This window comes from Eublepharis macularius, chromosome 10, assembly GCF_028583425.1.
Source record: "Eublepharis macularius isolate TG4126 chromosome 10, MPM_Emac_v1.0, whole genome shotgun sequence".
NCBI lineage: Eukaryota > Metazoa > Chordata > Lepidosauria > Squamata > Eublepharidae > Eublepharis > Eublepharis macularius.
The window spans coordinates 29427450-29571628 of record NC_072799.1 but is presented as its reverse complement, the minus strand read 5'-3'; the positions used below and the strand labels follow the sequence as shown (position 1 = coordinate 29571628).

General features: G+C 44.4%; 2 protein-coding genes across 3 annotated transcripts; both read left to right on the top strand.

Moving 5' to 3' along the window:
• Nucleotides 1-28532: 28532 nt before the first annotated feature.
• On the top strand, nt 28533-38649 carry LOC129336489 (uncharacterized). The gene is made up of 3 exons (XM_054989616.1): nt 28533-28742; nt 34840-35071; nt 35786-38649. The coding sequence occupies exons 1-3, from the start codon at nt 28533-28535 to the stop codon at nt 37027-37029; spliced, it is 1686 nt and encodes a 561-aa protein (XP_054845591.1). The 3' UTR covers nt 37030-38649.
• Nucleotides 38650-63453: 24804 nt separating this feature from the next.
• Nucleotides 63454-123827, top strand: CXXC4 (CXXC finger protein 4). Of its 2 annotated transcripts, XM_054990649.1 has the most exons (4): nt 63454-64117; nt 64285-64362; nt 66796-68188; nt 121422-123827. In XM_054990649.1, the coding sequence occupies exons 3-4, from the start codon at nt 67073-67075 to the stop codon at nt 121464-121466; spliced, it is 1161 nt and encodes a 386-aa protein (XP_054846624.1). In that variant the 5' UTR covers nt 63454-64117; nt 64285-64362; nt 66796-67072; the 3' UTR covers nt 121467-123827. The 2 variants fall into 2 exon arrangements, with proteins under 2 accessions (XP_054846624.1, XP_054846623.1); XM_054990648.1 differs by lacking the exon at nt 121422-123827 and having other exon boundaries at nt 66796-70028.
• The last annotated feature ends 20352 nt before the right edge of the window (nt 123828-144179 follow it).

Genomic DNA, 144179 nt, shown 5'->3' with positions numbered 1-144179 from the left:
ACCGGAGGAAGGCTGCTGTAAGCCCCGGAAACAAAAAAGACAGGCACCCATATTATGCATTGCTTCATTTCCTTATTTTGCTTTCACTTAGACCCAGATCTGCTAAGCCATGGTTGCCTGGTGAATATTCATGGCACATTGGTTTGTTCTCACTATGGTGTCAAGTTGCTCCTGTGTTCCTATCCACGGTCTCTAATCATTAAAGAGAAGGATTGTCACTTTTTTCTCATAGAGGTGCTGTGTCTATAACAAAAACATGACAGGCAGAAATGGAATGGCTGCAGCTTTCCCTTAGTTATTTCAGTTCAAGGTACTGATCCTGCATCCCAAAGAATGGGAGCTAGCTGCCCCCCCCCAATTTTGCATGCTCCATTTCACTGGAACTTGCTCTTAAGTGAAAATGCATGAGATTGGAGCCTGAAGCCACACAGCAAAAACTTATTTATTTCCACTGACTAAATATTAACCCAAAGTAATATCTGATATCCCCGTCTAGAAGAGAGGATCGTAAGCCACCTTGAATTACGTGGAAATGCAGAGTATAAATGTTTCAATAAATAACTAAATAAAGATGCAGAGGAGTTAGCCGTGTTAGTCTGTAGCAGCAAAATAGTAGAGAGTCCAGTAGCACCTTTAAGGCGAACCAACTTTATTGTAGCCTAAGCTTTCGAGAGCCGCAGTTCTCTTCTTCAGCTGTATGCATCTGACAAACAGAGCTGTGGCTCTTGAAAGCTTAGGCTGCAATAAAGTTGGTTCGCCTGAAAGGTGCTACTGGACTCTTGACTAAGTAAAGATGCTCAGGCTTGTGCTTTGGTGACCCTCAACAGAGGGATTTAGACCTTGGGAGAACCCCTCAAAAGCATCTCTTTACAGGCCACACAAGCAAGTTCGTACTGGTTCTGTGGGTGTGCTATGTGCCATCAAGTCCCTCCAGCCTATGGTGACCCTATGAATGAAAGACCTCCAAAGCATCCTATCATGAACAGACTTGCTCCAGTCTTGCAAACTGGAGGACATGGCTTCTTTATTGAGCCAAGCCAGCTCTACATACAGGGGAAATAATACCTGCATCCAGGGCTTTTTTTCAGCAGGAATGCAGTGGAACGGAGTTCCGGAACCTCCTGAAAATGGTCACATGGCTGGTGGCCCAGGGGGCGGGCCACCAGCCATGTGACTATTTTCTCCGAGGGCAACCCACTGAGTTCCACCACCTCTTTTCCCAGAAAAAAAAGCCCTGCCTGTGTCAACCTATATTTATGTTGTTTTTCAGATTTTTTAAGGAATTCCTTAGAATTACAGCTTTTTTAAAAAAGCAAAAGGTACCCTGAGGATTGAGAAAGAAATGTATAAATATATCACCAGGAGAAGAAGTATGATATTATTAATAAATAAGGAGGGGTGAAATGAATAATGATTAAAGTCATGAATATACTAAATTTCTTTCTAAGTCTGTCTTTAAGAAGAATAATGAGGGAAGGAAGTAATAAAAAGATATCTGCAAAAGGGCTGGAGAGGCAGGAGAGCTCTCTGTTTTGGCTGTCAACCAAGGCATTGAAATGAAGTGGCTCCACTGCTCAGGTGGGTCATCTGTAAATTACAGCATCAGATTTTGAAAAAACCCAGGGCTTCAAGCCTATAAAATGCCAAACCAGCCAGGTTTTTCTGTAACCTTGCTCTTTGATTATTCAGAGTGGCTTTTCCTCTCTAGGTCTTGGTGCAACCTGGGTTATGATGGCTGTCAAGTGCCTTTTGTGTCAAATAGGCCAGCGAGGCATGCCACATCCACCTGGCTCCATGCCAAGCAGCATGTGACATGAGAGATCCATTGATTGGATTTTCTGATAATTTTATATCAGCACTTCCAACAGTGCAATCCTGTGCAAGAGTTGCTCATCTCTTTATACATTAATGAGAATGCAGGACACAGCCAGGCTCCCCACCCCTGGGCCTGTAAGAATCTCACATGACTTGTGGGTTCTCCTTAATTCCCTTACAGACAGTGGCCATTTTCACACTGTTTACCAGCCACAGAACATTGTGCCAAGCCCCTGGAATGACAGCATCTTCCTGGTGTGATTTCGCACGAGCACTCAGTTCTCACACGAAATCATGCCAGGAAGACGCTGTCGTTCTGGGAGCTTGGCGCAATGTTCCGTGGCTGGTAAGCAGTGTGAAAACGGCCAATGTCATACATGGAGAAGGCATATCTAGTTTCCCTCTGAGACCTCCTGAGCTGTGGGGGTGCATTGTCGGGGTGCCCAATGGGGAAATCAGACCAAATGGGGACACCAGGTCATTTCAGATCAGGAAAATGTGGGAGGGAGGCTGAAGCCTTCTCTCCACATGTGTTGCAGTTGCCAGCCAAATTGGTCACTACTCATATGGGAATGGAGAACAACTTGTTAGGCACAGCGGTGGGGACCCCAGACCCAACCTGTGTACCCCATAATGTGTGGATAAAATTTGAATGTGACAGAGTAATAATACTGGGAAGGGAGGTTTAAGCCCCTTCCTCAAGGAGGTGTTAGCCCTGCAGTAAAAAAAATAAATAAAAGTCCTCACAGGGTGTTGCCCCAATCAATAATAATACTTAGGAGAAATATATACATGATGCTGGAATTCTGAACTTAATGTCCAGATGTGTCATTTAAATCTTTAAAAAGTAGCTGGGCATGGGGTCTGATATGTACTCGGGATATGGCAATCATTAATCATAACCCCCACAGCCATTTTAAATGCCAGTAAGAGGGGGGGGGGAACAGGTATGTGCCTTATGACTCTCCTCCTTACTGCAAATTTAAGCAGTGGAGGAGGAGGGGCATTTTGATCAGGGGTATGATGTGGAGGCAAGAGGAAAACCATTCCCTCCTCTGCGCCAGGTCCTGATCCTAGCTAGGCCTCCCATAGCAGTTTTTCAGGGTTAAATTACGTATCTGCATTTCTCCGGATCCACGTGACAAAATCCATGCAGCAGAAACGTGGCCACCATGAGGACTTTGGATCAGATGTGTGACTGGAGTTCCATGCTGGGAATTCAGTTCTGTATGATTCTAACTGAGACTGTGGCACATGGTGGGGAAGGAGATTGTTACCTGTGCCATTCTTCTTAACTGAGAATACCCCAGAGAGCTGCATTTGTATCTGTTGGGGAAACTTATATGTACTGATACTACAGTGTGTTTAAGCTAGGATTGTGCAATGTATACCTTGCAACTATGGAGGGTGCGGATTGCATGTTTGGAGCCTAGGTGCATGAGATGTATGTTTCTGGCCCCTATGCATAAGTTACAATCAACAGATAGAGGTAGGGAGTCAGACGAACGTTCATTACCTTTTTTCCTTCTTTATACTTACATTTTTATTAAATTTGACCTTCTGTACAAGGCTAATGTCAAGAGAATTCTTCATACTTTGCCTCAAGGTTAATTAATTTCAGCTCCCATGCAAAAGGCTCTCTGTTGTGAACATTATTCTGGCGTCAGGGTTCCAACATAGTACACACTCATACGAACGTTACAAAATCCTGATAGATCAGACCTGTGGTCCACGGAATCCCGTTCCAGTTTTACACACTGGCCAACCAATTACCCTGGAAGGCCAACAAATAGAGCATAGAGGCCAAGGCTTCCCTTGAAGTTGCCATCATGAGTGTTCCCAGAGAAACTGTGTTGCTCCTCACCCATGATGTCATGACATTATCCAGTAGCAGGGGTCATTTCGTAGAAAAAGAGCTGGAGGAACTCATTAGCATAACTCATTAGCATATGCCACGCCTCTTGCCATCACCAGAAATGTCATTAATATAACTGATTTGCATATGCCACACCCCCTGACATCACCTTTTCTGTCAGTTTTGGACCCAATCCTGGCCATTCAGGGCCAAAATTGGGCCCAAAATGGAAAAAAGGGGCTGAAATGGCTGAAAAGGGGCCCAAAATGGTCAGGATCGGGCAACTGATGAGTGTGAGAGTGATCCACCACCCATCAGAGGCCCGATCCAGGCCGTTTTGGCCCCAATCCAGGTCAAAATGGGCCCAAAATGGCCAAGAGTCAGGTGGGCAGGGCCACCTAACATGTGACCTCTTTGGGGAACTGCCGGAACTGCATTCCTGTGCATTCCCCCTCGAAATGAGCCCCGCCCAGTAGGTTCCAAAGACACCCATGCGGCTACACTGATGCTCTTCATTACAATGTCTCTTCGAACTAGGGGAAGAACAATGTTTTCCTCAGAAACAATATATAAAGTGCAGTGACTCTGGAAAAGAAGTACTTCCTTGAGGGAAGACATTAGAATCCTACACAACAAATGGGCATTTGTTGCACTATAAATCAATGGTCTCAGAAAGCCCCTAAGAAGGCTAAAATCAATCAGTAGATCAGGGGGATACATGTCTCTCCAGAAGGAACCTGCCAATATATATACTTTCTGAGTAGTTATTGATAAAAATCATACGGAACTGTGGATGCACCAGATAAGAGCAGAAAAACAGACTCCAGACAGATCTTCAAAGAAGAATATCCCTCATGGCAATTAATGCTCAGACAGTCTGAATTCAGTCTCAGTTGAAATAAACAACCAATAAAGGGGGGGGGATCTCTAGGAACAGAATGAGCAACAGACCTATTAACAAAAGCAGAATGTTGATTGCAAAGCCGAGGTCTTCACCAGCACACTTGAGCCGCAGTAACACTTTGCCAAAAGTTTCAAAATGAATGGAGAACTCGGAAAGGTTGGCAATCTAATAAGGGAAGCTTTGTTTGGGTTTGCTCTTACAAAGTAGCTGTCCCCTGTAGTTTGTCCTGAGCATCTGGTAGTTAGAGACGCATGCTTCTGTGTGCATTTCCCCATCCCACTGTCACAAGCTGTTGGGGTTTTGCCCTGTCCTGTCCTCCTCCTCATCCAACTCCTCAGGAGAGGGAGATTCCTCAAGGGAAGAAGAGTCCCCTGTGGTGCCTGACATACCTCAGGCTCTTTGTCTCCCAAAATATTCTGGAGAAGACAGCCTGCCATCTCGGCCACAAGCAGTTCCCATTCAAAAGCCAGAGATTCAGGTGGATCAGAAGTGCCTTTCCAGCCAAGGGACAGAGTCTCAGGCAGATCAGGAGCCCCTCTGTTGTCCCTTCCTTCCAGGAACAAAGAAGGTAAAAAGCTTGGGATGGAGCCTGGACCAGGTGGAGAAGTATATGTCTGGCACCAGGGCCTTTCCTCCTCTAGATGCAGACAGGGGGAAGATGCTAGTCCTTGCGTCTTGGAAGGACTGGAGACCCAGCTCTGACTAGAGGAAGAGGTAGGGTTATCAGTTCCCTGTGTAAGCCTTCAATTGAGCTCTAGCCCTTAGTGTTTCAACAGCTCTCCAAACTAGCTCATGCTAAATCCTGGACAGCTCCTTCAAGAAAGGCTCTTGCTCTCCACCTCCTGGAGTTCTAACACTGAGGTTCAAATTCTGCTTAGCCTGATCTTGGCAGCCTGTCAAAAATCCTGTACCTTCATCTCCAGTGGACCAGGAAGAGAATGGGACACAAGCAAACTGCTAAACTTTTGATGGTATTGCTCTCAGCTTCACTGACCCACTGAAACCCCCTCACCATGGCCGATTCCAGACGGGCACAAATAGAGCGAGTGCTTTCTCTTTTTCAGCGACCCCACTCGTAAAAACCCTCAATTTCCCGTCCCGGCTTACCTGCGGTCCATGGCGCTCAGTTGCGCTCTATAAGCGGACGGTGTGAATGTGGTATTGCGGGTTTGCACACTTCTGGACGCTTCGTTGCCGCAGTGAGGCCCTCCCCTTTCCCTCCTTCCTTTGCCGGCCAGCCGGCAACAATATTCTCTTAATTTTTTTTTTTAAACCGGGCACCATTTGCGCAGTCGCACGTTTCCGCACATCGAACTGCGCAAATGTGCACAAATGCACAAACGCACAAAAGCGCACAAAAGTCAATGCTGCATATTCGCATACTTGCACATTTGCGCATTTGCGCAAAACACAATTTTTTTTAAAAAAAAAACCGAAATGCGAACCAATGAAGGCCCCCGACGTCAACTGTGACGGGGAGGAAACAACCAATCCCGGGTACCTCAGTTGGCCATGCGAACATCCGGAAGTGGGATGGCATGGCACGCTGCAAGACAAAGCGGATGGAGACGAAAGTGAACGTGTGGCCGGTAAGCGATTATTTCCGCAGAAAAACTGCAATTTCTGGCCATCTGGAATCGGCCCATGTTAAGTCCACTAGGTGACCTTGGGTCAGTCACAGCTTCTTGGAGCTCTCTCAGCCCCACCCACCTCACAGGGTGATTGTTGTGAGGATAATATAACACTTTGTAAACTGCTCTGAGTGGGCATTAAGTTGTCCTGAAGGGCGGCATATAAATTGAATGTTATGTTATTATTAAGGAGTGTATCCAAGAGGGAGATAATGCCACTAATACTTGTCATTAAGCCATTTTCTGCTAACTCTACTTCTGTCTGGTGGTATTGGGTAATAGACCAGCCAGTCTACACCAGCTCTGCTCCCCCAGGGTTGGTCACAATGTGCTATCGTATATGTATGAGTGCATACTTAGGGAAAGGTTATCTGGCAAAAGTCATAGCTCTGTACCTGGAAAAGGTGTCGGGTTCAAGTGCTGGCATTTCCAGTTAAATAGATCTTGGAGAAGACCTCAATCTGAGACACTGGAGTGCTGATACCAGTTGAAATAGAATGCATTGGGCTTGAATTCCAGTTGCTGTGGGGGGCCAAGGAAGTTTGTAGGCAGACTCATAGGTTAGATTTTTGTAGGGCCAACTTCTGTGAACTTAGAGGCTTGATGAGAATCATTCCATGGGGGAGTGTGCTGGAAAGGAAAGGAGCAAGTGAAGGGTGGGCTTTTCTCAAACATGAGCTTTTGCAAGCTCAGGCCCTTCAAAAAAACAATGTGGTTGAACAGATTGCTCCAGAATAAGGTAAGGGAGAAAAAGGAAATGTTCAGGAAATGGAGAGAAGGACAGACCTCTAAAGAGAAATATATGAGGGTTACTAGGTACTGCAGATCAGCCATCAGGGAAGCCAAAGCTCAGTATGAGCTGAGTCTGGCCAGGGGGGCTCTCTACAATAAGAAAAACTTCTACAGATATTAGAGAAGTAAACACAAAGTAAAAGAGGCAATTGGACCACTGTTTAGAGTGGAAGGAGAAACTCTGATGGAGGACAGAGAAAAAGCAGACAGGCTTAATGACTTTTTTGCCTCTGTTTTCTCCCTGAAGAACTCGAGCCCATCTAGAGATGGTAGACGACAGGACAGGACACCTGGGGGGCTAGCTGACATTGACAGAGAGGTTGTGGAGAAACACCTGGCTGCACTGGTTGAATACAAATCCCCTGGGCCAGATGGTGTGTACCCAAGAGTGCTCAAAGAACTTTCTAGAGAACTTGCAGAGCCTCTGTCCATCATCTTCAAAGCCTCCTGGAGGTCTGGGGATGTGCTACAAGTCTGGAGAAGAGCGAATGTTATCCCAATCTTTAAGAAAGGGAAGAAAGATGACCCAGGAAACTACAGGCAGGTCAATCTGACTTCTGTTGGTGGGAAGATATTAGAGCAGATTTTAAAGAGATCGATCTGTAAGCATCTGAAGGACCACTTAGTGATCCAGGGAAATCAACATGGTTTTGTCCCCAACAGATCTTGTCAGACCAACCTGGTTTCCTTCGATCAAGTGACGAGCTTACTGAATCATGGGAACTCTGTCAACATGATTTACCTGAATTTCAGTAAAGCTTTTTTTAAAAAATAATTTACCTGGATTTATTTAGTAGATTTATAGATGCCAATTAAATATATGTATATAATAAAGAATAAAAATATCAAGTATAATATAAAATGTAACAAGTATTAAATAGTATTAAAATCAATACAATCTATAATTATAAACAATTAATTTGAAAAGTATAATTTATAATTGAATCAATCAAAAATTAGAAATAATAATAATAATATATGATTTATAACGTTACTTTACACTTAGCTTACCAATCCCTTAAACCACACCAAATAAAGCCAACAACCCTCCTCTACTGTACAAACCCGCCTCCTTAATTTTTTTTAAATAAGGACAAACACAGAAGTAATCACGTTTACTAATACATTAATGAGCAATCCTATCGATTACAATATTAATAATAAATATTACTACTGCCAAAATATTGATAATTAATTATTAATAGGAATTATTGTTATGACTATAAGTTATATTGACAGAGGGTAGAAATGTAACTATGTCAAAATCTATTTTATAGAGAAATAATCGCACAGCAAGACTTCTTGGGAAGGTAGAGTTCCCTCCCTAAACCCAGACAAACCTTCTTCTATTTCCACTTCAATAATATTTTGTCCCCTTTTTGTTATTTATATGTTTGTTTATTTATTTTAATTTTAGATAAATAAAAGAATAATTATGAGATACTGAAGAGAAGAGAAAAAATAACCCCACCCCAATTTCCCTCCCCCTCTCACCAATCCCTCCCCTTCGTCTTATTCTATAAGTTAATGAGACTGGCAGCCCAATCCTAAGAACGGCGGGGAAAGTGAATAGGAACCGAACTAAGGCTTGCGACCGCGTATCTGGGCTTTACGCCCGCGTAAGTCGCCCTCCGCCCGCGCTGGGACGCGGCGCTGGCCCGCCGGCGGGCTTGCACTGGCGCAAGCCTCAGGCGCCCGGGCAGTGGCGTAGGAGTGGCGTAGAGCCCTGCGCTGGCGTGGGGGGAGGGTGGGGCCGGAGTTAGTCCGCTCCCTAAGCCCCTCCAGAAGCGGGAACGCCCACAGCGGCGCAAAAAAGCTACGCCACGGAAAAAGAAGGCGTAGCCCATAGGCACTCATGGAACAGCGAAAAACCGGCCCCCTCTCCGAGCGCCCAGCCCCGCCTCCATGGCCCGAAGGAGCATAGGATGCGAACTATCCCGGGGACCAATCAGCGTGCGCGCCCGGCGTAGACGAGCCCCCCTCTCCGCACCCAATCACCTGCGACCGTGCCCTACAAAACATCCGGCCAGCGCCGGCCAAAACCCTCAGGTAAGTGAGCACGTCGCCGGAGGCTCTGTCCGTGTGCTGCGTGGCGTTGCCCCTTTGAACACCAAACGGGGGTGAGGGCATTCACGGTGGCAGGCACAGAATGCACTCGGGGGACTTTGCGAAAAAGTGGGCGCACTTCCCATAAAAGGGAAGAAGTGCAAATGTCTGGCTTAACCCCCTTGCATGAGTCCAGTTAGATGTTGAGTTGTTCTTCCTGTCGGGGTAACGACAGGAAGAACAACTCAACATCTAACTGGACTCATGCAAGCTAGTTGCTTCCAACTAAGCACAAACAAATTAACCCTTCCGTGAGAGAAGGGAGTGACACTTGGCGAATTTACAGCAGCCTCTCCCGTTTCCTTGCAGGTACCCTGACTCCGGTATTCCCGCCTGGTGTTGACTGACGGAGCGCTGACAGGTGAGGTGGAGGTAGGGGAGGGGGGATTAGTGCAAACCGCCCATTCACCTGACCCCACCCGCTCACTTGCCGCTTCGGGGGAGGCCCAGCAGGGGTGGGAGGGCGACCATGGCCGCCCCTGGCCGCCTCAGAGGCAGGCGCCCCAGAAACCACATGCGACCAGGTGTTTGTTATGACCAGCTCACTCCTCCCTTAAAGGTAAAGGCTTGCCAAGGCTGAGTGCATCCTCGCCAGACTGCCGTGCATCAGCTGGTTGCTGTTTCCCTCGACTATGTGCATCCTCCCGGATGGCGGAGTGTGGGGCTTGCCTTGCCAGTGGAACGAGGCAAAGCCCACATGTGTCTCTTCCTCCCGCAGGCACGTCCAGGGCAGGGCTGCTCCCCCGCGTCCCTCCCTCCCCAAACATCTCTGACGGAGGGTTGGCTGCAGCCCAGGAAGCACTTTCACGCCGCGGCCTGCATCTCAGCACTGCCCCGCCGAGCGGGAAGGAGGGCTGTGCAGAATTCCCCGGCTCCCTTGCTAGCCTAAAAACAAGCCCACTTGTTCCAGTGCAATAAAACGAGTCGTAAAACAACTGCTTTCTGTGTCTGCGAGCCTGACTTCGTCCTCTGCCCCTCCCCCAACACTCCCGTCACATCTCCCCACTTGCACATTGCCACAAATGTATCTGACAGACCCCGTTCTGCCTCCCTGCCCCCTCCCTCCCCTCACAGTAACGTCAGGTAGAGGGTTGGGGCAGGGCATGTCAGCGGGGAGGGGGGAGCCACCGAGGGCGCTCGATCCCTGGTAGGGCGAGCAGCTGGCACCCAATAAGCCAGGGAGAGGGTGGCCGGGGGTGCTGCTGCAAGGGGGAGGGAGATGGCACGGGAAACAGTCCGCTCACTGGATCCCTAGCCCTATCAGTGAAGAAACTAGGGTAGCGGCAGACAGATGCCATATCCCAGGCAGGAGGTCTCGTGCGCCTGGGGAGGGTCGCTCCCGTTGCAGCCGCAGCCACAGCAACAAAGTCCCATGAGCGGCTGCCTCCCAAAGTGGGTCCAGCCCCTCAGGTGTCTGCGGCAGCCCCATTGGTCATTCCAACACCCTCCACCCCGCGGTGTCCCGCCTCACATCCAATCCTGCGGGGCAGTTGCCAGCCTCCCACGCCAACTTGCCATGGTTGTTGGGAGGGGTGGGGTGTGTCCGAGGCTGCGCGTGGCTCCGCCCTGGCCCGGTGCCGTCTCCTGCTTTCAGCATCCGTGGCCGCTTGCGTTGCCTTGCGGGGGGGGGACCCACTCCTAGGCTGACAGCCCCACCAATCCTGCAGGGCAGGCCGCTGGCCCCGCCCACAGGGGCAGTGGAGGAGTACGCCACCCGCACAAAGTGGCCGAAACGCAGAAGCCCGGGGTCCCCTGGCTGGCTACCACAGTGCTTCCCCCCCCCGGCCCGGGCCATGCAAGCTGAGTGGCCACCCCAGACCCCGGGAGGGGGAGGGGGAGGGGGAGGGCCCACCCAATGGCAAGTTGCACGAGTACCCCAACTCAGGGCGGCATGCCAGGCAGGGCAGGTGCGTCAGGGTGATATGGAAGACATGCCAGAGCGGCCCCTGGCCAGTCCTTGTGCATCCTTCTCTTTCCCCCCCTCCCTTTTGGAAGGGATGCGCTGTCAGCGCGGGCCTGGTCATGGGCCCCTGGCTGCCTGTCCTTCCAAATGGGCTCTGCCCAGTCCTGCCTCCCCATGGTCCCTTGACACCCACCCTCTCCTACACGCCTCCCCTTCCTCACGTCTGCTGGGGGAGGTGGGATGGTATAATAATAAAGGCTGATTTCTGTGCAACGGGTGTCTGTGGTCTTTGGCTTGGGACGGGGATGGGGCGGGCCCGCTGTTTCTGCCTCTTGGTGGCGGCTTCAGGCCCACCCTCCCCTTGGGCGTGACTTGGTGGCTGTTCCCTACTGCCGGGACTGGCTGCTGCCCTGGATTCCTCATGGCAGGGCACCTGCCAGTCCCATGCCAACCACTCTGGACACGGCCGCCACGGACTTGGCGCTGCGTTGGGCAAACAGTGGAAAGGCTCCTCGGACCACGCCCACCCCTCTCCTTCCCGACTGCGAGCCCCGCCCAACGCACGAGCCGGGGTGGTCTGCCGGCATGGGCGCAATTTGCCTGCTGCTCTGGGGCCTGGCCAGGATCGCGTGCTGCCCATTGGCTGCGCCTATCCTGGCCCCTCCCCCTGCTGCTTGTGGGGAACAGCGCCCTTTGGCTGCGCCCGGCGGTGGCCGCGCATCAAGCCCGCCCACAATGCTTTCTGGTTCTCCCAATTTGCATCTCTGCGCTGCTGCCGGGGCTGGCGCCGCTGCACTTCGCTGGCACAGGATACGGCCTGGCGGCGCCACTGCTCCGTCTGTGCAGGCACGCCGGCGTTGGGGCCGGCCATAGGATTGCGCTGTTAAATAAGGTAAAATAGTAACAATCCGTAACTGCCGTGCTCAGGTTAAGCAAGACAGTTATCAGCCTAAACTAACTACTTTAATTGTTACTTAGTGAAAGGAGCTTAGAACTATTCTAATTATTCTAAATTGGTTCTCCCAACCCCTATCCCATAACCTCTAAGAAGTATTTAAATTTACAAAGATACATATAACATCTATAAAGGTATATTAACAAAGATTACTACAGCTTCAGTAAGAGTCAGATGTGTTTCAGTAAAGCTTTTGATAAGGTTCCCCATGGCATTCTAATGGGTAAACTGGAAAACTGCAGACTTGACTATAGGACAGCTCGGTGGAGAGGGAACCGGTTAGAGGACCACACCCAAAGAGTGGTGGTCAATGGCGTTTCATCAGATTGGAGGGAGGTGCCCAGTGGGGTGCCGCAGGGCTCGGTTTGGGGCCTGGTACTTTTCAATATTTTTATCAATTATCTGGATGAAGGGGTAAACGGGCTACTCATTAAATTTGCTGATGATACCAAATTGGGAGGAGTGGCAAACACCCAAGAATATAGAGTTAAAATTCAACAAGACCTGAATACTCTGGAGAAGTGGGTGGTTGTGAACAGGATGCAATTCAATATAGATAAGTGCACAGTGTTACATCTGGGCCACAAAAATGTGAAGCACAAATACAGGATGAGGGATACACTTCTGGGCAGTAGTGTATGCAAAAGAGATCTTGGAGTAAGAGCAGGCTTTAAACTAAATATGAGCTGTCAGTGTGATGCGGTGGCAAAAAAGGCAAACTTAGTCTTGGGTTGTATCAAAAGAGCCATTGCATCGCAATCGCAGGAGGTCATAGTCCCTCTCTATACTGCCTTGGTCAGGTCGCACCTGGAGTACTGTGTGCAGTTCTGGAAGCCTCATTTCAAAAAGGATGTGGACAAAATCAAGAGGGTGCAGAAGAGAGCGACAAGGATGAGCAGGGGTCTGGAGGCTGAGCCCTACGAGGAAAGGCTGAGGGCCTTGGGAATGTTTAGTTTGGAGAAGAGGAGATTGAGGGGGAACATGATTGCTCTCTTTAAATATTTGGAAGGCTGTCATTTGAAGGAGAGCAAGGAGCTGTTCCAGTTGGCAGCAGAAGATAGGACCCGAAGCAACAGGCTTAAATTACATACAGAAAGGTTCCAGCTGGATATGAGGAAAAACTTTTTCACTGTCAGAGTAGTTCAAAGGTGGAATCAGCTGCCTAGGGAGGTGGTGAGCTCCCCTTCACTGGCAGTTTTCAAGAAGAGGCTGGATGAATATTTGTCAGAGGTGCTTTAGGTTCATCCTGCATTGGGCAGGGGGTTGGACTAGAAGGTCTGTATGGCCCCTTCCAACTCTGTGATTCTGTGATAGATGGTGGAGCCCTGGTCTGATCCAGCAAGGCTCTTCTTATGTTCTTATGCCTGGTAGTTTAAATGTCATGTGTGACTGTGTTCTACTGAAGAGGTCTTCCTGCCTTGTAAACATATAACAGCATATCTTCCTCTCTAATGAGTTATCAAGCATCTTCCTCACTAAAGCCTTTCTCGCTTTTCTTGATATTTCCTTTTACAATTCCAAAATGCAGTTAATCTGGGGCCTTGCACCCCGTTAGTGTTTAATAGTTCTAATAAATAGTTCTAATTGCATGACCATCTGCCCCCATGAGATCATAAACATTTCATTTTTTTCCTTACAAAGAAAAAAAAATGGCTCCCAATTTCCAGGACATGACCTTAAACTTCTTTCATAAATAATTAGGCAAGAATATTCGATCAGCTTCTTCGAAATACTGGTTTCATTTGTCAGTGACTTCCCACTCCTATCTCTTAATGGCCCCACAGGTTCCTCATCTGGTGGTGTGCTTTTTAATATGTCAGAAAAAGCTCTCACTCGGCTGTCTTCATTTCCGTTCATTTTTTTAAAAGGCATTTCCTACTTCAGCGTTTCCTGCCAATCTTCCTAAGTGTTTAATTTTGAATGGAATGTCATCATTAGATTGGTTACAGAGAATATGGCAACAAAAGGAGCTGAAAAACTATATCCCCCAAATTGTCACTGTATGAAGGATTAAAACTACAGAAAATAATTTTATTAACATTAAGGAAAATTATGTTTTTAACTCTGAGAAATTTATTTCAGTGGAACTGGAATCAGACTTCTACATAGCATGGCAATTGCCTTAAAATGTATGACCGAGTGCAAGGGAGTAGCAATGTTGCTTACTGCTTTTCACTCCCATAATGAGTCAAAGATGATGAAATCCATCAGAGTATTTCTTGATGTAACAAAGGCCGTTTCCACACGGCTTACCTTCCCTTGGAACGACCCAGAACATCGTTCAAGAACCACGGAAGATCGCATTTTTTTGTGCAAGATTTGCGCGACATCACGCAACGTCACGCAAATCTCGTGTGAGAAAACGTGACCTTCCGCATTTTTTGCGCAATGTTCTGGGTCGTTTCAAGGGAAGGTAAGCCGTGTGGAAACAGCCAAAGTTGACTATTGGTGTGTAACAAAAATGACTATCAACAAAGTTTTTGAGTCCTGGGGTACCCTAGAGATTTTCAGAGTGTACACTTTCAAGAGTCAGAGCTCCATTCTTCAAGCTACCTTCTCTAGGCTATCCACCTAAAACTATCAACAAAGTTATCAATCAGTGGCTATTAATGGGCTTAGAAGGGTGTAACTCTGTTTAGGATGACACTGTAAATTTGTTTAAGGTCCTTATATCCTAGTCCTGTGGTATGTATACGTGCATGGGTGAGTACGGCACACTTCTGAAATCTTATGGACAGTGAACTGCAAAAGTATCTCCTAATTGCATTTTCAAAGTCAACTGGCTATTTCCAGACACCAGCATAGCCTTTGCTTCTGTTTAGGCAGCCTGATAATAATATGCCTTAAAAATTGGTTGACAGATCACTAAGGAAGTCCTCGGTCACTATGCAGAGGCAGGCAATGGTAAACCTCTGAATGTCACTTGTCATAAAAATCTACAAGGTCTCCAGAAGTTGGATATGACTTGACAACACTTCACACACAAACACACACACAGAGAGAATCAGCCGTCTCTTAAAGGACACCCTAAGCGGACAGAGGAGTTATTGCAGTTTGGTGTTAATTTATATTCCCAGGCAAAATCCAGCTGTATGTACCATCACATCTCTCTAGAATATAGCAGAGCTGCACCATCAGAGTTTCTGGCCCCACTTCCACCCCTGCTTTTCAGCCAATCACAAGCAACAATGCTGACATTTCTTGCAGTCAAGCTAATTCATTAAAGACAATGCTATCCTATGCATAGTTACTCCAAAGGTGAAATCAATGGGTTTAGACAGGAGTTACTCAGCACAGAACTGCGCTATTCATGCAATGTTCCTCATGTTGACTAGACAGATATTGTGAGGGACAAGGCCTGCTACCTTCAGGCAGGCTGCATTCTCATGAGTAAAATATATTTGTTAGCAGACACCCACACTTTCCACTTTGATTTATCCTTCATTATCTCTTTATCGCTTATTACACTTCCTCTGCTCTCTCTCTGTGTTTGTATCTGTTTATCTAATTATAATATAGATACTAGAGTGATTGCCCACTTAAAGAAATCCATCAGCTAACCGACGTTTAGTTCAATTGACCCAATATCATTCTATTTTCATAAACTTGCAGATGAGTAAAAACAATAGGTGTGAAACAAAAAGGCTGCATGTTTTAAATGACTCACATGTTGTAGTTGACACAGAGGCATCTTAAGGCCATTTTACTGGGAGTAAGACCCACTGAGACATGAGTAAAATTTTGAACAGAACTACTTGCTTCCATAGTCAAATAACAGGCATTCTTTCTGGATGAAAGTTGGAATTCCTCTTCTAATGTAGTACTCACCTGCATTTTATAAGCAGTTAATCAGGACTATCTTTTTAGAGAAGATAAAAATTTTAATCACTCAAATGTCACATCCCTAACTCATATATCTTATAGCATTCTTACGAATATAATGCCTTTATTTGGTTGCTAAAGACTAGAAGATCAGACATAAGACCAGATCATCATAAATGTTTACAATATGCCTAAAGATTCTCTTAAAATTCAGACTTTATCTCTGTTCCTCAGAAAAACTGTTTTATATGAGGATACCTGGTAACTCTATCTGGAAAAACCAGGACACCCAACCCTTTTTACAGTGATGCATAGATTTGATGTTGGGTGAAGTTGAGGGCATAGACATTCACACACAATTTGTACAAGTTTTCCAGTTAACAATGGGTGAATTAGTGTGCAAATGAAGTACAGAATAATAAAGAGGAAATTAATGTTTTTAACTAGGTATATGAATATATTTCCATAGCTGTCTATTCAAGTGAAATTACCATAGCTGGTGACAAGAGATGTTTTTCAGAAGGTGAGAAATGAATGGAAAAGGACAGCATAGCTTAGAAATTATAAAACTATTTATTTTATAATATTGATATTTTATAAGATTTATATTGCTTCTACTTAAAAATAGCCAGAGTGGAACTTTGAACTCATTTTTTGCAGGTCATAGAGATTAACTGTAGATTCATGCTAGGGATCCCAGGTCCCCTGATAGGGGCGGGGGATCCCCCACTCCCACCTTCCTGCCGCCATCACACACTTGGCTGGTAGGGAGGGAAGGCAGGGAAACAGTCCTCCTGGGCATGCTCCCAGGGCAGTGCGATGAGATCACTCCCGGGAGTGATGTCACTGCGCCGCCCCAAGAGTGCTCCTGCGCTTCACAGTGGTTTAATTGCTCCCCAAACAGGCTCATGTGTAATTAATGGGCAGTAATTAATGAGCAAAATGGTGTCACTTCCTGGAAGTGACATCTTCATGACCTGCGCAATGGTGCCACTTCCCGGAAGTGACATCATCATGCTGCCCCGGGAGTACTTCTGTGCTTTGCATTCACATGAAGAGTGAAGAAAGGGTGAATGCTGGGTCTCATCACCCCCATTGGGAGGGTAAGGTGACCTGGCAACCCTAATTCATGCGGATATTTTACTCTCAAGTTAGCCAAAGTATTGTTATAGTAGACAAGTCACCATTTCAATGGGTCTTCAGATTGGCTCTAAAAGGCCTGTTCTTTTATTCCTTGCTAGTCAATGTAAACTATGTACTCTGTCAAAAGTAACACTTGCAAAGCTTCATTTTAATCTTAAATGAGGATAAGAAAATTGTATATTTGGTAGCTGATGAGGATAAATATTTAATGTGAATGATTATTCTGTTTACCCCAATTCAAAGAATTAAATATCACATCTAGCACAGAATGTGCTAAAAATCAGATACTGTAATAGTGTAATCTGTTTTGCATTGTCACTGGTCATTTAAATCGGGTGTAAAGTTAAAGTTGCCCATTCTGGTTTGGGAAATTCCTGGAGATTTGGTGGTGGAGACTGGAGAGGATGGAATTTGGGGAGGGACCTCAGCAAGGTATAATGCCATGGAGTCCACCCTCAGAACAGCCATTTTTTCCAGGGGAGCTGATCTTTATCACCTGGAGATCAGTTGTAATCCCAGGAGATCACCAGGTCCCACCTGGAGGTTGGCAACCTTATATAAAATTGAGATTTCCTGCCATGTTTGCAATGAGCTGCTATTTTTACAAAGTGTGGCTGAACTTGAAAAGGGCTATAGAAAACAAATGATTGATAATATCCATTTGCAATTCAGCTGACACGCATCTTTTCCAGTATGGTATAGAATGGTCTGAAATAACTTCTCCTACAAAACCAGGCTCTTAAAAGCAAATTCTAATTTTTATCTCCTCACGTTGATGTTAACAGAGTTTTGTTAAATAACTAAGCATCAAAGTTCCCAGGAGACATAGCATTTGGAAGGTCTAAAGTCAGACACATGTGCAAGGCACATGTTTTTCAGAGGTAGTCACAAAAATGGCTCTATTCAGAGCCTTTTTTCTGGGAAAAGAGGTGGTGGAACTCAGTGGTGGAACTCAGGACTGCACAATGACGTCACTTTGGGTCAGCTGGAACAAGGGGGGAGTTTTTTAAAGTATAAATCACCCTTGGTGAAAATGGTCACATGGCTGGTGGCCCTGCCCCCTGATCTCCAGACAGAGGACAGGTTAGATTGCCCTCTGCACCACTGGAGCAGCGTGGAGGGCAATCTAAACTCCTCTCTGTCTGGAGATCAGGGGGTGGGGCCACTGGCCACGTGACCATTTTCAAGAGGTGCCAGAACTCCGTTCCACCGCTTTCCTGCTGAAAAAAAGCCCTGGCTCTATTTTTTTTAAAAAATATCTAAAGAACGTGCTCAAACCTTGGTGATATAAAATAAGTTAAAACGTTAGCCATCCACCTATGAAGTGCTACCCCATCATCATTTTCAAGTCATAGCAGGCGCTAGTTACATGCTATATAGACAATTGTCCCAACAGCACAATTGGAGGCAATTTGTTAAGATCAGGAGTCTCTGCATAGATGAAACTGCCACCTCGGGAGTGGAGAACATTGCAGTGTTAAGTGCCACATATTCCGAACATACGCTAAAATTAAGGCTGTGCTAAAAAAAAAATTACTGTGAATTCCGTAATTCCAAAAATGTCTTCCGAATGAAAATAAGGCTAGTACAGTATTACAGGCCCTTTTCTCTAAATGTTTTTCACTTCAAACAAGATTGCTGTCTGATAGCTTAAGAGTTACAAAATGGTGAGGTGATGCTGAATCCACGGGTAAAAGAAAATGCAAACTTGAAAGATACTGATCATTCAGCTGCCTATGGTATAAAGGTGGAGTGGAAAGAGAGATGTTTCTCATTTATGTATTTAATCCAGGCTATTTAAAAATGCAGGCTGAAATATCTGCAACCCCCAGATCTCAACCGATGTGCCAGGATATGTCCCTGCAAAGCCGGCATTATTGAGATAATATATATATGAAGAGCTTTGAACACTTGAAATCCTTGTATCTAATTCTGAAGTTCTGGCTCCTGAGAGGATATCAAGCACGGAGCCAAATGTTGAGGGGGAAGAGGGGCTTTGTACATCTGCAGAAGGGAGAAGGGGGATGGGAAGGGAGGCTGGGAAGGGGGGGAGCATCTAACATTCCCTGAGTCACCCCCCTGAATCAGAGATTATTTGGAATGTGGCCTTTTCTAGGGATATCTTTCAGAATTCCAAATCAGGGAGATCAGAATGCAAGAATAAAGAATAAAGAGAAACATGTGGGCTCCAGATGAGGCCTGGAGTTCTCTCAGAATGACAAGTAACCTTCAAACTACAGAAATCAATACCCCTGGAGAAAATGGCAGCTTCAGAGGACAAACCCTGTAGTATACCATAGATTCTAGGTGAAATCCCTCCCCAAATTCTCCCCTCCACAGGCTCTACTTCTAAATCTCTATAAGTTTCCAAGTCTGGAGTTGGCAACCCTAGCTGGCTGCAGAGGGAAAGACGGTACGAGTCAAAGAGACTAAGTCTAAATAGGATTGTCAGGCCCCTGGTGGGAGCAGGAATTTCTCTACTCCTGTCTCTCATTTCCCACTGCTGCTCCAAGAGGCAGCAGGAAAAAATGTTTAAAAATTGCCTACCAGGCTGATGCTGTGATGTCACTTCCTGGAAAAAACTGGAATTGACATCATACCTTTCTAGACATCTCTGGAAACTTGTGGTAAAACCTTAGCATTTCTAGTGATTCCTAGAGAGGCATGATGTCACTTCTGAGTTTTCCTAGACATGACATCACACTGTTGCTGATGCCCCCCTCCATGTTCCTGCCCTCCTATTCATTCCCTCATTAACCACTCCCTGCTGAGCCTGGCAACCCTAGAACTAACCTAGATCACTACACAAGAAAAAGATCCAGGATAGTGGAAGCGTTTATAGCTAGGCCAGGTCAGAGAAGCCATGCTTATGTGTGAAGAAAATAACACTTCCCTTTTCCCCATTCACTTAGTGCAGCCCACAGTAAGGGGTCGTCATAACACAGAGACCTGAAGCCACCAAGTAGTATATCTGGTACTGATAATACAAGCTGACCTGAGCTACATAAATTAAACAAAAGGACCTGTAGATTATCACAAAGAAGGGGAAATATCAGGCAACCTCCAGGACTCCTTCACAGTTTCCTTCAGTACAATGGCTGTACAAAGACATCAGCATACATTTCTACAATTTCCCTTTTATGATTGTTTCCTTGAGGAACACACACTATTGGCTTGCTGCATCAAAAAATAGAGAGAGACCCTTGAGTCTTAAAAAAGGGGGTTGCAGATGACTTGGGGACTGGGAGTCTGTCACAAATATGTAGCAGTAAGATAGAGGAAACAGCTCTGGGGCCATACAAAACACAGCCTTTTTGTGCTCTTTTTAAAAAGTATCTTCACAGGCTTCTGATTGAACAAAAGATGAAAAGGCTGCTGCCTTGAGATTTGAGGGGAAAGAAATGATTTAAATTTCTGTCCTTACGCTGGAAAGTTCTCCGTCGGGTAACATGTACCATGTTGCGAACATCCTTATCTAGTGGTGATTCAGATTTTTCTTTAGGAAGAAAATAGATTTTTCTCCCCCGAACACTGTAGAAAGATATTGATTATTGCTGCAGATGGACAGTAGTACTGTAGGCCTGTGGTTTCTGTTCTGAGGGTTTTTTTTATGCTCTAGTAATTTGACATTGTGCTGGAAGTGAATGTAAGTGTGAAGATGGCATGTAGGGGGCTTCAGAAGATGGAAATGGTGTACACACATACATCCCAGAGATACTGGTGGGTTGTTCCTATCTCCAGCATTTATGTAGGATTAGAACGGACCTCAGTCTAATGCCCAGCAAAACTCTCCTGCACCAGTGGACATCCTTTTTGCCTTGCACCAGAGATACTGAGGGTCCCAGGAAGGATCAACAGTGAAGAGACTGGCTGGGCTCTGCTGTGGCTTCAAGATGCCTTCTATGGCTTTTTGGACTATTAAGGCTATGGTGGACTCAAGCAGACTATTTTCACTGCCAGGGCCATTTGTACTCAGGCTATTTTCTGGATGTTTGATGCTATCGGGCAGCAAGTTTTTTCAGTGGCCAATTATAAGAAAAATCTGGAAAAGCTCTAGTCATGGTGGCAAGGGAGAGAGCCAGTTTGGTGTAGTGGTTAAGAGTGCCGGGACTCTAATCTGGAGAGCTGGGTTTGATTCCCCACTCCTCCACTTGAAGCCAGCTGGGGGACCTTGGGTCAGTCACAGCTTCCTAGAGCTCTCTCAGTCCCACCCACCTCACAAGGTGATTGTTGTGGGGATAATAATAACATAATTTGTAAACCACTCTGAGTGGGTGTTAAGTCATCCTGAAGGGTGGTATATAAATCGAATGTTATTTTTATTATTATGGCCACAGCTGAGGGACAGGGGAGAAGAAACTATAAGGAAACCTGCCATGAGGAAGCCTTGTTGCTGCTGCATTGTATTGGTAGTACTAGTCACAGCAGCAACAAGGAAACTATACTACTGTTATCATCATCATCATCATGGCTTTTTTTCAGCAGGAACGCAGTGGAACGGAGTTCCGGCACCTCTTGAGAATGGTCACATGGCTGATGGCCCTGCCTCCTGATCTCTAGACAGAGGGGAGTTTAAATTGCCCTCTGCGCCACTTGGTGCAGAGGACAATCTAAACTCCGCTCTGTCTGGAGATCAGGGGGCGGGGCCACCGCCATGTGACCATTTTTGCCAGGGGGCCATTTAAACTTTAAAAAACTCCCCCCTTGTTCCAGCTGACCCAAAGTGACATCATTGTGCAGTCTTAAGTTCCACCACTGAGTTCCACCACCTCTTTTCCCAGAAAAAAATCCCTGATCATCATCATCATTAGCCAATTTGGTGTAGTGGCAGGACTCTAATCTGGAGAACCAGGTTTGATTCCCCACTCCTTCACTTGAAGCCAGCTGGGTGACTTTGGGTCAGTCACAGCTCTTTCAGACCTCTTTCAGCCCCACCCACCTCATGGGGATAATAATAACATACTTTATAAACCACTCTGAGTGGGTGTTGTCTTGAAGGGGAGTATATAAATCAAATGTCGTTGTTATTCCTATATACTAAGTATAACATTGACTTCAACTCAGTTTCACGAAAAAAATTATTTGGGGGGCAGTAACCTACCGATGTCATGCTGAGAGGAGGAGGAGGAGGAAGAGAAGATCTTGCCTGATATAACCCTCCTCCTCACGTCTCCAACACCTGTATGGCTTTTGCTGGCAGGAGTTCTCCAAATGCCAGCATTGCCTGGGGGGGGGGGGCAGGGGGTCGCAGGAGGCTGCTGGGAGACAGGGGGAGCAAAGATTTTTCTTTCCCCCCCCCACAGAATGTCCGTAAGACACTAACCCCTTTCTAATCTTCTCTCTTTGAAAGAAGTGTTAACTCCCCTCCTCCCCAAAGAGCATCTAGTCTTACTACCTAAAGGGTTAAAATCATCTGGCATGGTTGAAAAATGAGGATTCTTGCAGCGAAGCTGTAAATAAAGCAATTGGAAAATGTAAATGCTTTAAAAACCCTAGCAGGGACCAGGAATTTATATCCTCGTTACTGGTAATTACAGTCAGATTCTTTACCGAGCGCTATTCCCAGCTAACACATAAAAGTGTCCATGCACATTACCCACTTAAAAGTAAGTCACCCTTAGCACACATGTGCCACCAGGAGACTGTGGCTGTGTGTACTCGGAGACCATGTGAAGGCACAGAGCTCTGCCTCCGCTGCTGTAAATGTATCTGTCTACCTTTTTAAGCAAAGTAGCTGAAAGCCCCTCAGGGTGTTCTTACGAAATGTAAATTCACTGACTTGGAGACCTCAACATAAAATTGCTGCTTTTACTGAATGCCGGTTTAACACTATCCTTTCCTCCAGAAACAGAGGGAAGGGGAAATACAGCCCTGTAGCTCGTCTTGCGGAATAGCTCCCCCCACCCCGCTTGTGCTTCAACAATAGGTCCTTATTGTAATTAAGGCGTCCTTTTACTAACAGGTATTTAATATAAAGAAGTACACATACCACAGAATAAAAACTATTAATGGTGTACATTCAAAGATAGATTCATATGATATCAGGATTATTTACATGCAAAAATAGGGAGAGAAAAGTGTTTGATTCCAGTGACATCATCTGCTATATGTAGTGCCAGCTCTTGTGGGGCTGAAGAAAGAGGGATGGCTCTGCTGAGTGTAGCTTATTAGGAATTGTGCCGTGAAAGCCTAACAGCGCCATCCTAAGCCGTGTTAACACCCTTCAAAATCCATTGAAAACCATGGGTTTAGAAAGGTGTGACTGTTGAGGATAGTCCTGTTAATCCATCAGAGATTTCTTGCTATTGTCAGCATTGCTAGTTTTGCTAGCTTTGGGGTGCTGCTGTTTGGCAATGGAATTCTAAAAACACAAAACAAGTAAATCTACCATCTATGAAAACAGCTTAAGTCACACAGTTACCTTTTTTTTTAAAGGAAGCCATATTGGTACAAAGGACAATTGGTATGAGTCAAAAACTTGGAAAAGGTCACCGTTTGAAGAAGTGAAATGAGCACATCTGTAAGCATTTGGACAACCAGTCATCCTTTCATTTGACTATCCGTTTCAAGCTAATAAAATGTATACGGTTACCCAGCAATGTTTTACAGAGTAAAAAAAAGGCCCCTCCTCTCAGAGCCAAGCTACAAGTGATGCCTTGCACAGGTTGGACACTTGTCAGCTTCCCCCAAGTTTTGATGGGAAATATAGGCTTCCTGTTTTTACAGCTTGGCTCTCCATTACAACTGCAAGACCAGGATGCCTACATTTCCCATCAAAACTTGAGGGAAGCCGACTAGTGTCCAACCTGTGTAAGACGTCACTTGTAGTTTGGCTCTCAGGAGCATACATTCTAAAATATGGGGCACCAATGTAATGGGAGGGCAGTGGCGGTGGGAATAAAGAGGCTAAGAATGTTGCTCATTCAAAAACTGATCCACACATGGAGCACATGGAAGTATATTATGTGGCCATCATGGTCACATGTGGCAGGTCCATGCAAAAGTCACATTATATATGTATCTGCCAGTTGTATTGAAGCTGAGATGTTCATAGAAGCTAGTTTTTCTTTTTGAGCACAGCTAAAATGTTAGGAATACCTGCAACCCCCTGTTTGATTAAAGACTGTGGGAAGGACATGTGTGTATTCATTATCTGGTGATTGCAACATCAAGTTAGGATTTCTACACATGAATGGGCCTCCATAGATTTAACATTACATACAGAGGACTCATGTGACCTCAAGCACAAGAGGATGTATCTATTTATCTGTGGACTTGTGGAGTAGGACTTTCCCACTACTTCCACTAGGGGAGGCAGCCTAGAGCATTGCCCATAAAAGCTGACACACCATCCCCAAACCCCACCCTCCTCAAGCCCCAGCCCCCAAATCTCCTAGCTGCTGTAGTGTCGGGAACCTTGCCACTCTACCATCTCAAGATTCTGCAATCTCATTCTGTTGCATTTGTAGACTAGGCCATTCTCTTCTGACTAATAGCACTGTTTCTCTCTTCACAAAATTGAACAAAACAATTTAAAGCCGTTTCCTATAAAATGATCAGAATACATTTTGCTGTGAAAAAGCAACAGGGCTTCCATAGTACGACTGTAGTTTAGGGCTCTCCCGAGGCGCACCTCCCCACACACACACCATCACCCAGCATTGTCCTTGGCAGTGCTGAGAACCCTAAGGTCTACAGTGGGAAGGGAACTGTTAGAAATGGCTGCCCCTTTTTTGGTAAATAGAAATGCTTTTCCATCAGAGTAACTGCATTTCTGGATACTGGAACCCCACTGAAGCATAAATCCACACAGCCAGAGATCAAGATTACAGTAGCTGAGACTGTTTCCACATTAATTATTTGCCCTGGCTCTGCCACTGTTGGAAAGTGGGTCCCCCCCCCCCGCCTTCTCACAGCATTGAGATACATTCATATAACTTTGGGGGTTTCCCCAGTTTTTCTCTGATCTTTCCCTTATCTGCTTTGCTGTTAAAGTTTTTTTTTGGAGGGGGGGGGAGATCACAGCAAAGCCTGAATGACTAGTTCTGGGGAGGGAAAGTTCAGATTTTCCATAGCAGTGATTTTTTTCTGTCCCTGCAGCATCCGTCATCAGGGTTTTTTGTTTGTTTGTTTTGTTTTGTGTGGCAATTGAATATTGTATAATGTTAGAGCAATCAGTCCATCAGATTATCTGAATTTCCAGCTTCCATTTTTTTTTAAAAGTAAGCCTTAAACTGTTTTCATTGTAGAGATATAAGAGGAAAGGCATGTCTCTACAATGAAAGGGGCTAGAGACTTTTTTAAAAAAATGAAAGCTGGGAATTCTGACAACCTTATGCACATAGGGTTTTAATATTATAACACTATAATGTTATAACACTATAACAATTTCAAACACGAATTTTGTTTAAAAAATGGAAAAGCCCTAGTGGTATGTGGGGGGGGGGCTCAATGACCAGTGCTGAGACACTGGGGCAGGGAAACTATGAGGAAACCTGCTAGTGGAAACCCTTTTGCTGCTGCGTTTTTCAGTAGCCACAGCAGCAACAGGGAAACTATATAAGCCTGTTCAGAAGACGCCTGAGTGCAAAGTCTCTGAAGCTTTTGTGATATTTGTTTCTTCTGTTGCAAGGTTGTTGTCATTGAGGCCTCGGATCTATGTGTAGAGTCTGATATTTTGGGTGCAAAGGCAAGCGACTGCCGGCAGTCTGCAGATTTAGGTATGCATCAGTCAGCGGATCAGCAGCCACTGAGAACCAGCAGCTGCCATTGATTCTTAAAAGGCATGAGCTGAACCATGTCCTTGGCAGCGGTAATTCATTTTGGTGAGTACGATCTCAGCTCAGCACCTGGATTCTACCCTGTCAGCAAGGGTTTGAGGGATTTGTGGCACCGCCAGAATCTATTATGGGAGGCATGGGCTGAGAAGCTCTCCACGAGGAAATGTCACAGTAACAAGTCACTTGACCCTCCCTAAAAACCTCGTTTCCTCTATAATGAAGGTAGAAAAGCCTGTTCTCTCTGTTTGGACTGTTTAAAGGAAACGGGGATCGCTTATCTGAACAGGTGCGCAAAGCCTATTTTAAGACATAACAGTTGACCTCAATGCTTGTGTTGAGAGACATTTGGGTGAGAAGGAGGGGAGACAAGCTAGGCCGATCCCTTCCCGTGACCAAAAGACAGTATGGACGAGGGATGGAATAGGAGGGCCACCTTGAATGAGCGATTAGGAATAGCAGTAGGGTTGCCAGCCTCCAGGAAGTGCCTGAAGATCTCCAGGAATTACAACTGATCTCCAGACCTCAGTCCCCCTGGAGAAAATGGCTGCTTCGGAGGGTGAACTCTGTCCACCCTCCCCAGGCTCCACCCGCAGCATCTCCAGGAATTTCCCAGCCCAGAGTCCTAGATAGCTGGGCACTGAAGTGACACAAAAGTGGGACCGCTGGCCAGTGGTGAAGGTGCAGTGCAACCAAAAGAACCTCCAGACGTTGGAAAATCTGCCTCTCCCTTTTCTCTCCCTAAAAGGGTCAGAGCCGTGCTGTGGTGGGAGCTTTCGCCTGGTCTCTGCATGCCAGCCTCCCATTTCTCAGTGAGAAGGTCAGGAGCGAACCCCTCCATGCTGATCTGAGCAAATGTATATATGTCTTATTTTTCCATTAAAGTTGCAGCTCATTTAGTCCCATTTATTGATATCTGCCTAAGGTTGCCATCTCCAGGACGGGAAATTCCTGGAGATTTGAGGGTGAAGCCTGGGAAAGGTGGGGTTGGGGGGAGAGGAGGGAACCCTGGAGGGTATAATGCCATAGAGTCCAGCCTCAAAAGTGTCCATTTTCTCCAGGGGAACTGATCTTTGTTGTCTGGAGATCAGCTGGAATTCCAGGAGAGCTTCAGGCCCCACCTGGAGTCTGGCAATCTATAGAGTGTTGGAAATAGCAATGTCTGGTGTGCTGCAGCAGCAAGAAGGAAGAAGAGCCTTCTATGCAGGGGGCAGCAAGGATCCCTTAGTTAGGACAGTGAGGGCAGCATCTCTCTTGTTTCCTGGGGGGGGGTCATTTCCTTGTCTTTTCTCCTATTGGGCTAAACAGGGCAATATCCTGCTTCTTCTCTCTCCTGCTTCACTTCACCCTCTCTCTACGAGATGTAGTCAGATAGCAAGGAACCTCTCTCTCTCTCTCTTCTCTTCACTATCAAGTATGTATTTCCTCAAATAAACTTTTTGCCTCTTTAATCAGCACAGTGTAACTTCACTGCTTTATTTTGCACTCAGCTAACATAGAGCAGAACCACAAGTGACAAAAGGCACAGATTGGACACTTATCTGCTTCCCTCAAGTTTTGATGGGAAATGTAGGCATCCTGGTCTCGCAGCTTCGCTCTCTGACTGCTGTCCAATGGACTTTTCAACTGTCACTTGTCCAACATTCCGCCAAGCTGCCTACATTCCCCATCAAAACTTGGGGGAAGCAGACAAGTGTCCAATCTGTGCCTTTTGTCACTTGTGGTTCTGCTCATAGAGAACCTTTTTTGTTCCTCGCCCCCTACAAATGGCGCTGTAATGGTTTTGATCTTCTCAACAGTTGTTTTTCTCTGTCACACTTAGCAAATGGATTCCTGAAACTCTTGTGATACTTTCCCCACACATATTCTATATATCGCTATTCAAAGGCTATTTCTAAATATGTTGTTATTGTGAAAGATTTTTTTTTTTACAAAAGTTGGAGTTAGAACTGGCTGTGAGATAAAGGCTTGGCTGGAAAGTTTGAATGCCATGAAAGATTACTATCATATGTAAAATTAATGTGGCGTCCCTCTCTTATAGGATCCCTGTTAAAAAGTGAGAGTGAAGGCCGCTTAATGATTTACGCAGCAGTTCAAGGGTTTGGTTCAACACCTGTAAAAAGTAGAATTGATTTGCGTCAAATTGAATGACAAGAAAGGAGCCTTGTTCATATGCATTTTGAAATGATGATGTGTTAAATCCCATAGTGCATGGTTTCCTGATGTTTTTGCTGATAGCTTAGATGGCCCTTGGGCCCTGGTTATCCACTTCTTGCTGTCCAGTGGCAGTGCTGGAAGAAAAAGTTCTGGGGTAGGGGGGGCACATAAATGCAAAGTATATTTTGGAGGGAGGAGGGTCTTTGTTAGATTTCTGAAAGAGAAATAAATGCACATTTCCTTTTAATGCCCTAAAAATGTTTTCTCTGAAGGAGACAAAGTTTGTGCACAGAAGACAGAAGTTGATTCTTATGCTGCTCTGCAAAATGGTTAACAGCCTCAGTTTAGAGTTTCAGAACGGTTTCTCATTAACACCCAAGCTTAGAGTATTTAAAAAGGCCCCTGCTCTTTCATGAGAGGTGTGACTCAAATAAGAGTAAATCAGGAGCAGGCAAACTTTTTGGCCTGGGTGCCAAAACCTCCTTCAGAGTCTTTGGCAGCACTCAGAAGTGCTGCCGAAGGGGCTAACCTCCAATTAGCTGCTGTGCTGGTCGGATTGGGGAGCCCTGATGTACAACAGCTTTAAATCCCATTTTGCGTATTAAGGGAAGAGAGAAGGGTGAGGGACCAGAGAGCACACAAGCATGAGAACAAGCTGCAGAGGTGTTCATCATGGACAAACATCCTGACAACCGGATGCAGCCACCGTCTATTTGTTTGGTTCTGAACCCGCTCAGTGTGTTTACAGACTGCCGAGAGTGGGATTCAGTCGGCTATGCTTTATATGATCATCACAATGGCCTGGATCCAAACCTCTCAGTCCCAAGTAGCACTGCCAGCTCTCTGGGGTCCTCATGGCTCAGCAGGGTTGTCAACCAACAGGTGAGGCCTGGAGATCTCCTGGAATTAAAACCAATCTTAAGACAACAGAGATCAGTTCACCTGGAGAAAAAGGCTGCTTTGAAAGGTGGACCCAATAACATTTTGCCTCTCTGAGCATCCTCCCCTCCCTGAAACTTGCCATCCCCAGGCTCAGCTCTCAAAATCTCTGGGAATTTTCCAACCCAGAGTTGGCAACTCTGTAGCTCAGCATGCCCCAGGAGTGCTTTAACATCCCAGTCCAGGCCTGCAGCAGACCCTACTTTGTTTTGCTGTAAGAGCTATCTATCTAGGATTTCATTTATAAAGGTCTTGCGTTTTCATCTTGCAGTTCTCTCCCCTTACATTTCTCTCCCATTCTTCAGTCATGATGGCTGAATTCTGACATCCCATCTAACCTGTTTTTAGACTTCTAGAGTACTTTTTTTCCATTTAATCCTTTCCCTCCAAACTGTGGATATGATCCAGTAGGAAATTTTCTCTCACGAGCACCGGTTAAGCCAAGAATGCTCATGCACAGTTTCTATATATTTCATTGGACTTTTCACAGAAGACATGGTGGGTAGAGTGAGTGCCATACTTTGGGTTTTTAAATTTCATTTTATAGGTCCCGTCTGATGCATTTTAAAAGTTGACAAAGGCAAAAATTGTTTGGATACTTTCAGATGTCATAGATATGCAACTTTGTTTAAGGAATAAAAAGACAAAGCCCCATTTTAAAAGATCATTTAAAAAATTCTTGATGTGAAAACTTTGAAAATTTCATTATGAAGGCTTCTTCATGAAAACACCATATTTAAACTACTACGAAAATGTTACTAGGTAAAAAAAATCAGCCCCACAAATCTGCCCTGAATCCAACTACCTTTTAGCAAAACTGGATTACTATAGGTTAATTTCATAACCTGCTTCTTTACAAAAAACGAGATCTCAAACTAGAGAAAAGTAATAAGGCTTAAATCCCATAGGGAGAAATGGGGTAAATTTTTAAAATCTCTAATCATAGCTATACTGCTCCCAAAAAGTATTCTCAAAATTTTTCTTTGCACTTTTCAATTTGGAAACTTCTGGTGCCTTCCAAGTGCTTGAATATCCACTGTTGGCACCACGCCAAAACATACGTTGTTATCCAAGCTGAGGAATTTTATCTTTTTAAAGCTGTTTTATGTTCTTCTTGTTGTTATGGTTTTATGGTATTGTTTTTCCTTGTGAAATGCCTCGATCAGGTCACTGGAGAGGTGGATATAAATTCCCTAAACAGATTGATAGATAAATAGATGCATCAATAGTTCTTCTCTGTGAAAATCCCTGATAAACTTCCACTGACATGCTGTATAGAAAGTCATTAGGATATCATAGTTGACATTATTTGCCAGACCTTTATCACTATATAGCATTTGTTTGTTACATTTTCACCTTATAGCATTTAATAGGCATGCAATTCTAATCAGTATTTGACAGCTGACAACTTGGATTCTGCTTCGACGGTTCTCATGCCCAAATGGTAATATTTTAAAATATTTCAAAAATAAAACATGCACTGTGAATATGCACTCCACCTTTAGTTGCAACGAACTTGAGCCCCTCTAAAATTTAAATTCAGCCCATTTGGTACAACTCAGGTCAGATTTAAATGTGAGGATGGCCAGACAGAAGAAGTTACTCACGCCATGCTGCACACACACAACATTTTGTTTAAACTCAACTGTCAGTAACTATAAGAGACTTTGTGTGTCTTCAGTGTTACTCAGATTTATTTATTAAAACATTTTACCCCGCCTTTCCTCATAGTTTAAGGGGGTTTACAGCAGGGGTCATTTCGTAGAAAAAGAGCTGGAGGAACTCATTAGTATAACTCATTAGCATAACTCATTAGCATATGCCATGCCCCTTACCATCACCGGAAGTGTGTTCTTAGCATAACTGATTTGCATATGCCACACCCCCTGACATCACCTATCCTGGCTGTTTTGTACCCAATCCTGGCCTTTCAGGGCCGAAATTGGGCCCCAAATAGCAAAAGGGGGCTGAAAATGGCAGAAAAGGGGCCCAAAATGGTCAGGATCAGGCTACTGATGAGCGGGAGAGTGATCCACCACCTGTCAGAGGCCCGATCCGGGCCGTTTCGGCCCCAATCCATGCTGAAATGGGCCCCAAATGGCCGAGTCAGGTGGGCGGGGCCACCTGACATGTGACCTCTTTGGGGAACTGCCAGAACTGTGTTCCTGTGTGTTCCCCCTTGAAATGAGCCCTGGTTTACAGTAAAAGATTAAAAACATTTACAGTTAAAATCAAAATAAAATAACAGTCCCCAAATCCTCCCCCCCCCATGTGCCTGTCATTCAACCCCCCTCAAAAGCCCTGGCAAACAGACAGGCCTTGCAGTGCCTCCTAAACATTTCTGAGGTGGGAGCTTCCTTCACCTCTTCAGGGAGCCCATTCCACAGAGTAGGGGCCACAATGGAAAAGGCTGGGACTCTGGTCGATGCAGACAGGCCACACTGACAGGTGGGCTCACTAGCAGATGGCTGCCTGAAGGCCACAACCATCTGCACAGGGACATATGGAAAGAGACAGTCCTTCAAATATGTGAACCCCAGATTGTGAAGGGCTTTAAAGGTCACTCGTAACCAGCACCTTGAATGAAACTTGGAAACAGACTGGCAACCAATGTGGTTGTTTTTAAATGGGCAATATATGTTCCCAGAGCCTGGCCCTTGACAATAGGTAGGCTGTCACATTCTAGACCACTTGTAGTTTCTGGGTTATTTTCAAGGGCAGCCCCACATAGAGCACATTGCAGTAATCCAACTGAGAGGATACAGAAGCATGGATCAACATGACCAGATAGGCTGAGTCTAGGTAATGAGACAGTTGGCAAACCAGATACAGCTGATAAAAGGTGCTCGCCACCATGAGAACCTGCTTTTCAAAGAGCAGGGCAGGGTCTATGGACACCCCTAAGCTCTTAAACTGCTCTGAAAAAGCCAACTTCACTCCATCCATGACAAGTGGATTTAATCCCTCTAGAATTTCAGCCTTCCTGACTAGTGATACCTCTGTCTTACCTGGATTCCGCTTCAGCTTGTTCTGCCTTAGCCACCTGATAACAGCCTTAAAGCACCAGTTCAGAACCAAGACAGGCATATCTACAGGCTTGGATAATGAAATACAGTGCTGGGTATCATCTCCAGGCAATTCATTTAGTAGCCTCAAATATCTGTCTGTCTGTCTGTCTGTCTCCCTCTCTCTCTGTATATATCTATAGCATGGGTGGGAGAGTAGAAGCCTATGGCACACTACAAGACAAATCCCATCCAGCTGTTTCTGCACTTCCAGGGGAGACTCTTTGTGTCCAGTCAGACAAGAGCAAAGCCACTAAAAGCTATGCCCTTAACACCGACTCCATAATCAAGCCAGTGGATGATAATGGAGTGGTCAACTATGTCAACGGCCACTGAAAGATCTAGTGGGATCAGGGCTTTTTTTCAGTGGGAACGCGGTGGAACGGAGTTCTGGAACCTCTTGAAAATGATCACATGGCTGGTGGCCCCGCCCCCTGATCTCCAGACAGAGGGAGGGGGGGGTTAGATTGCCCTCCATGCCGGCGGCGCGGAGGGCAATTTTAGCTCCCCTCTGTCTGGAGATCAGGAGGTGGGGCCACCAGCCATGTGACCATTTTCTCCGAGGGCAACCCACTGAGTTCCACCAACCCTTTTCCCAGAAAAAAAGCCCTGAGTGGCATCAACAGGGAAGATTGTTAAACGTTTCTTTTGTCCCACATCAGACACAACTTTCTTTGTGTCGGCTCTGAAGATAGCTACGTCACTCCAGAAATGGGAGAAATCAATCCCTTTAACACCTAATGCAATGAAGGTCTGATTTATGACTGTTTCCTTGGTGGTATTATAATAATAATAACTGACAGCAGAGTAGGACAGTTCTTGAGGCAATCCATACTGAAATCCTAAATAAGCAGATCAATATATGCAAGGCCTAAAAATGAGACCTACCGCAATGACAGGGAGTCAGATGAGCTCAGCTACACATGATGATGAGATTTCCATGAATGGAGTAACTCCGTTGGAGTTCCTAATGTTGTTTTAAATTTACTTCTCAGGTATGTGTGGTTTAATTCTAAGGAGGAGCACAGCATGAGGGAAGTGTGTGTGGGGTTAAACCTTCTCTTCTGCATCCATTTCCTGATCTAAAATGACCCCAGGAAGTTGCCGTGTGCCTTGCTGGGAACCATACAGGTATCGATAGTAGCTACAACAGGGCAAATAGTACCTCCCTGGGGCCATTTCATAATAATAGTAATAGTGTGCTTATATACCACTCTTCTAGACAGGTTAGTGCCCACTCAGAGCAGTGAACAAAGTCAGTATTGTTATTATTATCCCCGCAATACAGCTGGGGAGCTGGGGCTGAAAGGAGTCACTTACTCCAAGCCACCTGCTGAGCTCATGGCAGTAATGGGAGTCAAACTAGCAAAGTTCTTTTTTTTAAAAAAAAAAGATTTTATTGGTGAGTATACTTGTCAAATTTAATACATACATTCCTTCAATATCTAATTAACCCTATCCCCCACCCTTTTCCTCCCCCCTCCCTATCGACTTCCAACAGCTTTCCAACCCTTAACCCCTCTTTTTAACTTAATAAAGTCCTTTACTCTAAGCACATTCTAAATTTTTTTCCAGATATTCTATCATATATATCAAATATCCTATCAATATAGTATACTTCTATCAATTATACTATCAAATATTCTGTCAATATAATATACATCTATCGATTATACTATCAATATAGTATACATCCTATACCCCTCAATATAGCAGACCAGTATAATATAATATAATATAATATATAACAAAAATCTTAGTTTAAACATATTCTATTTCTTTTAAACATATATTCTATCAAATATACTACTGTCAATATAATATGTATTAAAACCCCTGCTGTGTGCCCTGCCACCAATGTGGCACAGCACACAACACCATATTACACAGTCATTATATAATATACAATCTGATCCACTAACATAATATAGTATATATAGTATATATAGTATACCCCATTAGTATATTTATTTGACTATACCCTTGTTCATATACTCTGAAAAAAAATTCCTCTAACCCTTATACTAGCTTAGATTATAGTTACATTTCCCCTATATGGTAAGATCCCCTCTCTCTCTCTTATCCTTATTTTTCTTTAAAAATTCTCAAACTGCCACAGTTCAAACTAGCAAAGTTCTGATGCACAGCCCAACTATTTAACTACTATGTTGAAGAGAACCTTCTGCAACTATCAAGATTTTAATCTGTCTCTCGGCACCTGCAAATTAAATTAAGAAAAATATCTGGAACATCATTCCTGTAACTCGTACTGTCAGCTGAACCCTCAGTTTGCAACAAACATAGTGTTAGACCAGGTTGACTTGGATTCAGATCCCTGCTGAACCTTGATAATAACAGCCACAGAGAATTTCCTTTGGGCAGAAAGAAGAGCCAATTTTGCTTATTCTCCCGTGCACTGCAGACTTCCAGCCTCCCAGGCTGTTCCCGTGGGGACGTTTGTGGGGAGGCATCCCTTGTCCTACAGCAGCAGCATTTCAGGGGGTATTTGGGGAGCAGAAGTAAGGAGGGAGAGGTGAGAAAGTCACGCTCCACAGACAGAAATCCCTTCTGTCCTTGGAAACTCTCCATGAGATCCAACCCATTAAGTCACAACCTAATCTACTTCACAAGGTTGTTGTGAGGCTAAAACAAGATAATCTCCATGTACACTCTCCTAAGCTCTTTGGAGGGAGGGTGAGATGCCAATGTGATCAGTATCAACGATATCGATAAATGTCATGTGCATCTATTCCCTTTTAAGTATGCCTTGGTGAGTTTAGTTTCTTCATGGACCTATGGTTCATACCAAATCGGCACCTCCCGGGGGCGTGTGCGCGCGCTTACCCGGGTGCCGTCCTTTGCCCTCGCGCCTGGAAAAAGCGGGCGGACCTCCCTGCATCCGGGGATATGGGGAGGCGTGGCCGGCAGTTTTGAGCCGGCCCCTGCCTCCTCTGTGGCGCAGTTGACTTTGCAAGCTCGTGGGAAAGGGAGCGTCCCTTGGCTTCCCCGGCTTGCAAGGAGCGGAGGCTAGGCCGTGCGGGCCTTTAAGCCCCGGGGGCACTGCCCGGGAGTTGGGAAGCACGTTCGGGTGCTTTCCCTTTGGAGCGGCTGTGCGGGTGGGCCCAGGAGCTTCAGCGGCGGCGTCTGGAGATCAGCGGCATCCCGGCCTCAGCGGCCTCTCCATCCGGCGGCTCCGGCCGCAGCAGGGTTTTTTCCCTGGGGCTTGCTTTCTCGGGGAGGGTGTTTTCAGCCCGTGCGCGCCACGCACGCCTGCCGTGCCTCTGCTGGGGCATTTGCTGTTGGGCCTCCCATTCAGACTCTCCCCCCCCCCTTATTTCTGGCCCTGGGTTCGGGGTTTTCTGCCTCGGTTTGGGTTGGCTCAGGGCGGCTTTGTGCGCCAGCTGGGTCAGTGTAGCCTCCCCCCCCATATTCCCCCCCTTCCCACCTTGCTAGGGGATTGCAATAACTGATACTTAGGCATCAGTGGCTATCCTATATATAGAGAGAGTGCGAGTACTGAGGGTGGGGAGCTGGAGTGGTGCTGGCTTGTTAACTTGCTTCAGGCTTGTTTGCCCCCCCCCCCTTCTTTCTGGTTTCTATCCGGAGGGTCCAGTTGGCGTGGGTGGTTTCTGCCCTTTGCTTCCTTCTTAGCCATGCCGCCCAAGAAGGGGGTGGGTGTGAGTAAAGGCAAGCAGCCTGCTAAACGCCCCGCTGCTGGGCGCGGGTTGCCTGCGTCCTCATCTGATGAGGATGAGGGGGAAGCTGCAAGGCAAGAAATTCTGGCCAAGTTGGCTGCTCTTGAGAGAAGTAAAGGGGCGGGCTATGGGCAGCCTGCTGCCTCTAGGGCGCAGAGGGCCTCTAAGCGGGTCTCCTCTGCCACTTTTCAGAGGGATGTCTTAAATCGTCTGTCCGCTCTTGAAGGTTCCGTGGAGGCGGCCGGTGCAGCGGAAGGTCGGTCTGGTGGCAGTGAACCTGGAGGGGCCGTGGAGCTGGAAGCACAGGCTACCACGGAGTCAGCGGAGGAGCCGCCTGTTGCGGTGGTAGTGGACCAACCGGAAGGGGATGGTAAGCCGCCTGCACCACACGCTTCTTACACTTGGCCTTGGGGTCCAGTCAGTGTTCCCGGGCCATCCAGCTGGATCCCTCCATCGCAGGGAGCTGGGTCTCAGGTTAACCCGGTAGGGGGCTTGCAGCCCTGGCCTGGTTACATGTACCAGGGGGCTCAGAGCGGCCCTGTCCCTTGGCAATTATGGGGCTCCCAGTCCCCGTCATTGCAGGTCGGGGCGGGGTCTCCAGCTCCCGGGGTGGCTCAGGCGGGTGTGTCGAGCCATGCTGTGGGCAACCATGCTTTTGGGCAGCCACAGTGGATGTGGCCCCCGGCCGCTGGTATTCCCTATTACCCTGCCTTGGGGGTTATGCCCTACAGGGCCATGCCGTTCGGAGATACTGCGTTGCCATTAGGTGACCACTTGACGCCCGCCACTAGGGACAAGATTTTGCGGGGCGAATTCGTGGACGTCTTTACCCTCCTTTTCCGTGAGCTGGAAAAGAAGGATAAGGAGGACATGGATGACCGTGATAAGGAACGGCTAAAACGGCGGAAAATTGACCGTACCTGGGCGAATTGGTTGCCGGGGATGTTAATTTATGCGGGGGTAATCGCGCGTGCCCAACCTCAGAGGGCTGCCCCTCTGTTCCAATACATTGATATAGTCTATCGGGCACATACGGAGTTCGTCGGGGCTGCTTGGATGCAGTACGACGAAGAGTTCCGTATGCGAGCTGCGGTAGATCCCACGCTACCCTGGGACCGCATTCACCAGCAGCTTTGGCTGCAGCTTATGGCACCTGCCAAGCCCAATCTGGGCGACAGGTCAGACAGCGGGCACTTGGTACAGCGTCTCTCCTCCCCTCCTGGCTCCCGCACCTCTGCGGGGCAGCCGGTTCAGCCCCGGCTGCTTTGCTGGGACTTTGCTTACCAGGGGGTGTGCGCCAGGAGGGGGTGTGGGTTTCGGCACGAGTGCCCCAGGTGCAAAGGCCCCCATGCCTTCTCAGCTTGTCCTCGCCCCCGTCCGCGAGGAGGTGGTTCTCGGCCCGGTGGCGGACAGTGGAAGCCTTCAGCTGAAAAGGGGTCCAACGCCCATAAAGCTGAGGGTCCTCCATAAGTTGTTGCAAGGATATCCGGATAAGGAATCCGCTCAGTTTTTGTTAGAGGGGTTTAGTTTTGGTTTTAGGATACCTTTTCAGGGCCCTCGGGCCCCCTTCATGTCATCCAACCTGCATTCGGTGGTTGGCATGGAGGAGGTGGTTAGGCAGAAAATTAGGAAGGAATGTGTTGAGGGGAGAGTGTTGGGCCCTTTCCATTCCCCTCCAGTCCCCAATTTGAGGGTCTCCCCATTGGGAGTAGTACCCAAGAAAGCTGCTGGGGAGTATCGCTTAATTCACCACCTGTCCTTTCCCAGAGGTGGGTCTGTTAATGATGCCATCCCCGAGCACTTGTGCTCGGTTCGGTATACGTCCTTTGACGAGGCGGTGGCTATGGTGAAGCGCAATGGTATTGGGGCGGAAATGGCGAAATGCGACATTAAGTCGGCCTTTCGTCTTTTACCTGTCCATCCATTGGATTTTGAGTTGCTAGGATTCTCCTTTGATGGCCAGTTCTACATGGACAGAGCCCTCCCTATGGGATGCTCAGTTTCCTGTTCGGCCTTTGAGAAATTTAGTACCTTTCTGGAGTGGGCATTGCGTCACAGGCAGTACTGCCGTGACTCCGCCCACTATTTGGATGATTTTATTTTTTGTGGACCACAGGGGTCCGGCCAATGCGAACGGTTGCTGGCTGGCTTCATAGCTTTGGCGGGGGAGCTGGGTGTTCCCCTAGCTCACGAAAAGACTGAAGGCCCCACCCAGGTTTTGAGTTACCTGGGTATCGAAATTGATACCGTTCAGCAGACTTTCCGTCTCCCAATGGCAAAGGTGGTTGAGCTTAGAGCACGCTTGGCGGCGCTCAAGGATAAAAGGAAGGCTTCCTTGCTCGAACTTCAGCAGTTGGTGGGCCACCTAAATTTTGCCTGCAAGGCGGTGGCGCCAGGGAGCCCTTTCTTGCGGCGGCTTTGTGACGCGATGGCCGGACTTCGGCTCCCACACCACAGGATCCGGCTGTCACATGGGATCAAGGATGACCTTAGGGTTTGGGAGGAGTTTCTTACCTCCTTTAATGGGGTCACCTTTTGGCGAGATGATCTGCTTCTTGAAGCGGAGCTGCGTGTGTCCTCAGATGCCGCTGGATCAGTGGGATTTGGGGTTTACTTTCGGGGGCACTGGTGCGCGGAGCCCTGGCCCGCCGCATGGCATGACGGCGATATTCTCAAGGATCTGACGTTTCTGGAATTTTTTCCAATTCTGGTTGCGGTATGGCTGTGGGGGGAAGAGCTGGCCAATCATGTAGTCCACTTTTGGTGTGACAACATGGCTGTGGTCCAGGTTATTAACTCATTGTCATCCCGGTCGCCCAGGGTCATGCGGCTGGTCAGGCCGTTTACGCTCAGGTGCCTTCGTTTGAACGTCTTGTTTCGGGCGAGGCACATTCCCGGTCTAGACAATGGGGTGGCGGACGCTCTGTCTCGCCGGCAGATGGAGAGGTTCCGTCAATTGGCCCCAGATGCCGACGCCTTGCCGGTCCGGATACCCTCGGAGCTGTGGATTCTTGGAGGGCCGAAGCACGCAGGGCCATCCGACTAGCCATCGCTCCTAGCACCAGAAGGTCGTATGATCGCGCGGTGCAACAGTTTGCCAGCTTCTGGCTGGAAGCTGGTTTGGAGCAACACTGGCCCATTCCGGCGGAACACCTGATGCAGTTCTGCGTGGAAAGGAAAAGGGCTGGCCTGGCGGTGAAGTCCATTCGTGGGCTTTTGGCTGCCCTGGCCTTCGTTAGTAAGGCTCGGGGTTTCCCGGAAGTTACGGGGGATTTTAGGGTACGGAAAATGTTGGAGGGGTGGTCTAGGGAGGTAGGATCTCGACCTGATACTAGGCAACCCATTTCCCCTGCTATCTTGAGAGGTTTGAGTATGGCGTGGGGCCCAATTTGCTCCTCAGAGTATGAGGCCATTCTTTTCCATGCGGCTTCCCTTACTGCCTTTTTTGGAGCTTTTAGAGTCGGGGAGCTTGTAGCTCAATCCCGGGATGACAGGTCTGGTAGAGCCCTTGGGGTTCGGGATGTGCAGTTTGATGGAGACGGGGTTTTCATCTGCCTTCGTCGTTCCAAGACTGACCAGCGCCGGAAAGGGGTAGTAGTCCAGCTGGGTACGTGTGCCGAGGAGGAGCTTTGCCCGGTAAGGGCTTTGCGAGCTTTTCTCAAAGTGCGGGGCCCGGAGGAGGGGCTTCTCTTTCGTCACTGTGATGGGACACCCCTTACGAGGTATCAGTTCTGGTCCATTACAGAGAGGGCGCTTGCCAGGCTCGGCCTGAAAGGTTTCAAGTTTTGCTCCCATTCATTTCGTATTGGGGCAGCCTCTACCGCTGCTGCTATGGGGTACCCCGAGGCGGCCATTCGCAGCGTGGGGCGGTGGCGCTCGGCGGCGTTCAAGGGATATGTACGTCCCCTTCTGCACCAATCGTAGCTTTGGCTAATTGTTCTTTTCTTCTTTAGGTGCTGTGGTTCGCCGAGGGAGGTGTCGGATCCTCATCTGCGGACACAGTATGATTTTTTGGGCAGCGCATCAGGCCAAGAGGACCCTGTGGGGGTCTCAGCTTGGCCTTAGTCGTTGGGCCCAGGTTGAGTGGCAGGGCCGTCGGGGCCTGCGTTGGCCGGGCCTGTTGCCGCTCCTGTTTGAGGGGCGGTGTTCCCCGCCGCCGGATTTCTTAGTTATCCACCTAGGTGGCAACGACTTGGGCTGGGTTAAGGGTAAGGCCCTTACTATGCAGGCACAGGCTGACTTAAAGTTCATTGCTAAGCAATGGCCTGGTGTCCTCATCATTTGGTCTGCCATCCTCCCACGCCGTATTTGGCGGGAGGCTTTGGATCACGACGCTGTTGAGCGCGCTAGGCGCAAGGCCAACAAAGCTATGTTCAAGGCATTGTGTGCAGGGCTGGGGATTTATTTGCCCCACCCTCGGATTCGTGACACGTATGCCAACCTCTACAGAGGTGACGGCATTCACCTGTCCGTCCAGGGTAATGAAATATTTCTGACCGATTTACGGCAAGGGTTGTTGCTTTCCCTGCAGGAGTTGTGGGGCGTCAGGGCCTAAGCAGAGGCTTGGCCCTGTCGGTGGCAGGTTAGTTGGGGTAGGCAGAGCGGGCCGGTGGGCACCCGGTGGCATTTCCCCATTGGTGGGGAATGGGGGCCTGTTACGGATCAGCGGCGGGCTTTACGGCTGCCAGCAGAGAGGGCAGGCTGCCCTGGGTCCCCCTGGAAAAGGCCTTCCCTCGGGCTTTACGGCTGGGGTGTATGGTGCTTTAAAGGGGGGAACCATTCGCCTGGCCGGCTGGGTTACAGCCATGCATGCATGGCTCGCACCTGGGGCAGGGGGTGCTCGCCCATGCAGTTCGAGGAGCAGGTCTGGTTGACCCCTCGCTCTAACTGTACCGCTAGTTACCCTTGCCGTTATTATGCTGTTAGGTTATTCAATTATAAATAAATCGGTCAGAAATGGCCCTGTTTTTACCCAAGCCTTGTGTCCGTCTCTTTGTTCCAAATGGGAGGGCAAATCGGCACCTCCCGGGGGCGTGTGCGCGCGCTTACCCGGGTGCCGTCCTTTGCCCTCGCGCCTGGAAAAAGCGGGCGGACCTCCCTGCATCCGGGGATATGGGGAGGCGTGGCCGGCAGTTTTGAGCCGGCCCCTGCCTCCTCTGTGGCGCAGTTGACTTTGCAAGCTCGTCCCTCCCACCACTCCCTTGTTTGCAGCAGTACAGGTTTTGCCGGTCGCCGGTTTCGGGGCCAGGTAGGAATTTTTTCGCCCTTCGCCTGTTTGGCTGTTGGTGAGGGGTGTTTTTTGCCTACCTTGTACTGCTGGGGTTAGAGATAGGCTGTTTATAGTTGGCAGGTTAGTTGGGGTAGGCAGAGCGGGCCTGTGGGCACCCGGTGGCATTTCCCCATTGGTGGGGAATGGGGGCCTGTTACGGATCAGCGGCGGGCTTTACGGCTGCCAGCAGAGAGGGCAGGCTGCCCTGGGTCCCCCTGGAAAAGGCCTTCCCTCGGGCTTTACGGCTGGGGTGTATGGTGCTTTAAAGGGGGGAACCATTCGCCTGGCCGGCTGGGTTACAGCCATGCATGCATGGCTCGCACCTGGGGCAGGGGGTGCTCGCCCATGCAGTTCGAGGAGCAGGTCTGGTTGACCCCTCGCTCTAACTGTACCGCTAGTTACCCTTGCCGTTATTATGCTGTTAGGTTATTCAATTATAAATAAATCGGTCAGAAATGGCCCTGTTTTTACCCAAGCCTTGTGTCCGTCTCTTTGTTCCAAATGGGAGGGCAATAGTATTGATCAAATGTAAATTTATGACAAAATGTCTTGGGATTTGATCATAAACCTAAAAGATTTGTAATGACATAGTAATGGGCAGGATGGCTCTTTCACCTGGAGGCAAGCACTTCTTTAGCATTTCCAATGAGTTCTTGCACTGGAACTTAGTAAAATCATACAATGGTTTTTGAAAGAAAACCAGGGGAACTGAATGCCACCGCATTCCAGGTATGATGGGATTATTATATGAATTGCCACAGCAGCCTGTGACCCTCAGGATTTCAACCTCCTAGACTGTCACTACTGTCTGATATACAAATGGCTTGTTAAGAATGACATTATTTGCATGGATTGGTGCCTGCCTGTTGCTAACCAGACTTTGTCATTTGTCTGGGAAGCTTTTGTCTTAACTCCTTAGTTCCCATTCCCAACAGAAACAAAGCTTAAACATATGCAACCACATTTACATTAACAAAGAGTGAAATTTCTTCTGCTTGATATGGAACCAACTCAGTAATTGCAAGTGTTTGAGGAGAGTATTTGGGGGTAAACATCATCTGTTCTAAATGTTCTGTCCCAGTTCATAACATCATTACATTGAGGAGGGGCCATGGGTCAGTGGCAGAGCATCTGTCTTGCATGCAGAAGGGCCCAGGTTCAATCCCTGGTGTCTCCTGTTTAAAAGATCAAGTAGCAGGTGATGAGAAAGACCTCTGCCTGAGCCCCTGGAGAACCACTGCCAGCCAGAATAGGCGACACTGATGTGGATAGTCCAAGGGTCCGACTCAGTGTCAGGCAACTTTATGTGTTCATTGCGCTGTGCACATGCACTTTTCATATGGCCCCTGGGAAGTGCAGTCCCTAGCACAAGTTATGGAAAAGAAGTATTTTGGAAATTCAGTCATACTCTCTCCCAAAATAAAGATGCCCAGGAAGAACAAGAGATGGATTTCGATCACACAACAAACACACAAAAATGGTTTCAGGAAACAGTCAATAGAATTGACCCAAGTAGAAAAGAATTGCGATGAAAGGCTGTTTGGTCAGGTGGTTCAGTCGTGTAGTTTGCAGAAGCCTCCCTGGGAGTGGGGGGGTACACATTAAATATCTTTTGCACATGAGTTTACAAAGCATCTGGCTTTATAGTTCATAGAGTTTCATAGCAATGACTGAGAGTCAGCAAGAATAGTAAGTGGTTAAGCATCAAAGAACCTTTGTGCATGTGGTTACAAAGGAGCTGGCTTGGGATGCTGGCTTGGTGAATGCAGATCATGCATGCCCAAAATGTTGCAGACATTTGTGTTACATTCCAAGAAAAAGAAAAATTAGGGGAGGAAATCCTTAATGTATCTGCTCAGTATACGCTGCAGAAGTACCAAGGATCATGGGTAGAGATCTGCTTTGCGTGTTGAAGGTTCAAAGTTCAATCCCCTGCATCACCGATGAAAAGAAATGGATATTAGGTGTTGTGAAAGACATGGGCTGCTTCCACACACATTGGATAATGCACTTTCGATGCACATTAGTGATTGTTTGCAACTGGATTTTCCTGTGTGAAACAGGAAACTCCAGTTGCAAACAATCACTAATGTGCATCAAAAGTGCATTATCCAATGTGTGTGGAAGCAGCCATCGACTGGAGACCCTGGAGAGCTGCTGCCAGTCAGAATAGGCAACACTGCCCATGATAGACCAACAGCCAGCCTCAGTATATGGCAGCTTCCTGTGTTAAAATTCATATTCTAAATTATGAACTTTGGCAACACTGCTAATTTGGGTATGTTAATTCCCAGGACCCCCCCCCCCGCTCCCTTCATTGTTCTCTGTACTGTTTAAATTTAGATTTATACATTCCTCAGGGCACCTGTGTTTTGTTTTGGATTTTTGCACATGTTATTGTGCAAAGTGATATGTATGTTGATCATATAATGGCAAAATTTAAAAAAATGAAACAGCACTGAGTCATTTCCTCAACTTTGCTAGAAGTTTTCATGGGGCCATGAAGCTTGTGTGTCTTCCCCTCTATGAAATGGTTCAACTAATGGCATCATTATGGCTAGTTTTTCTCTTTGAAACCAAAATAAAACACTATGCTATCCAATAGCAACAGAGTGTAATTTTTGTCTGATAATCTGTATGTTCCCAATAATATAGAGAGACTGCACGAGCCATGGAAGCTGTATGACGTGATTACTTATATTTCCTAGATTGCCACCATGGAGATATGTCATTTCAGAGTTGTACGGATGTCTCTGTGCAAGCCAATGCATGAGCGAAGATCTGCATGTGCCACCAGCATCATAATGCCTGCTGTCATAATTGCCATTGTTGTCGTCATAGCTGCCACGCTTTCATTGGTTGCTAGTCTGCAAGCACTGCTCCAGCATGTGACAAAGGGATCAGCTGAAAGGAGAGAGACGTTCAGGAAAGGTAATGGGGTGGAAGTATCAGCTGACTTGCAGAAGCAGTCCTTGCTCACTGGGAGTGGGGCACACATTTCAAATGGCAGAAGTTTATATTTTGCTTGTGTTAATTGTCAGTGCAGGATAAATCAGAGGACAGTATGACGAAGTTTCAGTCTTTGGAGCTGCAAATCCAGAATCAGTAAGTCTCATTGTGTTCATTGCTCTTTTCTAGCACAGGCGCCCCAGTCCTTTTGGGCCTAGGGGCACCTTTGGAATTCATATGCCGGGTGGTGGGCATAAGCACAAAAATCACTGCAGCAGGAAATGCAGCCAGCCACAAAATGTCAGGGAGTGACGTCATGCATAACTCCAATAGTAACTCTTAAACATTTCAGGCAGAAGCTCTGCTTAACAGGATACGTTTTAAAATGAACATATCCTTTTAAAGCATTTTCTTGCTTACACTCAGCATACCTCCAGTCAAACAGTGAAGATCCTTGGGCTGTGGTGGCAGCTGTTACCAAAGCAATGTTTTATTTGAATCTGCACAGCCAACCAGATCTCCAAAAACTTATCAGAAGCCCTGCTAGGCAGAAGCCCCTCCTGCCCCACCCATTTTGTAAAAACATTTGGCAGATGCCAGGAAAGGTGTTGCTGGAGGCCATGGCACCCATGGATGCCACACTGGGGACTCTGTTCTAGCATATGAAGAAAGTACATTCAGGATAACCTCTGGACGTGGGGCATCTTCGATGGGCTTAAATTCTGCATCAACCCACCCCCCACCCCCGCAATCTTTCAACTTTCCTTCCCCTTTACTCTTCTTCTTGGACATCACTAATCTCAAACTAGGGTAAACATTTTTGAAAACAGAGAGGGTTTTTGTTATATAATTTGTGTCTTACTTGGTATTCTTTAAATCATTAAACTGATTCCCTTTCCTAAGTGTGTGGCTAACTATGGTAAAAGGAAATGCTCCAGTCAGGCCTTGGCTCCAGTCTGACCAATTGGCAAGATCTAGGAGAAAAGGAAGAAGCATGGTGGACCTGGGGGATGTTTGGAAGCAGCGGCATCTCCCAGCAACTGGGTGATTTCTGGCCTCTGACGAGCAGCATCTTGGTGGGTCAGCCTCCTCTGACCATTTGACTGGGATCCTATTTTTTACGCATGAAATTCCTTTTTAAAACATTATTGTCTTCCTTGAAATCTGAGTATATAATGTCTACCAGATCACCCTTATCCGCATGGGTTGTCAAAGAACTCAGAAGGCTGGTGTGGCAAATCTAATGGCAGAGCACCTCAGTAGGTGACACCTAGGGCTCAATATTCAAGAAAGCAATGTGTCCACACAAACCACTCTAGGACTTTCTCCTAGACTCCATGGTTATGGGAGACCTGGTCTCTGTATTCTGGAGGTCATTATAATTCTGGGAGAGCTCCATGTCACACTTGGTGGCTGACAACCTTAATTAAAAGTGGCACAGTGGCAGCCAGGAACGTGTCTGTACGTGCAGGTTGCACCCTGCCTTTACAAGTTGCAAGACAGTGGCTTGGGCCTTACACAGTCAAGAGTTATCCATTAAATTACTACAACAACAAACAGCAAGTTAGAATTCGGTGTGCAGATAGTCCATGAAAGTCTGAAAACAGTATATTTACATTTACTTTCATGTGGGCAGTTGGTGTCAGGAAAGGTACCATTCAGATTGTTCTTTTTTAGGCAAAGTTTCTTTGAAAGAAAACACACACACACACACATTGTTCCTTATATTCTCTCTTCCTAAGGGGCTCTGAGTTGTTTACTACTGACTGTGGTCAGTGGAATTCTCTTAGCCGGCACAATCATTTTCCATTTTCCCTTTATTCTGCTTGGCTAGGTGGTTGCTTAGAAGCGGAACAGCTGTGGCTGTTAACCCAGACAAAGCCAGCTCATCCCTCTGTAATGGATTAGAGAGCTTGACAGATTCAGTCAAGGCTCCTCCAGAAATCTGCATAACCTTAATTGTGCTTCAAGACACAGAATATAGCTTCTAGTAAAAAATGTGTAGCTTAGGTAGAATCCGGGGAATTACGATTGGCAACAGGCCAGTAGAAAAATGCCCCCTCGCTTTAATAGAGGCTTACTGTGTGGAAAAGGGCAGCTGAACTTTCCATGGCATGGATGTAAATAACATCACCTGGTAAATATCCAATTAAATCCCTGTTAAAAAGACAGAACATTTTAGCTTCAGTCAGTTGGCAACTCTACTAACAATGAAATCCTGAGCAGAGTTTCATTGTAGGATTTCATTGTAAGTATATGAACTTCGTAGATTTGTAGAGTCCTCATGGTGATAGTCAAAAACAGGTTCTATTGCTATACTCCTCAATAACTGGAAGAAGCACGGATGACCTTTCTAGTAGCACAGTTCTGTAGCCTATACAAGTATTTATTCTAAATATTTCTCCTCCCCACCATCACATAAGGAGCAATCCTAAGCAGGTGTTCTCAAAAGTAAGCCCCATTTTATTCATTAGGGCTTACTCCCTAGAAAGTATTCTTAGGATTGCAGCCATCACCTCTGTCTTGGCAGCTTTCAAAAACAATACAAAAAGCAATAGCAATAAAACAACAATAATTACTAAACTCACAGATGAAGCAAATAAAATCAAGAAAAAAGTCAGTGAGGGGGAGTCTTTGCACCTTAAGCTTAGCAATCACCCCTGGCTAACTGAAGGGGAGAGGGAATAATAGAGCCGTGCTTCTCTCCTTCCCCCTTTAATTCAGGTACAGAGAGTAACACATCAGAACCTTTGTAGCCAATCTTAACTGTCAGTTAAATGCATACAGGACAAATCTGGGTTACCAACCTCCAGGTGGTGGCTGGAGACTTCCCAAAATAACAACTGATCTCCAGGCCATGGAGATCAGTTTCCCTGGAGAAAATGGCTGCTTTGGAAGGTACTCTATAGCATGATATCCCATGGAAGTCCCTCTCTTCTTCAAACCCTGCCCTCTCCAGGCTCCACCTCCCAAATCTCCAGGAATCTCCCAACCTGGAGCTGGCAACCCTAGAAGCCAACCATTCTTTAGATATATCTCTCTCTCATCCTTGGATGTTCCATATTGGCAGCAGACAGCCAATGTGGCATAGCAATAGACTATTAGACTAAACTAGGAAAAGCAGGATTGAAATCCCCACAGTCATAAAGCCCATTGTCTCAGTCTCTCTCTAAGCCTATCCTACTTCGTGATGTTTTTGTGAGGATATCATGGAAGAGGTATTAGTCATGCATGCTACTCTGAGTTCTTCAGAGGAACAGCCAGCAGGAAAAAATATGATAGGCAGGTTGCTTGGATTAAATTCTTTCTACATCTGCATAGTTGGGAAGTGCTATGTCAAGTTTCTAGGATGGGTAGGGAAGATTTGTGTGGATCTGAAAGAGATTGAGAGGTTTAAACTCTTTGATATATTCTTGAATAAGCTGCTCACTATAGCATATTTTAAAGCATTTATTTGATTTTATTTCCTATGTTTAATCCTGTCTTTCAGCCCTTGGTGTTGTCTCAGCAAGAAAGGTGGGCTCTACATTAAATAAATAAATAAATAAATAAATAAGGCAGTTGTGCCATACTTTATAATATATCTGCAAAAATAATAACATAACATTGAATTTATATACCACACTTCAGGACAACTTAACACCCACTTAGAGCAGTTTATAAAGAATGTCATTATCCCCACAACAATCACCCTGTGTGGTGGGTGGGGCTGAGAGACCTCCAAGAAGTTGTGACTGACCCAAAGTCACCCAGTTGGTTTCAATCAGAGAAGTGGGAAATCAAACTCGGTTCTCCAGATTAGAGTCCCACCACTCTTAACCACTAGACCAAACAAAAATACTAAGCAAAGCAAAACCACGTTAAAACCAATAGCAAAAATTAATAAAAATAATATATTAAAGATCATAAAAATCCAGGAAAAACAAAACTGAATTCAGCTGGAACATACCCCATCAGTGGAGCTGCCAGCTGCACAAAACCTGTAAGGTAGAGCATTCCATAATCAAGGTGCTACTGTGGAATAAGTCCTGTTGTCTTCCAATGTTTAATTCTTACCTTATTAAAAAAAAGCAATAGCCATGTAAAACCAATGGCCGTGTAAAAATAAATAAATAAATAAAAGCCATGTTCAAAACAATTCAAAGAAGAATGACAGTAACAGAGTAATTCTAACTTATTCCTGAAAACCTGGTGGAATGTGAAAAAGTTCTTACGTTTCTTAAACAGGGTCTAAGAGATAATGAAACTAATCTCTCCCTGCTTTGCGAGAGAATATTTGAGGCTGTGGAGCCCCATCTGAAAAGTCTCTGCTCTTGATAGAAACCATTCTCTTACAGAAAGTAGAATAGAGAAAACTAGTGATTTCACTGAAACTCACATCCCCTTGGCTCAAAATAGGAAGGTGACAGCTAAACTGAATTGTTCATGGTTTGGAGTCTGGGGTTTCTAAGTTCCCACAAACCCAATTCCAAATAAATCTCAGGGAGGCTAGTCCAACTCTAATAGGCTACTATGGGAGAAGGGATTTCCCAAAATATACAGGCCTTTGACAGTGAAATCTTAAACAGAGTTACTCCAGTTTAAGCCCATTGATTTCAATGGGCTTAGACTGGAGTAACTCTGCTTAGGATTTCACTGTAAGTAGTAAGTTCACAATTTTTTGTTATTGTTTAGTTATACCTTACAAAACCATGCATGTGCACATGTGCACACACACAAACACACACACACTTGTGAGAAATAATTAAATGTAGTCGAAATTATGGAGGGGGGATGGAGTGTTTATGCCCTCTTTCCCTTCTAAAGTGGCAGGATCAAGCTGCTAATACTGGATGCACTGTGATTGCAACTGATGCTTGAAATACATGCCGTATGGAAAGTTGTCAGAAAGGACAGATTTATAACTCTGCAAACATCCTCGTTCCTATGGTTTCTTTTAAAGATCCAGATTTTGTAGGAACACACTCCCTTGACCCAAAACTGTGGAACTAAAATAAAGGGCAATTCTCCAGAATTATCCTGATTTACAACATTTGTTCACACTGCAGAACCTGGAACTTTGTGTTCAGAATTTCAGAAAGTTTTCTCGTTTGAAATCACTGTTCTTCTGTCCCTCGCTGTCTGCAAGACATTTATGGTAAACATCGCACACATGCTTATGTTTTATAGTCAATTTCATGTATTTCTTCATTCACGCAGCATAGTAGCAAAACAGATGATAAAACAAAACGAGGCTCCCCTTTTGCAATTTGCACTAAAAACAGTATTTTAAAAGCCATTTCAAAGGCTGAAGACCCTACAGGATGTTCAGCTGAACCATCGCCAACGTGCACAAAGAGTGGGACCTCTTTCTAGTTCCTCGGGGGTGGGGGGGAGTGTTTCCCCAGAATAAATAGCAGGGAAATGTCAAGATGTAGCATTTATTTTACAGAAACGCTAAAATTTTAGGTGACAGACCCTATCTTCAATTAGTTGAGACAACAATAGTGATGCTTTCCTCATAAATAACTATATAATGACTATGATCTTCTATATTCAGTCATTAAAAATCTACACTCAGAGAAAACAGACTCCTGACTTTCTTTCAAAGGCTGTTGCCTTATTATGACTTTTGCATTTTGATTGAGACAGATGCTAGCCAATTTCCTTTTTTGGGGTGGGTCTGCTCTTTAAAAATGCACAGCACATTATTAGCAGTAGCTAGGAGCAACAACCATAGAACAGATTGCAGTTATTTTTTTAAAAACAAAAATAAAAAAAATAAAAACTGCTGTTTTGCATACCCTTCTGATCTCTAACTTTCTACTGCTGTAAAGTCAGGAGTATTATTTGAGGGACAAAGAACTCAGACCTCAGCCCATGATATCATATAGATGATAAACAACAGAGATCTCAGAGCAGTTCTAAGTGAGGTTACTCCAGTCTAAACACCATTGTTTTAAATTGGCTTAGACTGGAGCAACTCTTTGTAGGATTGCATTGATACACAGGGTTTAAAGTTTTCTGTAGGACAATTACCATTTTAGTGACCCTGAAGCTTGCTATAAATTGTTCCTATTTAAAACCACAGCAGTGCAAAGGAGTGATGTGGTGGTGCTTGCAAATAGACTCAAAAATCCAGGTTACCCATTTTCAGTGCACCCATGCCCATTTTCTCTTGAAATACCGTATGCTCCTAAATGAGCAATTTGGAGTAGAGAAAGTGAATGGGGAAAGGGTTGAGGCTCCCTCCTGCTTCTTCCTTGCAATTGTCTTCTCTTGAATCTATATTTCTTTCAAAATAATTGCACTGGGGATCTGTCAGATACGTTGCTCTTTAATTTACCTGATTTTCCCAACAAAAGAATATGCTGGTGGACTTAAAAAGATGACCCCTTCATCATTATTCAGCTAAGTGATGGCACACCCACCTGCAGATGTTGACAGAGGATGAGTTGTACCTGCTGTATATTGAATGCCTCACTTCCTGTGTGCCTGTGATCTCACACCAGGAGATGGAAGTATGAATTGAAAGCATCAGCACATGTGAAATATCAGGTGCAATGCTATTGGCCCTTTCAGCCACCTGATGCCTGCTGAGCTGTGGGCTCTTTGGTCTCTGTCACTTCCTTTCTGTGGGTTCATCTTGTGTGCAAGGATGTTGTTAAAAACAGAGATTCCAGAGAATGACACAGGGCTCCCACGCCCTTTGGTGGTGGAGAGTGCCCTCAAGTCATAGCTGACTTATGGCAGCCCCTGGTGGGGTTTTCATGGCATGACCCTAGCAGAGGTGATTTGTTGTTGCCTGCCACTGCAACCCTGGTCTTTGTAGGAGGTCTCCCATCCAATTACTAACCAAGGCCAACCCTGCTTAGCTTCTGAGATCTGACAAGCTCAGGCTCACCTGGGCTATCCAGGTTAGGGCCCTATATCTTTTTTAGATGATCTAATCAGTAGTTTGCATTTGCTTTGGTAAACAGTACAATGATAACAGCTGAAGGGGAGATGTGTATCTCCCAAAATGTGGTTAATATGCACTAAGGAATCTCAAACCATTGCTGATCCCAAGCTCATGACCACAGCATATGCATGAATATTGCAAGACATGTCTCTGTTAGGGATGACACAAGCCTTGTGGCAAGCAGAGGTGGCAAATGAGCTCTCTGTGCTTGATGGCCACAACCGCCTATGAGTGGCCTTGAGCAGATGGCCTCGGACAGCTGCCAAATGGCACTGTGGCTGTGCAGTGGTCCATCTCTTTCTGCCTTGCAAGTTTCCCCTCCATCTGTACAGTGATTTGGATGGACTCCCCTTTGGGATCAATGGTTGGGTTGGGCAGTTGAATGGCACAGGGGTGGTGCTGATGTAACACTCACAGGGCTCTAGAAGAGCACCTGCCAACTAACCGAGCTGCTTGGTATTCATCTGTGCAGGAGGGGAGGGAGTAGGATTCTCATTGGGGGATGATGGCACACATGCATGGAATGCTGTAGATTGCATTGTGCTTTGCCAGACTGTTACAACAGGAGTGGAGTGGCCCAACCAAAAGGGCCAGACCACTAGCAGGTAGCAGTACCACCTGTCAAGTGGTCAACTCATTATTCATGACTGGCAAGAGGAATGTGAGCGGATCCTGTGGGTGTTCAAGCATTCAGAGTAGCACCCGTCCTCTTTCATGCAACTACCATAAACACGGGTGTCTCTGGCATAAAATGGCTTGAAGTCTGGCTCTGATTCATATGAAATGCCTCACCCTTTTTTTCATAAACTCAGCATACAATGTTTTAAAAGGACCTCTGTCCTTTGGTTTCCTTTGTACTGTAGCTTAAAGCAGGTGGGTAAAGTTGCATCAAGCAAAGGATTGAGTCCCACAGTGAATTTCCATGGATGGGAGATTGTTGCTATTTCCCCCCTTCCCTTGCAGACCTCTGGCTCCTCTCTCATGCTGTTCCTGGGGGTCCTCTGTCCCCCAGGACCAGCTGCAGCAGGAGAGAGGAGTGAAAACGTCATGTTCCACTGATAGAAATTCCTTTCCTCTGTGAACATCCTCCATGGAATTCATGCTGTAGAGTGAAAAGTCCAAACAGGAAGGTACAAGTGGCATATGCATCAGGAAAAGATGTTTGAGAAAACTGACCTGTCTTCACAGTTGCCCAAAGTCATCTGATGGCTCAAAGGTGCAGGTAGGCAGTTTTGTTGGTCTTTAGGAGAACAGCAAGACTTGAGTCCAGAAGCACCTTCAAGACCAAAAATATTTTCAGATATAAGCTTTTGTGAGTCAAAGCTCCCTTTGGCAGATATAGATAGTAATTGGAGATCCATGAGCCTATTTCCCCAGGGCTAAATAAAGACATAGGTTCCTTATCTCACTACAGATGCTAATTTCTGCTCTAAGCTGCACTGTACCATTATGTCTTTGCATCTAGACTCCCTTCTTTGCCACAAATTTCCCACATCCTGAGTGGGATATAAAGACTCACGGATCTCTGTTCCTGCTTGTATCTGATGAAGGGAGCTTTGTCTCTCAAAAGCCTGTACCCTGAAAATCTTTTTTGATCTTTAAGGTACTAAGACTCAAATATGGCTCACAGCCAATGTCCTCCTAAAAGCCACCTTGACGTTAGTCACCCCACAATATACCTTGTTATCGAGTTCCACTTTATGAATGTGAAACTCTTATACACACATGCATACAAAGCAGGGCTCCAAACACCAAATAGGCCAGGCTTTAACGCCTGCCTTGTCAAACACCTGTTTTATGCATCTGGTTGATTGTTAGAACAAACATTGCACTTAATAAGTGTTGATGGCTGCAAACTGAGACCACCAAAGAAGTTGGTCAGAGAATCACTGCCTTAGGGCGCCTCTCAGCGGTGCAGTAATGATGCCATAAAACCAGTATTGTCATTAATAAGCATTTGCAGGGAATGGAAGGGCACTCACACAGCAGGTGAAAACACTTACTGTTTAGTTGTCCGGTGAAAAGTTGCTTATTTTCCTTTGGAAGCCACTGAGTTGTGATAACTTGTAGCAGTCAGTCATTTGGGTAAGTGGGATGTGCGAACTGAGAAGATATTTGCCTGGGCAATGGCAGGGGAGGTGGGGAAAGACCCTTCAAAAGTGGAATTTAGTTTGGAATTCCATATCCATCACATTTAAATCAAGGTAGTTTACTTGTGTCTTCTCCGCAAGTAATTTTTTCAAAGTATTTAAATATTTTTCACAATGTTTACTTGGTATTTCCCTTCCTGTTCTACAACACTCTGTTATAATGCTGTGTGCCTAGATATCACTAATGCCAAAAAGGTGGTAAAACAATGTTTGGACTATACTACTTCAGACTGTGTCACGTGAGGGAATGACCCTTCATTAAAAAAACCCCACCAAGCACATAGAATTCTACCTTGACTCTTTTCTTGATGTGTAGGAATGTTTTTTTCATGGCTGACCCTCATTTGAGACTCCAGTTCTGAAGTAGTACAGTCCAGGCAGAGGGCAATCTGCTTTGTCTGCTGTTTGTGAGAAATTGGCCTGTGGCAGCCTTTGTTCAATCGGGTCAGAATGAGGCAACCAGGTTATTAGCAAGAGAGAGTCCTCGGGACAACATTACACTTGGGGTCACATAGAAGCAGGGCTTTTTTTTCTGGGAAAAGAGGTGGTGGAACTCAGTGGTTTGCCCTCAGAGAAAATGATCACATGGCTGGTGGCCCCGCCCCCTGATCTCCAGACAGAGGGGAGTTGAGATTGCCCTCCACACCACTCAGCAGCACGGAAGGCAATCTAAACTCCCCTCTGTCGGAGATCAGGGGGCGGGGCCACCAGCCATGTGACCATTTTCAAGAGGTTCTGGAACTCCGTTCCATCGCGTTCCAGTTGCAAAAAAGCCCTGCATAGAAGCATCAGCTCCCCAGCTACCAAGCCTGTTTCAAAAAGGTGTTCTTGACTGGGCATTCAAGTGTCCAGGCTAAGGAGACCTAAAGGAGTGATCTGACATCATATGAGGGAGACTCGAGGGACTCTGTTTTGGTTGACGGTGGCATTGGAGGCAATGAAGAGCAGAACAGGTTCTGCACTGCAGCCCTTCCTACCAAGCAACATTCATCTAGCCAGCTTACTGGGTATTTTGGAGGCCATGGTTAAAACGTTCATTTGGGAGGGTTTTTAATCTGTCTTCTGAAAGCAGATATTTCATAGATGCAATGGACTTGACTTGCTGCTGACCCATCAATATTGTGAGGTTTAAAAATATATATATAATTTAGGTGGTTTCATTGTTTCAAATGTTAGGATTCAGTGCTTGAGCTGCTGCAAGATCCATGCTTGACTATCCATATACATCTTAGAAAAAATAAGTAGTGCAGCAGAACACCCTTTCTGCAAAGCAACTGGCTGACCAGCAGGTGTGTTTAGGATTAGTGATGCTGCCCAAGTTTGAATGCTCAGAATATGAGCCTTGGTAGCTCTTCATGTTCACTCTCAATACGAAGGTGAGCATCGCACGTGCGTTCTTTTCCAACTCAGTTGCTTCCCATTCTTCTTCCCCCTCCTCCTTCTCCTTTCTCCCAACCCCACTTAGCTATACCAGGCAATGGTAGTCAACTGGGAGGAGGGAAGTGTCCCTCTGTCTCCATTTCTCTTGTTCCTCTCGCTCTCTCAGCATCTTCAAGACTTGCCCATCAGGAACTAAAGAGCCCAAAAGCCATAACTTTAACTTTAACTTTAATTGAATTTATATACCGCCCATCTCCCAAAGGACTCAGGGCAGTGTACAGCAAAAATAAAACATACAAATATAAAACAATAAGAATATAAAATATAAACATATTGAATAATTTAACTCAGAACAGGACAACTCAATTAAAACACATTTAGGCCATTTCAAATGAAATGTGCACATTTCTGCCTCTCACAGTATTTTTCAAACTCGATTTTGAGCTATGTGGGTGGTCCAGTTGGATCAGGACTGTGGCACTGCAGGAAGGGGAAATAAAGCCTTCCTCCCCACCATACTATTCTCCTAACCTGAAGCAGCCCCAAGGAGCTATTTGTCCCACTGGGGAAACAAAAATATACCCCACTCAGTATCTACTTTCCTAGCATTCCTAGTGTCTGGGACTCTTCTGTTTGAGACACTTGGGAAGAAGACAGGTGGATTCATATCTTTTCCTGCCTGCCTCAGCTATTGCTGCTACCATAGTTGGGCAGTTCGGGTGGGGTTGTGGGTTCAGAAGAGCAATTTTGGAACTCTCCAAAACAAGACCCCCACCCCAGCACCTCATCATTGCTTGTAATGGATCAGTCCCTTTCTAAATTGAAGCTACAGGAAGATCACCCATCAGTATTAGGATTGCTTCTGCAATCCACACCCTTCATAAATGCTGTGTGTTTTAGCATATCACTAAACAGGGTGCCCCTTGATCATCTCTGAATAATACCATGCATGTGGCATGTCTGTGAATTAGAAGAACATTGAAGAGTTAACTTATGTTGTTAATAATGGACAAGAGGCTATAGGGAAAACAGAATCTATATCGATGATGATGATGATGCACTGATCTTCTGATAAAAGAACATACCTTGACATGCAAAGCTGGTGTCTTCTTACCTGGAGTGTGCTCTGGAAGGAGCTCATTACTGCACTGTTATGAATCTGAACCGAGTAATTCATAGTTACTAGTAGGAACAGAGAAATACATTTATTAATTTGCATATAAGTAACAGCTCTCTGTGCTGTTGAGGAAGAAAGGCTGCTGCATGGTTGGTATTAAAAAGGGCATCAAAAATAAGACAGAGAAGATTCCACTGTAGTCAGTATTAGTTAGCTCTCCAGTAGACTACCATATCCAATTTTCATTTCCACATGCAAACTGCAGAGGATTCAGAGGAAAGCAGTAACATGTCCACGGATTTAGAATGCAGAGACTATGAGGGCAAAATAGAGAAAACTGGGCATATGTGCCCCCCAATAAGGACAGATCAGTGTGTATTTATTTTATTTTAGAAAAACTCCTATTCTGCCTTTCAGTTTTAAAATTACACACAAGGTAGCTCATGGCAAAGTGGTGGTGGTAGAGAGTGCCGTCAAGTCATAGCTAACTTATGGCGACCTCTGGTGGGGTTTTCATGGCAAGAGACTAAAAGAGGTGGTTTGCCATTGCCTCTCTCTGCAATCCTGTTCTTCATTGAAGGTATCCCATGCCAATTACTAACCAAGGTTGGCCCTGCAAGGTCTGACAGTGGAGTAGATCCAACCAGCTTTTCAGCTGAGGGGAAGCTAGCAGGGGTCCTCTCTGACCACCCAAATAGGGCTTGCTGGGGATTATGGGATGTCCACAGAATGGAATGGAGCTGTAGTAAGGAGGGGAGTGGCACAAGATGGTGTAAAAGAGCTGGCCAAATCCAAACCTGAATTGCATAGAATGTATCCATTAGAACGCAATCCAAAAATGATTCTGGGAACAGTACTGCACCTGTGTAATTCTAGATGCAGCAACTGCGAGAGACCAACACCCGGGTCCGAGGCAGAGAGCAGTTCAGAACTCACTGTGGAAGCAGAAGCTTCTTTCCTGAGGCCAGAGATGAAAAGCCTTCCTGACTTCTGTCTCTTTGTACATCTGTGCATATTTGGACACAGAGAAGAGAATGCATCCAGATCCTGTATTCCTGCAGCAGTAAAAAAGAGCAAGAGTCCAGTAGCACCTATAAGACTAACAAAATTTGTGGTTGGGTATGAGCTTCAGTGAGCCACAGCTCACTTCTTCATGAGCTGTGTCTCACAAACGCTCATACCCTACCACAAATTTAATTTAATTTATTTAGGACTTTTATTCTGCCCTCAGGGCAGATCACATCATTTAAAACCATAATAAATATCACATGTTCCATAAAACCAATAAAATGTTTAAAATTCAGCCAGCATTCAGCATTTCATTCAATGATAGTCTTATAGGTGCTGCTGGACTCTTGCTCTTTTCTACTGCTACTGACAGACTAACACGGCTACCCGTCTTGACCTGTATTTTTGCAGATGTTCTGCTTTTCTGCATGGAAACTAATCCCATGTCATGCATGGACGTCAAGACCTCTTCTCCATGTACTGAAGAGTCCCATGTGAGATTGTGTGCATAACAGGAAATAGGTGGACCAGGGTGACTGTGTTCAATGGAACTGCCCTGGCATGGATCTGTGTTCCAAGTTCTGATATCATGATTCTTATATGGGCTGAAGAGCCCATATAAATTTTCATGAAGGGCATTAAACTCAATCTGAGGGATCTTTCTATAGTAGTGTAGTGCTTCACAAAGAAGCCTCACTATTCTCTTCGATGAGGGAGTGATTACTCCTGGCTAGCACAGCAAGCCTCAGGTGGCCGTGCCCTGGAAGTTGTTGGGTGACGGACCCCACCCCATTGATCAACATCCGACTGGAGCATGAAAACTAGAGCACAGACCACTCTTCAGACACCAAGGCAGCACCCGAAGCCGCAAAAATTTTCATCTATTTGTTCCAGCATTTGTACACTGCTTTTCTTAAAATCAAGATGTATGCAAAAATGAAAAAAAATCCACAAATTAACCATGAAACACTAGAAATAAAAATCCTAACAGACCAAATACAATACATCAAAAAATAAAGGAAACACTTGTCAGCAGGGTGCTTAATTGAAAGTTATTGTACTCCCTATGGAAACTGACAAGAGAACGGCCTCTTCTAACCTCCTCTGGAAAGAAATTCTAGAGGCTTGGGGCCTGTACAAGGGAAGGGCTCAATCTGGCCCTCTGTGACTTAACTTGCCAGAGAAATAAAACTATCAAAAGCCCTTGTTACTTAAGTTTAGTTTAATTCCGTTCTTGCCACAACTCTTTCAATCTCAAGATAGTCAGTTAAAGTTGTAATGCTTATCATAGATCTTAAACACAATTAAACCCACATAGTTTAGGACACAAGGCTAGAGTTCAAGCCCTTCATGCTTTTTAAGGCTTGGGCCCAGAGAGCCTAAGAATACTCTTTCATTCTTTATGTCCCATAGACGTGATCGGATTCAAGCTCCATTATTAATCTGTCCACTATTAAGACAGCAGTCACATGCGTAGTTTTCTCAAAGGCAGCTGCACCAGAGTTCTGTGAAGCACCCTCAAAATCAGTAATGCTTGAACTGTGTTGCAAAACTTGTAACTATTTGGGCTGGAAATAGTTAATAATATATGTCAGCAGGGGTCATTTTGTAGAAAAAGAGCTGGAGGAACTCCTTAGCATAACTCATTAGGATAACTCATCAGCATATGCCACGCCCCTTGCCATCACCGGAAGTGTGTCATTGGCATAACTGATTTGCATATGCCACACCCCCTGATCAGGTCTCCCATCTCTACATTTTTTAAAAAGAAATCACTTGGGGGTAAGAGAATCTGATTGGAACCACAATAGAGGGGAGGGGGGAAGGTTAACCCTTTCCTCTGTGCAGTTGTCCTGTTTTGAATACCCAGGACAAAACAGCTTAACAGAAATCTGTATGGCAAGATCATTCTGGAAAAGGAGGAGGAAATTGACATACAAGAAGGAAGAAGGGAGGGAATTTGCAAGTCTCTGGTATTGTACACATAGCTTGACGCCTGAAGCATCATTCAGATATAAAGACAAATCATGGTTTGCCACTACGTTAATGAGCCTGGGAGATTCTCAGGCTGGTAAGCCCACCCACCCCCCAGCTTGTGGGATATCAGCTAATTGGCAATATTTATTTCTTTATTTTAAACATTTATATCTCGCACATTCCAGGAAGCCACGCCTGAGGCAGCTTACGACAATTAAAAGCACATAAAAGAATCAAAAGGGACCCAGCAGCACAAAGGATTAACATAGGCCAATAAGAAATAGAATTGGTGCATAAAAACAATAGATATCTAAAACTCAGATCATTAAAAAATACTATTAAAAGCCTTATATCCCAACAGCTGACACATGAGCATAGGACAGTCTAGTATAATGGGAAAATCCCAACTAAACCTGACCTGAGGGGTAAGAGATTCTGGAGAAAAATTAATTGGTGGGGAGGCTAACCTAAAGCTTGGGGAAATAAGAATGTTTTCACCTGGAGCCAAATGGGCAATAAATTTGGTGGCTAGTGAATCTCTGTAGTGAATTCAAGATTGTGCTATCAAGTCCAAGACCTGGACTTGATAGCACAATCACGTGAAGCTGCCTTATGTGGAACCAGACCATCAGTCCATCAAAGTTAGCATTGTCTGCTCAGACTCGCAGCAGCTCTCCAGGGTCCCAGACCTTCCACCCCACTTCCTTCTTGATTCTTTAACTGGAGGTGCTGGGGATTAAACCGGGGAGGGGGGGGCTTCTGTATGCAAAGCCAGTGCTCTGAGCCACGGAGCCAGGGCCCCTCCTGCCACAGAGAAAACCCTGTTTCTTCTCCAGTGCTAATCCTTCCAACCTCAAACAATGTGGACCCACCGAGAGGGCTCTCTGATGAAGATCTTAACCAGGGAATAGACGCTGCTTCTGAGACTTTGAATTGTGCCAAGGAAATGGGCAGCTGGTAAAGGTCTTATGAAATCATTGAGATACAGCCCCTGACACAGTTTGAACCAGGTCAACATTCACTGAATGAATTAAACGGGATTGTGCTGCAAAGGGAGGCCGCCATCTGGAGACCTGGACTTGATAGCATCCCCCAGCCTAGCAGATCTGCGCTTTAAAATACAGGAAAACTCTGTCCCAAACAGATTTGGTAGTTCTTGACTGGCCGTTTCATTCACAGCAGGCCATAGTCTGCAGTTATATAAATAATGCCTGCAACTTCCCCCTGCAAATCAGGATTCCAGATCAGGATCAAACCACTGTTATATGACTGTGCATAGGAGAGAAAAAAGGGAAGAGAGCATATTAGACCAAGAATCTCCAAGACCACGTAGTAGCAACGCCATGGTTCAGTGTTACATCTGAACCATGCCTGTCTGCTTAAATTGTGGGGTTTTTTTCCAAAGAGCAGTCACAATTTTTTCCTCCATTGATGAAAAAGTCATGTAAAAGATTCAATTTGTGTCAATTTATAAAGAGCTTCATAAATGAGAACTGGATTATATTTAGCCTTTGTTATATTCGGAGGTGAGGGTGGGGAATCACAGCAAACTATTTTTCTAAACAATTTTATTAATTGTTCAGAATGATTAAACGTAAATTTTATATATCAAAGAAATCCTCAACAACCTACCCGCTGAGAAGGCTGATGGGAGTTTTTCTGTTTTAATTTTTCAAGCTGTTTTAGTAGCTCACGCTAAATGACATATATTTGTGTTGTGTCTAGGTAAGAATAATTAAAAAAAGAACAGTCAATAGATATTGAGACTGTGTCTGTACAAAATGGATTGGTACACAGGACTCCATAGGCAGAAGGTGGTTTCTACCACAGCATCCATCTTTTGCTTGTACCATAGATCAAATCCTCAGAGTAAGACAGATGGGGTAAAAATCCCCTGAGGATTTTCCATGATCATATTCATGGAATGCAATGAAACTGATTGTCTTTGTAATCCTTACTGTTACAGTGTTATGCGCTGTATATCAGTGTTTGATTATACAAATGTGGTTTGTGATGTATTAGGAGATCCAAGTCATTTTCCTCTGGAAAGGCAAAAAAAATGAGGACTAGAATCCTATTCTTTATACAGACCCAGCTGCTGAGGAATCTGTTGTGTGTATATGTATGAGGGGAGACCATTAACAAATACATGTAGTAAACCACAAGAAATTGTGAGGTATTGACTATGATAGAAATGCAGACACCCCTACAAAAGCAATAGAAATTTGAGTTAATGCACAATTTAAAATTGATCCAGACAATGACTATTTCATTTCCACACTTCTCTGCCATCGATTTCCTTATGCTGAATCCGTAGCCTTGAACACCAACGCCATCTGTCAAGAACTTCCTCCAAGCTCTAAGTCTTTGACAGGGCTTCTTTTCAGCAGGGACGCGGTGGAACGGAGTTCCGGAACCTCTTGAAAATGGTCACATGGCTGGTGGTCCTGCCCACTGATCTCCAGACAGAGGGGAGTTTAGATTGCCCTCCGCGCCGCTGCGGCAATCTAAACTCCCCTCTGTCTGGAGATCAGGGGGCGGGGCCACCAGCCATGTGACCATTTTCTTCAAGGGCAACCCACTGAGTTCCACCACCTCTTTTCCCATAAAAAAAACCCTCGTCCTTGACATACTTATGCCAAAGTGGGGCTAGAATCAAAAGTGCAATGACTTGCAAAGTTTTTTATTTTCATGATGTTTCTGGCTAAGAAATCTATCCCATGAGTACTTTAACCAGTGGGCGTGCTACTGGCTCCTTTACTGTGAAGAGATAGGACACATCATTTAGAGAATCAAGTTGCTGCATGTGATATTCTGCTTCCGCATGGCCCTAAATATGCTTGTCCCAGTCCAACTGGGGGGTGCTATATCTACAAATTTCTGGGTATGCACTCAGAGCTGGAGCATAAACATGCAAATAGCTACTGTGCACATGATTCTTCTATCCAATCAGTCACTTCAGTGGGTCCCATTGAGAAATGCTGACACAGCTGATGAACTCTTCAGAACAGAGGCAGTTGGCCTGGCGCAGTCCTCCTTTCCCTTCTCTGACAACTGATCAAAGTTGTGCACTTGAAGCTTTCACACTGAGATCCAACGTGGTGTAATGGTTAGAGCATTGGACTAGGATCTGGGAGACCCGGGTTCTAATCCCTACTGTGCCATGGAAGCTTGCCAGGTGACCTTGGGCCAGTCACACCCTCTCAGCCTTATCTACCTCACAGGGTTGTTGTGAGGATAAATGGAGGACAAGCTGCTTTGGGTCCCCATTGGGGAGAAAGGTGGGATATAAATGAAGCAAATAAATATATAAATAAGATTTGAGATCAGGCTGTTGATTAAAAGCGGGTCCATATTTATACCTTTCTTGGCTGCTTGTGTGAATGACCCAAACTGCATGAATAGCGACAGCAGACGGAGCCTGCCTGGGAGGTCTTATTTAGGTTATTTGGAGCCCGCCTTTCTCACTGAGATTCAAGGCAGATTATGTACTGTAAGTACAATCAACAGGATTGGGGCATCGGATAAAAAGTGCAAAAGGGTTTGGATTGTTTATATTTATAGAAGAGGAGCCATGACCTCGTGCAGATTCACAAGCAGGGCACCTCCCACTGTCTGTCCTCAGCACCTGGTAAGTGGGGAGAGAGATACTTCCTCTGGACTCGGAAGATGCAATTTTAGCTGTTATGGCCATTGCCAACAGTCTTTGATAAACCTATCCTGCACAGTCCTTTAAATCTCCCGCTTGTGCTGGTATTCGATTGATTGCATTTATGTTCTGCCCTCATGAAACCCCAGGTGGCTTATGCAGGATTCCCAAGTCTCCTATCCAGGCACTGATAACACACCTTTTAAATAATGTTGATTTAATTTGTACATCTCTCCCTGGCGGTAATGAAATAATGTGTGCAAGGTATGCTTGTGTTATAACTGCTCTCCCACCCCTCCTGCTCTGCCTTTAACTTTTGGTTGCCATATAGGCACATGCAAAGCGCATAAATAAAACCAGAGGTCCTTGCATAGAAAGGAGACACTGGTGTAGACCACAAGGGCATCCATGTGGTGGCGGTGGGGAGCTTTGTGGCTGCCAGTCGGCTGCACCAGCAGCTTCATTTGTGCCAAGCGCACTTCTCTGCCCTCACCTGCACAACAGGAAGTTGTGGCTCCTCCATGAGAGGCAGTTGAGTGTCTGCCCAAGTGCTTTCTGGGCTCCATCACCCCAACTGCAAGGTTCCTCTGGGCTTGGGGCTGGCCCAACTTAACTTGCTGGGTCTTCCTCATTAACTTCTAGCTCAGAGTTCACTTCTGCGCCAGGCAGAGCCCTCCCTCCCCGAGTAGCGCCTTCTCTCTTTCTTTCCCTCCCTCTCTGTCATCTCCACCTTTCTGGTCTAAAAAGCCTCTCCAGAGCAAGAGAGAGTTTCCGGTGGGTGATCGTACTGGTCTGTAGAAGAGCAAGATTCAGTCTGGTAGCACCTTGAAAATCGACTAGATTTCCAGGGTATGAGCTTTGGAGAGTCAGAGCTCCCTTCTTCTGGTACAAAGGCTGCAATCCCAAGAACACTTTCCTGGGTAAGCCCCATTGAATAAAATGGGACTTATTTCTGCCTATACCTGTTTAGGAGTGTTCCCTAAAAGTATCTGAAGAAGGGACCTCTGGGAATCTAAGTGCAAGACCGGGTCCAAGCGCACCTTAAAGGCCAGCGGCTTTCCTTCCGGGAGCTTTGCTTCTCGGAAGCGCATATCTTGGAGATCTAGCCGGTCCTTAAGGCGCTACCGGACCGGGTCTTGCTCTTCCACTGCAGACCAACACGGCTACACAACTGAAACGAGCTTCCTGGAAATCCAGCTGTTCTTGAAGGTGCGACTGGAGCCGGATCTCGCCGAGCGAGAGCGTCTCCCTTGCCGGCCCCCCCCCCCCCCGCCTGCAAACGGTTAAGCCCGGCGGAGGGGGCCGGAGGAGGTGCGAGGGGGCGCGCCTGCAAAGCAGCCTCCTAACGAGCCCGGACCTTCCCCCTTCGCTCTGCGGCTCTGCCTTCCCTCGCAGCCTCTCTTGGCTGGCTGGCTGGCTGGCTGGCTCTCCCCCTCCCCCTCCCCCTCCCCCTCCCCGACCTCCCTTGCGCTCTCTGCACGCACGCACCGAGGCAAGTTAATGGGGAATAAAGAGGCTGGAGTCCGCGGCAAGTGGCTGCTCCTTACAAATGAGCCTCCAGGCAGCGCTGCCCTCCCTCCGCCGGAGAGCGAGGGAAGGCGGGAGGGAGGGAAGCCGGAGAGGAAGGAAGGAAGGAAGGAGGGACGGCCCAACGTGGCGGGAGGGAGGAGATCGGGGAGGCGAAGCGGAGCGGCGGCCCGTGCGCGCCTCTTGTTGCCGGTGTAATTTGCAGCCAATCATCCGGAGGTGTCCGCAGCCCCGCAGCCTCCCGGCGCGCCCTCGCCCCCCGCCCGCCCCTTCGCTTCCCTCCCCTCCCCTCCCCCACAGCCACACACGCACCAACCGCGCGCGGGCGGGGGGAGAGGGGAGAGACTCCCCCGGCGGCCTCCCTCCCTGCCTGCCTCGCACGCAGCGACTGGAGAGGCGGCCGGAGCGCGGCGCGCAGGGAGAGGAGACCACCGCGCACACCGCCAGCCAGCCAGCCGGCGCTCCCCCAGCAGCCAGGCGCGCACGCACGCACACTCACACACACACACACACGCTCGGTGCCTGCTCTTTCCTCCCCCCTCCCCTCCTCCTCCTCCTTTCTCTGCAACCAGAAAAAAAAAGCCACTTACAGGTATTTGCTTAGTGGATCGGCGTCTTTCTTTCTTTCCCACCGACCCCCCCACCCCACCGTTCGCCGCCCTTTACAGTTTGTTTACAAGTCTCAAAGTTGTAATTGAGGAGCTGCCAAAGACGCATCAGGAGAGATCTATTTTTTTACCCCTTTCTTCTTTGTGTTAGGGAGTGATGTGCAACTAATTAAAGACAGACAGGCGGGTTAAGCGTCTGCAAATCCAAGCCCCCCCAATACAGAGACTGGTAAGTGATCGTTGTGTGTGTGTTTTTTTTCAGATCTTTCTTCTTTCTTTTTTCCCTCTTCTCTTCCCTTCCCCCTTCTTCGCTGTTTTTTTCCGCCTCCTGGACCGCTGGGGTTGTTAAAGTAGATGAATGCTAGGGCTTGGGCAATAAAAGGCGCTACTGTATTAATTTATTAATTAATCTGCACCAGCCCCTCCTCCTGAATGTTAAATATGACCTTTGATCTTTCTGTCTCTAGAAGAGCAGACATGCAATATTGAACATGTACAGTCACATTGGCTGAGGCAGCAAGCAACATCAAGGAGGCTTAATCTTTTTAAAAATTAATTTAAAAAAAAACGGGCTAGAGTTTTATTTTAAAAAGAAATAAATCAGCTGTGGCGCCTTAGACACCTCTTCGGTGCTCCAGAGATGTATCGATTAAACAATAATGACCTGGTTGGTGGGCACCATAATTTTCTCGTTTCTGGTAGCAATAAACCTTGCAGGAGGATTGAAGGGGGGGGGAGTCTGGAATGGTAGCAAAAAGAGAGCTTTTGTGGAGAAAAGCTACTTAAATGCTATGAAAATGGGGCACCAATGCCTGTTCCATTTACAGCCTGTATTCCTTTTTTTTTTTTAAAGACTGAAATTACCGCTGTTCTTTCTCATTGGAGTGGATGAGCCACATCAAATCAGTAAAACTAGTGATATTAAGCAGTTAATAGACCTGAAGTTACGTTTCTTTCCTTTTTAAAAAGGCAGTTTTAGACAGATTCTCTGGTGTTTAGCTTTTTTTTGTTTTAAAGCCAGTAGGGAGAAGACCTCATTGCCACCAGATCTCTACAGGGAGGACTGGTTTCATTTTTTTCCCCTGGTGTGAAAATGCAGAGGTGGCTCTTGTCTGATTAGGGTCTTTCGATGCTGGTTCCCACTCCAGCTGAGGTTCTGTTTTCCAGATTTCCTCTTTCATAATTTGAATTCCTTGATCTCAGTCCCACCCATCCCCCTTTTTAGTGTATTTTCTTCCTTGGACAAAGTTTTTGTAGGTGGAAGAAGGGTTTGAAATGGTTCATTAGTCTAATTATGACAGTAATTAGTGTAATTGATAACTATTTTTCAGGCCAAGGTATTGAGCTAGAAAGCTGTACCTGGGGCCCCTTTTAGCGCCTAAGAGCCTGCTCTTCTATTTATATGTGCTTTTTCTTTAAAAAAAAAAGATTGGAAGCAAACAAAACATTATGAAAAGAGGTAAAGCGTTTTTGAAGAAAACGCATTTGGAATTACAAAGAAGTAGAATAGTATCTTGTGGCTAGGGTTTATGGTCTGTTTTACTTCCTAAAGGTCAGAAGAGTATGTATGCCTCTGTGCTGGGAACTACTCCACTCCCACTCACTCTTGTAAGGATGGCCTATCCGATTTGGTATTTTTCAATCCACAATTGCAAAAGCAATACACTGGTGAGATTATGCCATTATATTAACAGTGTATTGAGCAGAAAACCTTGCAAATCCTTTTTTTTTTCCTTCCAAAAAGCTACCTCCCCCCAAACCCAACAACAACAGAATATGTCTAGGAGGACCAGCTACCTAATCTAAAGTTGTGTGGCTTCTTGAATGAAAAGCATGCCCAGAGTACCAAGATATTCAGTCCCATTGCAAATGCAGGATCTTAGATCAAAACCTGGGAATATATATATATATTTTCTCTCCGGATACCTTTTCTCATTTACTCAGTGTTTGGGGAAGGACCAGAGCATCAACGGGGTTGCCCCTGCACCAGAGGGACCTGGCCTTGGGACCCTGCAGCAGAGCCTGCTGTGCTGGGAGTCAAACTAATGACCCCAATACACAGAAGGACACAGGATGGCAGCTGCTAATTCTCCAAAGGACTGAAGAGACAGGGTCTCTCTCGAGATGGGGTTCAGATTCAGCATGGTAGGCTCCCTGGGCTTGCTCGCAGTTTAGACTTTTAACGCCTGGTAAGACCCCCCCACCCCCAAGCAGTCCATTTGCTAATTTCCTGGTGGTTTTCTCCTTGCAGCTTCCTTTCTGCTTCTCAGCGCTGGCAGCCCTTCTTCACACATCCCCTAATGTTCTGCTGCCCTCTGGTTAGAGGATTTCCAGCCCCTTCCCCCTCCGTGTCATTTGCATGTGTTTAGCACTCCGATTGCCCCCTTTCCCTTGGCGTTTGTCACCTCTCCCTCCCTCCCTCTTCCCAGCGATTAAAGCATTTACTCGAGGGGGGAGGTGAGGGGAAGGCAGCCCGCGGGCGGGCGGGGGAGGCGGCTGCGGTGGTCGGATCATGTCTTTATTGATTGTTATGCAAAGGAGCCGGGAGGACCGAGGCGCCTGGCTCCCCCCTGCACGCGGGGCTGGGGCGCGCTTCGCCCTTTCTCCGCGGACACAATGCCTCCCGTGTGCACCTTTTTGGAAACGACTTTCTCTCTTTCAGTTGCGGCGGCGCCCGGGGAGAAGGATGCGAGCGGCGCGGCTGCCTGAGACCCCTTCGGCGCCTGCAGCGATGTCCCCCCAGGAGGATTAGAGGGCAGCGCGTCGGCCCCTCCCCGGCCCTCGCCCGCCCCCCTGCTCCCGCTCCCGCCCCGGCCCGCCCGACGGCTCCGGTGGCCCTCCTCCCCGCCCTGCCCTTCCCTCCCCTGGCCCTCCCCGGCCCCCCCTTCCCCCCCGCCCTGTTGCCCCAGGCCCCCCCTGCCCCCCACCCGCTGGGCACCATGAACACCAACGTGTGTGTGGAGACGGGGCCGGCCGGCGAGGCGCCGGGGCTGCCCAAGGAGAACCACCTGCCCGACGGCGCGCTCAACAGCCTTGTGGATTACAACTCGGAGATGGAGAGGTACCGCTCCTTCGCCACCTTCTACAAGAGCAACGGCGGCGCCTTCCCGCAGGCCGCCAAGATCGCCCGCATCACCACCCCCATCTTCCCCAGCGCCGCCGCCGCCGCCGCCGCCCGCATCGGCATGTCCCCCTGGAACTGCGACACCGCCACGGCCGCCGCCGCCACCGCGATGCTCTGGGGCAGCGGCGCGGGGGGCGGCGGCGCCGGCGTGCCCAACCCGGCGGCGGCCGCGGCCGGCGGCGTGGTGGCCCGGAAAGCCTCGGCGGCCGCCGCCTCGTCGGTGGCGGCCTCGTCGTCCGCCTCCTCGCCCGCCTCGTCCCTGCACGCCGCCAGCAGGAGCGGCGGCGGCTTGCACCACCGGAACGACGCGCAGCGGCTGGCCAAGCCGGGCTGCGCGCCCGCCGAGCAGCCGGCCCTGCAGATGGCCAACAACAACTTCCTCTCGCCCCTGGCCCCCGAGCACTGCAGGCCGCTGGCCGGGGAGTGCATGAACAAGCTCAAGTGCGGCGCCGCCGAGGCGGAGATCATGAACCTGCCCGAGCGCGTGGGGACCTTCTCGGCCATCCCGGCGCTGGGGGGCATCTCGCTGCCGCCCGGCGTCATCGTCATGACGGCCCTGCACTCCCCTGCCGCGGCCTCGGCCGCCGTCACAGACAGCGCCTTCCAGATCGCCAACCTGGCGGACTGCCCGCAGAGCCATGCCTCCTCCTCGTCGGCCGCCTCCTCCCTGGGAGCCGCCGGAGGAGGAGGCGCGGGCGGCGGCGGCGGGGGAGGCGGAGGCGGCGCTGGAGGAGGCGGAGGCGGCGGTGGAGGCGGAGGGGCGGGCAACCCGGCCAAGAAGAAGCGGAAACGCTGCGGGGTCTGCGTGCCTTGCAAGAGGCTCATCAACTGTGGCGTCTGCAGCAGTTGCAGGAACCGCAAAACGGGACACCAGATCTGCAAGTTTAGGAAATGCGAGGAGCTAAAGAAAAAACCTGGCACGTCGCTCGAGGTCAGAGGCGATGATTTCTTTCTCCCCAGCCTCCCGCCGTCCCTCGTGAACCCCCTGCCCCCGCCTCTGCAGTGCTTCTTGTCTAGTTTCAAGATGCAGCACCCCTTTTCCGAAGCCTCCTTCAGGTTGTAAAGAGAGGCGCCCACCCAACCACCCGCCCTGGCTTTGGCAACAAAACAAATCTCTTGGGGGCCGCTCCATATTTATTGCGCTCCCCGCCCCCCAAACGCAGCCACTGGTTTGGACCTGCCAGGTCTGAAAGAAAGGGGAGGAGGGGGGCAATGTCCCTTGAGAAAAGAAATGTGTGGGGATCTGGGAGTAAGAAAAAAAGAAAGGGATCCAAAGGGGTGTAAAAAGTACTTCTTATTTGGAAATGAAAAGGCTGACAAAAACCTTTAAACATCCAAGATAAGGATTTTTTTTAAAAAAAACCAAAACCAAAAAATATCATGAAGATTTAAACTACAACAAAAAAAAAATCACTTCTACAAAAGATGAGCATATTACGCTATAAATTGATCTGAACAAAGTCTGTATATTTTATCTGTTATAAAGAGTTCTGTCTGGTGACATGTAAACTATTTTTTACTTATGTGAAACTAATGGTGAAGGGTGAATCTTTTTAAAAACTTGAGATATTTTGAATGCACGTGAGGCATTTATTTTAACTTTAAATTAATGGTGGTCATTATCTCCCCCACCTCCCCCCTTCTGCTGTGTGAGTTTTGCTTTGTTTGGAGTGTAGGGCAGAACCCCCCCCCCCCAAAGTTAAACTCCTAATTTGATAATTGTCATCAGTTCAGAATAAAGTCATAGCTAGCTAATTTTAGGGTAACTTCTTAGGGGGAATGACTTGGTGGTATTTTGATACAAGGAATGGAAAAGAGTATTGGAGGTGGGAAGCAAAGGAGCTGGTGAGGGATGCTATGAAATGCTATCCCTTTTGGCCACATTCTTACCAAATTACCCTTTGTGGTATGTTTTACAACTGGGTAAAAAAAACACATCTATGCCTGAAATTATTATGTGTGATTGAAATGTATATACATTTATTTTTTAAATCTGTCCAGAGTTGACAATGTATTGAGTATCACAGAGCTGTAAAAACAGGTTTTCAGGTTTGGGAGACATACAAACAACAGCCAAGAAAGGGTCCTGTGGAAATTTCAGTTCCTGTATTTTAGTTTAGCAGTCAGCAAGGAGAAAAAAAATATGTAAAGTGACTAATAGTATTATTTTTAGATGGAGCAAAACAAGAGGGAAGACTTGTAATCATATTTAAATCCTTGTCATTATTAAAATTATAGTGTGGCTGGTTAGAGGAACTTATCAGACGAGACTGAAGGTGTATGGAGGGGAGAGCTTTGATAGGGAAGGGAGAGTGCTCTTCTGTTGACTTGCTGAGAGATACAAAGTCACCAAAATTAGCAACATAGTAAGAATATCCGCTGTGATCAGCAGAAGTGTTCTTCTAAACTACTAAGCATTTTGTTGGTATCAATGTTACCATTAAGTTGAAGGTTGTCCTTTAAGGAAAAAAACACATTTTGATGATACTAGTTTCCTTTTTCCCTTGAAGAACGAACTATCCTTTTGGAAAGTTTAATTAACTCATTCTCATTATTTCCCTTAGCTGCTTATTGTGCATATATGATTACCTAAAATACATCACGGCAACAACCTCTATGGATTATATTTCAGACGGTAGAAATCAGTTGTATATAGATTTGCCTGTTATTTTTTGGTTGCAAATGCACTCCTGTTTATTTCATAGAACATTTCAAAGAATGTATATTGTGATTTTTACAATAAACAGTAAATGCTGGATTTGAACACTAAACCATAACTAAAAAAGATTTTTTTCTCCCCTTCCTTTGCTGGCATTAAGTGTAGCCCTTCATGCAACATTATGATAGTCTTAGACACTTTGATCCCAAGCCAGCTGAAGTGAGGTATTATCAAAACTGCAGTCTAAGCACACTTACTTAGGAGGAAGTTCCATGGAGAACAATGGGACTTGCTTCTGGATAAAAATGGCTTGGATCCATCTGCGTGACCAACTGAAATCAATGGACAAGGTTAATCATGAATAACTGGAATCCCATTGCTTTCAGTGGGACACGCAGCCTGGTCCGGTTACGCCAAAGCATGTCTCACTCTGTTCAGTGAGGATCCTTCCCAAGCAAGTAAATGTGCCTTGGATTGCAGTCTTAGGCCACATTTACTGAAATTGGGTGGGTGGGTGGGTCTGGGGAGTATTTGCAATAGATCAGGGAAAGGAAGAGCATGCACTTTGCTTGCTGGCATCTCCACTGGACGATCTTGCATAACATGTTGGGAAACACCCTTTTCTGCCCTGGAGAGGTTCTACCAGTCAGAATAGGCAGAACTGAGCTAGAAGGAGCATCTTCGTATACAGGGAGTTTCAGTGGCTGGGGGAGGGGGGGAGTCTTAAGTATAACCTTCCATCCGCCAGTTGTCCCCTATAAGTATCTCCCCCATCAGTGTTAGCATACACTTCCTTGAGACCCCATGTTTCTTTCATAACTTCTAGTTCTTCCCATAGGGACATCTAACTTTGTCTGGATCAGAGGTCAATTTCTTTTCCATCAAGTTTGCAGTCTTTTATAAAGTAAGGTTACTAGCAAAGTTTATGGCTCCATGTTAACTGAGAAGGAAGCCCCACTGGATTCTATTGGACTTGCTTCCTAGTAAACGTGCTTGGGACTGTGGCCTTAAGGTATGCCTGGAATGTATCTTCTGGGGGAAACATGTTGGTTTTGTTATCAAAGTGTTTAATCAGCAAGTTAGTTATGGGGGGGGGATACCACATTTATTAACAAATGATTGGTGGATGTTTGCTGGTTCATTGGTTGAATTTCTCTTTGCCTGACAATGAATACCTTTAAAAATGGTCCAGGCTTGTCACAAGAGAAAACTGCATATTAAAATCACTTAATGGCTGTTACTAGTAAAGTGCATGGTTTTCATTAATACTTTCATAACCACCTATCTTAACTTTTTAGTTGCTTATGTTCTCTCTCTCTCACATCCACACACACACACGGTGTTATACCAAGATTAGCAGGATTCCCTTTTTTAGCTTGTAGAGCTGTTGGGAGACATTCACAGCTGTGGGTCGTAGGCAGTCAAAAACTGTGACATGGTGTAATATTCCTTACAGGCACATTACTTGCCAGTCAGAAACACGTTCAAAATTGAATCACCTTCTATTTTAGTTAGGGCTTCCCCCTGTTGTTTCTTCTGCTCTTCTTTTTTTGTTTTAATTGAATAATAGTGACAGCATGAATGCCTAAAGCACATGTGCGCCAACACAGGGTCTGGTTGTAAGGCAACCAGGTGGAAGCATGTCAGAGACTGACAGGGCCTACAGGACTGAACTGAAGACTCTGCAGTGGTTGCGGGCGGGTGAGAATAGTCTCTCTGATGAACTGGCTTCTCGGTTTTAGATTGACTTGAAGCCTTTTTCATTCAGTAATAATCCCAGTGGTGATTCGCTATGGTCTAGATGGCCTGTGGATTCAGAAGATGCAGCAAACATTGGGCTTTCCTGTTGTGATCCGTATTTTGATAAGTTGTGAAATGTGCTTTCCAGTTAAGCAAGAAATACAGCAAACATTGGGAGTGATGGAAATATCTTGAATAGAGCACTCCTTGACCCCAGTTTCTTCTTACGTGTCATTAGTAGTGGAACTTAATACTGATACAGGCTTTGCAACAGGTCCAGTCGAGAAGTTCTGTTGCACATGTAGGGCCTCAGGGGCACAGACTGGAGTAGGGTCTGCCTCCTCAATGAGCAGCAGATATTTTGTTCATTTAATCCTGTTGCATGCATGAGATGTTCCCAAGCTTTGAAGGAAATATCATCCAGCTCCTGTGGACCCTTTGTGGGGTGTTCGGTTGCTGTAACGGAGTTTAAGGCTGGTTCTTATTTATGCCAGCATGGTTGCCTAAGATGCCGGAATAATGTCATGCCTGTAACGTTGCACTTTGGTACACCGTTATGAAATGTTTATATGCCGACGAAGCTAGGGTTAGGCATTTTGCCTATTTATGTGTTTGGGGGTGGGGGAATCAAATTATTGTAAAATATTTTTAATGCATTTACTGTTGCAGCAAAAGAAAAAGATGCTTTAATCATCAGCAAGTTTAGTTCTTGTGCTCATTACAAAACCAAACTAGTTAACTGTGAAATAATACAATGCTCTTTTAAAGTACTGTGGGAGTGATTTTTACCACTGATCTCTGCTTGTGTTAGAGCAGGCAGCCGGTAGGAGATGCTGTGCCGTGGTTAGGTCTGCCTCTGACTGCTCTTAGGCCATCGGGAAGCAGCCCCAGTTCCTGCTTTTGCTATCAAATGACACCATCATGAAACTGGAAAGAAGATCTGCCACGTAACACAGTGGCATTCTTGGCTTTGTGAAATATTTGACCACAGTCAAGTCATAGGTGACCAGTTGACCACTCATGGACAGTTGTGCCAGTTCTAAATATAGAAAGCTGTTGGATAGGAATCCAGAACTTGCAAATAAGTTCAAATTTGCCTTCCTGCTTATACACGACAAGTAGCATGTATCAGACTTTATGGTGTGGGACTTTTCTGCTTCTGCTCTTGCTGCAGCTCACCGAGCCCTGCCCCCAGTTTTGCTTCTAGCAGTCATTGGACCTTCAGGAACAGCATATGGAGTAAAGTAGTTCAAAGGTGGAATCAGCTGCCTAGGGAGGTGGCAAGCTCCCCTTCATTGGCAGTTTTCAAGAGGCTGGACGAATATTTGTCAGAGATGCTTTAGGCTGATCCTGCATTGGGCAGGGGGTTGGACTAGAAGGTCTGTATGGCCCCTTCCAACTCTGTGAAAGTGGGAATGTCCAGTGGGAGGGGGAACTGGCAGAGATCGTAGGCCGGCCTTCTGCAGATGGAAATGCTGTCTTTTCAGGGGAACTCTGTGATCCTGTCCCTGCCAGCATAAGTCATCAAAATCAGTCCACAAAAACTAATATTCTTAGTCACAGAGATGACACTTACTGGCCACAAGAAAATACAGAAGGTGGCTATTTTATTTTTTACTTCTATACTTTTGAATAAAGTGGTGCGTTGTGTATGTTTAAAATAAAATAAAAGAACTGGTTTCATTTTTCTGATATAAATCTGCCCAAGTTTTTGAATGATTTTAAGAAAAACCCTAACACGTAATAATATAAAAATTTGACACATTCAATTAATAGTGGTAAATACATAAAATAAGATTGATATCACGTAGAGCCCTGCATATTCACACCCATCCGCAGTGTTCATTTAGATTTACAGTATGTTTAAAAAGGCATAATCATTATTTATCCGGAGAGACTGCTTATTTGCTTCCCATTAGTGTACATTAAAATAATTCCTACTGTAAATTACAGGCTAAGGGGCAAGGCAATAACGTTGCTTTTCTCACACATGGTGAAGAACTGGGCTGGTTCAGGTTAATTTTGCATGCCGTTATTTTACATTTTGTCCCAAAGCACTGTTTTTGGTGTTATTACATCTAAAGCGACACTCTTTTAGTTCGAACATCAGATCCAGTGAGGCTGACTGTTGTATTGGGGAATTCAACTTGGGCCGCAATGTTTCCGATCCAGTCATGCTAAGCATCATGTTACTTTTTCTTCTGCTGAGCCACTTGTAGGTTATTAAACTTTCGGTATGACAAAAATGCATTTCAAATTTTAGGACAATTTAAGGTCAGATCATCTTCAAAAGGGAAGTCTCTGGTAAATTTCAGAGGCATTAGATTGAAATCAAGGGATGGATTTAACTTTCATGACAATATGAGGCCACTTGGGATTTTATGAGCAGAATATAGTTTTTAAAACCAGGGTATAGTCAAGTCAAGTTTATTATTACAGTCTGTGACCAGTACATATAAAACCATTTGCAATCCAGGGTATAAATCTGTTCTTATTGAAGCCAACTGGGTATTTGAGAATGTGCGGGAGAAGAGCTGTGATCTGGCCACCTTTTGATTGAAACGGAAGCAGCAAGGTCTGGCCCTGAAAGTGGAGCAACATCTGGTATTACCGCTAGGGAGACAAAGGTTCTCTGGTCAGCCGTGCAACTTTTGCTCTTTGCTTTTCTGGCAAAAGGGAACATTGTTAATGTTACACCACTGAGTTCTGCAGATAGGGGTCAATTAGGAAGAGCCTCAGAAGAGGAGAGATCCCCTCCCCGTTTGCCTTCCTGGGTGTTTATTGTATTTTGTGATGGCAGTCCCCTGTGTGGGGAGATTATGGAAGGAGAAAATGAAACAGGCAGCTAACATGATTAGGGTAACTAACTGGAAAGTCAGCAGAAAAAAGATGGTCTGTTTTCTGTCTTCTAGACTGTGCCACAGGGAGAAAAATATCTAACCAACTACCCCCATCCTTTTTGGCTTTCTGCCCCTGAAATGCCCTAGTTGCTCACTAGCAAGGGACCGTAAGGTAATTACTGGGTATTCTGGTTCTTCCAACCTATTCCCATTAGTGAAATTTGCACTGATTCTCTTACACTATTTTTGGAATCTATCTTTTTAGGATGAAGCCTGGGTATTAGGGGGCAGAGCCCTTTTAAGATGTGTTTACCTTGCCTGTTGTAAAAGTTAGTTTGGGTTTCTTCACAGGGAAAAAAAATACAGATTTAGTTTTTCTACTAGGTATTGTATTCCTTAACTTGAGCACAGATTTGTGAGAAAAGATGAGATGTGTTTGGGAGCATATGGTTTGGATCTAACCAACTTCTGTGGTGGTGAAAAAGGGAAGATGGGGTCCTCTTTAACCACCAAAAAAAGCTATGTGGTGATCACGGGACCTACATGGACAAAAGCCATATGGAACAAGAGCTGTAATGAGGGGAATTAGGTGAGATTGAGCAAAAAAGTTGGTTGAATCCAACTTAATTTTTAAAAGGATTCTTCACCAGTATGTACAATAATGTATGAATTATAAATTAATAAGCAGGTTATAGCCATTGGAGGACTCAGTGAAGCTGCCTTACTGCAACTGATGTGATTTTTCTCCCTTGATTTTAATGGGAACTGGATCCCTCCTAAAGTTTGACAGTCACATAACTTTAATCTGGTTTGGTATTTTAAAATTTTTAAAAGAACCACTACTTTTTCATCCGCGAACATGGACGGTTTTTGAGGAGGAGAGACAAGAGAAGTAAAATATTTGTGCTAGAGTCACTGTGCACCGAGCAGTGTCAGACCAATGGATTAAGCCACAAATCTGTGAAGTCTCATAGCTGATCATCTTTTCTAATGGCCCTTTGATCTTTACAATCCTTAGAGGACCTGAGATCTTCTTAAAGAGAGCTGAAATTTAATCCGCTTCATTCACTTTTCGGCTATTCTCACCAATTCCTATGCATGTCATTTTCGAACAAATAGATTCCCCATCCACTGAACATGTAATACTGATGTAGATATGGCATGTATGTCCGTATAAAGCAGGTGTGTATGTATGCAAAATGCACAACAAACAAGGAACATAGTCCAAGTAAGCTTCGTGGAAATAAAAAGGAACTTTATAAGAGTGCCGTTTTGTTCTGTTACACAGTTCCCATACATGTCAATGGAATTCTGTGGGGAATGTTGTCTTAAAACTCCTGGCTCTTCCATGTTTTAAAGTGAGTAATGTATAAACTGCTGTTAAATCCAACACACAGTTTTTTATTTCTTTTGTAGGAGAAGGAACAAAATATTTACAGCAGTCCTGTAAATGATTCCAGGGAAGTTAACTATCCCATAACAGTTTTGTGTCACTTGTCTACACACACATCTCTGTTAGTCATAATAGGAAATAAGCATTCTGAGAGACGAGGACCAACTGTTTTCTGATTTATGTTTTGAATTGAATATATCCTGAAATTAAATGAATCTCCACTATCTTATCTTTATAAGCTACAAGTGTAATTTGTCCCTTTCTACCCAAAGGTATAAAGACTGCTCAATTGATATACACTTTCTAAGTTTCATTTGAATGCCAAAAGTACACTGCCATAGATGAGAGACACAGGATGGTCTTGGAAATTAGAACTGCGATTTTAAGATCTAAAATCATCTCTGAAGTAGTTAGCTGTCTGGATCAAGAGTAGTTAAGCCAATGGCAGGCACAAGAAGAGAGACAGCGTTGTGTAGAGTGATAGACTAGGATTTGGGCCCACCCAGGTTCGATTCTTGGCTCTGCCGTGGAAGCTCTCTGGGTGTCCTTGGGCCAGTCGCAAAACTCTCATCCTGACCTTTCTCCCAGGGTGGTTGTGATGAAAAAATGGAGGAGATGAGAATGATGTAAGCTGCTTTGGATCCCCATTGCAGAGAAAGACAGCATGTAAACAAAGTAAAAATAATAATAAAAAAAGAAGCCAGCCATACAAGACAACTATAATGAATGCTAAAGCAGTCAACTGCCAGAGTCCAGGTACGTCAGCCACTCTATGTCATCAGAGCAGTTAAGCCAATGGCAGCTAAAAGAGCCATGATAACCATTCCACCATGCTGTGACATCAGAGCACATCAACTAATGGCACTGAGAAAAAAAACGAGAAAAAGAGGCAGAGAAAAGAAAAAAGCAAAAGTAGGGAAATGAATGCATGAGTTCAGGGTGTACATTGAAAGAATGAGAGGTCAGAGAATGACGAGAGGAGTGCAGCACCGTTGAGAAAGAGGTTCAGCAACCCTCATGCTCTATCATACTGACTGGCTGTTAGTGTAAAATAACAACTATGCTGGTTCCTGAGATGGACAGTTTAATGAGTCAAATGGATAAATACTATAATAAACATCTATTAAACACAATCTGTTCTTGCAATTGCCATGTGATAATGCATTGGTACATGTCCTGACTTCCTCACTGTGGTAGTTCTGCTTTCCCTCCACATTTCCAGTATAATTTTGAAACAATGGAGTTTTAAGAAGCTTTCAGTGCAGGCTTGGAATGAATCCTGCCCAGCTAATTTTATAATGCATTTCAATTTTGCTGAATATTTTGGTCCATGGAATTTTTAAAAGAATACAAGTTTAATATTTACTTCAGAGTGATGGTGGAAGTTCAGCTCTGAATGACATTTTGTTGCACCAGAGCTGAGATACATTGTGCTTTTTCAAACCTGTTAACTGTTTACTGTGCATTACTAGGCTGTCCACTAAAAATGACCATTATGTTGGCTAGACATGGCAGAGACAAAGGTCATAACGCACAGAAAGCTGCTCATGGGTTATATTCAATTGCAAGGAATAGGATTTAGACATGGATTGTGTTCAACTGGTTTGATCCAAAGAACCACAAGTGGAAGGCCATTTGCAGAAATGAATCTTTCATCCCACCTCATCTTCTATCGCCCTCCATATCACCCCAGAAGCTGCTCCTGAGGGTCACGGGATCCTCAGGAATAGTGTGGTATATGCAGCACTGTAAAAAAAAAAAGCACTATGGATCCAATTTGTGCATGCCGAAGTACCTTTGGCATGCTCAAGAGTCTCATGGAATCCAACCCACACTCTGTAGTTTATATCTCTTGCATTCTGATGCTATGCATATTTGCTTCAAAGTAAGTAACGGGGCCAAACCCCAAGTAAGTATTCAGAGAATTGTAGTCTTAGTTTGAATAAAACACGTTTACCGCAATATGCCCTTTATTAGGCTTTCAGCTTTTCTTCAGCTTTATGAGCCACCCCAAAAATTTAGAAACCAGACTTTTCTTTCAGCCTTCGAGGTTTTATATTTTAATGAACATACTTTCTAATTGTTGTTACCACAAAACCTAATCTCAAACTCTGCACAGTTCTTGTCATTTTTAAAAGCTGTAATAAAGGTGTTGTGTATAAATAAATATAGGGTGACCCTGATTGTCATCTCAACAAAAAAGCTAACCACTATCCCTCACTTAAATAAGATTTGCACTTCTACTGAGCATGAACAAAAATTATTTAAAATAAGTGAGTGCTGAAATACTCGGCGCCGCAATGGAATTTCTAGGTGCCGTGGCACTCTGGTGTTTGGGATTTCTCAAGCCCTGTCCTGTATAATATATTACTACTGAATTTGTTTTCTTTGCTGAATACTATTCTTATAATCCTTTGTTTGTTGTATAACTTTACATACATTCTGGGAGGGCCACTGGGCTGGACACCCCAACCATATGGCTTGATGAAGAGGACAGCTCTTTCATAGACTTAACACTTTTAAAAGATTATCTGGGTCAACACAATAAATCCCAAAGAGTTTCAGAATCTGCCGCACTGGTGTTTTTTTACACATAAAAAGGCACGGTTCCCTTTTTCAGAAACTTGCGTTTTCCCCGTGTTTGGAATATTCGTTTCAGCTGTTCTTTTTAATTTTAGAGTGTGAGTAAATTTAAAGATCACACCATTAGAAGATGATAACAGAACAAAATGGCTAATTCAGCACAAGGTTACCGCATGTTCAAGTGGGTGAAATTCCATGGAAGTCAGTATTTTCTAGTTTGATGCAGGAAGTGAATTAATACTGTTAAATCCTCCTCCTCCCAGAGCAAGTTTTTTAAAAAGATAAACACAATGCTATCTTTATGTAGTGCTTTGGCCAAACAAACCCGTGTGTATATGGTGAGGTAAAGCAGTTCGATATTCTTCGATGAGTCGTTTTAAGAATTTTTTTTTTTTAAATTTAGATTGACTCTACTTTCTTAATTAGATGAAAATTGCACTAAAAAATCCCCTAAGATTTTCATTGGTACCATTTTTGTTTCATTAGAATGTGACTGAAGTTCTCGACTTGGCTATATTCAGTAAGGTTCCCAAACCACACACAGAGATGTGTAACTTTGAATGTTATTGGTGGAATTTATACATAAGTAGCTGGGTACAAAATGGCATCCCACAAGTGTCCGACTAGGAGTCGAACTAGATGTGATGTTTGATTCTGATCTGTGTAACACCCAAATGTTATGTTGGGGGGACAAAGTTCCCAAGTGCTCTGGGGCCTATGGGGTAGGGGGAGAAGGGTCTTCAGCTCTCAGTTGTGCTGCTGTAGGGTGTTATTTGCTTTGCTATGCAGACAGTATTCAGTGCACATGAATCCTCATAAGGGCCTCTGGAGCCACTTCAGCTTAGATGGTCCCTTCTCTCTCCCCCCGCCCCTGTGGTTCAGAGCCAAAATGGGACTTGGCATAATTGGCAACTTTGTTTCTCCTTGATAGCATATGGCTGTACAGATGAGAGTTGGTTAGGTGTACCCTGACCTGACTCATTCCAAATGTCATGTCTTGTTTGGCCCTAGGGACTGGGGAGATCTGTGTTCAAATCCCCACTTGGTCATGAAGTTTACTGGGATATTTTGGACCAGTCACTGGTTTTCAACATGACTTGAATCACGGGATTGTTACAAGGATAAGATTGAGGGTGGGGCATGAACCTTAATTCACTGGAAGAAGTGTAAGATAGAAATGAAATAAACAATTAGGGCTCCTGATCAGACTCAAAATCCAACTCATTTTAACAAGAGAAGATTCAGTTGAGTCAGTAGTATCCAAAGTTTACTGAGTTTACTAAGCAGTGAATAAGGTCTTAATCAGTTGTTCCATTGTATGCAGAAAGCTTTGATTATTACTGTGCAGTATGTTTTGCTTTGATACTTTAAAGAGATGCAGTCTGAGTCCATCAGTGTTTACACACAAGTAATTCCCAATTAATTCAATAAGACTTAATTCCAAGTAAGAATGCATAAAAACTGCAGCCTAAAGGTATTTTTATGTGTGACCTAAAGTTGCTTTTGGAGTTGTTTAAGCCATTTAGACAGATTTTATAGCAAGCAGTAATACAAGGGAACTGGGTAGGAGTAGGGCTGATTGTGTTCACCATGAATCTCCCCCAGCCAGGCCCAAACTAGACATTACATCTGGCTTAAGTAGGGGTGAAGTTCCCTGACCTGACTCTGATCTTTGCACAGCCAAATGTGACATTCGGGTACTAAAGCTCCCAAGCACACCGAGGCCTGATTCAGCTTGGGGCCATGGCTGGGGGAGGGAAGGGATTCAGCCTTCCCATACCATTTTGCCTTGGTTTGCTTTGCATGCAATGCCCAGTGGATGTGGAGCCTCACAGTGAGGCAGATAGGGACACCTGAGGGTGTTTTGTTTCAGGACAATGGAGAGGGGCTGACATCCTTCCTCTTTTTGTGCCATGGCTCCAAGCTGACTCAGAGCCTGGTGTTCGTGAAAACTATAGTGGGAGAACTCCTGCCCTTAGCCAAAGTGCAGCAGTGGGGGTGAAATGGGGATGAGTGCCATTGGGGCAATGCTGCAATGTCACTGCTAGTTGCATGACTGAAAGTGATGTCATGCATTGCTGAGGTGCTTAGTAAATCCCCACCCCCCTCTGGGGAAACCACAGAGATATGGAAATTGGCTAAAGAGTTGCAGGAATGCTATACCGTCACTTTTAGTTATATGGCAAGAAGTGACATTGCAGCATTACATGATGCCTTGCCTCCTGGAAGTTGCCAGCCGAGGGCTAGCAAACCTGTCTGAAGTGCTTGGGAGCCTTGGGTCCCCAACATCATGTTTGGCTGCGCAAAAATCTGATTTGTGCCAGATGTAACAGCTAGTTTGGTCCTCAGTCATCATCCTACTATGTTTGCTGCACTGAAGCATCACGAAGGTTGCCCCAAAGGGCCCCATATTCTGATCCATTGCTGATCCACAATATTTGTCAAATGCCCAAGGCAGCTAAATATGCACAATGGAAAGAGGTAACTTGAAGGCATGTAAATCAGTTTTTTTTTTTAATTAACTACATTAACTAACAATACAAAGGGAAGAAAGGGAACAAGGGGAGGAAGGGAAAAAAAACACAACAACTACAACATGTAACCACTATGCTACACAAAATGTTTTCCCTTCATACTGCCATTATTCAAAAGTTAAAGCTTTATGTTATATTGATGGAGTGGTTGACCTTACTAAATGCAAATTACAATTTAAATTCAAATTAAATTTTCCTTCCCCTCCTGGGTCCCGGACGCAATTCTCTCTGAGCAACTGCAGCCGCAGTGCTCGTTTCCTCCCCCCCCCCTCAGACTTCTCCTTTTCGTCTTGCTTGGTGCACTGAAATTCCGGATTTTTATCCTCAAAATCCCTTAGTTGATCTTCTGATAATATCTTGAAAGCTTGATCTTTGTGACTGAACCAGATTCCTTCCGGAAATAACCATTTGTACTTTATTCCACGTTCTCTCAGAAGAGCTGCGAACTTTTTATACTTAAAACATCTTTTCCGAACTAGAAATGGGACGTCTTTCAATATCTTAACTTTATTACCCAAAAAGTCCAAATCTGCGTTGTATGAATTATATAGGATAGTGTCCCGGATCCTCTTAGATGAAAAATCAATGATGATCTCGCGAGGCAGCTGACGCTTCATTGCATATTTTGAAGTAGCCCGACGGACTTCCAAAATGGCGCTTTTTACTTCTTCTTTAGTTGCCCTCGCGGGTGTCGCCAGTAGTTCCGAGACCAGACCCCATAAATCCTCATTTTCCTCCTCTTTCACATTCTGGAGGCGCAAAATTGTCTGTGTTCGTTCCACTTGTAGCCCGATCAGCTGGTTCTCCACCAGCTTAAGCTCTTTATTCGTAGCCTTCACGAGTGACGCACTTTCCTGAGCAGACTTCTCTGCCCCCCCCGCTGCTTCCTTAATGGTTTTCACTTCACTCTCAATTAAGCCCACCCTTTGATCTGTTTCGTTCAGCTTGTCAACAAAGGGTTTTATGGCTTCACCAACCGCCCTCCGCACTACTTCCTCCAACGACTCTCCCTTCAGGGCAGCCGAAACTGACTTGCCCAGAGTGGGACTTTGTTTTTTCGCTGCCATTTTAGGGGGGGGGAACCGCCAACCAGATTCTGAAACTCAGCGAAGGGGAAGAACGAGCCTTCTTAGCTTCAGATCCCACCACTCCTTCGCGTGCGCTTGTAGTAACAGAAGGGATTCGCTTACTTGCAGGCTTTCACCTAATTCTGCTCTTTGCCGTTTTCCATGGCCCGGCAGCACTCGAGGCGCCGCGCACGTCTGCCGGCCTCCGTAGGGACAAACGGGCAATTAACCCCCCGCATTGATTCCGGGGGGCTCTTCCCGCAGCGTCCCGGACCCAGCCTCCCTCACTGGGAGTTTTGGGGGCTAATCTTCGCAGATCAGCTGCCCGGACAGGGTGCTCGGGCGCTTCCTCTCGGACCTGCGAAGAGGAGCGTCCGACATGGCTGAGAAAACGAAACCGAATCGGCATGTAAATCAGTTTGAAAGTGGTCTAATAGTCACAGTTTCCCTCAAAGAGCCCTGGGAACTCTAGATTCATGTGCCTGTTGAGTATTTATTACTGAAGATCACTAGGCCTTAGTTGTAGACTAAGATTCCCTTTAAACCCTTTTTATACCACCCTGGCTGCTTGCTTCTGTAGCAGCCCAAATATATGCAAGAACTTTCACACACAGGGTTTGTCTTGGCATTTTTGTTTATATAACATGCAAACAAGACTTGGACCCTTTAAAGGCCTTCTGTGTTATGTCAACAAACCATCAAGGATGAACTGCACAGAGAGGGCTTTTCATGTCTCTGGACCAGCCTGAGAGCTACTAACAGAGGTGGCTTTATCCATATTGTTACAGGAATTCGTAGATTTGAAGGGTTCAAGGCTAAGAATTATTGTTCAGCAAGTTTGAAATTGGTCTACGTACACTATTAGCCAGGGCTTGCCAACCTTTTCTTTTAATGAGAGCTACTTCTGAGTAATGAACAATATACCAAGCTACTTCTCCCTCCCTGTCGTTACCATGTTTTGTTCTATCCTAGAAACATGAACTGGGAAGGTCTGGATCTTCTAGGGCCTGCACAAGCCACTAATATTTCACAAGCTACTTGTTGGGGATCCCTGCTGTAAGCTTTATTTTGTCTTTCTGGTTTGATCTACAATGATGTGTTGGAACTTGGAAGATTCTGCCTGGCCAGAAAGCATTGTCTGACTTCCAGCTACACACATCAGTCAGTTCTGTATACCTTCTACCTCTTACCCAGCAGGATAGTTATAGTGATGAAGGGCTCGGTTGCTAATTTCTATTTCATCTGGTGCAGTCCATCTGATTCAAGAGCAAACATGGTTTGGGCATGGTTCTTTCTTTCTATAGCCCCATATTGCTTTTGGCCCTTTCTCCAGGAATGGGTGATGGAGCTGTGTCTCTTTCTTTGTTCAGTTCGACTTCATTATCCACGGTAATCTCAGTCCACCTTGGGAATGTTGCATTTTGTTTTAATGACCCCAGACTAGCAACTAGGAGACCCAGGTTCATATCCTTGCTATGCCATGGAAGTTTTGCTGGCTGACTTTCTCACCTTAGTAATGTTGCATTTTGTTTTAATGGAATTGTTTACGGCATTGGGTGTGATCCTGTTCCTGCTGCTGCTGTAGCATGGCAAGTGACATAGAGATTCTCAGCAGCAGTGTTCCTGCTGGTTTCAGGCTCTACCCCATATTAAAAATAAAATCTACTTCCAGACAGAAAATCAGATTTCAAAATGACTGCAGCCTTGCTTTCCCGACAATGTTTGTTATGTTTTCATTTTGTTTTCATGGAGAAAGATTCAGTCATGCAACCCCCAATCACAGCCTGCAGTGGTACATTCCAAGAGCAGTTTTACTACATGAAGTGTTTGTCGAGGGAAACCTTTCACTTGTAACACAGAGCCCATTGTAATATCTAAGCATTCTGAGCATGTAGAAAATGTGCTGTATAAACAGCCATTCTTTTTGAAGTCAATAGCAAAACTCCCATTGCTTAGAACGATGTGGAGTTCCAGACCTTTGCTCTTTTCTAGCAGTGGTAGCAGCCATGTTTAAAAGAAGCCACGTTGCTTCCTTGCTTCCTAAAGTGGATATAGGCAGGATCAGGTTGGAGTGCAATGCTGTTTTCTTTCCATTTTGTGAGTCTTTTTAAAACTTCTTGTACAGAGCAGTGCTTGTATCAGACATGTTGATGCAAATTATAAGCAGTAGCCATAGCCGTTGCCAAGTACAGCACATCATCTTTTGTCTAGATAAGCAGCTGTACTTTATCAGCTGAGCCTGTATGTTATAAATGGAGTGTACTCTTTGAGACAGTAAAGCCAGAGGTCTCTGCTTTGCATGCAAGCACCTAAATGTGCTTTTTAAAGTTTTTCCATGTCTGTAATGTAGATGTAAAAGTTGCATTGGCAAGACTATACATTCAGTTAGAAAGTGTCTCTTTTATGCTTTCTGTCCTTCAGTAGCAACATTTGCATGCTATTTATTTGTCACATTTGTTTTCCTATTCAGCCTTCTTGCTCAGGGAAATATTCATCGTACAATTTCCCCCTGTTTATCTTTGCAATACTCCTGTGGTGTAGGTTAGATGGCTTTAAAAGGGGGTTATACATGGAGAAGAGCTTAGTTTTGAGATCTAAGATCAATGCTTAGTTTTGATTTGCTTTTTGTTTTAACCTTAAACCCTTTGTTAAACCTTTTTATCCTTTCTCTTTGGGCCTTTAATTCAGCTTCTCCTTACATTACCTTAAACTTATACCTCAGGAGGGCTCTGGTCATGCCAACACTCTTTATTTCCCATCACACAGAGCTTCAGGTATTCTCTACTTTACCCAGGTATATACCTCAAGAACCTTATTTTTTGTTGTTGTTTGTGGGACATATATTGCTGCTCTGCCAAAGGATTTCACTGTCACCAAAGGTGTTTGCCTATTCTGCTTAACTGGTACTAGGAAAGCTTTGTTATAAATGGTAGTTTGACAACTACGTGGCCTATGAGTAGAGTTGCCAGGTCTGGAAATTTTTGGAGATTTGGGGGGTGAAGCCTAGAGAGGTGGGGTTTGGAGAGGGGAGGGACCCCAGTGAAGTATCGTGCCATAGAGTCCACCCTATAAAGCAGCCAATTTCTCCAGGTGAACTGATCTCTGTCACCTGGAGATTAGCTGTAGTTCCAGGAGATCTCCAGCTGGCATCTGGAAGCTGGCAACCCTAAATGTGAGGGTGGTAGTAGAATTTATTTGTAAGTACATAATTGTGATGGCTGCAGCATTTTAATAAGTATATTAGTTTCAGAATAGTTCTTAAGTTTGGTGGTTTCAAAAATAGTTACAAGCCCTGTCACACAGCCTAATTTTCTGCATAGAGCTTCTCTAACAAAATAAACTTCCATCTAATCCACACAGACATGGATTCATTCAGGCTTCCCACACAGTTTGCCTGACCTAGATAGAACAATTTCTCTCTCAGATATACACAGACTGCCCCAGGAACACACAGAGTTTGCCTGACTGAGATTGAATTAGATTAAGATGGGTAGCTGTGTTAGTCTGTCTGTAGCAGTAGAAAAGAGTAAAAGTTCAGTAGCACCTATAAGACAAACAAAATTTGTGAATTAGGCTCTCAGGCTTCCACATAGCTTGCCTGATTCGGCCAGAATCCTTTCTCTGAGAAATCCATAGACTGTCTCAGAAAGACTTACAGTGCAATCCTAAGGCCATTGCAGTCAGTGGGCTTAGACTGGAGTAACTCGCCTTGGGATTGCACTGACAATCTATCTAGGTCAGTTTCATTGACTTGAACTTGGCAAAATAAATGCTATCTCAGAAACATACAAACAGTTCAGGCTCCACACAGGTTCTCTGACTTAACTAGAATAACCTTGCTCTAAGATAAACAAAAGGTGACTGAAAAACTTTCCCTCAGCACTGACTAAAACTGCAGTTCACGCCACCCCCCTGGGTACAGCTACTGTCCAGTCAGATCATACTTCATATATCCATCCATCCCCCTTCCTTTTTTCCTCAGAGGCCTGCATTTGTAGTAAACAAAAGAAAATCTGTATTTGGACAGAAACACTCATACAGTCACAATAGTTATTACTATTAGCATATTTGTATCTTAAGTTAAACTTATCATTGAAAACACCGAACTCTTCAGTAGAGGTGGGCATGATCCAAAAAAAAAAAACCCGATCAAGCTGTTCGTGGATCCGCGCTGGCGACGACCCCAGATCACCGATCCACACCGAACAAGTCCCATTTCCGTTCTGGGATTGGAGATCGGGGAGGCCAAAGTGGAGGGCCCCCCACAAACTTAGAGCAGGGGGGGGAGGTTTTAACCTGGCGATGAGCCGCCTCCCCTCAGGGAGGGGACGTTTTCTCTCTCTCTCTCTCTCTCTCTCTCTCTCTCTCTCTCTCTCTCTCTCTCTCTCACACACACACACACACACACACACACACAGAGCAGGGGGGGGGAGTTTTTAACCTGGCGACGAGCTGCCTCCCCTCAGGGAGGGGACGTTTTCACACACATACACACACTTAGAGCAGAGAGGGAGGGAGTTTTTAACCCATCCCTGCCTCTCCAAATAGAGAGAGAGAGACACCCCGTCAACATGTTTCATCCGGCTTTTAAAAAAAAGCAGGGATAGAATCCTCCATTCCTCCCCACCCAATTTTAAAAGCAAGCAGCCAGTCTTCCAAAAGCATATTTTAAACAGGAAAAAAGTAAAACCTGGATCCACACGGATCCTCACGGATCCTATGGTTTTTTAAATAGGAAAAACACAAATGAAACATCAAATCACATATCACAGGCAGATCCACAGACTGAAATATAAAAAACACAGAACCAAAAATATTTGGCGCTGCCACAGTGAAAAAACATGAATCTGAGACACGGATCCTCATGAATTCATATGATTTTTACATTGAAACAAAACAAAAAGGCTGTCATATTTTAGATCTTTTGGTCCCATTTGTGGCAATGGACATGATCTGGGATTGTATGGTGGATTCTGGGTGGCCCCATGTAAAAATCATGAGGATCTGTGCTTTTGAACCATGTTTTTGCGCCGTGGGGCTGCCACAAAGCTGTGGATGAATGATTTTTTTGGTCCCATTTGTGGCAATGGACATGATCTGGTTTTGTATGGTGGATTTTGGGTGGTCCCATGTAAAAACCTACAGGATCCATGCGGATCCATGCTTTTGAACCGTATTTTTGCGCCGTGGCGGTTCCACGAAGTAGTGGATGGCTGAATTTTTGGTCCCATTTGTGGCAACAGACATGGTCTGTGATTGTGTGGTGGATTTTGGGTGGCACCACTTAAAAATCAAGAGGATTCATGCGGATCTGTGCTTTTTAAGCATGTTTTTGTGCCGTGGCAGCACCACAGATTAGTAGATTCATGATTGTTTTGTTGCTGTCTGTAGACTAGGACATTATCTATAATATGACAGCCTTTTTGTTTTGTTTTGTTTCAATATAAAAATCATATGAATTCATGAGGATCTGTTTAAAAGCATCTGGATCCAGCTTTTACCAACTCCCTTTTAAACACACACACAGAGCCGTGAATGAGGTTTTCCCACAAAATACAGTTTTTTAAAAGCAGGTTAAAAACAAAGAGTGACGGACAGAAAAACAGCCATTCCTCCTACAAAGCCCCATTTTTTAAAAAAGAAAAAAAAAACATTTGGAGTGCCCGTAGTGGCTACAGAACACCCCCTTCCCCCTCCCTCCCCTCTCTTCTCCCAAATGGTGATGTGTTGCTGGCTGCTCCGTGGTTGGAAGGAAGCCCTGTTGATCAAGGAAAGCTGGGCTTCCTTTCGCGTTTCCAGGGCGACAGAAGGAGGGCAAACACAGCTCAGGCATTCCCCTGGCTCCATTGCCCCGGGAATAGATTACTGGTGCCTGAGTGTCTGCAATCCCGAACAGAAACCGATCGATCCGATCAAGCCCTGAACAAGCAAACCTCTGACCGCTGGATCGGTTGCCGTGGACAGCACCGATTAGCTGAGTCCCGATGGCGCAAATGCCATTATCGGGTTTTTTTCCAAATTGTAATGCTGATCGCGCCCATCTCTACTCTTCAGTAATGTATTACCAGTAAACACATTATAGCATATTAATTCCATTTTTGCCCAAATTATTTACATTTAAATAAAAAACTCTTGAAAATGTTATATATGTCAACGGTATATATAGGAATTACTATTATCTAATGCTGTAGATAGTCTTAAATTAAAAAAAATCATAACTTCCCTTTTTGTGTAAAACCTTGTCTTTCATTCCACTCATTCTGGAAGGAGGGTGGGGGGAAATCATAGCAGTTTCTTTCCGTGTTCCCTAAAATTTCTCAAATTTTCACTGGAAGACTAGAAAAAGTTCTCAGACCTTTTTCACAGTGTACATTTTGAGTGTGAAAAGCATTACCGTAAGGAGCATTTCCCTCATTCTAAAAGGGAAAATATTTTATAGGAGTTTCTTTATTTCAGTGGTTCCCAAAACTTCCCAATTTTCTCAGAAAAAAAAATCCTCCTGTTTTTTGTTTATAGTTTTTCTTTTCTGGGCCTTCACATCACTAGGTACCACTATCCCTGGTGCATGATTGCTGCTCATGAACATGGAGACTATGTGCATGGACCACATGCAGTGGGGGCAGTGGGTTCAGTGCACTTGTGCACACTCCCCCTCTAAGCATGTTGATTTCGACACATGTAATGTCATCTGTAGAGGGCTTATGCTGGCTGTCATGCACACAAATAGCACAACTCAAAGGTATAGTTAATGTCACGTATGAAAAACCTATTTGTCTTGGAGCATGTCTGTGCTGCACATTTAAACTAGCCTGACAGTGCAATGCTCTGCAGAGTTACTCCAGTCTAGAGTCATTATGCACAGGATTGCACTGCAATTGTCATAGTTTCTCCCCTGGGCTTTTGTTGAGCCAACCCTAAATCACTGGTTTCCAGGATGGCGAATAACAGTACAAATCCTACAGGAAAATTCAAGCTAGATACAACAATAAAATAAAAAACTGTTCAATCAATAATATTAATTCAGTTATAATCCAGTCGTTGGTAAACAATGACAATAAAAACCAATGGAGGATGTAAAAATATATCGTATATATAAGGACGGAGGGGAGGATCAATCAGAATAACAGCTCTAAAGTATTCAGATGCATAGGTGAATATTTTATCTTGCTGTCTGGAACTAATTGTATCTGATATGAAGCAAAAGTCTGAGGTGAAGGCATTCCATAGGCTAGAAGCCACTAAGGCAGCCCACCTCACTTCAGAAAGTGGACACATTCAGAGAAGAGCCTCAGTAGATGATCTGTTAAAAGGTAGACACACCAGGGAGCAGGTATTCTTATAAGTACCTGGTCCTGAAAATTATAGTTCTATGAAGGGTTTGTTCTTTCAATAGAATATTGTCTACTCTGTTCTATTATGTGTATTGTTTTTAATGTTTGTATCTGTTTGTTGCCTTGAGGACCCTAATTGGGTGGAAAGGTAGGATAAAAATATTTTAAAGGAAAAAATATTCTCACTGCTGTACCCAGGTTTTCTGAGAAAACAGGACAAGAAATCCAGTCAACATTGTGCTGTAGTTTCTTGTTTGGACTGCCATTTGAGTGTGAGTATATGTGTGTGTTTAAGACAGAACATGTTCTGGCAAGACTATGTAGGAATAGCTGGGAAACTTTAATTTGTTGTTTCCCCTCCTAGGAATTCTCGAAGTTGAATTCTTAAGGTATTCCAGGCATATACTTTCATTGTTATTAAATCAGCTTTGGTTTCTGATGAAGCAACACTGTAACCTATTTTGCACTCTTATAAGGTTTTTATCCTATTTCTGATGTATGGATGGGTCAAAGAGTATGGATACAGAGAAAAGAAAATGCTTTCACATTTTGTGGATATATATTTTCAAGAGTGTATTAATGAGCGTTTGCTGATGTGCCTCTATAATCTTTGGAGAATGAATGAGTACGTTCTTTTTTGGCTGAAGTCACTGTTTCTCAACGTAATCTGATTCACAAAGTCATTGTAGAGATATATGCAATCAGAGTGGTAAAGTTCTCTGTGTACTGGAAACTAACACAGCAAAAATGGCATCATACAGTCGAAACACACGAGATGAAATACCTAGGTTCAACTCGTATTCTCTTACCTAAAGGTTTGTCGGGAAGTGTAGGCGTCCTTGCAGCTTAAAGTTTAGCATTTACAGAGCAGCAGGGAGGGAAGTGCAGGTGTCCTTGCAGCTTAAAGTTTAGCATTTACAGAGCAGCAGAGAGGGATGTGCGGGGGTCCTTCCAGCTTAAAGTCTCCCGGTGCAGCCAGGCATCGCTCTGCAGGGCCAGGCCGGGTGAGGGGAAGGGAAAATGCCATGATGCACCTTGAGAGTGGGAGGAAAGGTGCCCCATGCCTGCACTTCCCTCCTTGCTGCTCTGTAAATGCTAAACTTTAAGCTGCAAGGACGCCTGCACTGTAAATGCTAAACTTTAAGCTGAAAGGACGCCTGCACTGTAAATGCTAACTTTAAGCTGCAAGGACGCCTACACTTTCCGGCAAACCTTTAGGTAAGAGAACACGAGTTGAATCTAGGTATTTTGTCTCGTGTGTTCTGACTCTTAGAGGCTCTGCCTACAAATATCATTTGGTTACAGCACTTTAAAGACATGTCATTGAGAGCTAGTATTGTGGAATGGAAAGTGTGTCAGACTAAGAACTGGGAGATCTGGGTTCAAATTCCTCCTCTGCCATGAAGCTTACTGCGTAACCTTGGACCTGCCATTTTCTTAGCTTGCCTATCTTCAAAGGTTTTTGTATGGGCAAAAAAGAGATGAGGACAGCTGCAGGGTTGCCACCAAAAGTGGAGGACAGGGATTGCAGCCATGGGGGGCCTGATCTACATCCTTCACACGCACGCTTCAGAGGCTCTAATGACATCACTTTTGATTAAAAAACAGCAGTGATGGGGTCGCAGCAGGGGCAAAATGAGCCTCAAACATAGAATTTTTGCTATGTTTGGGGCTGATTTGGCCCTGCTGAGACCTCATCACCTCCAGTTTTCATCTGGAAGTGCATAATCAGTGCCTCCAGAGAGGACACACACCATTTTGCCGCATGCTCTGGTGGCTCCCGGCCTGCCTCCCCACTTCTCCCCCCCCTAGCAGGGTGGGGGAGGGACAGGTGGGGATGGGAGATCCCACTCCCCCACCAGGGGGCTGGCACCCCTGTGTAAGCCACCTTGACCTCTTGGTGGAAGAAAAATGTGGCTCTTCTTTCATGGTTTTTGTTTCTTACTTTTGTGTCACAGGATGTCACTATGTTCTACTGCTGCATATGTTTGTACAGTGGCTTATACCAAGAGTCTCATTGTGATCTGTAATGGCACAGCTGCCGATAGTGGCTGACCAGTCTTCATCAGGTTAATGGCTTGGAATAATTGACTGATGTTTCATCAATGTGTGATGTTTGTTCAGAAGTAACCCACTCCCATGTTTCTGTTAAGTATCCATGAGAGCTTGAAGGAGGTGCAGCATCCTAGCTGAACAGGGTGTGTCTAAAAAGAAAGAACAACGGTGGTAACTGCTAATTGGAACAAAGTTTGTTAGGCCATGTTGATCAGTTTAAGTTTTGGTGCCTGAAAAGAAATGTGTTGATCTCTTAAAAAGAGAGTCTTGCTACCACACAACTTCCATGGCTCACCTAGGCCCAGCCGCATGCTATTGTTCAACGGCAGCCACCCCACAAAAGTCAGTGTGGTGTAAAGGTTAGAGTTTCACAGTAGGATCAGAGAGACTCAGGTTTGAATCCCCACTCTTCAGTGGACACTTGGTGGGTGAATCTGGGCCGGTCACATGCTCTCAGCTGAATCTACCTCACAGGGTTGTTGTGAGGATAAAATGGAGGGGAGGAGATTGATATAAGCTGCTTTGAGTCCTCATTGTGAAGAAAGGTGGGGTATAAATGAAATAATAAATATAGCTGGAGAGGGGGGCAGATAAAAGGTGGGTTGGTAGGTGGTAAGGAGAGAAACAAGGAGGGAAAGGTTAGAATTATGGGGGTTGCCAGAGAAGGGAAAGAGAAAATTGTGTAGTCGGGGACGCAGGGGAAAGTGAGGTGCCCCCCTCCCATGCAGCTGGACCTGGCGGCTGCCTCTATAAAGCTTCCTCACCCTGGTACCCTCCTGAGTAGAAGCTGCTGGGGAAGGAAGGAAAGCTGAAGATGGGGGCAGATAAAGGTAGGCTAGCTGGATGGTGGGAAGAAGAGAAGGAAGCAGGAAAAGGGGAGAAGATAAGGGGGCTTTTAGGGAAGGGAAGTAGGAAGCAGTAGGAGAGGGGAGAATGAGATGCCTCCCACAAGTCCTTGTGGGTCCCCAACTTGTTTTTTTCTAATGCTTTACCATGATGAGGGAAACCAGCCTATTAATGGATCTGGGAAGTAGAAAGCCATTTTTAATGCTTCAAGTAATAGAACATATTTAAATCAAGGAATACTGAAGAAAGCATAAAACAAACCTCATACTAGCAGAAAATAATCATCTGCATTTGTATTTTTGGAAAAGGAACTTAGCAAAGGCATGAAGCAGGGCTTTTTGAATATCAACGAACCCCTAGGGTACTAAACATTTACAGGTTTCTGCATCTTTTTTTTCCCAAATAATAAAAGCAACCTGGGAGCAGGAGCAAACTAGACCAAAACTGTAGTATGGGGGAAAGGGAGGATTTAAACTTCCCCCCTCCATTCTGTTTTCTCCTTTCCTCCTTGTTCAGTGTTAGCAGGACTTTTTTTCTAGGAAAAGAGGTGGTGGAACTCAGTGGGTTGCCCTCAGAGAAAATGGTCACATGGCTGGTGTCCCCGCCCCCTGATCTCCAGACAGAGGGGAGTTTAGAGTGCCCTGTGCACCACTCAGCGGCACGGAGGGCAATCTCAACTCCCCTCTGTCTGGAGATCAGGGGGCGGGGCCACCAGCCATGTGACCATTTTCAAGAGGTTCCGGAACTCCGTTCCACCACATTCCAGCTGAAAAAAAGCCCTGAGTGTTAGGAAGCAACTTTGGGGAAGGTTTTTCCCCTATACCCGGTTCGTTGTTCACTGTGCGGAACAGGATGCTAGACTAGGTGGACCAGTGGCTTGATCCCCTTTCCATCTTCTGTTTCTGCTATGTGAGAAACATACATCCTCCTTGCAGGTACTGCTTGTTTCTTTCTGCAGGGAAAATCAGAGTTATGAGGAAGGTGAAATGATTTTTTTCAGGGAAAAAGGATGTAAGGGAGGGGTTAAGCCGCAGTCGCCCTGTGCCATAGCCCCAGTGTTCACTTGCCCTTGTGAATCTGCTTTTAAATAGCTTTTTTAAAAAAACCACCAAGAAATCTGTTCATGCATCTCCTGCTGTTTTGTCTAGCTGTTTCCCCAGCAGCAAAGAAGTCATATAGGAATTTTAAGTGAAAAAGCTAAGTTAGCATAGGCAAATGCAGAATCTTTTAACTTTTTGTTAAATACAAAACCTTGTTAATTGATTGATTGATCACAGTTTTAAAGAGACTGGCCTTCAAGTGATTTCTCTGTTCTGGTGAGTCTTGTAAGACTAAAATGATTTGGACCAGGGAAGGCATCATCTGAAAACTCTCTAGTTTAAAGAAATGCCAGCACTGTTTCATTGATCCATACGTTGGCAATGGGACCTCAGAATTCAGAATCTAAAGTGTCCTCTTTGTCTGAGCCATCAGCTTCCTTGCTTGAGGTATCTGGCCCTACCTGATGACATCTGAACAGCTTTAATAATGGCAGCTGGAGGGAGCAGTGAGTGACACCTAGGACCTTTCATGGCACAGAGGGCCTTGCAGGCCTAGAGCCAAGCAGTTGAATCACTTGCATGGCTAACACTTATCCCTGTGAGATGAAAACAGATAATCCAATAATGAGATGAGACAGAGAAGGGGAAAAAAAGAAGCAAATGTGAGGAGCAGAAGTCAGCTGACATCCATGGTCTGTGGTAAAGTCCACCCCTTAACTAGGGTGGGGTACACTGTGGGGTGTTAATTACTGAAACTTCTTTGCCCAGGGAAAGCATTTGTTCTCTTGCTATGATGCTTTGAGTTCTGCATGTTGTATATTGATGTAAATGTACACGTTCTCTACAAACTTTAATTCTGGCTCTTTAGGAACACGTGTGTGCATCTGTGTACTTGCGGCTGCCTTCCTTTCAGCTGCTTTTATTTTTTTTTTTGAGTTTTCACATTGTTGAATCTTGTTCCCTCACATGCAAACACCTGTCTTCAAATTGAATTATTCTGCAGGGTAATCTAAAGCCTCCCTCACTCAGCGTCATATGTTTTCCCTTGTTTATTGAGTTATGTTGCACCATACTTCAGATGCGACAGCCATTTAATAATCTTGAAGCCTTAGCTCTGCAGGGGCTAAAAAGATCCCAGCAGGCTTGTTAACTTCTGCTCTGAAACATTATGGGAAATATTTTCTCCTCCTTGGAATCCATGGGCTTCCGATTAATTTATTTTAAGACTATAAAAATCCATAGCCAGGTATGTGGTGAGCCTATTGAGTTTCCTACCTGTTTTTTTAATTCTCTGCTTTCAGATTTTAACTAGCCAGTTTCATTCTGTGTGCCCTGTTGTGAAAGCAACTCTGGGAAATGTGTTCTTATTTCTTAATTTGTATGGTTTATTCCTTTCATCAAACAATCCACATTAGTAATTTAAACTATTTTCCAAAGTTTTAGAAATCTTTTTCATTGCCTAGGGAGAGGACAAGATTCAGGACTCTGGCACTAAACATAATTGTAATTTAAAATACTCAAAAACATAGTATTTAAAAACTATAATAAAACTCTTTGCTGAAGAGGGTAAGGTAAGGTGAATTGGGAAGGATTTAGAGGGATAAAATTATTCAGAGGATGGTTTGAAAGAAATGGATATGAACAGAACCCTAAGTGATTTTAAGAACAGGGTACTTAAGTCAACATGATTGGGTGAAAATAGTGTAATAGTGAGAATTAACCTGGCCAGTGAGTCTGGTTGATATTTTGAACTTACCGAGGCAGTTGACAAGTTGTACCAAAAATTAAAAATTCTTTGCCAAGGAAGCTCAGCATCTTTAAAGAATTTCCAGAGTAGAAATTAATACAAATCCTTTAAATGTATGTCAGACTGTCTTGTGTGCCATGCTCAGCCTTCTTCTCCATTCAGGATTTGAGGGCTAGGTTGAACAATAAGGGCATAGCCACTCCCCTACATGTGGTGGGGAGCAAGAATGTGGAATCCACCTTCCCTCCCTGCTCACCAAGGGTGCAATCCCTCCCTGTGGTCCATCTGGTTACTCACACAGTGCTATAACATCTTCACAGGGTTTAAGTGCATGCAATGGAATGTCCATAAACCCGTTTCACATGGTAGAGGTCCCATATACAGGCTCGGGCACTAACTAAATTGGTAATTTCCTGCTTCCTGCTGCAGACCTCTTTTGTATCACTCCTCTGGGTCCCCTTTCCCCCGCAAGTAGCTTTTTTACCATTGGAAAATTCAGTCTGGATCCAATCCATAATCTGCAAACCAGCTGCATAAGTCTATGAAAGGGTACATCCCTTCTTAGGACAGCATTGTAAAGCCTTTTGGAAAAATGACCTGAACACTTGAAATAACAAAAGCGAAGACTTTTGCTTTAAAAATGTCGGTTTTGAGGCAGGGGAGTCATGTCAGATACCAGCTTCTTAGCAAAAATGTATTGAAACTGTTCCTGGCATGAACTTCAAAACAAATGGATGTAGGTAACAAAAGAGGAAATCTGATGATGAAGGGGGTTTGGTGTTGGTTCCTAGTGTCTGGAATTACCTCCCAGGAAAGATACGCCTGACATGCTCAACTGATGTTCTTAGAAGGGCAATGAGGACAATTTTCTTAGTCATGCATAGGCTCCTGAGAGCTCATAATTAATTATAGATGTTGCCTCCTTTATGGTGAATATCATGTTTATTTGTTTTTATCAGTTTGCACTTGGATTTTATTGCATTTCTTTGTATAATCTTGTTTAGAGACCTGTCTGGTGGAAAAAGAGGACAGACATTTTTAAAAAGAAATAAAAATACAATAAAGGGTTTGAATTGGCGAAGGGGGCAATGATAGCATGGGTTTCAGCTGTAGCTGCTTCAAGAATTCTGGACAGAGTGCAGGAAAACAGAGCTAATCAAAATCCAGAGGGGAAAAATGCTTGGAGCACAACTTTATTGCCAAAGACTTTGATCTTTGGAGAAAATTTGAAGCTTGAGCTGCAGAGGATAACTGCGGAATCAGAAACATGAGCCTGTGGGATTTATCCAGGAAATAGACTTCTGCCATTGAAAGATGTGTGTAGTAGGGATGTTACAGCATTGCCAGGAGCTGCAGTAGTCAGGACAGAATGAGAAACAATGGGGAAAGGCAGTCCAACCATACAGAAGAATGCAGGCCACCGGAGGAAAGTACTTAGCCAGTTACTGCCTTTGGTCCTCCGAAAGGTATAATAGCTGACACTGAAAGAGATCATCAGAGCCATGAAGAAAATAAGAGATCATTTGCATAGAGACCTGGCAGTTTATTAACTATTAACCACCAGAAGAAATTTGTCTGAGACAAAGTTGAAAAGTCAGGCTAAAAGAAATTAAAGTATTTGGCTTATGAGCTAGGCAGTTAGGTAAAAAGAGGCAAGTGGAATAAATAAGAGATCCTGATATTTAATTATATTTAATGAAAGCCATAGCAATCTCCTATATGTTGTACCTGTGTTCTTTGTCTTTCTAGTATTTTAAGATATGAAGTATTAGAGAATGGTGAGTATTACAGTTTATTAGAAAGGCATTTGAGTGGGTGCATAAAATTAGCAGGGACCGTATTGCTGCTTATATTCACACAAGGAGTTTGTTAGCCCGGACAAATTTTTGATTTTTTCCTCTTTGGACAGCCCTCCCGCCCCCATACACTACCACATCTCTTCATATTCTACTCCATTCTTCCAAAGAGCATGCTCAGACATATGTGATTCTATTATTTCCTTTTGGTTAGTCTGAAAGTGGTTGGTTGGCCCAGTGCGTGTAATAGCAAAGTAAGGAATTGAATTTGGGATTCCAAATCCTAGTCAGACTTAATCTGTATCCAAGCTCAAAAACTCTTTCATGGAGGGATTTCCCCCCTGTGAGCTGCAGTTCGTAGAATCATAGGGTTGGAAGGCACATCCAGGGTCATCTAGTCCAACCTCCTGCATAATGCAGGAAATTCACAATTGCCTCCCCCCCCCCACACACACACCCACTGACCCCTGTTCCATGCCCAGAAGATGGCAAAACACCATCAGGATCCCTAGCCGAACTGGCCTGGGGAAAATTGCTACCTGACCCCAAGGTTCAGGATGAAGGCAACCATGAGATTTTAGGTTCCAGCATTCAAAACAAAGAAACAAACCAACTCTCAGTCCATTTTTTGAGCTGGGGTTCGGGTTGTATTTGATTTCCTTGCTCTGGCTTTCCAAACTGTATTGGAAAAACCAGCCTGTTTCCAAAGCAGTTTATCACATGGCCTGATGGGGAGGGCAGCTACAGTTCAAGGATAAATCTGGATTCCCCCCCCCTTTCCCCCCCCAGGAGACTGAAGAAAGCATACCAGTTATGAAAATGAGAGAAGGGACAGAGGAACCATACTTTCCTCCCTCCTATCCACTAACAAGCATCTGTGTGTCCTCAGAAGGTACCTCATGATGACTGAATGAAGAAAAACTTCTTTTTGATTTTGGATATATAACAACAACAACAACAACAACAACAACAACATTCAATTTATATACCACCCTTCAGGACAACTTAACACTCACTCAGAGTGGTTTACAAAGTGTCATTATTATCCTCACAATAATCACCCTGTGAGGTGGGTGGGGCTGAGAGAGCTCTGAGATGCTTTGACTCAGCTGGTTTCAAGTGGAGGAGTGGGGAATCAAACCTGACTCCCCAGATTAGAGTCCTGCCGCTCTTAACCACTTCACCAAATCATTCCACTCAGATAAAGAAATATTTATGTCCAAACATGACCACAGGAAAACAGAAATTGGGAATTAATTTAGAAGGCATCCTGGTAATAATGAAAACATGTTAAAGAGAAACAGAAACAAAAAAGTAGGAGGGTCTTCAGTAGTAAGCACACCATTATTTCAAAGACAGGGACCAGAAAAAAATGTAGACAAAGCAAGAAGCTTTTACCTGTATTGTCATCACTTGTCCAGTCCTACAAGTGATAATGGAGATTGTGGCTTTGGTATAACATTGATTACAATTGTCAGCATCATTAAGCGAATCCTTCCAGCATCATTACTATTATTACCACGAAAAGCACTAAGCATAGATTGGACTTGGAAGATGGTTCAACTTTTCCCTAGAACCAGTGGGGGATTATGCTCTATGCCTTGGCTTCATCCTCACCACTTGGCCACATATAATCCCTTCATCAGGCTTCTGAACAAATCCGACTGCCACCTGTTCCTGGTGGTGGTGGAGGAGAATGCCCTCAAGTCAGAGTTGACTTATGGCGACCCTTGGTGGGGTTTTCATGCCAAGGGACTAACAGAGGTGGTTTGCCATTGCCTGCCTCTGCAACCCTGGTCTCAGTTAGAGGTCTCCCATCCAATCACTAACCAAGGCTGGCCCAGTTTAGCTTCTGAGATCTGACGACATCACCTGACTATCCAGGTCAGGGCCCACCTCTTCCTACTTTCATGTAAAAACTACCTCTAACTTTATTAACTCTGATGAAATTACTAGCTATTTCACTGTTAGGCCAGTGATCTGAAAGTGTTAATTCCTGGCCATTTCCACACATGTTAAATAATGCACTTTCAATGCACTTTCGCAATCCTTTTGAAGTGGATTTTTTGTTCCACACATGGAAAATCAGTTTCAAATGTTCACTAAAGAGCATTGAAAGTGGATTATCCAATGTGTGTGGAAGCAGCCCCTATGTCTTCCAAGCATATCAAAATGTTTCTTTTGTGTTAAATAGTACTTCTGAGCAAGTAAAAGGTTGAAACCATGAAGCTGCCTTATACTGAGTCAGACTCTTGGTCTATGAAGATCAGTGCAGTCAGTTCTGATTGGTAGTGGCTCTTCAGAGCCTCACAAAGAGGTCTTTCATGTCACATACTACCTGATCTTGTTAATGGGGGGAAAAAGGGATTGAATCTGGGGCCTTTTGCACGGTACGCTCTGCCACTGAGCCATGGCCCTACCCAAAGAGAGTTCCTTCTCTTAACCTTACAGGAGAGGTTCCTACAAGTCTTTTTGCAAAATTCACTAGCTGCTTATCAAATGTAAATCACAGCTCTGTGCATTATCTCCATACATCATTAAAAGACTCATGCTCATGTGCCCAATTGCTCTGAGTGAATGTTTTAAGGAGGAATAGTAATGCTTTCACCCTGACTTGGACGGTCCAGGCTAGACCGATCTTGTCAGATCTTGGAGGTTAAGCAGGGTCATCCCTGTTTAGTACTTGGGTGAGAGACCACCAAAGAAGTCCAGGATTGCTATGCATGCAGAAGCAAGCATTGGCAAACCACCTCTGTTCACCTCTTGCCTTGGAAACCCTATGGGGTTGCCATAAGTCAGCTGAGACGTCCCATCACTGTACACAAACAATAATGCTTGCAGGAGTCATTCATACCCGATGCATTGTTTTTCTCTCGTAGGAACTAACCCTAGAAGGCAGTCAAAATCTCAGGGTATGTTCAGGCATCTTCTTTATAGAGATTGGGTATGCCCCCTTGTCATCAATCAGCACCATCATCCTAGTTTGGGGGTCTCAGTATGGCAACAAATTCTGCATTCTTGGCTTTCTGCAGTGAGTGCAAGGTTATCTGATGCAGAAAAGAACTGCAGTATGGGCAGGACTTCACAGATGAAATAATAATGATTAATAATGATTAATAATACTGCAACCCCTGTTCATGAAAGTGAGATGCTTTGAGTTGCTATGACAGTGTTGATATTGTTTATTATTATATGGGTTGTGTATAAGCAGTTGCGTGGTAGCTGTCACAGGCAATTTGATCAGCTTTGCAGGCAGAGTGGCAGGGGATAAAATCAGCTGGAATTAAAATAGCATGTTTGGAAGGATATCAGACACTCTAGTCAGCAATGATAACTAGATGAAGAAAAATAAATCCAGCCTTCGTTGATCAATGACATTTTAAAAGTTCTAATTTCTGGTGGTTTATTTCCCTGTGGGAAAATGTCCATTAACCAGCACACTTTCTGTGCAAGGGAAAAAGCATCGCAAAAACATCTGTGCCCTGCCTTGTCCTTCACTTAAGTTTTGGATTCAAATGAGTCTTGCTGATTCTTGGGCCCTGTGCAAAAATCCAGGATAGGACCCTATAATCACTGCCACCCACTGCTGGGACCCCACAGTGCCTACCTCCCACCACTGGGGTCCAAGCAAGGGCCAGCCATCTCCCCATGTGATGTGAGTGGGAGCTGCTGCCACCCCTGAAATCCAGCTACCCAAGCCCCACATGGGGCAGGTGCAAGTGGCCACAGTTGCCAAGAAAGCTGCCCCCCTCTGTCGAGGGTGAGCTGTTGTGGGTGGTTGGGCCCCCTCCCTAGCATGAGGCTTAGGGGTGATACCTTTATTGCCGATTGGTTAATACCATCCCCAGGTTCAGAGGAATAAAGAGTATCCAAGCATAGGCTGATCATATCTCCTGATGTGATGGGAGGCCTCCCGCTGTCTTCCTGCAGTCTCTGCTGTAGTGCGGTAAGGTGAAAGGCGGGGAGGGGAAGATACCACTTCTGGCTGAGACCTGGAAGTTATGTCACTGCGTAAGCCTGACACTCTAGGATTCCCCCAAAGCTAGAGTTTTGGAGGGGATCCTAGAGCATCACACCGAAACAGTGACACCACTTCTGGATTTGTGCTGGAAGTAACACTGTGCCATTGGCATGATGTCATTCCCCTTCCCCACTCCCTCCCACTCCTGTCATCTGCCAGCCAGTGGCTCACTAGTAGGCTGGTAGTTTCACAAGCTGATGTGAGGCTCTTAAGTAGGGGGATACATTGATAGCTGAGCTCTGATTCCCAGCAAAAGGGATGAAGGTTGGTGGCAGGTTCTCACCATTGCTGGATACCTACTGAGGCCCAACCAATTAGTAGAGGAGTCTGCTATTAAGCACCAGAGCCTTGGAGTTCCTGTTGCTGGAGCTCCTTGCTATCCTGACCCATTTGTACACGCTGTCTTCTGGGAAGAAGCAAAAGAAGCAGCGGTGGCAACTGCCCGGTCACGCCTCCTTTCTCCCTATGTGGCAGTGGGAACTGGGCCCTCAGGAAGAGGATGAGCCAGTGGGTGCTGATGATGATGAAAAGAAGGTGGGACCCACTGTGCGCATGCATGTGTTGCTGAAAGGCCGCTTGCAACACTCCGTGCCAGCATTAAATAGGACCTGTGTTACCTAACCAATGATTTTCTCTCAAAGAAGGGGAAGAAGAAAATATATTGTGATTTCTGTTCATTCCACTCTTCATAAAATTTGTCTTGGTGCTGTTGCCATCTGGAGCCAAATGGTTCACAAAGGCATGTGTATCACTTGCTTTCTTATTCCTTCATTAAACAACATATGATGACTCACTGTTGAATGTTACTCCATTGAAAAGCCTTGTGTTTGAGGTGATGTGAGGCAACACAACAATTCTGTCTGTGTTGTTTTGTGCGCCAAAGCTTGGTTGGAACATCAGAACCGGCTCTTCGCTGTGATTCAGTCCAATTGAAACCAATGGGGCCTGAGTATTTAACAGTGGATTTCAGTTCCACTGAGGTCAATAGGACTTAGTGGAGATACACATTTATTGTACTGTGTCCTTAGCATTTCAGTGGGAACTCTGATCTGAAAGGTTATTGAAAAGATTAAAGCTCAGTGAGAACAGATGACCAGATTTCCAGTTGAACTTGAGAATGCCTAAAGAAGAAATGGAGAAGTATGGCATTGTGGTTTGGCATGCCAGAAGCAGTCTTTCCTTTGCATGGACCACATGGTTTGTGCCCAGCCTGCAACATCTTCATAATACCATGGACAGGTGGAGAATTATTGTAGACTATGCTTTCGAGCTCTGCAACTCAAGAAGTTTAGGCGTATCACTTGTGTTCCCCCAAGACCCATTAAAAAGCTCTAAGAGACCTACTCCTGCTCTAGAATTTATGGGTTGGAGTTGATGTCCTGCATTAACCCGGCTGGGGCGGACCAATAAGTTTGGGGTGGTTTTAGGCTGGCTGGGTAGACCAATTTTCTTCAAAAAGATTAAGCATAAAGAGATGTGATGTGATTACTTTATCTGGTTAAGTGAATCCCATGAATCTGAACTTTTTAAAAGTTCAAGTTAAAGAAAACGAAGATGTAGAATTATACAATACAAATTGTGTATATAAAAGATAGATTTGTCATGTTAAAATCAATGAATTAAATAATGTGAGTAGAGGTGTTGGAATCTGACATCATAATTTTTAATAATTCTGTTGTGACCTGATTACAGCAGTCTGAATTCCAAAATTTTTGCTTTGCTTCTAAGAGCCGGACTACACAATACATTTCCCTTACTACACAATACATTTCCCTGAAGCCGCAGAGCAGCTATAAAGCAAATGCAGGGAATGCCATTTTTGAAGCCTCTGGGGTCCTGGGGACCATAATGTGTGAGGAGAAGGAGCACCTGCCTCCATTTTCCTGAGTTGAACTGGGCCCTTGCTAACTTTAAAAATAATTTCTCCCTCAGATTCTGTCTGGTTTGCATGGAAAATGAGTCTGAACCCAGTTCCTTACAAAACATGTGTGTAGTTTTGACCCTAAGCTCAGCAGTGCTGAATGATCTTCTGTTTTCATTTTTAGGTCAAAAATGGTGTTTTTGGAGTACCTGAAATATTTCCAGAAAAAAAGAATCCTTAGTGGAGAGAATAGTTGCTTTCAAAAATTTCTGTTCATTGCTCGTTGTTTCTTCTTGCTTCTGCTTCCGTGACATTTTTTTCCTGGTTAGGGCTTCTTTTGCCTTCTTAGGCTGATTCCAGCCAATGGGATTGAATCAATGTAAGGACCTAACAGTGCTGTGTATCCAATCAGATATGCTAAAGGGAGCCTATCAATGCTCCTCCTGAGGGTGATTCTAATCAATCTGTTTATGTACTAAATAAGGTAAAATCACAATTCTACATAGATTTGGTTATGTGCTAATGGCTGCAATCCTAAGAACACTTCTCATGGAGTAAGCCCTTATAATAAAATGGGACTTACTTCTGAGTAGAACTGCTAGAATTGCTTCCAGCGCCATTGAGGGCAGACAAAACCAATTCACAGAGACGGCCATGCTTACTTGGTAAGTGAAACATAGCTCCCTTTGAAGAAATTCCTGAGAAATCACCAATAGAGGGTCACATTTGCCAAAATGTTTGTGAATGTCCTCACTGTTTTGGTTCAGAGCTAATCCTGAAAACATTTGTGTGGAAAAAAGTTTCATTGGACCAATGGAACTGCAAGTAAAACTATTTCAAAATTAATGTGTTCAGGATTTGATAGGGAAGATCACACTGCGATCCCAGAGATTACTTCATGGGTAAAGCACAGCAACAGGCTGAGACTCTCTAAAAGTCGAATCCATTGTCACCTTTATTCAGAAGTAAAAGTTATATTTTCGGTATGTGTGTGAACTTAATGTGGCTAAAATTCAGATGAGTTTCCATATCTGGTTTCTGTCAAATAAAATATAGATGATATGTAGCAGAAGAGGAAAAATAACTGCCAAGGAATGGATTCATGTCCTTTCAATGCAAACAAAACTCACTTTTAAAAATCAATGGTAAATCTCAAATAAGGAAGAAGGGGAATGAGCAGAGCTTAGTATTGTGTAGAACTCTTTTCACAAGGACAAAAAGGTGGTCAGCTATTGGGAGAATACTTTCACATTTCTTCTCTTGCAACATGAATCTAATTGTCCGCTCTGCCATCTGTCAGCAAAACACTGAGAAAGCTCTTCTGAAGTGCTCTGCTAATTTTAGGTAACACACAAACCTGCTTTCAGTGTGCACTGAAGGAAGTCCTATATGGTTGAGGGCTAATTATCATCTTTTTGCACACAGTTATTATGAATATCTGATTAGAAAATACATGCATGATGTACTACACATGCAATGTTGCATGCATGCCTTTTAAAATATATCCAGGCGGCACCTGGAGAAGGATTGGGTTCTGTTTAGAGTCAAGTATAACAAAATTATACACAGGACAGAGTACTTCTCAACTAACATGTCATGTATTTATTTTATACTCTGGTATGTGTGTATATCCCATTGTAAAGTGAGAAAAGGTTCCAAGTTAGATGTGTTTCATCAATATGAAGTATATGTAGATATCGTATACAGAGCAATCTCTTAATATTTCTCCTATAACATTTATGTCAAACAGCAGGCCAAGCAATTTTGCAATTTGTGCATGCGTTTCTATATGAATTCTCCCAATTTCTAACCTAATTCTACTTAAACAATTCTACATTCAACCAAATGATTGAATATGTATAATCTGGGAGTAATAAAGAGAAACAGATTGGATTCCACTTGTTTTAGACTTGCTTCACATGTTCCTGAAGTATTTGAACCTATTGGCCTGGATCTAGAATAAATTAGCTGTGGCTGAAGTTCCATTTAAATAATGGGGATTAAGTTAGATATGCAGTGCAATCCTAAACGGAATGTCATTCTATAAATCCATTGAAGTCAGTGGTTTTAGAAGGGTGTACCTCTGCTTATGACAGCACTGGTAGACATTTAAATTACATTCAAATAGACTTAGATTATATTAAGATTTGCTGGTCCCACTGATATCAATGGAATGTAAGCATGATTGATTATCTCTGGATTTGGACCATTCCATTGTCAATAGGTTTCTACAGCAGTTTTTTTTTTTACAGTGAATAGGATTTGTTGACAGAGGATAACAATATATTAACTGGGTTCATATACCATTCTTCTAGACAGATTATTGCCCCACTTGGAGTGGTGAACAAAATCAGTGTTGTTATTATTCCCATAATACAGCTGGGGAACTGGGGCTGAGAAGAGTAGTTTACCCAAGGCCACATGCTCAGCTCATGGCAATAGTGGGATCTGAACCAACAGAGAGTGCTGGTTTGCAAACCAACCACTTAACCACTAAACTGCAGCAGGGCCGATTCCAGACGGCCCTCTCCATCCCGAAACGTCGTGTGTCATCGCGCGTCGTCGCACGGAAAACGCGAAATATCGCGTTATCTCGCGCGAGTTTTGTGCGATGTCGCGCAAAACTCTCGAGAGAAAACGCGATATTTCGCGTTTTCCGCGTGATGACGCGCAGCGTTTTGGGATGGGGTGGGCCGTCTGGAATTGGCCCAGCTGTCCAGTGATAGATCCTGGTTTAGATTTCATTTTGCAAAATATTAGAAACAATTATGGAAGATCTACCTAGAGAGGGATATTAGTTATGACAGGCTTATTGAGGGCTGTAGGAAAGGAGTACCTTGGCAAACTCTATCATGCCTTACTTGTGATCAGAATGATTATTTTATAGACGGGGTACTAGATCAGAAGGATGTTTATTCTAAGCCAGAAAGGCAGCTCTTATTGTTTGGTGTCTAACCTGTTTGTCTAGAGAAGACAAGTAGAACCAGAGAAGAAACTTGAACATATAGAAGCTCAGCTGTAGTACAGTTTACTCATTACTGATTTTCAGGATCAGATAGGCTGAGCAGTCTTTTGGTTTCTGCAAAGATAGAAAAAAAAATCATACTGACAATGCATTGAGGGATTGGTTCATTTGTAACTTAGACAAGCAATCTACACTCCAGAATAGAATAAAAAGATATAGTTTGCATAGAACTGGCCTTTATTTCAGACTATCTCACACCACCATGATAAAGGATGCTACTTATTTCATACTGCCACAGCTCAGAGCTTTACATAGAAGATACTTTATATTTTTGTAGTCTCTCTGTCTCTTTTTTAAATGGTCTGATTTCCCATCTCACAAGCTAAGCATTCCTGTCAGGGAGGGACAGTGCAAAGAAACTACACATGGATGTTTCATAGGGCCTTTCCCTGCAGAGTTAAGTTAGATTCCAACTGTGAATAGAATGCAGTCCATAGAATGTAGTCCATTCTAGAAGGGCAGTGGCAGGTCATAGATATATGAATTCTGGTTCTGTTAGGAAGAGACAAGATTTTTCTCTGATGCCTTTAACAGTATTTTGTTTTAATCTGCATTAAAGAGAAAAGGCTCTTCAAAGATAGGTTTAATTTATAGAGCATCCCTTGTTTCAAAAACATACCTATGATTGGAGAAGATAACATTACAGAGCAGCATTTAACTGGCAGACTTTTGTGTACTCCTGTCTCTCTTACACTGATTCCGCACATGTTGGAGAATGCACTTTCAATGCACTTTATCAATCGTTTGAGGTGGATTTTTTGTTCTGCACAAAAAAAATCCGTTCTGTGTGCAGAATCACTATCACTATCACTATTCCACACATGTTGGATAATGCACTTCCAATCCTCTTTATAGATAATTTGGAATGGATTTTTTTGTGCGCGGAACAAAAAACCCACCTCAAACGATTGATAAAAGTGCATTGAAAGTGCATTATCCAACGTGTGCGGAATCAGCCTATGTCTTTCTATGTCCTTCTAAAGATCTCTTTGATCCCCTCATGTAAACTGACTGCAGCAAAATACCCGGTCCACATCACTTCCTAAATCCAACTGTAGATGCCTCTCAGGTGTCTTGTACTGTGAAGAACACTTTATATTAGGCATGGCAAGTATTACCCTACTTGATGCCTAGAAGAGCAGCCTAGAAGTTTGCCGTAGATCTTAGCCTATTTAAATTCATCTGTTCCACACATCTCTGCTTGATGGGTCTGCATGATAACCTTGCATCTCTCCTGCATCATCCACAAGGATAACATAAAGGAACTGGTAAAAACATCAAGTTACAACAGTGTGGAAGGTGTCGAGCTGAAGAATCAATTCCGCCAAATCCACTTATATCCTTACAAAAAGTTCACTTGGAAATCCTAGGATAGGACTCTACTGTCTGAGCTTTCCTTCTGGTAGACTCTCTCTTCAAAAATGTGTGTCTGTAAATGTGCGTTTGTAAAGTGCTGTCAAGTTGTAGCCGATTTATGGCACCCCTACTGGAGTTTTCAAGGCAAGAGACTAACAGGTGGTTTGCATTGATTGCCTCTGCATAACAACCTTGGTCTTCCTTGGTGGTCTCCCATCTGAGTACTAACCAGTGCCAACCCTACTTAGGTTCTGAGATCTGACAAAATCAGTCTAGTCTGGAGATTTGCTATTTACCTCCTCGACTTGAATTTATGGAATGTCCCCAATTCTTCCTTTGCTGAAATGGTTAAAAAATGAGGAAACAATGAGTGATATATGGTTTCTTTTCCTCCTTGATTTGTGCAAATTAAGCCATAGTAAACCCCAAGATATGGAAGGAATGCACAAGTGGACAGTTCTAACTGGAGATCGTAAATATGCATAAAGGGAGGGCTGAATGAGTGAAAACTGGAAGCCAGGTATCCCCTAGGCGCAGGTCATTTGTTTCAGAGTAATCTGGCTTTGGGCAGACACAAGATGTAGTTCCAACCAAACTGTAATAAGTCATGTAAGTTATATCAGCACTGAATTTAATACAATGTATTGACCTTGCACTAAGTAGGGATATATTCCCCTGAAATGCTCATATGTGCTAGAGTCTTTGTACATGAGACACCTGGGCATGTGTTCTTCAAGTGTCGGAATATGCAGTGTTAGCCAGGAAGCATAGTTTTGAAAGACAGAGCCAGCAGAGAAACTCTGGAGGGGACGGATTCTCTCACAGCCCTCTGCCACCTCTGGCATGCCGGACTGTCTCCTTTTCTGGAGCTTTTACCCTGCTGCCCTTGCTGCTTAAAACTTTGAATTAACCGAGCCTTGGCAGGGCAAAAGCTCTGGAAGGGGAGATGCCAGAGGCAGCAGAGGACTATGAGAGAATCCATCCCCTATGGCGCGATCGCCACTGGCTCTCTCTTTCAAAACTATGTTTCCCAGCTAACATTTTGTCTCCTGGCACATGAAGAACATGTGTCAGATGTCTTGTGTAGAGAGACTCCCGGAGATCAAGATAGTGAGGACAGTGAACTGTCAGGACATTGCAACGCCTGTTACAGAGAGCCCATTAAAAAAAATAAAGATTGGAGTGCTATTCAAATTGAAGAACACACGAGACACATTCTAACATACGAAAGCAAAAAAAAGTACCAAGAAAAATGGATTTTGTGATCTGAATACACTACGCCAGTGAAGCTCATTTGCATGCACATGGTTGTTTTGCATCAATTAACCTTCTGCTTCTCCTCGTGGGGAGGAGCAATAAGCTCTACAGGGCACTGAGACCAGATTACTAGAAAGCCCAAAGACTGGTAGCATCTTGTAACCGTTTGTGGCATTTCTTGGTACAGATCTTTCCCCACCAGTAAATACACAAAAGGCAGGTGGTTGGAGAAGAATACCCTGCCTTGTGCGAGCAAAAGCCAGTCAGATAGCCACGCTTTGGGATCTGGTAGTACTGCTCATCTCGCAGCCCTTCTGACACAACTTCAAGCACCCTTTACTTTCTCTCTGTGTTCACATGATCTGCACACTGACCATCTGTTCCCAGATGAGGAGGGGCTCTGGGCACTCGGTTTGCAAAAAGCTTTCAACTGTGCTAGGGTTTGTTTGGGTTTTTTGGCACAGAGCAAGGAACATTCCTCCTACACATATTTATAGATGCATAATCCTTTGTTAATCTTCCTTTTCATTTCAGACTAGGAGTGTCTTTTCAGGTACTAATGTAGATTCAAATTGCCACCCCAGCATTTAAACATCCTTTGGAAAGTTTGTCAAGTTATTGCTTTTTCCAACTCAAATTGTGTGATCAAAAGGGTATTAAGGGTTAAAGTGAGCAAGAATAAATAAGAACATTAGAATAGCCTGTTGGATAGGGATGCCAGGTCCCCTTAAGCTCCAGGCACACACTTGTGTGATGATGTCACGTCCAGGAAGTGATGTCATTGTGCAGGGACAGGAATGTATGCTTCTCAGGAGGCTGATTTGGGAGCACTCTTGGGGCAGCAGACGTGCCCTCGAGGGCAGCATGATGACATCACTCCCAGAGGTGATGTTGTCATGCCACCCCGGGAGCATGCCTGGGAAGCCCATTCCCCCCTCCCCCCCTGTTGGTCAGGTGAATGGAGATGGGGGCAGAGGGTGGGAGTGGGGGATCCTGTGCCCCCACTGAGAGAATAGCATCCCTACTGCTGGATCAGACCAGCGGTCCATCTACTGCAGCATCCTGTTTCACACAGTGGCCAACCCGTTTGCTGAAGGACATAGAGGCTGAGGATCTCGCTTGCTGCTCCCTCCCAGCACTGGTATTTAGAGGCTTGCTGCCTCTGTACATGGAGGCTCCCTTCAGTTACCATGGCTAGTAACCATCGATGGTTCTATCCTTCAAAGATCAGTCTAAGCCCCTGTCTATGCTTGTGGCCATCACTACTTCCAAAGTTTGATTACTTGTTGAGTAAAGAAGTATTTCCTTTTATCCATACTGAACCTATTTCCCAACAATTACTTTGTGTGCCCCTGAGCTCTTATATTATGACAGAGGGAGAAAAGGCACTCTATCCACTTTCTCCACCCTGCGCATAATTTTATAAAGCTCTGTCATGTCTCCTCTTAGTATGTTTTCCAGCCTGAAAAGGCCCAGACTCTCTAGCCTTTCCTTAAAGACTGTGTGCAGCCTTCCCTTAGTAGTAGTAGTAGTGAAAGGTTTATTGTATTCAGCCATAGGCCATTACAAGTCACAAACAACAAACAAAAACAGAAACACAAGCTTGAATAAAATTGCTGTGACATGGTCAAAGCATTAAAATTTAAAACTAGATAAAACCATCAAACCATTTCCAGTTGTCAAATTCATATAGGACAATAAAAGTATACACAGAGTGATTCCACACACGTTGGATAATGCACTTTCAATGCACTTTATCAATCGTTTGAGGTGGATTTTTTGTTCTGCACACAAAAAAATCTGTTCCAAATGATCTATAAAGAGGATTGGAAGTGCATTATCCAACGTGTGTGGAATCACTCACAGTTAAAACAGTAAAAACAGTAAAAATCCCCAATGTTCAATGTTAAGCCTTCCCTTAGTATTTCTAAGCCCACTACTCATGCCCTACAATGCCAGATTCTCATGATCTTAATTAAATAGAGGACTTTTACCTGATACTCCAAAATACATTATTTAGGCCATATACAGTGCGAACTTATGTGAGGTTATTATCACAGTCAAAGCCCATTGCAATCAATGAGTTTAGATTAGAGTAACTCTTCACAGCATTGCACCCATAGAATGCCACCCAAAGCAACGTTTAAGTCCATTGAAGGGTGTGACTCTGCTTAGGATGGCACTGATAGTGAACAATGTGAGATGAACTTAGGGTTGCCAGTCTCCAGGTGGGGCCTAGAGATCTCTCAGAATGACAACTGCTCTCCAGACAACAAAGTTCAGTTCCCTTGGAGAAAATGGCTGTTTTTGGAGGGTAAACTGTATGGTGTATACCACTGATGCCCCTCCCCAAACCCCGCCCTTTTAAGGCTCCTCCCTTAAATCTCCAGTAATTTCCCAATGCAGAGCTGGCAACTCTAGGCAGTGTTTTCTCTCGTGGATTCAAATTAATGGATTTTTGTCTCAGGGTCATGCAGTAGGGAAAGCCATAAGGAAGGAGGAGGATGTGCCAGATGTGTTAGGCATATTAGAGGTAATTGTGTTTTATCCAAAGTAGATCCCATATCTCTCAGTGTGTATACAATTCAGAAAATAGGGGTGTGTGTGATAATCACATCTGGTGACCTGCTAGAGAAATTTTGAATTCAGGGAAATATTTTTTCCCTGGAAAAAAACCTGAATTTTTTGGAAAACGGGATGTGCTATAATTTCCCATCTCATCAAAACACCTTTTACTGCTTTAAGAAAACACACAGCTCAGCACAAAAAAATGTACTTTGGGACATTTATGAAATTTAAAGTTATTGTAAATGGCTTATAGTGCAGTCCTCCTAAGTAGAATTACACTCATCTAAGTCTATTGCAGTCAATTGACTTAGAAGGGTGTAAGTCTCTTTAGGATAGTACTGTTTATTTTGTTTGAACAAAATTATAAATATGCCCAGTACTAGAGAAAGAGTTCTTTGCATACATCTTTGCTTTTTGCAGCTGAAGGGAGGGGGGGAGTTGAAAATACAAACTTTAAATATTTTAGTAGACATATCATGGTTTATTTGTATTTGTATTTACAGCCAGAATATTAAGGACTAGCCATAGATTGGAAACAGAGTTAACAACACTGAAAACATTGACTACCTGAACAATATACTATCTTTACAGACACTGTAGTATATGTTTATAGTATAGACAGAATTATCTGATGCTGTTGATAGTCTTACCTAGAATTCTTCATACTACAAATCTTAGAAAGTGTTTTGAATGACAGGCAGTACAATCCTATGATGTCATCGTCATAGTATTAACTGTGCTTATATACTACTCTTCTAAACATATTAGTGCCTCACTCAAAGCAGTGAACAAAGTCTGTGTTATTATTATCCCCACAATACAGCTGGGGAGCTGGGGTTGAGAGGAGTGGCTTACCCAAGGCCACCTACTGAGCTCACGGCAGTAGTGAGATCTGAACCAGCAGAGAGCTGACTCACAACCCAACTACTTAATCACTATGCTATAGCATAGTAGAGTTACTCCAACCCCATCAAAATCAGTGGGCTCAGATTGGAGTAGTTCTCCGTAGGATTGCAGTGTAAAAACTTGGCTTAAAAAGCATTTGATCTCTGGAATAGAAATAATTTCATGTTTTTCAGTGTTCAGCCAGATTCCCACTTTTTCCATTGGGAAAATATGTGAATGTGGGGGAGGGGTGCCACATTTTACCCTGTGGGACTTCACATCTCTGTGACCCATTCATAATTGCATGCTTTTCTGACAATAAAAAAACAGTCTTAACAATGTAATGGATGAAGAATATAATATGAATATATGGTTCCAAACAAGATCTGTGTATTACTCTTAGCAAAGACTAGGATTCATAATATTTTTTATGTTGGTTTGTAGAAATGAACCCTCAAAGTTCAACAAAACACAAGCTTTACAGGAGAGAGCTATCTACTAGCAATATAGCATTTTTTCTCCTGTTGGGTGTATAGGTCTCTTGTGTTGTTATAATCTCTTTGAAATATGGTACTTTTTTACCCTGGTGCTATGGATAATTATTTCTAAAAAGGCAATTAGCAGTTGCCACAGGCTTAGATAGCTTTTGGGCTGCTCCCTGTATAAACGAAGCATTTAAAAATCCTTTCTCACAGCTAAGGTATTGTGTGGTTGAAGCAAAGTCTGTGAGGAGGAATAACAATAACAACAGCAGATCATTTGGTTTGATATATGAGGGAGGGGTGTGTGTGAGAGAGACTGTTATGGGACAGTCCTGACTCTTGGGCATATTATTTATGACACAGAAGAGAAAATGGCTTTGGAACAGACTTTAGATCAGACCACATAATTCTAAAACTGCTGTGACGGGCACAACATCGTTTTCTCTGAGTCAGCTAGGAAACAAATTTCAACTATTTTTTTGAACATATTCCCCAACAAGGCAAGCATTTAGAGATTATTTCTGGACTCAACTAGATGAGTCCTTTTGGGAATGGCCTGTAGAAACAGAAGCCTTAAAAAGATTTTGAAAATAAAGTTTACACTGGTAAAGAACACTGTATTGTGTTCCCTGTCATTTGAAAATGTTGACTCCATAGGTGATTCCCTAGACTGTTGGAATGTTTAAGCTAGTGTTGTCCAGCATATCCAGAACCCACCTTGAACTCCCAGGTAGTGGCAGGCAACCCACTAATTACAAGCATATGATAGGAAATAGCATGACATCATAATCACATGACAAAGTCATATGACAGGAAGCAGTTACAAAAGGATCTGTCAGAGAGTCTCTTCGTCATGTGGACCTGCTGTTTCTCTCAGTGTGTGTGCAAATAGAAGGAAGTAGTATTGCAATAGTATTCCAAAAATATTGGTGGCTCTATTGCACAGCTGGTGGAAGTGTGTAACCCACGTGCGAGACACAACCCATGGCTTAAAGATCGCTGGGTTAAACAATAAGAAAACGAGCTATCAAGTTGCTGTTACTCTAATCACATTCCATATTTACTGCACCCTTTCAGACGGTATCATATATTTTATATTATCCCCACAATATCTCTTAAGGGTCTCCAGTCAGATACAATAGCAAAGCATGGGCTGGGGCTGCTAAAATGAACTAGGGCTTGCGTTGTCTGCCTGCACACACCCCAGTATCTTTCCTTCCTTCCTTTCTGGAGGCAAACTGCAGTTTACCGTGACATCCAAACTAAGAATTGTGGTTTGAGCTTGCCATCCAAAGCAGAATTGCAAACTGCATTTTGATGATGATTTGGAGGGCTAGCACAAGCCATAGTGTGCCGGTTCAGAACAGTAACAGCAAACTTGTTTGCCTTGAAACAGGAAAGGGAGCCAGGAGGGAATTGCCGGAGAGGTAAAGGTGGAAGGAGTACCTGAAAACAAGGTTCATTTTAGACTCCCATTAAAACCAAAGTTTGGTGTTCCATCTGAAGCAAACCATTGCAACTGGCTCAAAGCCACCCAGTGAGCTTTGCAAACAATGCAACTGGGAATGATCAAGTGGTATGCGTTTATACCCTTTTATTTTAGTAGGAGAAAATGCTTTCCATTGAAACTGACCAAGGAGGGGAGAACCTGGGAATTTCTCTTGCAGTAAATTCTCTCGAATGCCAGTGCATTACAGCATTACCTTTTAGCAGCAGCCAGAACAGCAGGATTTTTGAGTTTCCTCTGGGGAACCAGACTGCTGTTTGTCAGTATTTGCACCTGCATGAGCAGTGAAGGCTGCCTTAAACAATGCTGATCAATTCCAATTTTATTCCTGACTTCCCCTCCCCCTCACTTCCAGAGGAATCTGTCTTCCCTGTCACTCAGGATAATGATCCTCCTGCAAGCATCGCCGAGAATCCAGAAACGCACTGTAATCTCATCAAGACTTTGATTCCCCAGCAGGGACGGTTGAATTTGTACAACCAGGCAGTCGGGGCACATAAGCTTCCCACATTGGTGTGCTCAGCTGCTAAAATGTGCAGGCTTTCTTCTGGCTCGTCCTTCGCCCATTGATTGTGGCAGAACCAAAAGATCTCATTTCTTGAACTGAGAGGAAATGACCTTGGTCTATCTTTTCCATTCTGAGTCTGTTTGGTTATTGCTTTTAACTCCATACACTAAACGCAGCGGTACTACTGAGTTTCACAAACAGGACTCTGTTATTATGGAAATAATTTCTGTAGCATTTTTGGACTCAGCAAATCCCGTTACAAATTGTGTTGGGGGGGGGGAGTCATTTTAAAACCAATGGGACGTGTGCATTTCAGTGACTGCAGGATATCAGCTTCTGAAGTGTAATGCCCTGACCTTGAACGTATTTACTTGCAAGCAAGTCTCTCATGTACAGATCAATCTGATCACCATATGAGTGTCATTTGACCCTATCAGGTAGCGACCCTGTAAAGTAGATCACTGCAATTGCTGTTTTGAAAATGGGAACAAGGCAGAGAGAGGATAAGACTGAAATTCCATGTGCATTGTAATACATGGGAAGGATGAAATGTTAATCAACCTTCTTCCATCACTATCAGCCAGTTCAACTGCCTTTTTGTTATTCACGTGTCCAAAACCGGATGTACATTTAGAACTGCCTTTCTGTTTTTCTCACCTACACACCAGCCAAAGGCGAGGGGCTGAAAAGTGCTTTTAAGTGGAATGTGTGACTTCAGCCTAAGGCCAGTCTGCACATTACAGTTGCCATGAGGAAATCGCACCATGTAGCAGCTGTAATCACAGGGTAAAGTTACTTGCTTGTTGTGCGGTACAGTACCGTATTTCTGCTCACAAGCTTTTTTATTTTTGACAGCTCCACTGATGTAGAGAAAATTGGCTCAACTCTGTCCAACAGCTCATGAAGCAAATTAGCAATTGCAATGTCTGGGCTGGCCCTAGTTTGCCAAAGGCTAGCGAGTGAATCCATGACTGAATCTTGCTGGGGATACTCTCCTGTTACCCATGGGTTGGATCCACAGATGGCAGTGCCTTTTCCTAATGCAAGAGGCTCTTCCGTTAGCACCTTGCATCAGAATAAGGTTAGCAGTACAGAATCTGTGGGGTCCACCCTGTACTTTTGTAATGTAGATGTTTATAATTTTTACTGTGTTGAAATGCCCTGACCTGGATAGCTCAGGCTAGTATGATCTCGTCAGATCTCATAAGCTATGCAGAGTCAGCTCTGGTTGGTACTTGGATGGGAGACCATAAAGAAAGTCTACAGTTGCTATACAGAGGCAGGCAATGGCAAACCACCTCTGAACAATGTCTTTGGCCTTGGAAACCCTAAATAGTACCCATAAGTTGGCTGCAACTTGACAACAACATAACCCAAAAAACATTTTAGAGACCGACTGCATATATGAGAAGTTTAATTGATCTCTGCTATGATGTACACATGAATGTTTCTAGCTGTTGTTGTGATCTCCAAGTCCTGTGTGATTGATGCTTGGAGAAAATGCAAAAAAGTCAGAGGGCAAGTTCTAGACTAAGGACTCTGGCTTTATGCAGTGCACTACTCATCCTGTCTAGGGAAAGAAGGAAAAGGCGGGATGGATGGACTTTTTCATGGACTTTCCCCCTCTCCAGCTCTTGTCAGGTCCTCGTGGAAGGGGGAAATAAATTGGAAAGAATTCAGAAGTTATTATGCTCCGGTTTGCTTCAAAATGTTCTTCATTTAGCTTTAAAACAGACAAACATTAAACAATAGCTTTGCCATTCCAAATAATGTCTTGCATACTCAGAGCATGCATTTCAATAATCTGTCATATTTTTCTGTCATGCCTCCTTTTAAAAGTCCAGTGCAGCAAACATGATGCCCTCTTCCCCATTTTATCCTTACAACAGTGTAGGTTAGGCAAAGTGAAAATGACCAGCCCAGGATCACCTAAAGAGTTTCATGGCAGATTGGAGATTTGAACATAGGTCTCCCCGATCCTGGTCTATAGCCACTACCTCATATTGCTCCCGGCTTACCCTCAGCTGATTTGTCATGGACAATTAAATTTGCATGGAAAGGAAAAATGCCATCCTACATCCTTTCATTTTGGGTGGAAGGAAGCAGAAAATGTTAGTTATATTCCAAAACTTGCTCAGACGAAAGTGCTATTGACACGTATCGTTTTAAATGGGTCTTTGCATTTGATTTGAACATGCACAAGCTGACTGGCATCACTCTGAACTCCATCTCATTTTATATTCCTTTATAAATTATGCATCCATGTGCCTTGCACCAGCAGCCATCTCACAGTCACTGCAGCACTGTGTAAGAGATCTAGCAGCAATATATGCTATCTTCTTGGGAGCTTTACCAAAGTATTTTTACTTGGCTTTACTACCAGTAACTACCTTGCAACAACTGTGCACATCCACACACAACTGGGATAGTGAGAGAAGATAAAATCCCACCTTGCAATACACCAGCATGCAAGTACCAAAGATGATCCTGAAGTTGCAAATATCACTCTCAGTCATTGACGTGGTGTCACATTTTGAGGATGTAATTTTTCAGGCCTGCACGTGTCTACGATTAAGTTCCCAGCATGGAACTCATAGCTAATTTCATATATCTGAGCTATCCGTTTTTTAGAATTAGAGACGAGTTTAGGTAATAAGCAGTGAACTCACACAGTTCTCTACATTCATGACGAATTTAGAAAAGAATGAAAATATTACAGTCAAATACAGTTCAAAAACTGTAAGATCAATTTAGAGGAAATTTATGAGAGGTGTTTCTGAGTTTTTAGTCAAACTTTAAATGATATTTGTTGCCTGCTTTTACAATCATTGTCACATAATATTCCATTCTGTTCAGTAACTGCCCTAAACCCATCAGCCGATTTTTAATTCATCATCCATCTATATATAACACCCCCCCCCCCCAAGAGAGATAAAGGTATCAAACATAATGTTTTCTCAGTTTTTGAACCAATTTCAAATGACATTTCCCACCAACATCATAAGAATGACCTGATATGCTTTGGGCCATCCTGGCCTGCTGGAACGAAATAGCATTTTTGCTTGCTGACATCATTGACGAATATATGAAAATTCTCATACATGTATGAGAACTTTGGTACTGCTGTGAATACCTGTATATTTGCCCCAGTGGAACAAAGAACCGCTTCACAGTGCTGTTTCAGGGCCTAAATGCATTTGATCAAATATGCGTTACAAATTTAATCCCAGGCATATGCGGGCCCAATTCAGATTACGGCTGTGGTGAGAGGGGGCTTCAGCCTCCCCCCTTCTATGCCATTTTCCTGACCCCAAATTACCCTGGGTGTGTTATTTGCTCCACTGGAAGCTTCACGTGCACAGATGGAGTAACCCCAGGTTTCCCAGGGGGTGTGAATAGTCGGTTGGGAAAAGAGCATGAGGGGAAGTTTAAAATCCCTCTCCTTACGGGCCATGGTTCCAAACCAAATCAGGCCCAAGGCCTGGCAAACAGTGGAAGATGGGGGAGACAGGGACTTACTCGGGGGGGGGGCATTGGTGTCCCTAGCATGATAATGCAGGGCCATTTCCACATGGCTTATCTTGTTCCAGAAAACAGCGAAATCTCGCACAAAATCTCGCGAGAAGACGCTGTTATAGCGCGAGAAGACGCAATAACAGCGTCTTCTCGCGAGATTTCGCTGTTTTCTGGAACAAGGTAAGCCACGTGGAAACAGCCCAGGTTTCAGTGTGATCTGGAAGTGAAATCATTGTGCTGGGGTAATGCAGTAGTATTCACCCAAATCTCTCTGTTTTAGCCAGAGTCTGTTGAGCGAATACTAGACCATCACGTTACGTGATGACATCACTTCAGGGTCATAGTGGAAGTTGCAGCATCACTCCAGAGACTCCCAACCATGCCCCCTCCCATTTCATCCACCATTTTCCTCCCGCCATCCAGCTAAGTGGAGGTAGAAGGCAGGAGATGTTCTGCCACCAGCAGGAATGAGGCAACCATAGACCTTCACGTACTTTGGAATATGTTTCCCCAGCACAGAACTCACGATACATGATTTATCAAATGGACCTGAGGAAAATGAAATATGAAATTAGGCCACGTAGTGTTTCATGTTGCCTACTGCCTGGTCCTTTCAACTGGAGATGCAAGGGATTGAACTGTGACCTTCCGCAAGCCAGGAGGATGCTCTAGCTGTAAACAATGGCCCCCTCCCCTTCTTTCTCAGTTTTTGTAGGTTGGCACTATTCATTCCATGGCTGTAGAGCTTTACTCCCTATAGAGCTGCCATTTTTTGCTGATATTTGAAAGGACCTGCTGCTGGTGGGGCATAGAGAACAAGGGGAGCCATGCCTCACTGCTCTCTGCATTAATGCTGACAGGAACAGCAGGAAGGTAAAGTGAAGGCACTCAGCAGTGGAGAGGATTCCATTTCAACACAGATAAGTTCAGAGACTCTGGCCCCTCCTTTTCCTGGCAAGTCACTGTGGCTGGCAACCAGTGGGAGAGGGAAGGTGGTGGGGATGTGGGGGAATGTACAACATCACTTCTGGCACAAATCTGGAAGTGATGTCACTGGGTTGGCATGACACTCTAGGACCCTACCATACAGTTTGGGGTGAATTCTAGAGCCTTGCACTGACATGGTGACGTCACTTCTGGGTTTGCCCTGGAAGTGATACACAATGACACTTTTCCTGCCCATCTTGCCTCACCACCCTGCCAAGCATGATAGCCAACTGTGACTTCCTATCCTGTGCTGATCCCTGCACCTTAAAGTTTAGTTCCAAATCTGGAAAGGCTGAAGGGTAGGTTCGAGGTAAACTGCAAGGGGAGTACAAAGGCCAGGAATTTTGCAACAGATCAGAGAAGTGGGAATCCTATACCTATTCAAACTAGGTTAAGTATAAAGGGCAGTGGATGGACCTGAGGTTGTTGAAGCTTGGGATGAGATGGGGAAATTGTTATGGAACATTGCATCTTCCAAAGCACTTCCTAGAACTGAAGTGATTTCTGTGAAAGCAAAGATGTACAGGAAGTTATAGCTGATGTTTGCCTCCCTCCCTCCATATAAGTTCTAAGTGAAAAATGAGACTGTTAAAGCTCTAGTATGAAGATTCCAAACAGGTAATCTGGCAATATTGATGGCTGGGATATATCAATATGCATTTCTTTTTAATTTTATGTATTTATATTCCACTTTTCACTCTTGATTTTCAAACATGAAAACCAGTAAAGTAACAAACCCATTTAGCAGTGCTTCCCTTTGAGAGGAGAGGTACCACATATCTTTAAAACTGTTGCTGTTTGGTTCCTGCTCAGAAAAAAAATCAAACATTGGCACAGATCTTTTTTGGGGGGAGGGGGTCAGCTTGCCTCTCATTTCCATGCACTTTTAATGTTTGTGTAGAAGAGCACGTTACGTCATTGTGCCACAATGTTTGGAAAAGTTGTACTTGCTGAAATCCATTCTTGTATCCAACTTTTAGATGTTCTTCTTTTGAGGAATGCTTGGTTGAGGGGCTGTTGCTTTGCTTCAAAAACACCTTGGTCATCCAACAGGCTTTTAATAATATGCTACACTGACTTTTGCCCTGAAAGGACTGAAATCCTCCCCATAATTAAACAACTTAAACCTCATTTAAATTGATGGATTGAAGTAGCCTAACTGTGAGCAAGATTAAGCCTAAGGCAGCAGTGCATACATCTAGGAATAAGTCATGAAGATTTGATCCTTTTGAGTTTGTGACTTCTTTGATGGTCTTTGATAGTGATAGTGATAGTGATGAAAATCAACTCAGGGTCATCTTTATGGCAACCTGCACTATTTCCAGCTGCCTGCCATGCCTGCTGGAGTGTGCTGAAATTTGAAGCAGTAAGATGTCAGTGGGTGGTATCTTACCTTAGGCTGGAAGAAGTGCTTCCATTGGAGGAAAAACCATTTAGGCTGGAGGAAGACTTAAAACTCTGCTTTGTGGAGTAAAAGGGATACCAACCAGAATTGTAATGATGTTAGAATCTGACATTTTAATTTTGCTTACCTGATATCTGTGGTTGAGGACTGGATGTAGGGAAGTCCTACCATAGCTGAACACACATAGGACTAAATAATTGATCCCAGTAACCTGGGCCTCAGAAGCGAGGAAGTTCAACAACCCCTTATTATCTGAGATCTTTGTGCATGAAGTTGTTGGATGCTATGTCTGTCAGATTGTAGCACCTCCTGTACCTTTAAGAAATGCATAGGAATTTCAGCAGGTACAATTGTACTGAACCCCTGTGGCACTAAAGCAGAAGAACACCCTGGCCTATACATACACTAGCAATATGGGAGTGCCATTCTGTTTTGCACCAGGTCATTCTAGATGCAAGCACAGAGCTGCTGCTTCCAGAGAAGAGAATGGAGAAATCTGCACATTGTTCTAAGTACAACACACACAGGGATCTGGATCAGTCTATCAAAGTGAAACTAATCAACGGTGAACATTTTGGTCTTGCTTCCCAAGACATCAAGAGAGATAAAACCGATCTATCTTTTGAGTTAGGAGGACAACATTCAATTTAATCAGCAAAAGTTTTGAATTAGCTTTAGAAGGCAGTAAGGAAGAGATAACTGAGTCACAATTTACTTAGTGGAAGAGTTGTTGCAAGTTGCAACGGTCTGTAACAGCAAAACCAAAAATAAATCCTATGGTTCCTCAAAGACTAACATATGTATCATAGCATGAATTTTATTGTTTGAATTTATACTGTGATTTTTAGCAACCTTCTAAATTATTCTTTTATTGGAAAGGTATATTACCATATATGTGCTTCATGGATAAAAAAAGAAATGCAACCCAACCACATGGATTCACCACTAGTTGGGTACCATTTTGGTTCCAGTGGTGGAACTTGCAGTGATTGCCAGGGGGTCACTCAATAATTGTTTTGACAAACAAGGAAGTAATTCATTTTTTAAAAAGACCAAAATATAACTGAAATGTAAGGGATTAACAAAACAAAAAAGAACAAATCTTACAATGCAATGGAAAGAAAGCTTAACTTGTTTTCTTGCTTTTTTTTATAGAGAACACCTGTTCCCAGCGCCGAAGCATTCCGATGGTTCTTTTAAGCAGTAGTATATCTTATTTTCAAGGCAGCCTGAAGTGAATGGCAAGCTAAAGTCTTGTTTTAAGAAACTGCTTAGTCCACCACTGAAGAATATATTCAGACACTATTTTCATTTATGTATAGGGGTTTCCTCAAAAACAAATTATCAAGTAGAGTGGTCTCCAGGTAAGAGGGGGAATCAAAGCAGCTCTGTAGAACACCTCTGTGATGAAACTGAATTTCCCCTGCTGAAAGGCCTGAATAAAAAATAATGCTGTTTTAGTGCCTATCGTGTCACGTTCACAGTCTAACTTTCTCTGAATGATGTGCCCTCCCCACGCATCCCTGTCCACGGCCTTGTGTCTTCATGCTCTTCAGACCAGCCTCTTGCAGTCACTCAGTCTTCTACCCCTCAGCCCAACTGACCACAGTTGCAGTATTTGCAGCTAGCTTCTATTCTGACTTACCATCATTTCCTTTCCTTTCTAAAGTCCTCTGAATAAGAGAACACTATACATAAGAGAACACTCACCTGATTCATGAGGGCCACTCTCTTATCAGGAGACCACCATATCTGGGGCCCTAGGGAATTGGCCAATTTACTCACGTTCAGTACACCAATTCTTACTTTGATGTAATTTAGCTATACTAGTGAAGTTGTTGTCTATTTTTAAAGTGGCTGTAAAAAAAAAAGTTTGGGTAAACCCCTGCTATAAAATAATGTATCTTTACAAAGTACCATATCTATACTTCATTTTTCCAATATATGTGTTTCGGTACTGTAAACTGTACAGATAGCAGCTTGTATTTTGTGTGTTTAGACACAAGAAGACAATCACGTCTGAGCGTCGACGGAGATTAACTGTTTGTACACTACAGTGTGGTTTTGCAAATTAAATCCGGAGCAATAAATTCAAGCTTTAAGTATTATTTTTGGCCAGTTGATCAGTAGCAGCAGAGGCAGCACTGTTTTTACCATGCATCCTTCCATGGTAACTCAATGCAAAGAATTGCAAGACAGCAAAGATTGAGATGCATCCACCAGATACCTTCAGACCATACTGCTGTATGAAGGAAGACAGAAACCATAAAAGTTAATCTTTGTGAGCACTAACTATCCTTAGAGTAGCGGTTACGCACTTGCATTGCTTCAGAAAGAGCTTTACCGAATGAGATCCCTCTAAAGCATGTATCGTTCGTTGATTGACTTTAAACTGTATCATGAAGTAGAGTTTACAGCAGAGATGGACATACAGAATGAATTTTACAGACAGTTATATGAAACTTGTTTTAAATTACAAAATGAAAAGAGTATCGTATCTTAGTGAGGAGGGGGGAATCTATAACTCGGTATATTACCTTCCCATTGAAAGTTATTTTATAAATCTTTCAATAGGATTTTTAAAAAAAACTATAAAGTATTAAACTGTTTTCACCCCACGTATGGCATTTAGTTCTTAGACTAGTTTGTAAATTTAGATGGAGTTGGATCTTTTCTGCAGTGGGGCCTGAATGTCTTTAAAGTGTACCATTTTCCTTTGCTCAAATTAAAGTTTAAAAAGAGTGATCACCTTTTCCTGACCCAGTTTTCCTGTACTGGCCCCCTTTGGTAATCACTTGAAATCTTCATTGCAGAATTTCAGCTGCACTTTCAAAATATCCTTGTTTTGAAAGTGCAGATGAAATTCTGCAGTGAAGGATATTGTTGATGATGTGGCTGTGGTTAAATCATAATAAAACAATGGAATGTAGGGCAGTGAATTTTTATCTCATGCATATCACTTTATCACCTTTTGCCACTTCACCAAAAGCAAAGTGCTGCTACATGCTACATATATAAATGATTAAAATATACCCATGAGGGTATTCTGTGCCGGAAGGTGGACAGAAAGGGGTAAAGCTACGGAGGGAAATGTGTGTTCAACAGTGCTTCTTGCCTTAGTTGTGTTCTGTATGGCTTGAATGCAGAGTGTGAGAACTTTCAGAAAACCCTGAAAAAGTATCAGGAAAATAGTTATGCTTCAAACTCCCCTCTTGAAAATATGCTCATAGTTTGTGAAACATCCGTGATTGTTCATATGGGCTTTCCTGTACTTGTTAGTGATAGAACTTCTATATTTCATAGGGTTCATATGTCCTTTACACCCTGCTGTCTTCAAGGATGCATATTTGAGACTGTTCGGCATCACTGGATTATTCCTTGCTATATTTTAAGTTCCCTTCTTTTACTTAAATTCATCTCATTATGCTCAAAGGAGTGGATTGTCCATCTCTTTTGTATATACTTGAAGATCCCAGTCCCAAAAGAAGCGGTAGGAAATATTCCTGGCCATCTGATTTTAAGCCACAGGGTATAATTTGATGTAAGTGCAGGGCTTTTTTTTTTTTTCAGCAGGAACGTGGTGGAATGGAGTTCCGGAACCTCTTGAAAATGGTCGCATGGCTGGTGGCCCCGCCCCTTGATCTCCAGACAGAGGGGAATTTAGATTGCCCTCCACACCGCCGAGTGGCGCGGAGGGCAATCTAAACTCCCCTCTGTCTGGAGATCAGGGGGCGGGGCCACCGGCCATGTGACCATTTACTCCGAGGGCAACCCACTGAGTTCCACCACCTCTTTTCCCAGAAAAAAAGCCCTGTGTAAGTGGCTATATATATTAGTGGACCTGTTCCTTATCAGGCCGCTTCCCAGCCCAAAGGAAAAAAATACCGCAACATTTTGCATCAGAAACAAAGGAAGCATATATATGCAAAGTTAGTTAATTTGCTTAATATATTCCTATTGATGAACGCAGCTTGCATTTTTACAAGAGATGGGATTTTTGACACAGAATCCTAATGTACACAGGCAGTGTAAGAGGGTAGCTCAGTTTCAAAGTATTTTCTTTCCGAATGTTATCTCAGCAATTTGTTGTTTCCCTAGCTTTCATTTTGTCACAGGCCAGGGCCGTAGGCTTGAAGAACACTGCGTGTTTTGGACAGTCAGAAAGCACTGTGATTTAAGACTAGCAGAAAAGGCTATCACTAGGAATCATTTCAGCTGCCTTCAAAACCAGGAATTTGTTACTAGGGTTCCCCCCCCCAATATTGTGGGCCCTTTTTTTGGACAGTCTAACCCCCTGAAAGGCTAGTTGTAAAGGAACATCAGGAAAGGAAATTGGATTGGTTCTTTTTCACCACACAGCCAGAACACGATGTATAATCCAAAGAAAGGTAGACCTACTTAAGCTCCATTGAAATTTGGACTGAACTGAAACAGCCCGTCTTTTGACAGTTCTTCAGCAAGGTTCTGCCAAGAGGGGGGAAGTGTTGCTGCTCTACACTATTGTTCCCCCTTTGGCAGCATGATGCTACTGCAGAATGAAAGCCAGTAATCATTGCTCTCAACCTGAGTTTGCTTCAAAGCAAAATGACGCAGCCAATCAGATTTAGCTACGTGATGATATCTGAAGCCAAACCAGAGCGAGGGCAGTTGTTCCTGTCTTTGTTCTGGATTTGTTGAAATGGAGGGATGTGGCCATCACAATTGCAAAAAGATACAAAAAAAAGAGGCAAACAGTGTGAAGTACTTTGTGAAGTTCTTTTGAGAAACCATCTGTCCCCAAAGCCACCCTTTGAGCTAAAAACATTCATTCTAGACCATTTGGCTCAAGTTTAATTGAAATCAACAGAAACAAAGTGCTAAAGCAGGATCTTAGAACATGCCAATGTTTCTGATATATACGGCCTTAACTTTTTGTGTGATTTTTTTTTTGTGGGCCTCAAGATGCTTTTCATAGCTTCTCAACTTTCTTCATCTTTTAAGAAAATTGTTCTATGGTTTTTCTCATGGAAAGCCATCTTATGAGGAACTGCAAAATTAGAAAAATGGTTAATTCGAATGTAGGAAAAGTCTTTTTGTGAATGTTCCCATGCCCCTCCTTTGGGTCTCAGGTGGGCTGCACCTGGCTCATTTTTTATATATGTGCCCCAGTATGTGAAGGATTGTGGAAATAATTAAGAGCCATAAAGCAAGTAGGTCAGGATGGAGTAACAGCTTACATTTGTGTGTTTGGGGCAGAAAAAGGAGGAAGGGCTGAAACAGTACTAGGTATGACACGGAAGGGGCCGATATGTTGCATAAAGCTTAAGCTGGTACAGAGTTCTTAGTTACAGACAATGTGGCATCACATCCATAGTTGCGGAAAATAAACAATTGTCCATGTTCAGTAAGGCAATTCATAAAATAAATATATCACCAACATCCTTCCCATTTATGTGTTTTCAAGTTGGACATCGTGTGTCGGGTATTATTTTGAGACTTTCAGGCCCAGGGCACTTCCAGACAGCTCCCCACGGGGAGACTAGAGCTATTGTAACTTGTTTGGTTCCTGGAGTCGTTATTTGAGGGGAGGGGGTTGGCCTGTGCTGACTTCAGCCAGGCCTAATCCAAGATTTTGCTGCTGCAGTCTGATCCAAGAGGTGCACCCCAAATTTTCCTGTGACATCCACAAGATACCCCAGAGCTCACTTCTCAAAATGAATATAGAATCTGTTTACATCTGGAACTTTTTAGGCTATCTTAGAGCTCCCAGACTAACAGTGAATCCACGTTGTTGAGTGCAACCTACAAAACATGCCACCCTTAAAACTTCACCACTCCAAGTGACTGGAGTGCTTGCCCGTAGTTGGGCTAGCCCTGGGGGCTGACAGAGAGTGATAGAGAACTGCTTCAGGCTTTGCAATATGGCTTCAGGCTTCCCTGAGTGCTCATAAGAATGTCCCAAGGGAAAAGGTACTTGTGCTTCTCTGAGGACACTTCTGGCGCTCCTGGTTTTGTGCTGTCTGGACAAGCCTTTTGATGTTTCTCTACCTCAACTGAGGAGCAATGGGAACGGTGTTGCCTTTTTCTTTGGCAGAGGAAAATAATGAAAAAACCAAACCAGTTGTTGAGTATCAGTGAAGTAAATGTTTGAAGCCTTATTTGCCCTTCTGACTGTTGCGTTTGCCTTGGTTGGAAGGAATTTCGTGATCACTGTTTAAAAAACAAAACCTTGGGACAGACTTCAGTCCAGGCTACGTTGGGTGTACAATGATTCATAGCAATGTACTTACTGTCTAATACCCTGATGTTGCATGTCTGAACGTGGTTTCATTTCTGAGGGTTTTTTGTTTGTTTGATTGATTTTAAAGAACTGATGAATTTGTATACTGTAAATTGTGATGTTTTACGTGTCAAATCTGAATTGTTAAAAATACCAAACCTGTTAATTATTAAAAAGAAAAAAGACACAGATATATTTACTTTGCATTGCATAATGTTTTTAAAAGCTTTGAGTATAGTTCCATGACATTGGAAAGATTTTTTTCCCCTTTTACCGACACATGTATGATGTGCATATTTTAGCTCATTTTGGCTATTGGTGTTGAAGAAGGAAATCTCTTTTCTGGCCTCTTATCCTCTTTTCTTCTGTATCGAGCATCAAATTATTTGTAACAGATTATTGTCAGGGTCTAATCTCATTTGTGTTGCTCAAAACCTCCTTAAATAACCTAGAAATTCTGCTATGAAGTACTATTCTTTTATTTTCATTGTTAAGAGCAAATATACAATCTCCTGACTTATCCATTCCTTGCATGGGCTCTATTTTTACTTCAGTCAAAGGAGTAACGCTATATGTGCCAAGGGGCACATGTTCAGGGCTTCCTCTTCCATTGAAGTAAAGTACACCTCATGCCGGAACTCTGTGTGAGTTTCAGAACACATGTAGGGCTCACGGCTGGGACAATAGCATGTAACTTGGATGCCTTGCTGAACTGAGCACTAAGTATGCCAAACCGAATATGATATTTTTTTACTACACCCCGGATAAACCTATTCAATTATAAGGCTGCAAGGAAAGCACACAAAGGCATTCTGGGAATTAATAATAGACAACTCTGCAAGAGAAAGGAAAGATTCTCTTTTTGATCAGAACCCCTGGTATGTTAAGTCATACAATTAACACTAAAGAATATGAAGTCTTTAAACTGGGCTATGGCTGTAATCAAATAATGAAAAAAAGAAAGTAATTAAATGAACATACCATCCAGAGTTGAATACATCCCGCAAAAAAGCAGTGGTGGGTCTTTGATCATGGTTGGATGCATAGTGCTATCAAACAGTTGGTTCTCATGTAACCGCTAAATGTTTCAGATTTTGTTTTTATTGAATTTGGCAGTTTCACACTGAGATCTGCTGATTCCTAGCGAACAAGAGACAGCTCAAATGTGAGGAAATATTCCATTTTCACAATTGCAGGGAGCTAGGATTACTTTTTCCCCCTCAGACACATGGGCCACACAAATGTACTCCTTTCACACTGTTCTCCTATTTCTGAACTGTGCAGTTATCTATTAAATTTTATAATAGATCTTTGTGTAAGGTGTATGTATGCTTGTGCAATTATGAAAAAAAGCAGTTTTGGAAAATGGTGTATTTATTTCAAATCACTTATGGGGCATGTACAAAACTGTATAAAACCATTTGATTTGCCCAGTAAAATTGTTTTTTTGTGATATTTCTGTGTTGTTGAATAAAGGAATTTAGTACTCTACAGATCTCTCCTTTTCCATGAACAGATTTCATTTGAGGGATCTTAAATAATAAAATGATTGTCTTTGATAACCCCGAGGAACTACCAAAAACGTTCAAATTCTTAATAAAAGTCATACATAATTCCAATAAACGCAACAAGGCTTTGGTACAATATATGCACAATGTTTCTTTTCTTTATTAGCATTTGAAAGCAGTGTCTTGAATTGTGTACATGTCACTTGCATTATAAATGCATCTTTAAAAAATAAAAATCTGATATAAATCTTTTGACAATGAGTTACTGATCCAGAAGTATATATCAAAGGGCAATAAAGAATTTAGTGCAAGTAATTCCATAGTACTGGCCACTGGGATGATGAACTGATAGTTATTAGAGAAATTTACCCAGAAAAAAGCATAGAAAGGCAGCATTTCCGTCCATCATCACGTGTTATTGTACTTCAGATAAACTTACTCTGTTGCTATTTTCTTTTTTAAAGAATGGATTATGAAGCTGTTTCTATGCTAGCAGTAACACTTTACCTCTGTTTTACTGTTTCTCAGTTCAAAGTCACATTTGCTAGATGCCTTGTAAACTCCCTGGAGGTAGGCGAAACAGGTTCCGACACCTTGTAAATCCTTGTTGTGGTTACCAACACCTGGAAGAACTTCAAACACTTGAAAAGTCTTTGGCCACAATCCAGCATGTCGTTGAGTACACTTGAGCCCATTGATTTCAACAAACTGGAGCATGCTTAAATTTCCACTGGATTTTGTGGCCTTTGACTGCAGAATCCTCCAGCAGCATATGGCCAAGTTGTTTTAAAAAGGAAATTAGGAAACCTATTCTGTGAAAATCTTAGAAAATTGAAATAATGAGGCTGTCTGAAATGCAAAATGTTAAAGGCTCTGGAAGAATAATTGCACAGCGTAGTTGGTGATGGTTCTTGCATAACTAAGAACTAATGGGGTTGGGCAGATATGATAAAGCTACAGATACTCGAAGGCAGATTTTTCAATAAAAGAGTTTTTGTTCAAGCTTTAAAGTGATATTAGGGACCTGGTGAGATTTGTCACTCTAAACAGCACACAGGGCAGACCTTAGCTATAATATCAAGATAATAAAATGATTACAGATGGTTTAAAATAATTGAAAGTCCCAATAATTGAATGCCATAGGGCTATTTAAGGAAGTGTCTCATTTTATGGGATGGAACAAGAAAGGCTTCTTTCAAATTCCTCCAGTTTTCTGTTTTTAAGAAAATGTAAATATGCCAAAGATGAACCTCCTTCAGACTTTCACAGCGGCTGTGAAATGAGGACTAAGAAACAAACAGTGTAATCCTAATTCCTAAACACAGTTACATCTTGCTAGATTCATTGAAGTCAGTGGGCTTAGAAGGGTGTAGATTTGCTTAGGATTGCACTGCAAATCCAAAAACTTTTATTTGAAGGAGAGCTGCTATCGTTATAGTTCCTTAAAAGGGTGTCCATTGAACTTCTGTTCAATTGCCAGTTCCAAAAGTTGTACCACCAGAGTGCAGGACTAGACTGGCACTGGACTGGCAGTAACTGCTATTGCCAAATTGTCTGTCAAGAGGCATAAATGACTTTTGTCTTGTGCCAGCACTGAAATAGGACAAGGTGAGCCAATGGGATCACAGTCACTTTGTCAGGGCCACAATAAGTTAGTCACATTAAGTTAGTCACAATCCTGTACTCAACCAGCAGCAGAAACACCAGAACAGTAGCTTGAGAGAGAGAAGCCAAGGTAGAAGTACAGCCCGCCAAACCTAAAGAGTCCCTGATAACTCTGCTGTGATCTACTGACCACCATAAGATAGCTCATTGAGAATGCCCTTGCATTATCTGTGCATGGAATGTTTATATACAAAGATGACAAAAATGAAACAGGAAGCTCATTGGAGCTACTTGTAAGGTCATTGGAAAACAGCCTTACAATAGGAAACATGAAGTAGGAGTGAACGTCACAGGGCTCAGTTTGCTTTTTCAGTGTTCAATCAACAGGACTGATTTTTGTCCACCTGTCCCCAGGTGGACAAGTGAACTGATTGGAGTGTTTGCCTTTTATTGTATTCTGTCACAACTTCCTGGCATTTTACATTGGGATCGTTGGTGTTTGCCCTGAAGGAACTAACCAGAGAGAGAACCATTAGCCATCTCCTCCTACCTTGGCCGCATATAGGTCCAGAAGGCCCTGGATCTCCAGTGCCCAATAGTCTGAATCTGTGAGGCCTGGAGGCCCAGGCCAGCTGCCACAGTGGCCACCTCAATTCTGAAGGAGTGTGTGCCAAAGTCCCTGGGGAGAAAACCAGCAGCGGAGAGGCAGGAATGCAGCACGGAGGCAAGCTGGAATCGAGTGAGAGGGGAGGAATCAGCATGGAGCAGCAGGGGATCGCGGCCCCGAGGTTGAAGATCGAAATAAGCCTCAACCTCCCTGACTGGGCAAAGAGAGCTGTCAGCTGAAGCCCACGGGTGGATGCTGATGCCACGCCCCAACTGATCAATCTTGGATCTGTGGATATAGATGGTAATGCTCTGTGGTGAGGAGCTAACATCCTGATGCTGCAAGGCTTGCCCAGCCGTATCTGAACGGGAGCAGGCTACCAGCTCTCCAACATGAAGGGCTCAAAAAAAGGCAAGCAAAAAGGCCGTGCGGAAGAGGTGGGCCTTGAAGGCCAACCAGCAGATGGTGGGAACCTGGAGTAAAATGCAGCGGAGGATGGGCAGGGTGATTGGTCGCCGGTGGTCAGGAGGGGGGAAGAGAGCTGCCTCCTGCCCAGCGGGCAGCAAAACAATCACAGGGATTTAGGAAGCCATGGGCCTTGAAAAAGGAAATGGCGGCCAGATCCCTGCGCATGGTCCTGGGGCCCCAGCCTATATCCCTTAGGTGCACCAAATAGTGCAGCAAGACAAGCTGTGAGTTAGGCCATGAAGCGGAATATCTGACACTTGCTGTGAAGGCCAAACATGCTCCACTGCCACAGAATATGCACGGAGGGTAGCCGGGGTGACTGAGCCAAGTATTCTATGCATTATGGAACTCTGCCAATCTTCCACAAGTCCTCCGGGAATGGGTCTGGTGTGCGTTGAGCAGCTGGCACCAGGCTGAAGAACCTCTCCATCTGGAACTGAGACAAGGCGTCTGCTATGCCATTACTCGTTCCTGCTACATGGCGAGGTGAGAAGGTAATGTTAGAGGAGAGGCAGGTCAGCATGAAACGCTGCACCAGGCACATGACCCACTCAGAGCGAGAGGACTGTTTATTGATTACCTCGACAACTGCTTGGTTCTCACACCAAAAAAGGACCCACTTATTCTGAAAGTGCTTCTGCCAAACTACCACAGCTACCAAGATAGGGAACAGTTCCAGAAACGTGAGGTCCCACAGGACGCTGGACCCAGCCCAAGCCAGTGGCCACCGCTGGGCACACCAACACCCCTTGAAGTATACCCCAAACCCCAGGCTGCTGGCTGCATCGGAGTGTACCTGGAAGTCAGACCCCATGTCCCACAGTTCCTGCCAAAGAGAGACCTCATTGAAATCATCCAGAAAGGCCAGCCAGACCCATAAGTCCTCCTTGATCCTTTCCTGTCCTAAATGTCTTTGACTGATTAGCAGTATCTGCTGTATCCCCCCCCCCCCCGCCCGCTACCTGGACTTTGATTCCATTCCTGTGCCTCTGCACATCAAGGCAGAAATAATGCTTAACATTATCTTACTAAAAGTAATAGGTAGGAGAGTGTATCAGTGAACACTGAGCTGCTGAGACCTCCTTTGTTTATTCTTGCTTGTGCTAACAAGCTCATCCCCATGATGATGACTTACAATTCCAGTGGGAGACTGGTGGAAAAGCAAATGTTCTTTTCTCAGTGTGCTGTCCCATCAGGAGACTCCTAGCTGCTGGCCACCAGAGGAACAGTGACACAGATGGAACAAGCATCGTGTTTACTGTTGTGGAAGGAGTCCTGCTGCATAGGTGTAGCTTGCTGGCTAAGACAGTGAGCTGTGATCTAGGAAGCCCCTGGTTGAAATCTTGCATCTGGCTCCAACTCTTTCCCTCCCACTCAGTCTTCCATCTGCAGAATCAAGATAAAAATGCTATTCGGCATTATGATTTGTGAGATTTAAAAGGTAATGTATGTAAAGCATTTAGAACATTGATAGGATGTTATTGTTGTTCTTACTCCATTAGAAGTGGGGCCTACAGCATATCTACTTTAGGGTCTCTTTGCCTGGGACAGCCACATGTCAGACAACAAGGTTACAGGTGCAGATTTCTCCCTCGTTGCATCCTTGTGGTAAGTGCTACTACACCATATCTCTGCCATGCACCCTACAGAGGCCCAGATTCCCAGGGAAGGCAACAGCAGCAATCCTCTTGAAAGCATACTTGGTTCCCATGTTGCTTTTCTAACTTGGGGGGAGGGGGTATGGTGGAGAACATTATCACATGTGATGGTGTGTATGATGAGTGAGTGCTGCCACTTAGGCTGTTGGTCTCAGCCCATCTCCCCACTCCCCCAGTGGTAGGATCCATGAAATTTATGCTTGGGGTGGTGGTGGTGGTGGTGTCAAATCATTAGTCACAAGTAGAGATGGGCACGATCTGGATTACGATTTAAAAAAACCCACAATAATGGCAATCTCCCAATTGTGACCTGGTGGATTGTTGTCTTCCACGACAAACGATCCAGCAGTCGGGACTCCGGGGCAATCGTGATAGGACTGAGAAGCTAGACATTCAGGCGCCAACAATCTGTTCCCCTGGCAACGGAGGCAGGGGAATGCCTGAGCTCTGTTTGAAACTTGATAACATTTCCCTTAGCGAGGAAAAGCAAACAGTTGAGTGAAAAGGTGGCTTCCTGAGAAAAATATAAGCAAACTGATTGGGAGAGGAAGGGGTTAAGAGAGAGAGAAAACGAAAAAACCCGGCTTTCTCTCGTCCTGAGTTCATTCAGTGCTGTTGAAAGAGTTAAGAAGAGATCTCTTCTCAGTGTTAACTCTTTCAAAAACCCCTTGCTTTGAGAGCAGCTATCAAGCTGTTTTGCGCTCCTCTCCTGAGTTCGTTCAGTGCTGAAAGAGTTAACTGAAAAGAGATATCTCTCACCTCCTGGCTTCTCAGCCCAGTGCCTGTTTTTTGCAAGAAGTTGGTATGTGATTTGATGTTTCATTTGTGTTTTTCCTATTTAAAAAACCATAGGATCTGCGAGGATCCTTGTGGGTCCTGGTTTTACTTTCTTCCTGTTTAAAATATGCTTTTGGAAGACTGGCTGCTTGCTTTTAAAATCAGGTGGGATGGAGGATCCTATCCCTGCTTTTTTTTAAAAAGCTGGCTGAAACTTGTTGATGGGGTGTCTCTCTCTCTCTCTCTCTATTTGGAGAGGCAGGGACGAGTTAAAAACTCCCCCCCCCCCTCTGTTCTAAGTGCATGTGTGTGAGTGTGAGAAAACGTCCCCTCTCTGAGGGGAGGTGGCTCGTCGCTGGTTTAAAAACTCCCCCCCCCCATCTGCTCTAAGCGTGTGGGGGGGCACCCCTCCGATCCCAGATCGGAAACGGGACTTGATCGGAGTGAATCGGTGATCTGGGGTCATCACCAGCGTGGATCCACGAACAGCTTGATCGGTATTTTTTTTGGGATCGTGTCCATGTCTAGTCACAAGAACAATACGTATCTGTCTCATCCAGGGAGTTGCAGCTCTGCCTCTTCTGCTCCATATACTCTGGTTGTGCAAGGAAGATGTAGCTGGTAGACCAGTCAGTGATGCAGTGTCCGCTAACAAAGGTGGCCATGTTTCCCATGCCCTGGTCAGCAGAGAGTGGGAGGTTTGGGGCCAACATAGCCTCTCTCTCAACACATACTTCTCTCCCATCCTTTGTGTGAAAGGCATTGATGCAATGTATGGTGCAAGGAAGGGTTGTCAAACCAGGACGTGGTTTCTCTTTTTTGTGCTCTGCCCATTGGAGGTTGTTTGAAGTGAGGGATGGAGCGGTCCTTCCTGGAGGTGTGGGATCCCATTCATTGGCTTACCTGTGCTGGGTATCCAAAGCCATCTCATGTTGCCCCCCCCCCCCCATCCCATCCCAGTGAGCTTCAAAGCAGTGACAGCAGCAGAGTGGAGAGGAGCTTCCTTCAATCTGTGCTTCTGCCATTGGGATTCAGGGCATCTGAATTTCATCCCGTAGTCTGGCTGCTTCCAACCGCTACAGTTGTCCCCTTCTCTTCCCTTCTTGGCCATAATCAGAGAAGGACTCTATCTCCGTGGAGCTCTGAACTATCCCAATACAAGAAGCAGGGCAGTGCTTTCCAAAGATAGACAAATCCCTCTCTGATTAGATCTATGGAGAGGGGAGGGCAGAGGAAGCAAGAAGGCTCAAGGTGGAAGCTTGTTTATCTTTGGAAAGCTTCTCCCCAACCTGCTTTTTAGGGGTGTCTCCAATGACAGCCGGAAGATCTGGAACTCCCAGATTCTAGTCTGGTATACTGACACTGGGTTCCTTCAAAGCATACCTGCAAGAAATCTGGGAAGATGATCTGCACTGGGCCAAGTGTGCTAAGTACAATGGCACTGGTGTTATACAACTGTGGAGTTGTGGTTGGCTGCAGAATTTGCTGAATTCCTTCATTGTGACAGGGGGAGGAGAGAAGGAGATAAGAAGTGGTTCATGTTTGGTCTTTTGTGCAGTCCAACATGGAACTGTGCATGTGCAGGCCTGCCGATCAGTAGGTTCTGTAGCTAAAAATTTCTCTAGGGGGCATCTGCCCCTTCCCAGAGCACAGGCACAGTTTGTTTCCTGCTGAAACACCCCACTCTCTGGGAGGAGTGATGCCCCCACCTCAGTTCCTCTTTTGCTGCTGGTTGGAGAGGTTCTTCTTGGCAATCTTTTGTTTCTTTCATTCTTTTCTTTGAAAAAATGGAGAGAGAGAGACAGAATGGCTGAAAAAAGCCTTATTTAAAAAATGTACTCAGTGCAATACAAAAATGACAGAAACGAACAGGCATGTTCTTTGCCTGCCTTGTCTGCTTGGGATGGAGTGGGGCATAACGTTAGTTTGTGCAAACATTGCCAGAGCTTCACCCCTAAGGCCAGAGCAGAAAGAGCTATTAAGATCAAGACTATTTTATGGAAGTGGGCATTGTTGGCTGCAACTAGCCCATCTGCCAAATCGGCGAAGTCCTCTGCCCTTGCAGAGCTTGCCAATCAATCAGATCTGACACCATCAGCCATCACACTCTCAGAGGCTCCAAGGCCCTCGGATCCAACAGCAACATCTCGAATCTGGAAACATCGCTTCACTTTGCAAGGGCCAAGCTCATCAGATCCAACTCCATCTCGGACCCAACTATCAACTTTGGGCAACCTGAGCCCTTTGGATCCAGCAGCATCACGGATTGGACAACACCACTGAGCTTCAAGCACCCCAAGCCCATTGGCTTTGACAGTTCCTTGGATCTGACAATGCCCCAAATATAGAGAGCTACTGGATCAGATGGTACAAACCCCATCTATGACGCCCACTTTTACGGATCAGCATTTGGCTTGGAACCCAGTAGGGTGTTGATCTGAGAGAACTGAAGTGCCCACTCCAGAGTCTCTGGAACCACCCAGAAAGAAGACCAAATCTAAATCAAAGCACTCCCAAAATAAGAGGAGTTCTCACTGGATGCAGGTCGTAGACCTGGAGACCAGAGATCTGAAGGTAGTGGAGACTCCACATACCGCTTATCCTCACTCAGGTTCCCATTCAACTTATTCCTCAAAAGAGGAAGGGGAATTACTCCAAAAACCCTCTTACACAGGCCTTAGGGTGCATGAACAAAGTTCACACCAGAGTTGCTGTGCACATAAATGTCTAGTGTGGTATCATCTATGGCATTTCATTTACCTGACCCAGACCCAGAAGCCTACCTGGGAGAGTGGAGTCCAAGTCTACCATCTGAACCGTCTTGAAGCTGTGAGTGAGAGGGAACCTGCTTCTCCCACAGATTTCTGGCTCTATGCCAAACAGATTTCGAACGGCAAAATCCTTGGACATAGATGTCTTCTGAGACTATACCAGAGGACAAAATGCTGCAACATCTCTGTTCTGGGAACAAGGCTAATATCATGTTCCCCATGATTGAAGGGTTTATAGAGCTGATTACTACAGTATGCCAGAAGCCAGCTTCTGTTCCCCCTACATCTAAGAAAACCAAGGAAGACAGATTCCCCTTCCTATTTACCCATCCTGCTGATAGAGAAGGAAAGAAGCTGGATAGCCTTGGATGAAAGTTCTATACATCAGTGGCCCTCAACATATAAATTGCAAATTATGCCACTATTATGGGGGCTTATCATATATTTCTCTGGATACAGGTACAACGAATGCCAATATCCAAATCTGGTCTGGGATTTTATTTAAGGTTCTTCTTAGTCCAGAAGAAGGATGGGGGGTCATTGACCCATATTAGACCTAAGAGATTTGAATAAGTTGGTCAAAATATGGAAATTTAGGATGGTAACACTCCATATAGTATTGCAGTTACTACCCCATGATTCTTGGTTTACAGTCTTGGATCTTAAAGATGCCTATTTTCATATTTCTATCCATACACCCCACAGAAAATTTTTAAGATTTCAGTGTGGGGAAACCACGTATTGGTACCATGTTTTCCCTGACAGCCCGACTAGTACCTTAGTAATCATTGCAGCTGGTGTTAGCGAGACTGATGACTAAGCCATAAGCCATTTGAGCCACAGGCCACCTGTCCCTTAAGACTCCTTTCAATTAAAATAGCATTCCTGGTAGCCATCAGCTCCACCAGGAGAGTAAGTGAATTAGTGGCACTGTGCATAGATTTCCCTCTCCTAAAGATCCATGCAGAAAAAGTGGTGCTAAGACCTAGTTTGGAATTCTTACTGAAAGCAGTTTCCAAATTTCATAACTTACAAGAGTTAATACTGCTTGTATTTTTCCCTTCTCCGATGTTTGAAGAAGAGAGGACACTCCATACACTGGATGTGAGGAGGGCTATACTTTTTTACTTAAACCATATGGCATCATTTAAATCCAACGTCCACCTTTTTGTTTGTCATGCAGGCCCAAATAAGGGTAAAAAGGCCACTTCCTGAACACTTGCTAGCTGGGTAGTTTAGGCTATTAGGATGTGTTATGAACAAACTGACCACTGGGAGTCCATGCCCATTCCACCAGGTCACAGGTGTCTTCAGAAGCCCTGCTCAAAGGTGTTCCTCTACATGAAATCTGTAGCGCCACAACATGGACACCATCTGACACCTTCATCAGGCACTAAGCCCTAGATGTACATACCAGGAGGGAAGCAACCATGAGCCAAGCAGTCCTGCAAACGCTGTTCTCATTAAGAGCGCACCCCTCCTCCATGGGAAAGTGGCTTGTTAATCTCTCACGCAGGACTGTACAGAAGACCAACAATGAAAACAGGGTTGCTCTTCCCTGTAACTGTTGTTCACTGAAGTCTCCTGTGCAGGCACACATACTCTCCCTCCTTCCTCATTGTGTGCTTTTCACTACTTACCTGGAGAGTCCAGTGGCTAAGGAGAAACTGAGGATTGGGGTGTCACCCCTCCCAAAGAGCGGGCTGTTTCAGCAGGGAACAAGGCTCACCTGCACTCTGGGAAGGGCAGACACCCCCTAGAGCACTTTTTAGCTGTAGAATGTCCCGATTGGCAGGCCTGTGCTTGCGCAGTCGTACCTGTGCCTGCACCGAAGCCCTCAATGAACAACACTTACAGGTAAGCACAACCCTGTTTTGTCTGTGGCTACCCATTGACTCGAATGGCATTTTAACTCACAATATCTTATGCAAGTATAATATTACTGTATTGCAGGAGCAGGAATGAGCCCCCCCCAAACATAAAAGCCTTGATTTCTGTTTTTCCTGTATTGTAACACTGCCCTGTCCACTGGTGGTGGTGTTTTGTAGGATGTAGCATCCGCCCAGCACCAGGGCACTGCTATGCCAGCAATATTTCTTTCCTGCTGGTACAGCAGCATTGTCAGGTTGTGTGTGTGACTTAAGAGTGATCTTATCCCAGCCAGCAAGCATAGCATGGGGACAGAAATGCTCTATTAGTTATACCTGTGAGGACATGGGGCTGGGATCCAAAGAACTGCTTTAGGCATGACTCAAGGGCTTGAGTTAGCCTATTATTAGGACTTCTTTCTTTCTTTGAATGGCATCACCACATCCCAGGCTGTTTTAAGAAGTCCCCTTGGTTTCAAAAGCCATTTACCATAATGCTTGGAGAGCGCCTGTTCTGGGAAGCCCAAAGCTCCCAAAGCCCTCTTTGGTTCACCGAATGAGTCATGCAGATCTTTGTATCCATTCCATCAGGCAGAGGATTGCAGCTATAGCCTTCAGAGTCGGTTGCAATCTTTCTGTTATGCCTCTGCAATAACTCTGTGAGGTAGATCCCTATTATTCCCATTTGACAGAAAGGGAATTGAGACTGCCAGGCAGTGAATTGCCCAAGGCCACCCAGTTAGTTGCTGGCTTTGCTGTGATTTGAACTAATGCTTCCCGAGTCCAACACGCTATTCATCGGACCAGACCGGCTCTCAGTTTAATCTCATTTCTTCACAAAGAAAATATTATTCTTTGGAGGCGTGCATAATAAAAAAAAAACCCTCAATGGATTCAAGACTCCGCATGGCTGCATAGATATTCTTAGAATAAGAATGGCGCTGTTGTTTTAACCACTAGCTGGTTTCCCTGTTCTAAGGCATTTCTCCAAGGAACTGCTCCGCAATTATTAATGGCAAGATCCTCTGAGGTTCCACATGCCTGCACAGAGATAGTGATCATCATTAAATTCTCACTTGCAAACTAATCAGGTTCTAATTATATGCATAACTCTTCCTTAAAAGACAATTATTAGTATCATTATTGGGGTAAGGAGGAAGGAAGAGCCTCAATGAACCCAACTAACCCTTTGGAGGTCATCCGTACTCCAGAAACCTTGTGGGGGGAGGATAGAATACCAGCCCTCAGGCAGCTTGCGTGGCCAGAAAGGGGATTTTTCCCAGAGTCTCTCAGGGCCAAGCTACGCATGACAAAAGACACTTGCCTGGCAAGTGGATTGAGTGGAGGGCAAGTGAACCAGGAGAAATACACTTGCCATTCAAGTGTCATTTGTCACTTGTAGCTTGGCCCTCAGACTGTATCTAAGGGTTGATGTGCATGCTTCTGTAGTTCTGTGATTGGAACTCCCCATATATTGTTTGGCCCTAAAAACAGCTGTGAGGAACAGATAAAAGACCAGAGCTGCCGTATTACAGAAGAGGGAAGTTAACTTTTCCCCACTGGACATTTTAAAAATCAGCCCCCCGCCCCGACTGCTTTATGCTCCAGAAGAAGAAAAGGATGAATACCCGTATTATTTCTCCCTTAGGGTTGCCAGGCTCCAGGTGGTGGCTGGAGAGCTCCCAGAATTACAACTGAGCTCCAGGTGACAGACATTAGCTGCTTTGGAGGGTGCGCTGAGGTCCCTCCCCTTTCCAAATCCCACCCTCTCCAGGCTCCATCCCCCAAATCTCCAGGAATCTCCCAAACAGACCTGGCAACCTTAGGGCTGAAAGCAACCAGAGATAAGTATGTGCAGATTTTTGACTGGGTCAACTGTGTAAGAGAGAAGGGTTAATTCTAGTTTCATTAGCATCACAATCCCATTCTAGGTATTTCTCTAGTCCTCCACCCACAGGGCCAAATTGCATCATTGGCATTTTTTAAAGAAAACCACTGCAGCAGTTGCCAACACAGCATAAGGATCTTCACCATGAGACTAAAGACTAGCTGCGGGTATGCAAGAAAATATTTTAAAATAAAACGTTAAAGGTAGCCTGTTAAACAGATCTTCTGCCTGAAATGCTGAAGTTATTATGCATTACCTCATTCTCTGACATTTTGTGGTTGGCTCCGCCTTCTGCAGCAGCCATTTTTTGTTTCCGTCCAGCATCCTGTGTCACAATTCAAAGGTACTTGCAGGCTCAAAAAGGTTGGAGACCCCTGAAGTCGACTGTATACACAGATAAGTCCCCCCCCACCCCCAAGCAGATTACCTTTTCATGCCGTGGCAGGGTGAAAACACTATGGCTGCTTCCAAACACGTTGGATAATCCACTTTCAATATGCTTTAGTGAACATTTGTAACTGCTTTTCCATGTGTGGAACAAAAAATCCACTTCCAAAGGATTGCTAAAGTGCATTGAAAGTGCATTATTCAACGTGTGTGGAAATGGCCTATGTTTGGGTCTGATTTTTACTGAATTAGCCTGGAAATGACCCCACACTTCCACTGGAAATGATGGAATTGGCTGGGAATGTGGGCACACACATTTTCTGTGCCCCCGTGATCCCCACCCCACCCACCCCCATTTTATATTGGGGGACCTGAGAACACTGTGCTGCAGGGCGTTCTCTGTCTTTGCACTTGTACCCGGCTACAAATTCAGCGTGAATTTTTCTTAAATCTTTGGCCAGGCTCTTGACTTTAAAAGCACTTTTTCTGTACCTTAAGAAAAAGACAATCTGTTTTTAGGAACTCTGGGTGAAGAGAGGAGAGTCAAGACAGGATCTATGTTTGGGAGCCCTGATCTAGATGCCATCTGGTGGCTGGCTTCTTCCCACTAAATATACTGTGGTTGCCATCACTTCATCTTCCCCCTCTCATTTGTTGCTCTGTCATTCAGACAGAAGTAGGAAGCAGGCATTAATCATGAACTTGGACAGTGGAGCTGCCTTATACCATCTATTGGTCCATCGAGATTAGTATTGTCTTCTCTGATTGGTTCCCCCAACAAACTAAAAGTGCTGGTTGCCAACACCCCGATACAGAGAAATGGAACACCTAAGAGAGTGTTGGCAGCTGATGTCCCCCCTACGGTGCCATCATTAGTTGTTCACCTGGGCAATCTGTCAGGGGTTCTGATCATAGACCCAGAAAGACTCCGCCCTTTCACCACCATCTAGTGCAAGCAGGAAGGTGGCAGTGTCTGTTTCTACTGTGCAGGGCAGGGTTGGTGGTGGCTCTTCCTGAAGCTCTTGTGGCTCAGCAGCTGCTCCGTGATGCCATCTTGAGAGACAGGCTTTGTGATTGCCACAAGGACCATCCAAGCATCCCTCTCCTAGCCAGTGCTGTGAAGGCCTGACTTCAAAGCCTTATCCAATCAGCTCACTGCAACTGGCTTCTCCTGGAAAGAGAGAAAACTGGTTGTTCCTGAGCTTGATTTGCTTTGAAGTGTGTATATCTGTCAAAAAAGGCAAGACAGCAGATTCACATCCATCTCACCACTCAAGATCCATCCATTGATGTAACCCTACAAAGTAATGGTTAACAGCAATCCTATAATTGTGCAGATTATGGGATGAAAAAATAGTAATTTGCACAAAGCAACCTAGTGAGCTAGGACTAAGATGGAATCTGAATGAAAGGCTTCTTTCTTCATTCACATATCCACCTTGAGTCTCTCAGATAAAGATGGAATCAAAATGAAGTAAGGAAAATTAAATAAAAATCCTCTTAGCTGTTCCTCTGCAGTTCTGCACATCTTGGTGTATCTGAACTCTACTAGTCCACGGGCCAGTAGAACCATGGAGACAATGCAAGTGACCCAGTGCATGCCCAGGAACAATGCATGGCCACATATACACAAAAAAGCACAAGGGATATTCTTTGTTAGGTCAATGTTTCCTGCACTTCTGGGCTGGTGCTCAAGAATGGTGAGGTGGTAGAAAGGAGCAGCACTCAAGCATGAAACATGCAGTCTTGCAAAAGCTGCAAGTGATGAATGCAAAGCCTTGAAAACAGAAAGGGTCAGAAATATTCCTTTATTGTTTCTGAACAGTGAGTTCATATATTGCTTTAACTAATACTTTTCTACTTTGCAGTTATTCTACCTACAGGCATTTGTTTGTTTGTTTATGTCATTTACAGTCTGCCTTTCTAACTGTGACTCAATGTGGCTCACACAGTGTAAGTTAATACAATCGATGGCTGGAGCACCTGATAACCAATGCAATAGGATTTGGATAGCAGAGAAATTGAAAACAAGCAGGTATATGATACAGAGCTAAAACAATGCCGGAACAAAGCAGAAATGATTAAATATGACATATTAAACAATGCAGCAATCACTTTGTAGAAGCATACTTACAGCAACAGACAGTACTTAGTAGTGTCGCCTATGGTCCCTATCACTTTACCAAAGCACCTTTTTGAACCATTTTTTTAACAGTACAGTCCTCTTACGTGTATAAGAAAGCCCTTCTGAATTATTCAGTTTTGAAAAGGAACACATTTTTTTCGTATTGAAAAAGGAATTGTTTGAAACGGGGATTATCTGCCTTGTAATTTATGTGACATAGCTCGCTTGGTCACATTTGCTTTCAATAATCCTTAACAATCACTCCTATCCCCATATGGCATCCATGGTACTGAGACCAAAATTAGTGACTTGCCAAGTTGTGTCTAGGAATCCCCTCTTAGATGCTAAAATGACCCAGTCTCATCTTCATCAATGAACTTGTCGTGGACCTTTTCTTCATTGCATTTGTGTCACAGCTAAGAAAGTCAGAAGATGATGCTAGTCTCACATGAGAGATCAAGATGGAGGATACCTATATATATAACTAAATCTTTCTGAAAAGTAGCATTATCAGCATCAAACATTGGCAACATGAAAAAATGAGTTGAAAGCGTAGAATGGCAACAGCATCAATATTCCTAAAATAGCTTAACCATTTCAAAAAACCCTCTTTGCTATTAGCATTCCAGAGGTTTCAAATAACAATTAGGCAAAAACTCTCTCTCTCTCTCTCTCTCTCTCTCTCTCTCTCTCTCTCTCTCTCTCTCTCTCTCTCTCTCTCTCTGTGTGTGTGTTTTTTCTGAAAAATGGCTGTGTTAGCAGCATTCTTACCCAGTATTCTCCTCTTCTCAAATGCTGGTCATGCACTTCCAGTACAACCAGTCCTAAAGTGTTCTTTTTTTTTTTCTTTCTGTCAAGGGTGAGAGAAATACAACAGCAGGGCCATACAGACTTCTTCTGCCTCTCTAAAGTCAAGGATCTTTGCTAGAATAGAATTCCAAACAATCTCCACTGTAAAACTGTGCAGATGTTGGGATGTTAAACAAAGCCACAATTAATTATTCTGTATAGGCTTGCCTAGCTCAGCTTGTGAAGTAGGAACATTCCAAAGCAGAAGAGAGGTTTAACCTCTACGTTCACGTTCCTTTACCCTTTTTTTCCCTTTTAAAATCTGTTTCAGGTTTTTGTTCTCAATGACTCCTCTCCCAGAGTGAACAAATGGAGGAGAGAGAACTGGTTTCTAGCAGGAGAAATATTTTACACTGAATAAAGGCTCTGATATTTTCCTCAAAAGTCAGAGGGTTCTGTTCTTTATCCAAATCACCCAATTCTTATTAATGTTCCAGTTCAATCATCTTTCACTATCAGATACACCATGTAAAGGGTTAAAACTCATACAGAAGGGCCAGTAACCAGCTAGAACTTTTCTTACATAGAAAACACTTCCATGCTGGAAAAAATCAGCAAAAAACATAAGCAGACAGATCTATTTGCCTGCATGTACAGATGATGGAAAGCTACTGTACATATACTGTCTGTGTGCAGCTGTCCAGTGGGGTGACCAGTCTGAGACTTTCCTGCTTTGTCTTGCATAAAGATGCTTCCAATGTAGAAAATTGGTACTTTCTGCAGTAGCACGTTGTGTGGATTCTTATACACATATGCTATGATCTGTACTGTACATTTAGATGCATGGTATGTATCAATATGTTCATGAAAAGCATATTATGGACAGCTTGGAAAAGGGTATACTTGATCCTCAAGACTGAAATGTGAATAATCAGATCATGTTTGAAAGCAATGATTATTCATCATTGCTACCAAGATAATTCATGGAGACCTGCAGCACAATGAAGTGGTGGAAGGATAGGATGAGAGAATAGACTGGGTCAGATTAATGATAGCTATGAGAAACCTGGGAAGTTAAAATGGCCTGCAGCCAGTCAAGCCAAATGACCCCTATACCACTACAAGCAGATCCAAGGCCTAGCAGCTTTGCCAGCACTGCAGGGGCCGTTCTACTCACACCTGGCCACTGGCAACAGTGGTAGG

Bases quoted from the DNA above. Each gene is read 5' to 3' on its own strand.
- LOC129336489 (XM_054989616.1), top strand. From the start codon at position 28,533: ATGGACAAACATCCTGACAACCGGATGCAGCCACCGTCTATTTGTTTG. The intron at 28,743-34,839 runs GTGAGGCCTGGA...TGACTTTGCAAG, and splicing joins GCAGGGTTGTCAACCAACAG to CTCGTGGGAAAGGGAGCGTC. The intron at 35,072-35,785 runs GTTTTTTCCCTG...CCGCTCTTGAAG, and splicing joins GCGGCTCCGGCCGCAGCAGG to GTTCCGTGGAGGCGGCCGGT.
- CXXC4 (XM_054990648.1), top strand. From the start codon at position 67,073: ATGAACACCAACGTGTGTGTGGAGACGGGGCCGGCCGGCGAGGCGCCG.